Consider the following 144,179-nt stretch of genomic DNA (forward strand, 5'->3'; position numbering starts at 1 on the left):
TTCTAGGATTCTTGGACATTTCTAGGATTTAGGGGACGTATCTAGGATTTTAGGATTTCAGAAAGATTTTAGTAGTTTTTCATAAATGAGAGCATTTCTAGGATTTTAAGACATTTTTAGGATTTGGGGAAATTTGTAGGATTTTTGGACGTTTCCAGGATTTTAGGACATTTCTTGGATTTTTGGATGTTTTTAGGATTTCAGGACATTTCTAGGATTTTAGGACATTAGGGTCTTTAGAATCACTTTTTTTTTTATCAACAAGCTCTATTTTTATGCTGTTTTGTGCACTCTGGCATGTATACTAAAACTACAAAAACATTTCCCACTGTGAATCACTTTATTTTTATTGTGAATTAGGAAATGGTTCTGGGGCCACCTGACACCCCATCAAGGGCCAGATTTGGCCCTCTGGTCGAAAGTTGGTTATCACTTTCCTACAGTTACACTTTTGAAAGAGAAATGGTCAAACTGTAAGGAATGTCAGAAACAGTGATTCCTTTATTTGGCAACATTGTGTAGCTTTGACCAGCATTGGCACCCAGACGCTAACGTGCTTACTGCCGACAGCTGCAGCAGCTCGCTGGACAGCATGTGTAAAGTAACACACTCACAGCCACCTGTGATTGCTCCAGGTTTCTACTGTTTTAGTCTTTCATCATGGCATCAGGCATCAACTGTCCAATATGTGTCAGTGGATCAAACATGGCGGCCTGAGCCAGCCAATCAGTCATCTGTTGGGAGCAGTCAACCTGTCATCCATCCAGTTAGCGTCCTGCTGTCGAGATATCCAGACACAACGCATGCAGTGCTGTGGCCCGTCAGGCAGGCTGTTAGTAAACAGTGTGCATACACACAGGCTGGCGTGCTCATCGCCTCAGACGTTACTACAAATAGCAGAGCGGAGCACCATCTGCCCTGCACGTGGAGGGGAGGAGACGGAGGGGGAAGGGGAGAGATTAGGGGATGAAACGTGCCACTTTGTTTTTGCTGATGGGTGAAGAACTGAGGAGAAGTGGGTCAGTGACTCAGTCGGACGGGAAAAGCCACGAGAACTGAAGAGTTAAGGCAATCCTCTGTGATATGAGGCGCCGCTGTAGGGGCAGGAAACAGAGGATGTGCTCACTCATGCTGCAGAGCAGAGCTGACGTTCAGTGGGCCAAACAGCCCGAGCAGCTGCAGGGCCACACAGGCCCTCACTCTGCAGTTACTAGGTGAAGATGCCTTTTATAGAGCAGAAGCAAACACAGGTCGGGTTTGATCTGTGTGTTTGAAAAAGGGTGTGTATGGAGTAAAAACAGAGCAAAGACAGAGTGTGTACTTTCATGTACGTGTGCATGTTTGCCTTTAGCCCTTCCAAACCTGAGCAAATTGGCTTTTTTCAAAAACACGAGAAGAAGGAACAGAAAGAATAAGCAAAATAAGAAATGACCCAAAAATTAGCAAGAAATTAGCAAAACGTCTAAGAAAAGAATCTGAACATTGGTGGGGAAAAAAAGAGAAAAAAAAGAAATGACCTACAAAAGGTGCTTAAAAATGAGTTTTGTAAGATCATTTTAAATAAGTAATTATGATAAATATGAATATAATATAGTCTTTTCCTTTAAAAATTATAATAATTATGTAATATAACATGTAATTCTAAATGTGGTTTCCCTGTCTTTTTACAAGATATTTTCCCATAGGCTTTCAAAAATAATTTTACTAAATCTACTAATTTCTTGCAGTTTGTCAAACAATTCTTACCAAGTTGCTCATTTCCTTTTTCCCATGGTTTTAATAAAAATTGCATCAATTTGTTCACGGTTCAAAGGTTAAAGTACTTGTGAAAGGCACCTGAAAGCAGCAGAAGAAAAGTGATGTCACTTCAGGTTTAGAAGGGTTAATCAAATATGACTGTTCCTGCACTTTACTGCTCTCAACTGTATAATAATACAACATATGACAATATTTAAGTTACCTGTCACCCTCTTGCATTTGTGTATCTTTGCAGGACCCATTTACATGAAGCATTGTTTTTTCCATTTCATTTCATGATTGATATCATGGCCAAATGCTCATTTTTTGCTGTTAAGGTACCACTGTAACAGTTTGCCTGTCTGCTAATGTTAACATCCATCATCCGGCTTCAGGTCCACAGCAAAAACACTGATCCTGGGTCCTTCAAAATTAAAGCATTGCGGGTTCTGCTTTATTTCATTATAACAAAACTTTATTTAACTTTATTCTAACAGTATTTAATCCAACTGTATTACAATAGTGCCTTATATAACTTCATTATAGCAGTATTTTATTAAAGTGTATTATAACCATACTTATTTAACTTAATAATACAGTGTAATATTCAACTTTATTGTATATAACAGTACTTTATTTTAGTTCATTATAACAGTATTTTATCAAAGTGTATTAAACAAATACTTCAATTAACTTAATTGTATAAGTATTTTATTCAACTGTATTATAACAGTACTTTATTTAACTTCATTATAACAGTATTTTATTCATCTTTATTAAAACAGTACCATATTTAACTATATTAAATGACAGCGGCTACTTAATTCAACTTTATTGAAATTGTAGTTCATTTAAGAATTTTGGTATTCAAGTGGTATAAATTAGTTAAAAGATTTCAAAATATAGAGATACATATCGTGTAGCGCAATATAGGCTAAAATTATTGTAAATCCATATTGCTCAGTAATATGTTACATGAAGACGTACTTACATCTGTAAGGAATAAGTAGTTTAGGTGCTGAGACCCAACTATGCTATAGGAGTTTTTCCTTGGGTAATGTGAGGGTCTAAGGGCAGAGGGATGTCGTACACTGTAAAGCCCTTTGAGGCAAACCATGTTTTGTGATAATGGGCTCTATAAATAAAACTGACATGACTTGACTTGACTTGACCATGTTCCCATGCTGCTATGATTATTGTTTAGCCAAAATTTCTCTCATCACGTGTCGGAGGATTAAAAAAATATGTCAAAACAAATGAGTACCAGAACTGAACCATACTCAGGTCACACAGTGAGGTTAGTCTGACCTCTGCAGGACAGACTTGATGATTATGACTGGAATACAGCACCATGTTTCACTCCTCAGACACACTGTTTCCACTGCTGTTATGATAGTTCCTCATTTATAACAAAATGTCACTTATGACTGCAGTTGCAGCTAGTGACAGATTAATCTGAGCACTGACTTCTTGTCAATATTGTTGTAATTTTAATATCACAGAAACCAGGGGGGTGATGAAATGATGAAACAGATAATACACAATCACAACATTATAATCAGTTTTATTCTTCATCTGTTTATACAGAGTTTAAGTAATAAAAAAAATCACAATATTAAATTATATCATTTATCATGATATATTATATCATTCATGATTTTGTTACATAATGTAAAAAAAAAGCTTCACAATTTTAAGAGCCAAAACAAAAACATGTGTGAAAAAAACAAAGACTAATATCTGTTTACAGCCACATAGCATGTTATAAACCATTTAACAAATGTCTATATACTGCATATGGATAGTTAATAGGGGTTTAACATTTAATGTCCCCACTTAGACAAAACAATGGGAAAAATCCTTTATGTCCTTGGGACTATAAGAACAAAAATCAATGCTGCTGCTTTTTTTTTTTTTTAAATAATTTATTTTATTTTAACAGAATTTTTTCAAAAAAAAAAAAAAACAGTTGAGATAGCCATTCATAGTTATGGTGAAACAGGGAAAAAAAATTACAAACCCTTTTACTGTTATAATGCTTGTAATATCTTAATATACCAACATATATCAATTTTTGACCACGGAATTAGTTGTAGTTCCTGTTCTGGTATTATTTCTACATATTTTTTCTAGATCTATATATATATGTAATGGAAGTTAAATGAATGGCATTAATAACAGTGAATATCCATAATTTGTATCAAATAATAATTGGGGATTTATTATCTCAGCATCACTGCTTTTACCATAAAAGTACAATTCAATCGCTTAAGATGGCTTTAAATCTGTTCAGTAAGACCTCTAAAACTATCACATGTCGAATAAACATGTCTACCTTTAAAAAATCCCAGCGCACTCATGTCTGGAGTGACTTTTCTTGTTACTAACTTCCTGTAGAGCCTCATTTTCATTGAACAATAAACCTGCTAACGCCAGCTAACAATCGGCATTTACACCTGGGTCAAATGACTCTGTAGTAGTCATGGGTTTTTATGGCCTTTGGCTCCGATTGGCAGTGATGGAGACACAACATCAATTTTGGCTCCTTAAACGGTGTGATGCTATGATGCGCCATCACTAATATACTGTCCGTCTCCACCTAAGCAACACCAAAAAGACTGATCCAAATTAGTCTGAAAAAGAGATCAAATAAGTAACATATATAAAGAGAAGTAACTACTGTAAAGTTTTCATAGACCTCTTTCCATGCTGCTGTCTGCTGTTTACATGTTTTCCTTGACATTGAATGTGACACAAAATGCACATGTTAATTTTGGTAGAAAAAGGATATAAGAGGCAAATAGGCATAGAATATAAAGACACAGCAACATTTAATGTTTTTTTTTTAGCATAACATACCTTAAAAGAATGGTAGGGCTACCTCAGTCAGCTTTTCATTAAGACATAGTGACTCAAAGCAGGATGTTAAATGGTTGAAATATTGCCAAATATTTAAATGTCTCCTATAATCCACAGAATAAGACAGTAATGCATCTTTGCTTTTTATTAACATTACTTAAAATGAAGAAATGAAGAAAGAAATGAGCTCATTGTTCAGTCAGTCCTGCAGAGCACTGCTCTGACACTGACTTTACGCTGTTCAGTACAGTACATAATTTTAGTATATGATGCTGGCTGTAATATCAGCTGGTGGATACAGAAGGATTCACTGAAGTTTCACATTTCACCCACAAGGTGTCTCTACACAGCCAGGTTCCAGAGAGCAGAGAGGGTTTTTAGGAAGATAAGGTCTCATGCAACAAAAAGACATATTTATGTATCCAGGATTTGATCTTATTTTGTTAGTACTCATTGGTTTGGGGGTTTTGTTTTAGAGTAATTATAATGATTTTTTATTATTTGAGTCCAAGGCTCAAGAAATACTACTATACTTTAACACTGATCCAAATACCTGTAATTTCAGTTACTGTGCATCCCTCTGCTGACCAGAACTGGAATGTAACTAAGTACATTTACCCAAGAACTGTACTTAGGTACAAATCTGAGTAACTTTTACTTTTCTTGAATATTTTAATGCCCATTCCATTTCTACTCCACTACACCTCAGAGGGAAATATTGTCCACTTCTATTATTTGATAATTACTTTACAAATTAAATTTTTTGCAGACAGACCACACAAAAGTATACAAAGACAACTAAATCAATTAGTCAATTATTCAGAAAAGTCATTTTTCATGCAAAAAGCATTTCAAGTTTCCAGCTTTTCATATACACTGTATGTATGAGGACTTGATGCTCTTTCTTTTAATTATTTTTGAGGATATTAAGTTTAAAGACAGTTAACAGCCAGCGGCCATCAACAACAATAAATAAAATTTAAATCTGCAGATTTCATGAAAGAACATCCAGGTGCATCAAGTGTATTACCAAGATATGACCAAGTCATATTCATTATTCATCATCATTAAGATATAATGAATATGACTCAGCTGTGCCCAACCACTGACACTTTGTTTCTATTGCTCTACAGCTGCTCAGGTAGCTGCAGCTAATCATTAGCTGCAAACTGAGTTTAGCAAATCTGACCTCAAATTTCACAACTGCGTCCATGATGCTTTAGTAAACTATCAATGCAATATATATATATATATATATATATATATATATATATATATATATATATATATATATATATATATATATATATATATATATATTATTATTATTAATAATAATAATTTATTTATGTCTTTTGCTTATTTTTACAAAATTGTAACTTTTTACAAATGTATGCCTAATGTTTTTGCTCATTTTAAGATCATTTTCTTACAATGTTTTACAAATTTCTTGCTTTTTTAAAAATTATTTTCTCATAACTACTTTGCTGATGGGTTTTTTTTTCCTATTTTCAGATCATTTTCTTTTTTTTATTACTACTTTCTTGCTATTTTTGGCATATTTTCATGTAATCTAGTAACTTTTCATGTATTTCTTTCTAATATTTTTAAAATTAGTTTCGGGCAACTTTTGTGTAACTTTTTACTTATTTCTCGGGGTATTTTTTGGACAATTTCTTGTGAAGTTCCTCCTTCCCATGTTGTTGAAAAAAAAAATCAAGCCAGTTTGCTAAGGTTTTAAATGGTTAATTAGCTAAGCTAAGGCAATCTAAATAAAGGCCGCTGATCTCAAACTTTTGGAACAAATGAGGACGGTGAAACGTGTGACTGCGAAAACAGAAATCTCATAAAAATGAGGACTTCCACTGCAGGGCATTCATACTGACCAACAATGAACCGTGTGTGTGCTGCAATTCTACAGTCAAACACATTTGCATAGAATTTGTGTTGAAGCTGACTGGTGAAAGCTTGTTGACACTTTGCTTAAATGGATACTGTTGGGATGAATTGGCCCTCAACTACTTCCTTTTTTCACAGTTCATTCATGGTGCTCGACAGCGAAGCAGATTTTTGACAACGGGCGCAGTGCCCAATGCGCAGCAATGACTATGCTTTTTTACAAAAGGCCTCATCAAGGAGGCAAGCTAGTAAACGATCTGGAAAAGCGTTTCAAATTATAATAATTTTGTAACATAATTTTAAATGCATTATCATGATCATTAGAAATTTATTTTTCCCTAGCTTTTTTTGTTTTTGTTTTCTCTAGTTTTTTGCAATTTGTTTAACATTTAAGTTGCTAAATGCTTTTCTTTCTCCATGTTTTTGTAAGAAATCAAACCAATACGTTCTGGGTTCAAAGGTTTGAATATCTGTGAAAGGTGTCCAAAAGTACAAGAAAGTGTCCTGAAAATTATTTGAAAAACAACAACAAAACAACAAGTAAATGACCCAAAAAAGTTGTTTCAAATTAGAATAATCTTGTCACATAATTTTATATAAATTATTTTGATAATTAGAAATGTATTTTTTCCCCTACCTTTTTCTTTTCCCCTACCTCTTTCCCCTAGACATTTTAGCTGTCTCTTTTTAAATGATCTTCTTTTATGTCCATGAAAATTATTTGTAAAAAAAGTTAAAAAAGATTCAGATTATAATAACTATGTAATATAATTTGAAATACATTATTTTGATCCTTAGAAATATAGTTTTTCTCTTTTTTTCTTTTTCCTGAACTTTTTTTCCCCTCGACATTTTACTTAGCTTTCTAAAAAAATGATTCACCATAATTTTCTAAAAATTATTTGGAAAAGTTTGGAAAGACCTAGAAAGAGCATTTCAGATTATATTAATTCTGTAACATACATTCATTATTATGATAATTAGAAAGATAGTTTTTCCCTATTTTTTTCTAGATTCATAAAAATAATTTCTACATCTACTAATCCACTACTAATAAGTACTAATCCCCCTCCCATGTTTCTGAAGGAAATTGCTCAGGGTTCAGGGGGTTAAATACTTGTAAAATGCACAAGAAAAGGGGTGTCGCTCCAGCCTTCAAAGGGTTAAGAGCATTGAAAATGTCAACATTACAGTACAACATATTTCATATTAATACACAAGATCTTATGATAACTTCTGAAGTTATTTTTACTTGTGTGTAAGAAATACATCAGAATTATTTAAGCCATGTTGACAAGCAAAACCTCCTTTACAATTTGTATGACTCACTTCATTTCCTTCCCAGCAACCACATTCATTTGGGGTGTTCATTTGTGTGAATGTTTTTAATAGCATGCTGTCACTTAGCAGACAGGGAGGATCTTATGGTGCATGCTGATGCCAAACCTTTTATGACACTGCAAAAACTCATTGCAGCAAAATGAGAAGCACAGACAGAGAGGGAGAAAACAAGAGTGATATTAGAAAAGTGGAATGGAGGAAATGTTGCCGTCACCTTCATTTTCAGAGTCATCTGAAGAGGTCGTCAACACTTTGATGGGGCAAGAAATGTCCTGTAAATATCAAAAGAAAAAAAAATCTGTAAAAGTTAAAAGAAAAAGACCTCAAAATATTATTAGATATTATGAAAAAATAAAAGTAAAAAATAAAATGTCCAGAAAACTACGCTTATAATTCCATTAACATATTTAAAATAATGTTACAAAAATATCTGTCATGCATTTTTCAGAACTTTCTTTAGCTCATTTTCTTTTCTTAGCTTTCATTTTCTTCTTTTTTGTTTTTTAGGGATACTTTTATGCCTTTTTTCTGATAATTTTCTTGTAAACTCTCTACTAACCTCTGTATTTTGTTGTCTATAATTTTCTCCTACAGTGTCTGAATTTATGTCTGATGCTTTTTTCAGACTTCTTTTCAGATCATGTCCCTACAGTAGCAGGACACACCTGCTCGCTCTGCTGTCCTCTGACTGTGCTGCTGGTGTTCTACTTTTACTTATATATTTGCACAAGTAACTCGCAGTATATTCTGAGGTATAGCAATTCATACAGTATATTTTATGGAGCCATTTAATTCTGAATATTAGACTTTAAAAGAGAGAGACAATCGTGAAAAACAGAAAATAGTTAAGGAAACATGTAGAAAACTGCATTTACTACTGTTCTTCTTCTTCTTCTTCTTCTTCTTCTTCTTCTTCTTCTTCTTCTTATTATTATTATTATTATTATTATTATTATTATTATTATGTTAGGTGTTTGGAATTTTTAGGAAGATTTTAGGAAGTCTCAAGAATTTTAGAATGTTTTAGGATTTTAGGATGTTTGTTCAAAGTCTTTGTGAGAAACCAAACCACTTTTACAAAATGACGGGGCCAGTCGCAGCAGCCTCCTACATGTTTCTAGGATTTAGGACATGCCTAGATTTTTAGTAATTATCAAGGATTTTAGGATGTTTCTAGGATTTCAGGAAGGACATTTCAAGAATTTTTGGATTTTAGGAAATTTCTAGGATTTCAGAACATGTCTGGGATTTCAGGACATTTCCCTATTGGAGGGTGCACTTGGCACTTTCTTTTCTTTTTTTTTTTTAAATAAACAACAAGCTCTATTTTGATGCTGTTTTAGGCACCCTATGTATACTAAGAGTACAAAAACAATTCCCAGTGTGAATCACTTTATTTTTATTGTGAATTAAAAAAATTATTGGCCCCCTGTTGCGGGCCAGATTGCCTTAATGACTGGAGGTTCAGTGAAAGATCCCACGCATGTCATGTAGTTGGGAGGAGCGCGAGTGAGTGTATTAAGTTTCTCTCACAGACAGACAGACAGACAGACACACACACACACACGCGCGCGCGCGTGTACACACACGCACACACGTACAGTAGTTACTGTACTTGCTGAGTGGACCAATAATACAAGGGGGATCAACATTCCATTAAACATTCCTCTCGCGGGACTGTCCTGCCTGAAACATCGCGAAGTTTCCTGCTGTTTAGTATTTTGGTGGCAGCAGGCAACAGCAAGCCGCGGAGGCAAGTCCAAGAAAGGTGGAGACTCCTGCTCAACTTCCTGCACAATAATCTGAAGCAGCACCGACAGAGAGCTGGGGACGCTGCTGCCGCTGTTGCCGCTGCCGCTGGGACCGAGGACGGATGGATACACGGCTCACTTTGTTTCTTCTCCGCCAGTGAATCGATAAAAAGCACTTAATTGTGATTATCGACCTGGCTGCTAGCTGCTAGCAGTGCGGCTGCTGAACAGATTCCCCGCGTCTGATAGCGAGCCAGTGCGACGGACAGGAATGGGTGAGTTTTCCATGATGTGGCGCTTGTGTTGTGTTTGTGTGTTACCCTCTTTTGACTCGACATACAAAACAAGTCGCACACGCGCGAGCCATTCAACCAAATGTCAGAAATGACATGTATTGTGCTATCAGCTTTTGGTAGCAGGGATTTAAAGTTAGCGAGCCAGTTAGCTAGCGGGTTAGCCTAGCCAGCTAGCCGCCTGGTTAAGTGGACAACGCCACCTCCATCCTTGGATTTGGCTGCATGTGGAGCTAATGTTAACAGGAGCTGCCTCAAAGCTGCAGTCAACATGGCTTCTGCAAAGCTACTTCATGCTCTCAAACGACTGCAACGTTAGTTTCCTGAAATTCCGACTTTGTTCTCGTCTGTAATTCAAAGTTAGGACTCTGCAGTTAAAGTGTGTACAGAACTCCTCAGACAGCAAACTTCACACATCACGTTAGCTTCTTCTGGTAGCACAGCTTAACTTCCCCTTTTGGAGTTTGCTTTAGGTCTGAAGTAAGGAGTATTGAAGTTATTCCGGTTCTCACAGTGAGTCGTGACCACATTCTGTGTGTGTCAGTGACAGACTTACTGTAAGTTGCCACACTCACATGCATGGTGTTATTTGCTTGTCACCACCAAAATGGACCAAAACTCTGTTTTGAATATGAACCCATGACACCATCCTTTTAGCATTTTAAAACTTTTGCAAATTGGCTTGATTTCTATAGAAATATGTGGAGAAGGTGATGAGCAAAGAAAAAAGAAATGACCCCAAATTTAGCAAGAAATTAAAAGTATGAGAAAAGTATCAAAATAAATACAAAGCAGCAACAATGGCAACAACAAGGAAATAACCTGATACAACTGCTTAAGAATTATAATAACTGTAACATCATTTTACAGGTGTAATTATGATAATTAGATATACATTTATTTCCCTTAGCATTTTTCCTTTTTCCTCTAGACATTTTCCCCTAGCTTTTCAGGTCAGAGGTCGGAATTGAACCCACGGCCACTGCAGCAAGACTTAAGACTCTGTACATGGGGCGTCTGCTCTACCAACTGAGCTACTGCGTGCCCCCCTCCTTTAGCCTTAAAGAATTTTTTTAGATTACAATTTTCTTGCAATTTGTGAAACATTTCTTGCCATGAAAATTATCTGAAAAAACGACAACAAAACAAATGAAAAATAAAATTAAAAAAAGTGCTTAAAAAGTTATAGTTATTCTGTAACATAATTATGAGTATGTAGTTTTCCATAGCTTTTTCTCTTTTTACCCTAGACATTTTCTCCTAGCTTTTAAAAATAATTTTCTAGATTTACACATTTCTTGCTAATTTTGAAACATTTCTTGCTATGAAAATTCCTTGTAAAAACAACAATAACAACAACAAAAACAACAACGACAACAGCAAAACAAACAAAATAGAAAAAGTTAAAAAAAAAAAAAGTGCTTAAAATAGTGTTTACCACAATTTCAAATTTGTTGGTGCACATTGACTTTTTTCCCATGGTCTTGCTTTTAAAGGGTTAACCTTACAGCAGGGAATTGATGAAGCCTGATTCTCAAGGTGAAGTCTTCAGGCTGACAGCCTCATATAATCAGGACATTTCACTGCCAAACTTACAAACAAACACGGTTGCTATCTTTGATGGTATGTACAAGTTTAAAAAAAGCCCTGCGGAGTGGATGATGCTTGGTGTCGCTTTGTCACTGAGTGTGGTTGCTGTGATGGTCATGATGACTGCAATTTACAGACACAAGTCAGTGTTTCCTCTCCATTCAAACTGTATTATGAAACCTGCCCTCTGCATCTCGCTGGCTGAGCTGAGTGTGGGGTTTATGTGGTTGTGTGCAGTAGGACTTGTTTGAGACCTTTGCTATGTTGTCAAACAGGTTATAAGCTCAGCCTCGGCCTGTAAGGTTGCAGGCAGCGCTTTTTACATTCCGAGTTGGAGAAGTGCTAAACACAAAACTGCTTTGCATGAAGTGTTGCTTACACTTAGTCTTAAATACCACAGTGATACAGCACAGTGGGGGTGAAAGGAAACTAAAACTGCACTTAAGGAAGTATTTCACTGTTGGAAAGATTATATTTTACTGGTAATAAACTAGTCTGTCTCTGCAGCAGAAACACAAATAGTTGAAATTGGTGCTACAATACCAGAGAAAACAGAGAAAAGGGCACCTTTGCTTAAGAAGTATGAAAACCTACAACTACCAAAATGCACTGTGCAGCTCTGAACCAATAAACACTCCCTCGGTGACGCAATGCATACATGTGAAACATTGGCCTGCCAGCAAGAAAACATTTCATATTACTAAATATTACTAAACTAAAACAAAGTGTTTGATCTCATTTTTTCCACCTTTGTTTTCACTGTGCAGGAAGCAGCATGGTGCCTACTTTCTGTTCACAAACTCTCGCAATTACAATTAAAAAGGGGCACTAACAAGTGTTTCTGAAAACATTTTATGAGAGAAATTGGCAGTGCAGGGAGGGAGGGGTGGTCTCTTGATGCACCCTGCACCAGTGATATTCAACTTGTGGCCCGTGGAACAAATGTGGCTTGTTATAAGGTGCTGGGTGGTCCCCAACCATTTTCTGTTTCAAAATGAAAATAAAGTGATTCACATTGGGAATTATTTTTGTACTTTTAGTATACATATGGTGTCAGAGCGCGTTAAACAGCATCAAAATAGAGCTGGTGACCAAAAAAAGTGCCAGTATGCCAAAATGTAAAACAGATCTTTCCTCTGGAATTGTTAAATACCTGTCAATCATCCTCTGACATCCACCAAAACAGGCTTCTTTACTGCTGTCCATTTATAGGACACCTCACCTGTAATGCATTGTCCCCTCGGGTGGCTCCTCTATGAGCATATCTGAGCTGTGTTTGGACATGTCTTAGCTATGTGTGTTTGTGTGTGTGTGTGTGTGTGTGTGTGTGTGTGTGTGTGAGAGAGAGAGAGAGAGAGAGAGAGAGTGCGAGCGAGCCCCTCATCTTCTGTACTTGCTTTCTCTAAACTTGGCTCGGGCTATGTGCACTACTTTACCAACTAAAACTCACAAAGTGGAGTTTGTTTAGTGGCATTAAGTGGTTGAAATAGTGACTCTGTGTCTGTTCTGCCCTCTGAGCCAGCAGCCGTTCCTCAGTGTTTTGCATTCTTTGGCCATTTTTCTCTTTTACTACGATAGTGCAGAGGAGACAGGAAATGAAAGAGAGCAGGAATGACATGCAACAAAGGTCCCCAGTGAGACATGAACTGGGAACATTGTGATTACATGGACAACTTCTAAAACCTCTCGGCCAAAAGGACGCCCCAGTTACCATTCTGTTTTATTCGCCAGCATCACTGCAGGACTCCATAGAATCACGGAAACAATGACTGGACATTTGCCAGAATGTCTGATTGAATATTAACCTGAAAGGAAAGCAACTCAACCAAATATTTACCAGCATGTGGTTGATGTTAATTTCCCACCGTGGCTTTAATTTAACCAACGAAGGTCAGTTTATTTAGGCTCTTTAATCTGGGGCTTAAAAGTTCATTCACTTGTGATAAAAAGTAACATAATCTGGTTAAGTTGTATTTATCATAATACTGAATTTAATGCATGTATTCACTAGAGGCAACGATTATTTCACAAACTTCTGAAACTCAACACTGAATAATAAGGCACAACTAATATGGACCCAAACACCTTGAGGGAGCTGAAGGCAGTCAGCTATTCTCCGCTGTCCTCAGATGTGTGCTGCAGGAACTCAGGTGCTCTGTTTTATGCTGAACTGAACCTTACATTACACTGCAGCAGGAATCCTCTACTGGCTTTGCTCAGGGGCCGCTTTGCAAAATGACAGAAGGCTAGGGGCCAGATGCAGCAGCCCCATACATGTTGTTTTAGGTTTTTAAAATGTTTCTATGATTTTAGGACATTTCTATGATTTTATGACATATCTAAGATGTTGGCATGTTTCTAGGACTTTAGGACATTCCTATGATTTTTAGGACATTTTTAGGGTTTTAGGACATTTCTAGGGCTTTTTGACATTTTTGATTTTTTGACATTTCTAGGATATGGGGACATTTCTTGAATTTGAGGATGTTTTCACGATTTTAGGACACTTCAAGGATTTTAGGAAGTGTCTAGGATTTTCTGATGTTTCTATGCTTTTAAGATGTATGATAATTCTAGGATTTTAGTAGTAGTTCTCAGATTTTAGGACGCTTTTGGGATTTTAGTACATTTCTAAGATTTTAGGAAATTTCTAGGATTTTAGGACAATAGGGGCCTAGCGAGGACCTCTGTCAGGGGGTGCAAGGATGCACTTTTTTGATAAACAAGCTCTATTTTGATGCAGTTTTATGCTCTCTGGCACTTTAAAAAGGCAAAAACAAGGCCTAGTGTAAATCACATTATTTTTATTGTGAATTATAAAATAGTGGAGGGGCCACCTGGCACCCAATCGGAGGTCAGTTTTGGCCCACAGGCTGTAAGTTGAATATCACTGGTATAGGGTGCATCAAGAGTTGTGTATATATAAAGCATATAAAGAGCATAAATGAGTACACCTCCTTTGAAAATTCAGATTTGCATCCATTGCTCAGTGTCTATGAGTCCAATTTGCTGTATTTTGTTATAACCACACCTGTATTACCCAATGACCAATTAAAAACAAAAAATAACCATAACTTTGTTTTACACCCCTGAAAATTGTGGCTAAATAATCACAAGAGTTAATCTAATATTTCTTCAGCAAGATCTGGTATTTATTTTTACAAACAGAGACACATTTTAACATAAACATCAAATCCGTGCTCTCAGTTTGGAGTATGCAATAGACAACCACTAGAGGCCTTTATTTTTTACCAGAACTCAAAATACCCAAAAAAACCTTTACATAGCAATAATGAGCATACGCTTTTTACCTGCCTACCATGCACAATATTGCCCCTCAGACTGCCCACCTCTTCAAACAAGATTATTTGAAGCCAAGTGACATGTTGAATAACAAGGGCTTATTTTGTATAATCTAACCCCTGAAAGTGAAAAACCTCCAAAAACTGCAGTTAACTTTCAATCAGATTCATCTACACGTGATGCTATGACCCTGAAATTGGAATTATTCCCCTAAGTTCTCCATTTACTTCTTTAACACTGATGGAAATAATCACACTTGAAATGAAATACACCTTGTTTGTAGGGCATTAGCAGACTTTTAAAGCTAGCGCAAAGTCAGTTATATCATATGAATCTAGAGATTGTAACGAACCCCCTGATATCATATATGTTAAGCTAGCTCACTGGGAAATTAGCTAAATATTGCTCCAAAGTTGACTAACTTTACAGCGGGGCAATATTCATAAATATAATGTCATATGAGATTGTACCTATGATGCTGAGTAATTTATGAATATAATAAACTTTTATAAAACGGTTAGTTCCAACCAAGCAATTTGATTGGTCGAGAGGCATTCCATGAGTGCTGATATAGAAGTATAACATCACTGGGACTGTTAACTCTGCATGTATCACTCCGCTTCACGGCCGTTCAAAACCCGTTAATTATTGTAAGAGAGATATGTTTTAAAAGTGGGATATGTTTATAGCATGGTGTAAGCACAGGTTCAAACAGCTAGTTGGCGCTGTTCACGTAGCTGTCAGTTGGTCAGGTTGAGGGAGGAGTGAAGGAGAGAGGGAGAGGGAGAGAGAGAGAGGGAGGGAGCGGAGTTTGGGGTGAGCAAGCAATGACGGGGATTTTGAAGTGTGTCTTGAGCTGAATGTACATTCATTGAAGTTACTAAAAATTATGATGAAGCCCAGGAGGGAGCAGCTGTGACGGGTTTTGGTAAACCGCTGTTCACTGGGAGTAAACCAGATGTTACAGATGTTACAAGGATTTGCAGTGAGACAGGGACACACTCGTCTGACACTATCCACAGCCCGAGAGACAGCAACACACACACACGCTGTCTGATACGGGACTCGAGGTGACGGAGATCACGGCAGCGAGCGGACACACGCTGCAGTGAGGAACTAATTGAACAAAGTAACTCAGCTGAATCTCACAAAGTTTCTGTTAACAGACTCTGATTTCAGTGAAAACACAGAGATAAATGTTCATGATACTGAGCAGCTGCTCTGTGCAGATATTAGTCTAAGCCATTCTAAACTGTGTAAATTGTGCCCACCTTTCTTTTGAAAGAAAGTCCGTAAAAAAGTTATTTCCCCTCAGCTTGCTTCCTCTGTTTCTCTTTTCTTTCTTAACTTTTCTGATACCCTGACTTTGTTTTTTTTTTTGGGGGGGGGGGGCACGGGCACGGTGCAAACAAACAACATGTACAACGTACTGCATCTATCTTTCTCCATTCTTGGATGCTGGATGGAGAATGACGCTCAACTGGTCTTTTCAGAACTCCCCACAAGTGCTCTGTTGGGTTGAGGTCTGGTGACATGCTTGGCCACTGAATCACTTTCACCATGTTCTTCCTCAGAAATGAAACCGTGACCTTAGATGAATGTTCTGGGTCGTTACGATGTAGGAGGAGTGCCCGGCGACCCAGTGCTCGGAGGGATGGTAGTATCTTCTCTTTCAGTAATTGGCAGTAGATTTATGATTTCATGATACCATCAATGAAATGCAAATCCCCGACACCTGCAGCACTCATGCAACCCCACAGAAGAACACTGCCACCACCCGGCTTTATAGAGGGTACCGTGCATTTGTCCTTGTACTCGTTGCCCTTTCAACGCCATACAGGTCGGAGCCCATCAGTACCAAAACGATTTGTCTTTGTCTCGTCACTCCAAAGTATAAAGACCCTTTAGTCCACGTCTTTGTCAGCACGGGCCCTGGCAAATGCTGAACAGGCTTTTTTGTGCTCCTCTGCAGCTTGCGTCATATTGTGTCACAGGAACACCCCCTACAACAATCATTGGGGTGTACTCATTTTTGCATCATGGTCTTAAGTCATTTTGTTAGAAGAGTTCCAATTTGATTTTTGTTTCTGAGTAATCTCATTTAAAACCAATAAGCTAGAGTTGTGCAAACATTTTAGTGTCTAGGATCCTGTAGATGGTTTTTATTCTAAGGAGGGACATGTTTTTTTGAAAAATCTGTTAGGGTGTACTCATTTATGCTGAGCACTGTACATGTCGGGTTGTTCACTGCACCACACTCGGGGAGCGCAGAGTGTACTCTGGGTACAGAGGAAGCAGCTGTTCTTTGTGTTGGGCCTGAAAGCTTTCACTCACAGCAGCTGCTCTTCTCATCATTCATCCATTTGTTCTGATCAACTCTGAGTAGGGCTGAAACGATTCCTCGAATAATTCGAGTAACTCGATTACAAAAAATGATCGAGGAATTTTCTCTGCCTCGAGGAATCGTTTAATTTTGCCAGCTCAAAGCATGGTATTTCGCCCGGACTACTTTTAATGCGGCACAACGCGCTGACGTCACGCACGTAAAGGAATAAAAAAGAGGCGGCGGATATATTTGGTTTTAACCACGGATGTAGAGGTAACGACGAAGAAGGCGACGAAAGCGAAAGGCACAAAGAAATGGCAGAAAATGTTAAAAGTGTGGGAGCATTTCAAGCTGGACACCAAGGCGAACACTGCTGCGTGTATTCACTGTAAGACAGCGCTTGTATACCACAACAGTACGTCTTCAATGCTGCAGCATCTCCACTGAAGGCCCCCTGTTTACTCCGAGAGCGGAGGACCGTCACCGGAGACAAGGCAAAATTAAGTTAACGTAGCGCTAATTAATGAGATTAACGTTACTGTACCTTGCTAACATAACGTTAGCCCTGCGGAGGGCTAGGTTTCTATTAATTATGACTACTGTCGATGCGTGGCTAACGTGCCTTTCATACAGGCTTTATTTAATCTGTAAAAACACAGCGCTGCAGAGTGATGAGGGTGGAAAATAAAAACATAATAAAGCTAACTGGGTAGTTACAAAAGGAAACCAATGGTTCATTGTTAGGTGAAATGTCTTATTGTCCCATGTATATTTATAATTGCTCTTTAACTAAACAAAAATATGTTTTATCCGATTACTCGATTAATCGACGGAATTTTCAGTAGAATACTCGATTACTATAATATTCGATAGCTGCAGCCCTAACTCTGAGCATATGTACTGATCAGTTATTCACCTGGCGAGTCACAAACTGCTGCTGAGGAAAATATCTGCCTGCACTGCGCCAAAGGACCTGCAAAAACCAAACAAAACCAAAGTTTGCTGTTGCCCCACGCCACACATTTCCACAATAAAAGTGACGGGAATCATTTTTGTAATAAGGTGCCAGAGTGCCTAAAACATCACCAAAATAGAACTTGTTTATCAGAAAAAGTGTGAGTGGAGGGTCCCCTGCACTCCCTGACAGAAGTCATGGCCAAGCCCCTGATGTCCGAAATTCTAGAAATGTCCTTAAATCCTAGAAACATCCTAAAATCCTAGAAATGTCCTAAAATGTGAAAAATGTCCTGAGATCCTAGAAATGTCCTTAAATCTGAGAAATGTCCCAAAATCTGAGAAACGTCCTAAGTTCTTAGAAATTTCCTCAAATCCTAGATATGTCCTAAAATCCTTGAAATTTCCTAAAACCTAAAAAATTCCTAAGAATGACCTAAAATCTGAGAAAAGTCCTGAATTCCAGAAAACTGTCCAGAAAAATGTGCTAAAATACAAGAAATGTAAAATGTGAGAAATGTGCAACAGTAAATAAGTAATAAATAAGTCCGAGATATGTCCTTAAATCCTAGAAACATCCTAAAATCTGAGAAATGTGCTAAAATTGTAGATCTCCTGGCTGTTATCCTGCGGTATACAGTAATATGGAATGTCCTAAAATCCTCAAAACATGTATGGGCCTGCTGTGACTGGCCCCTGGCTTCCTGACAATTTGCAAAAGTGGCCCCCAAGCAAAGCACGCCGAGTATCCCCGCACTACCTCACTAATATGCATCAATAACTGTGTCTGTCGTCAGACCTCCATGACTTGTTTGGTCTTTGACATTTGACAGGCGTAGCCATTGTTTGCACATGGCTGGAGGCTCTTTGTTTGCTCATAAAACTATTGGTTATGTCATTTGTGGAACAGGACAGGTTAAAGAACTTGAATAATAGCGATAGTCACTGTTCAGAGTGTGTGTGTGTGTGTGTGTGCGTGTGTGTGTGGTTTTGTCGTATCTTCCAGGTGCGTGTAATGTGTCAGTGCATTGGTAAAATGTGCACACGCGCAGCTCTTCTCCTCCCACTGTGTGCTGTGGGTAAACAAAGCTGAATGGCTCCATCTTCTCCCTCTCACTTGATTTCTCTCTGTAACACTTTACTCTTGGTATCAGCCACCTATCAGATCAGAGCAAAGGAATGCAGTTATGAGTTTCCTCTTAGCTGATAGTGTGTGTGAATGGCTGAGGGGAGCACAGAGCACACACTGATGCAGACTGTCTGCCTGGCAGTTAGTCTGCCTGCGTGGCCTTGAGTGTTTCCCCCCCTTTCTTTCTCTTCCTTCCCTCCTTCCTCTCCCCCCGTCTCTCCCTTCCCCCGTTAATATCCTCCTGTCTGTCACTGGCTTATATAAGAGCTGTGTTGTACAAACTCTTTACCTGGAAGCATTGTGTGAAGGGTGGAAAACAATAACCTGCTAGTTCCTTTCCTTCTGCTGAGCCGCGGCCCGGCACCCAGACAGGAAGTGAAGTAAAACTCTGCTGGCCTCTCTTAGTTTTCATCGCTAGACTTGAGAGTGAATATAACACATAGAAAATGATAAGATTGCTTTTAAAAAACAAATGGATGGCTACGTATGGTGAGACTGAAGTTCTCATCTTTTTACTTTTTTAACCCTTTGAAACATGGAGCGACGTCACTTTTCTTGCGCTGCCTTAGATGCCTTTCACAAGTTTTTAAACATTTGAACTCAAAGCAAATTGTTTCAGTGTCTGTCAAAAACATTGGAAAAAAGGCAATTAGTAACTCTGTAAGAATTTTTCCACAAATTGCAACAAAGAAAACTAGATTTAAAAAAAAATATTTTTCAAAAACTAGGGAAAAAAGGCACTTTTAGAAGGTCATATCTTTATTTTTTTAAACATTCTTTTCTGTTTTTTTGTGTTTAGGTTTTTTAAATATAATTTTCAGGTAGTTTTTGTGTCATTTTCTTGTCTTTTGTTGCTCCTATAGCCTTCCTCCCATGTTTTTGAAAGAAATCAAGACAGTTTTCTCAGGTTTCAAAAGGTTCATCTTGTTGACCATCGTTTTATACTTTCTTCTTTTGTACTTTTTTTCCCTCTTTTTTAAAGGGATCATTCTTATACTGGTATCGGGAAAAAAACCCAGATGATGCCTTGTCCCGGGGAAATAGCTGTCTCTGATGTGGGTGTTAATGATTGAGAGGAGTGAAACAAAAAAAAAGGAATGTTATTTAAAGGAAAATTACTTTGAAAAAAAATCTTGGGAAAATGTTTAGAATAAAAAGCTAGGTAAAAACTATGTTTATAATGATCATAATTACATGTTTAAAATTATGTTACAGAATTATTTCAGCACTTTATTTCAGATCATTTCATTGCTTGTTCTTTTAGCTTTATTTTTTTGTGTGCTAATTTTAAGGTAATTTCCTTGTACTTTATACCAGTTTCTTGTATTGTTTTGTGTCATTTTTTTTAAATAGCCCATGTTTTGAAAGAAATCGAGTTTGTTTGGGTTAATTGAACTCTGAAATGGCACTGTGGGGAGGAGAACAAGAAGAATGCAACTTAAAACAAGCGTGGGCATGATAAAGGTATGGTGAAAACACAGCACAAAGATATAAGCTGTATTTCTCTGTGGTATGAGAACAGTTATTGATAGATCAGTTTTGCTCACCATTGTAATCACTTTTGAGAGAGATCATAGAATATATATTAGGTTATTTATAGCACAACTGGGGCAGAGGCATGGCAGCAGAAAGTCAGGTGCATTGAAAGTGAAACTTAACCATTAATTCTGCTGGTTTAAAAGTGTTTTTTTTGCTTTCAATTAAAAAACATCTGCAAACAACCCCTCTCATCCACTAATGTGATCTGAGCAGCTTTGAAGGGATCTACAGATAAATTATCCACCCTGCGAGTGACAAACTGCTGCAAAGGAAAAAAAAAAAGTAATTGTAAGTTTTTAACAAACTTAATTCCACGTCTTCAGCTGTGTCCAAATATGTGTCTGCAGGCCATCTCATGTCAGTGGACGAGCTAAATATCTCCCGGTGAGGCAAAATAAAACTCATTCACTCCAGCACGGCTTTTGGAGAAAATCCTCGGGGAAACCCTGAAATCAGTCCAATATAAAGCTTGCCTCGATCCACTTTCCATCCATTTATGTGTTTGCTTTTCTCATGCACTCCCATCACAACTTAGCAGCAAGTTTTGGACAGAGGGTGTGCAGAGGAAAGGATGCAAACAGGGAAACGCCAAGCATGTTTCAGCCTAAAGTGCTGTGGAAGGACTCCTCTAGCTTTTGATCACCTCCTTCTCCTCTTTATGCTTATATGTCTCTGCCGCAAATATGTCAGGAATCCTCAACCGCCACTCCTCAAGGCCATGGTGCCACTGTTAATGAGAAGATAGCAGGTTTACTGGTGTGTTTATGTGTATTCCTTTTTTCTGTTTCACTCCTCTCTATCGTTCTATAGAGGGGGTTAGTTACTCATGTCTGTATAGATTGTCATTTATGTCTACAAGTACTAAGTCAAAGGACAGTGGACTTAAGCCGACTCTTTTGTTTTGTAAGTGTTTCAAAACTTGTCGGAGTCTTTATTTTTATTCCCAGAAGTGTTATATTCCTCAGTGCTCCAAACTATTGGTTATAGAAAAAACAACTGCATTTTAACACATATCATATTAACTAGGCCTGCTATCATGCCACAAAGCAAAGCCAAACTAAAGATTTGAATGCTGGTGTTGATGCTATTTATTAGGGGTGGGGGAAAAAATCGATTCACATAAGAATGTCGATTCTCGTTTTTAACGATTCAGAATCGATTCAAAAATCCTAAATATCGTTTATAGACTAGATTTACTAAATATAGTCTATTCTTAACCCTGTAAAATTTTTAGCATTTAGAAAAGTCTTAATACTTATGAGACCATTTGTCGGATCGCCTCACTTTTTTTCGCCAGTGAAAGCTGCCGGCTGTGACATTAAGGGATGTCTCTGATGCATAGTAGCTCTTTTAGAAGCCTCTCTATCCAGCCCTGGAAATTCGAGTGTTTTATAGGACCTTGTTCAATAAATACACAACGATAGATCCAATATTGGATGTCTTCCTTCCATAGTTTATCCATATTTCGATGATAAAAGTACATTAGCACCTATGCTAAACGCCATATTGGTTTCCCGTGGTTGCATGGAGAGGTCAGAGGTTTGTTTCGGTCTTGTCCACCATTCAAAAGACGGTACGACGCTTTGTCACAGCTTACGTATGCCACACGTCATCTGGAGCAAACTGCACTGTGGTTGGCCTAATCCTACTGTTTCTATTGCTCTGTGTTATTGGTGCATTAGAATAAACTCCAGAACCCCCTATAATGAAAATGAGGAGACAAGGGTAAATCAGGAGACAGTGTAACAAGCAGCAGGGCCTCATATAGATGTAAACTCTGTGCTCACTGCAGGCAGAGCAGGCAGGAGAATCAGGGCCCTCTCTGAGGTGTCAGGAGTGTGTGTGGCCCTCTGCAGCATCACCGAGAGGAGCTGCTTTACAGAATGGCACAGATAATGGGATACACAAACAACTGCAAAAAAACAATGGGACTTTTTTTGGAAAGTGTGTCCATTTTTTGTGTCAACTATAATAATTGCAATGTTTATTTTTTCACTTTCTGATTCCCAACACTTGGGAGAAAGGTTTTCTACAGCAAAAAAGCTTGTGCATCAGAAAACCTGCATAATTTCGTAGACACTTTGCTTTCATAACATAGTAAGTCACTGGCAAAACAGACTGGAGTAGATCCTGAAATGACACCTCCTATATTTTGAATCGGGAATCGATTTTGAATCGGAAATCGTTAAGAATAGAGAATCGATTCTGAATCTAAAAGTAACCCCAAGAATCGAAATCAGATCAAATCGTGAGTTACTGAAAGATTCACACCCTTATTATTTATCTATGGATTATGAACCTAGAGTATATCAAACATCCCTCTGAACATTGTCCAAAGGTGTTGACTCTATTGTGTGCCAGGTGCATCAGATTTTATTAAAATGATTAAGTGATTTCTCCAGATACATTTTAAAAAATTTCAGAAATTATTTTGTAGCCACTCTTCCCTTGGTAATGTATCTCATCTAACTCTTTACCGCAGTGAAACCATTTTTTAAATTCACTATAAAAATAAATCGATTCACACTTGGAATTGTTTTTGTACTTTGAGTATACATTAAGTGTCAAAATTGTTAAAACAAAAAAATGCAATTGGAGGATCTCCTGCACCACTGGAAAGAGGTCCTCCCAAAGCCACTAATGTTCTAAAGTCCTAGAAATGTACAAAAATCGTGTCAAATTTGAGAAACGTCCTAAAAACCCAAAAATGTCCTGAAATCCTAGAAACATGCTAAAATTCTAATTATGTCCTAAAATCCTAGAAATCCAAGAATTCTACAAATGTACTAAAATTTGAGAAATATCCTATAATCCCGGAAATGTCCTATAATCCTGGAAATATCCTAAAATCCTAAAAATGTCCTAAAATTCTAGAAACATGTATGGGGCTGCTGCGACTGGCCCCTGGCCTCCCATCATTTTGTAGAAGTGGCCCCTCAGCAAAGCCAGTTGAGTATCCCTGCTTTCCAGTCTTTTAACTCTTGCCCAGCTCTTATCATCTGCTTGACGGCACGCCACTTAGTGGATGCGCTTTTGGCTGATGGCGTTTTGACCCATTTCTGCATTAACAGCAGGACAACAGAAGAAGCCTCGCATCTCATTTGGCTGCTGTTTGGCCCTGTGATGTTGTTTCTGAAAGCTTTCGAAACAGTCTTGAAAAATAAAACGTAATGGATTTCATGTAAGTGACTTTTTGAGTGCTCTGGGTGTGTGACACCAGTAACAATATCATCATATTGTTGTATTACAGCATCACATTGTACTGCTGTACAGTCTGACATCACATAGGCCACGAAAGAGCAGCAGACCTGCTGACCCACATCCACACTGATACATTAACAAAAAGGTACCCAGGGAGACATACAGTGAGCTTTCTTCTCAAGCAATGAAAGCTGTTTTCTTTTTTATCAGTTTCAATTAACATGGTACTTAAATTCTAAAACACATGCAGTGTGCTCAGTTTGACTGCAACAGCTTAATAATTACCCAGTACCCAGTATCATTCTCCAACATAAGAAGGTAAAATGTAGATTTATTAGTAGAAGAGATAGATTTAGATTTAGATTTAAACTTTGTTTAACAAACGTAATTACATTTGTCCTTGATCCTGCTACATCTTTGGAGTTGAAGGATGAGTTGATTAAAATCAGCAGCTACTATGAAGATTCAATTTAGTTGTTTGGACATGTTGGTTTTGGTGGCATTATTCAATTCCTGCAGTGCAATTTTTTGAAATTGCAGTCTTGAGTCCTTATGGCTCTAAACAAGGTCCGCCCATCCATTGCAACAGCTTGATCCGGGGTGTTAGGGGTTAACCATGTCTCTGTGAAGATGTGTGCAGAGCAGTCTCTGATCTCAGTTGCTGAGTGAGTCTTAATCACATCTCATCCATTTTATTTTCCTACGACCGGAAATTAGCCTTGAAGGCTTGGTAAAGGAACAGCTCTTGGTCCAAGTCGGTTCAGCCTCGCCCTGATGCCAGCTCTTCTCGCTCTCTTCGTCCAGTGCTTTTGGTTTCGTTCCTCCCCTCTGGTCTGACTGGCTGCTTGGTGTATGCTGTTTGTGGGGACCCTCTCACAGTCTGCTGCATTCAGTCCAAACACCACACAACTTTTCCTGATGTTGATAAGTGCTTCTTTATCAGAAAAGTCGTGCGTTTGCAGAAGGGGCCATGACAAGAAAAATATAGCAAAAGAAGAAGAAGCCTTTAAGGGTTAACCCTGGTTGAAGGCCCTGATATGATTCAACCTTTGATAGTTGTGCTTCAGGTTGTTGTCAGCAGGGTTTTCTTCACTTTCATTTCTCACGAGTCTCGGTTTTGCCCCCTGGGCCATTTCTAAACCCTCATCATTCTGACCCCAGATGAAATCTTTTGCTGTCAAAATATGTTTTTTATACTTATGTAAACAAGGTCTATTGGCCCTAAATTCCAAAACGAAGGGAAAAATGTGTGGTAATGGGTTGGACTGAAGTAAGACTAAAGGTGTAAAGAATTGATTGACAATTTATACAATATGCTTTAAATAACAGTCAAACCAGGCGGGGTCATGTTTTACCCGAGAGGACAAAAGGTATATGTATGTCGGTCGGACATTATGAGGTTTCAGCTGAAGTGTTTAAGGCCAGAATCCCCCTGTAGCCACCTGACTGCAGTGAATTCACAGAAAGTTTGCTCCTGCTGCACACTCACCTTGCACTGGCTGTTTTTGGCTGTTTAACTCTTTGCAACCTGAGCACATTGACTAAATTTCTATCAAAAACATGGTAATAAGGCAATGAGCGACGTAAGAAGAAATTACCCCAAAATTAACAAGAAATTAGTACAAAAAAGTCCATAAAAATCCCTGAAAATTCGCAGAACAAAAAGTAAAAGGACATGACCTAAAAATAGAGCTTAATTTAATAATAATTGGGTGTAACAACATTTAAAATATGTAATTATGGTAATTAAAAATATAGTTCTGATAATTTACCCTAGGTTTTTTTCTCTTTTTTTTCTTTTCCACCTTTTTCACTATTTTCTTTAAAAAAAATCTAAATCTTCTAATTTCTTGTATTTTTAATTCTTAAACAAGTTGCTCATTGTCTTCTTTCCTACCTTTTTTGAAAGACATTGAACCAGTGTGTTTCAGGGTTCAAAGGTTTAAATACATGTGAAAGTCTTGATGTGGCTCCAGGGTTCAAAGGGTTAACGTATTTAGAAAGGCATATCCTCTGAGGAGCAAACCAAGGAGACTTTGTCCATTGCCCCACTGCTGGTATTTCACAGGCCCACACCCATCACTGCCAGATTTCTAGGGAAAAATCCCACGCTGATGGAGAAGGAACCATCAGAGTTTATCTACAGCCTCTTTTCCACTGTACAAAAACTCCCCACTCTTTTGGTAGAAACGTAGTATTAGAAAAAACAGAGTACCTCCCTACTTTTAAATGAATGCAGCTTACATTAAGAAATGTCACTGAATAAATAATGACTGGATACATGTCTGAGTTTTGTACCTTAGGTTGGACCAAAAAAAAAAAATCATAGGTCTTGTCACCTTTTTGTGAAAATCAGTGTTCTGAGACCAAAACAGGTTACTTTTGGTAGGGTTGAGGGGAAGAAAGTCATGGGGTGAATGAGGTCGATAAGGTCAGGCTGATGAAATGAGCCTACTGTGTGGCAAACTCTCATCATCAAACAGTTAATTAATTGACCATAGGAGTTGGCAATAAATGGTATACACTCAGTGTGCTGCAGCTTATTCCACATGTGTTGCATGAAAGGATTTTATCACAACATTTAGTATAAATTGTCTCATTTTTCCTTGTCTCTCCTATAGCTCTCTGCCTCCCACAGACAAACACACAGAAAGCAGGGCTTTTGCAGAGCTCCAGACTGTGACTGTTTTGTCACATTTTGTTACCATAGAGCACTACTATACTTGGAAATCTTTGCAATCCATAAACTGAAGCTCAAGCTGTTAGTTTTTTTTCCAGCTTGCAGTGGATGAATCCTCATACCCCACTTACAGTTTAACTTTCTGCCGTTAACTTGGTTGGCACAGTGGTGTTGTGGTTAACACTGTTGCCTTACAGCAAGAGTTCGAACCCGAATCCAACTGTTGACAGGAAGCCTCAAGTCCACAGCAAAACCATCAATGCTTCCAGCCTGAGACGAGCCAGGTCCTTCGAATTACAAGCACCATGTGTTCCGCTTGATTTATTTATTATAAAGATACTTTACTTGACTTTACTATAACAGTAATTTATTTAACTTTATACTTTATTTAACATTTTGACAGTAGCTCATTCAATAATTTTGTATTTTAGTAGTTCACAGTAGTTTAGAGGAGATAAATATAGAAGTATATCGTGCCTCGCGATACAGCTTAAAAATATTGTGATATTATCTTAAAGCCATATCGCCCAGCCCTAACTGACCAAGTTTAGTTTTGCTTCAACTCTGCACCTGAGTTGCAGAATGCAACCTCTTAACCATCTGACTGTTGCTTTTCCCTGCTGGAGGTGTTTAAGGTTGTGCATATTAAACTCATTTACCCACCCCACTTTTTATTTTAAATGAGTTTTTATGTCACATGGGATTTTTGTTTTTAGCTTTGGGAAGCTGTTTCGTGCCACGTTCATTGAAAGAGCTTTAAATGAAAAGAAAATGAAAGGAAAAATCCCGAAACCAGTCACTGTTTTATACATTTTTATAAACCACATAAACAATAATTTAAGTAACACTATATTATGTGGTGTTTTGAGGATAAATTAAGTGGGGAAACATGCCAGAGCTAATGTACTAGTGTGTGCACAGCAGTGTGTTTGGAGGTGATTTATGTGATAGCGAGCTAAGTGGCCTGCGTTCCTCAGGCTCTGTGTGTGTGTGTGTGTGTGTGTGTGTGTGTGTGTGTGTGTGTGTGTGTGTGTGTGTGTGTGTGTGTGTGTGTGTGTGTGTGTGTGTGTGTGTGTGTGTGTGTGTGTGTGTGTGTGTGTGTGTGTGTGTGCTCGGCAGCCAATCATCTGGAAGATGCCCTGTTAGCTCAGCGGAGTGTGGCTGTGTCCGTCAGTGCTGCCTGTTGTTTTGTTTACTACAGTAGACCGTATCTCTTCCTGTGGTTACATGGACAGATAGTCCCAAATTATTGTCTGCAGCCTCGGCTCAGCGGTTGTGAATTACTCAGCTGGTGTTGTGCTTTTTTTTCCTCAAGGCTCCATGCTTACAGCTGACTGCTTTATGAGAATAAGTATAGTCTCATCCACAGCTGATCTACAGTGCTGGTGGGAAAAGCTCAGGATAACTGCAAGCCAGGAGTTGTAAAAAGTGCTCAGTAAATAAAGTTCCAGTCGCTTCTGCGAGGACCAGACCGTATCCGTGTTTCACAGAGTACACAAGTCTTTTTATGTAAAATGTTTTTATTTACCTGGCAGTTGTGGATTTGTCTCTGCTGTGACATGTTTGTCAAAGCTGCTGATTTTTGGTTTGATACTCTTTCAAAAGACTGTAGAGAATATCGTACAATTCATATTGTCATCTGTCAGTACTGTGATATAGTTTGTTTAAGAGATGTGCTCAGAGATTTGCTCTGTTGCTTACAGCAGTCACTATTTACTACCTGTATGTGTGTATCTATCTATCTATCTATCTATTTATCTATAATGCATGCCACCTAAATACATATCGGCACAGAAACAATTAACAACTATATTCTAAATACAAATCAGTAATGAAAGCAACAGTAATAATTTATCTCTTTCTGCACAGTAGCCTATGTTTCACATTTTTAAAATGAAAAAGCCTCCAAACCTTTAAATTTTAGAGCTTTTATGAAGAAGCAGTAACCTACTGCTAATAACAGTCATGACCTCATGTACTGTTTGGCTGACTGGATTGAACGTTGCCCCCACAGCAGCCCTCCTGTCCTGCAGGGAACAGTGCATGTGAACGTGACAGTATGTAGGAAACCACATGGTGATTGTATCTTCTCCATCAACTTATTGTAATGATTCAATATTTCTAGGGCTGGGGCAATGCACGTTACATAGATCGACATATTTATGTTGATTATGTTGACGTGTCGCAAGGAGGATGTAAGGCCCATTTGACACAGTGCGCATCATGAGCGCGAGATGTCAGCCTCACCGAGCAGCAGTGTGTTTCATGTGGTGTTCACACACACAGAGTTGTTGCTACATCGCTGCTGCATCACTGCCTGCTGCTATAAGTGCTGTATTTCTGTATTAAAAAGCACAAACTCCACTAATTTATGAAGTTGTGCAAGCTCCTGCACAGCTGAAAACCTGATCCTGAAAATGTTTCAAAAATGACAGAGAGGGACTTATAAACTGCAGTAAAAAAGTGGTACAGAGTCATTATAATCATCAAAACACCATATTCACTGTCTGTTCCTGCTGACAAATGCGCGCGTCACATGTAAAAAAACGATGAGCCATCGTTTCTCTAGACGTGCTGCAGCTGACATGCGCCTGACAAGCGCTGCTCATGCAGGTAGTGTGCACGCTCTCATTTGATAACATGGGCGCCAAAGCAAAAAACAACACGCTCCGCACTGCTCACGCTCCCATGACGCGCGCTGTGTGAAACGGGTCAGAGAGAATGTACTAGTTTTAATTATATCTGTTAGAAAAAAGTTATAGTGTTACTCAAATTGCACTAATTTTACAGTAAGATCTTTTGTTGGACTGGTAGATTTGAGGTTTGTTACTGTAACAAAGAGTAACTGTTTTGTTACTCATCCTAAAAGTGACTTGAATTTTACATTGTTTTATTTATTTTGCTGTTTGATTGCTAAATGTAGATTGCACTACATTCCTTTTACTTGAGTGGAACAAGCTCTTGCACTAATTTTATTTTGGAGAGACTTTATATCAGACTGTAAAACACAGATTACCAGTTAAGACTCGGCTAATTTTTATTGGGGAATAATGCCCTGCAGTGTATACTGTAATGATTAAAGATGATTGAATAAAATATTGAAATATAAATGACAAGTTTTAAAATGTTATTTTCTGTAAATTCATTGTTATATTAATTGAGTGATAAAAAATAATATTTAAATCAATTAAAAAAAATAGATTGATTAATTGATTAATCATAAAATAACTGATAGATGAATTGATAAAAAAAAATCATTAGGTGCAGCCCCAAATTTGTCATTATTGTTATCAGAATCTGTCCCATAAACCCTGATTGGATTTCGTCAACATAAGAAAATGACCCTTTTTAGGGTTCACATTAGGGCTGCAACAGTGAATAGATAAAATCGATTATAACTGATTATTAAATGTGTTGGCAACGGATAAAATTATCGATTCGTTGTCACGCGATTATTACTTATTAATTATTGCCATTTCTCAGGCAGCGCTTGTCAGCAGTGTCTCAGCTGTGTGCCAGCTGCAGCATATCTAGAGAAACGGTGGTTCGCTGTTTTTTTTACGCGACGCTCGCGTTTGTCAGCCAAAATAGACAGTGAAGATGGTGTTTTGATGATTATCTTGACTCTTTACCACTTTTTACTGTAGTTTAAAGTCTCTCTCTGTCACAGAGATGAGGAAATACAAAGATGGCTGTTTCACTCCAACTTCCCTGCTTCCCTTTTACATCAAAAGCCCTCTGAGAGCATCTCTGTGGACAGAATCCCATCAGTTGCTGATACAAGGCATTTTATTTTGAAACGTTTGCAGGACCGTGTTATTGGCTGTGTGGGAGCTTGTACAACTTCATAAATGAGTGAAATTGGTGCTCATGAATGTGGAAATACAGAACTAATATAATATCTGCTGTTGTAATAACGCTGCATGTGAGAACACCACAAGCATGACACGCTGCATTTGGGCGAGGCTGAAGTCAAACTGAACATACGTCGGTTTTTGTCAAAGTAAGGAACAGAACAGTATGTTGTAAGAGCTGTCAACATTTAGTTTTTGAATTGTTTCATATTTGATTTTGTAGTTATTTATTATTTAATATTATTTTGACAGATCAGGGATGTTTAAGCTACCGCCCATTTATGCACTGCACTTTTTGCACTGTTGTCTGTTATAATCTTTTTGAGCAAAGTGATGAGAGAAAAAAATGCTTATTTTATTATTATTTCTATTTTTTTTCCTTTAAAAACGGCCCAAACAAAATTCAAAATGCTTTCTTTAAAAATGGCCAAAAGTATGTATATATATGTATGTGTTAAAAGCCATTTAAGTGTTGTGTCCCTCCCCTATGCCAAAATAAAAAATAGAGGTCCCTTCCCAGTCCCAATTTTTTGACATGCCTTCGCCATTTTTCCAGCTGTCCCCTCTCATAATAATGAACAGTCTTCAGTTGTAATCCTGTTCTGGTTTTATCAAAATAATATATTTTTATATTGTAATGAAAAATAACTAAGGAGTATTGATGGTGATTTTAGAGAATGTATAATCTTGAAATTTGCCTCCAACACATGAAAAATCATGGAAATGTATTGGTAAAGATATTTATAAGTCCTGCTCTTTCTTTGACCAATAGTTGGTGTGTTTGAGACCTTGGCTGCAGACAGGACTGTGTGTTTCAGTCAGCAGTGAGACGGAGCAGGCAGCTTGGCTAAGCAGCCACTTGACTTCATTTTGTCGTTGGAGGTGGGCCCAGGCTGCTGCAGAGCCGGGGCCAAAGTTTGTGATGTCAGAGCCACACACACGAATACCAACTGTCCAAACACAGCCAAGTTTAACAGCAGCTAAACTGTAGTTCAGTGCTGAATGACTCTGCCCAGGTGTGTGTGTGTGTGTGTGTGTGTGTGTCAGAGAGGGAGTGTAGTCTTCATGTTTGTGTTTTGGCTGTGCTCGGTGTGAAGTCAGCCATGAGTGTCTGTGCCATGAGTCATGTGTAAAAGAACATAATATGCAGTAAAAGAGCTCAGTACCAGTAAAAAGCAGCTCAACCTGCTGCACTGGAAGCACTGCCTGTCACACTCCCTCACTTCTCTTCAGCCACTGTGTTGTTGTTTGTGTGATGATGTGTTTTAGCCAGTCAGAAGATTGGAGACAATGCATACACCTGTTTGCATGAGCTGTATGTGTTTTACTGTGTAGAGATGTTTTTCTGGCTTGTTGGTGTGTCACTGCCTTAAGTTTCACTTTCAGTGTGCCTGTCATACTGCTGCTCCATCTGTGCCCAGAGTAGGCTACACTCTGCACTCCAGAAGTGGTACTTCAGTGTACTTCAGGAGTGCTCCTAATGAATGGTCCAGCTCCAGAAATACAAAATCTGTTTGTGACAACACATTTTTTAATCGTTGTTCCGCTACTCAGATAGTAGTAGAAAAAACACAAACATATCACTTATTTCCTTATGCTATTTAATATTAGAGGTATCTTGAATATGCGACATTTAACAAACTGAACCTTTAGTGAAAGGTCAGGTTTGAAACTGTGAATAAAGACCTTTTTTTGTCACTGACTGAGACATTTATACACTCAGAGCTGAGTCAAAAGATTTTCTTTCACCATGGATTTGTAAGATTTTATCTGTGGTCATTCAGAAAGTTTACATGCACAGTTTAGTGGAGCTACAGTTATATCTCAGTTAGGCCATTTAATTGGACTACTGTCCTTGTCCCAGTATACAAGCACTGGGGAAGAATCCATTTATTGACACAAGTACTTTATGTCCACCTCTGCCAAGGCAAGTGGAGATATTCTGTCTTTTAGCCAGTTACTATAAACCTGTATTATTTATACAGTCTGTGATATAGACCCAATCACAATCACAACTGTTTATTTACAATAACTTTGGGGTAGAAAACTGCTGAGTCACATAAATATAATCAAACAGTGCTGAGCACACTGCCTTCATTGATAAATTTGAAGCCACCTAAAAAAAAATCAATATCAGTTTAAGTGGAGCCTAAACTATATTTAGAATATTTTCACCGGTTTACCTTGCCGTAAAACAGCCCTTACAGACGGGGATTTGATGCCGTTCTATCAAAAACACCAGACTCTTTTGAGACAAACAGTTATTTTACTCTGAACAGCGGCGCTGCTGCTCTACCGCTGCCTCCATCAGCTGTTGTGGAGGCTAAAGAGGAGACAACATTCAAATATAGTGTACACTTAAGCTGATATTGTTTGTTTAGGTGGTTACATCACTTAGCTTCTGTGCCGGTGTTGTGGGACTGTACTTTATTTATCAGAGGAGGGAGGTGGCTGGGGTGTGACTTTTTTTTATTTAAAATGAATATAAAATACTACCATAACAAGTTGTATGTCCCTCATGAAATTTGATTTTTTTTTTTTTTTTTTTAGAGAAATTTGACTTAGTCCGATTTCAGACTAACATGTTAACATGTATTTGAAAAGTCCAGTTTTAGTTGGACTAACTCAGTAATATGACTTTCTAGCATCATGTAAACACACTGACTGTGGTGCCTTTATGGTCTGTGAGACACAGCTCTATGTGGTTCCTTATCTTGTAATGTTAAAACATTTTGTAACCTTCATAGATTTTCGAAGCGGACTCATTACTGGAGCAGTCTGACATTGAAACAGAAACTGAGCCATTCACTGGAGAGCCAGTCCAGACATTTTTTTGCCTCTCTTTGTGTTTAATTGTTGTGACCACTGATCTGCTCCTCACTTCCTCTAGAACCTGCTCTTAGAATGACAAAAGCTGCTGTTGCCATTAATGTTTTATCAGTCTGGAAAAGATGCTAGAAATATATTTATATGAAACTGACATTTGTTCAGTCAATGCTGTTTTGATTTTAAGATGTCACTTTGATATTTTGTTAATTTCTGTGTCGTTTTGTTTTTTCTTTCACTCCCTCCAAACCCTTTCTTTCTTTCCTTATCTGATGGATCTGACCCCGCTGCCCTTCCTGCCAATGTCTCTGTCCTCCTCCTTATGTTTCTGTGCTCCCTCTCGACTCCTGTTCCTCTTGCATTGACTTCCTCTCTTTCTTATACCACTCTTCCCCCTTCCTTTTCTGTTTCTCTGTCTATTTCCTCCCTCTTCCTGTCCTGTGCAGAGGTCGTGGTGGAGTATGAGTATGAAGCGCTCCATGATGACGAGCTGACCCTGCAACTAGGCGACATCATCAAGAACGTGCGGTATATCGAGGAGGATGGCTGGATGGAGGGAGACCTCAACGGGAGGAGGGGCCTCTTCCCCGACAACTTTGTCAAGGTGAGAGGACGATATTCACTTTAGAAGATAATACAGGGATACTTGACTGGCTTGGCTCAAGGACCACTTTTGCAAAATGACTAAAGCTGGGGGCCAGTCACAGCTTGGATTTTAAGACATATCTAGGACTTAAGGACGTTTCTAAGATTTCAGGACGTTTCTAAGATTTAAGGACATCTCTAGGATTTTAGGACATTTCTTGGATTTTCAGGAAGTTTCTAGAATTATAGAACGTTTCTTGGATTTTAGGACATTATGGGGATTTTTAACATTTCTAGGATTTTAGGACCTTCCTTGAATTTTAAAATGTTTCTAGGATTTCAGGACATTTCTTGGATTTTACGACATTAGCTTCTTAGCTAGGACCTCTGCTTGAGGGTGTGGGGGATCCTCCACTGACACTTTATTGATAAACAAGCTCTGTTTTGATGCTGTGTTATGCACTCTGGCACCTTATATAAACTAAAAGTACAAAACAATTCCCAGTGTGAATCACTATTTTTATTGTGAATTAGGAAATGGCTGGGGGGTCCAGAATTTGGCCCCTGATCTTTGATCACTTAGCTGATCATATAAAGTCATGAGTTATAATCGCGTTAGCTGGTTTACACTGCAGAGCTGACCTTTTACCTCTGCTGAGGTTTAAATGATGCTGTTCCATCAGACATGATCCGGCTGAAGCTGTGAGCTGCATTATCACGCTCCAGCAGTGTGCTGATAGAGAGTGTTGGTCTCATGCTCCAGCAGATGTGCTGACTGACTTCCTGGAGTCACATCTGGATTGTTGTATGCTTTATAGAAACCTGTGATTTTTTTCCATTTGTTTTTGTGATGTAACAACCAAGGATGAAATTTCCCCTGTGCTTCTGCGCTGTGCTGACAACACTGGACTGAGAGAATGGGTTAGTGCAGTTTGATGCTGGATCTTCATTATTAGAATTAAAAAACACATAACAACTGATGTAGACAATAAGGACTTTTATGCCTCTGTTCACTGATATCCTTGACTGGAGGTATTATGTATTTTAGATGTCGGTACATCCCATTTTTGTGAACATGATATCTCAGGAAGGCCTTGAAGACATATCTTCAAATTTGGCACAAATATTCACCTGGACTCAAGGAGTCCAGTTGATTAGATTGTGGTGGTCATAGTTCAGAGATCAAGGTCACTGTAACCCTCTGTGTCTCATTATTTCTAATTCAATATCTCAAGAATACCTGAGGGAATTTCTTCAAACAATAAAATGATAGTCAAATGTTAAAGGTCGCTGTGACCTCACAAAATGGGTTTTGGGCTCAAGAATTCATATGCTAATTATGACAAATATGGTTGTAAGTTGTAAGTGATGGGAATTTCATATTCAAGAGATCAAAGGTCAATTTCACTGTGACATTATAATGTTCTACAAAAACACTTATGTGGCCATTACTCAACATCATATAACTCAGGAACAGAAGGGGAGACATTTGGTCAGACTCTGAATTAGTGACTCCAATCTGTAAACTGTTGCTGATAGTAGAGATCTTCTGTGCAGCCGGGTGGGAGATGTGTATGAAGTGTCCATTTTTTCACAGACTGTAAAATGTAAGAGCAACTTTACTGTTTTGCAGAGGCATATAACCACAGAGGCATTTTTTAGTTTGATGAGGATTTTGATGTTTTTAGGATAACAAATGTTTTAGTGTTTACAGTAGAGCTGAGCAGTGTCTTCATTGAATGTAAATACTTCAAATGTTTGTTTTTGCATAATGTGTAAAATGTCGACATTGTGATAATCCAATTCTAATGTCCACCAAAATGCTCCTTTGAGTCAAAATGTAACCCTCACAAAATCTTGTTACATCAGCGGCTCGAGTAACCAAAAAAACTGAGACCCCGCTGCACTCTGGTAACACACTTGATGCACCTGAGTGTTGTTTTGTGAAATCAGCCTCACAGCGAGTGCCCTGTGGAGTGAGTCCCTGCAGTGCAGTGTGCCTCTCCTTCGTCTTACCTTATATCTTTGGCCCTCACTTCTCTCCTGTCTCGCTCTCCTGTTTTGTCCCATCCCATAATCCTGCGTAGTGAGATAGGTAATCTGCTAAACAGCCTGGCCCAGTCACTGAGCTTTGATAGATAATCCTCTAAAGAGCCTGCTGGCTGCTGAACTTTGCTCCCGACAACATTCGTGTCACCTGAGATGTTGTCTTCTCCCTGCTTCCTTTAATTTGAGTTGTAGCTGAACGATCGGGGGACATGAAACATGTCTGGGGGGGACATGGTAAGAAAAGTACATGTGCTACTTTGTTGTCAGTGAGGATTAATCAGCATGAATGTCTCTTGTTGTTGAAGTGTCCTTGAAATGACTGTTATCAGTGGAAGATTGTCATGAAGATAGACATGTCTGAAAGTGTCTGATTATAGGAGTCAGTCATGTATTGTATAAGGAGGTTTTAAAGTTGTTCATACACTGACATTTCATCGTATATGCCGGTCCAACTCTTTCTGTGGGTATGAGATCTGACGTGACTGTGTGAATCTAAGACAGAACTATGTTGATGTTGCTGATTATGGAGCATGCAAAACAGGCTAAATTGCCATTTGTCATAATGCCACGGTATGGCAATTTTAAAAGTGGCCTAAGTCACAGTGCTAAACCCAACCATTCTCCGACCAGCCCCCCCCAAACCATTTTCTAATTCACACTAAAAATAAAGAGATTAACACTGGGAATTGTTGTGTACTTTTAGTATACATAATGTGCCAGGGTGCATAAAACATCATCAAAATAGAGCTTACTTGTAAAAAAAAAGTGCTAGTGGAGGACCCCCTGCACCCCTGGCAGAGGTCCAAACTGTGCCTCTTATGTCCAAAAATCCTAGAAATGTCCCAAATTCCTCGAAACCTCTTAACATGTGACAAATGTCCTAAAAATCCTAGAAATGTCCTAAAGTCCTAGAAACATGTATGAGGGTGCTGCGACTGGCCCCTGGCCTGTCTGTCATTTTGCAAAAGTGGCCCCCAAGTAATGCAAATGGAGTTACCCTGATGTACAATATACTAGCAAGCGTTTTCTAGATAATCTCAAACATTGACATTTCTGTACTACATTTCTACACCAAGGCTTCAACCTACAACCATTTTTAATAATTCTGCCATTGTTTTCAAGAAAAATTAATAATCTTTTTTTTTTTAAAGATTATTTTGGGTGCTTTTTGCCTTTATTTGGTAGAACGGCATAAGCATTAAAGGGGGAGAGATGATATGCAATAAAGGGCCATGGTCTGAATCGAACCTGTGGTCGCTGTGGGGAGGACGTAGCCTTTGTGCATGGGGTGTCCGCTATGTGTACTTCCCTAAAGGTCAATGTGACTTCTTTAAGTCTATCTGACCAACAGTCCAAAAACTGAAAGCTATTCAGTTTGTTTTCACATATGACAAAGAAAAGCATTACATTTTGCACATTTAAGACTCATAAAACCAACAAGTGTTTAATAAATTACTATAATGATTATGGTACATGAACTTGCACTCTTATAGCCAAGGTGCCACCTGCTACTCGCTTTAGATGTTTACACGCCCTCAACAGCCATTTGAATACTTTAGCATGCTGACTGGAGAAGTTGGGAATTGAATTGCCGATCTTGCTATTAAAGGACGTCCAGCTCTACCTCCTGAGCCACAGCCATCCCTCAAAGTAGTTGCTGATTAATTTTTTGTTGATGGACTAATCAGTTAATATACCAATCATTGCAGCTCACACCAATTAACATGCTTATCTGCAATAAGCTGGCTGATATATATCGGCCAATTTATTGGTTAAGCTCCATCAAATAAGTATTGAGGTTCAAAATCCAACTTTAATGTAGATTACCCATGTTATAAAGCATGGCCCTCTCCTCCCCTGGTGGTGATAGAAGCAGATTTCATTAGATGGATTCATCCGGGGATCATCGCAGATCCACTCAGGATGATTATGAAACTGTAAAAGTGCCAAGCTCATACTTGTGTCCCCGCTGAGTTCTTCCTGCCCTAGTACTAAAACACTCAATGAAGACTCACAACCATTAAGAGCAAAGTGTTTCTTAGAAATGATTTGTTTACCTCTGTGCTGGTGCTTGCCGTAGCCCGAGGCATTATATTTTCAGGTAGTGCATCCATCCATCGTCCATTTGTCTGTCCATCTGACAGTCTGTCCGGCCCATTCTTGTGAACGTGATATCTCTTGAACACCTTGAAGGAATTTCTTTAAATTTAGCAGCACGCCCACTTGTATTCTAAGATGAACTGATTTGATTTTTTTTTTTGGTCAAAGGTCAAGGTCACTGTGACCTTTCTCCTTTTATCTGAATGTGGTATCTCATGAACGCCTTGAGGAAATTTCTTCAAATTTGGCACAAATGTTCGATGAACTCAAGAATAAACATTCAATTTTGGTGATTATAGCTCAAAGTCAAGGTCACGGTGGCCATATGTCCTTGACTTTCTTGTGAACGTGATATGTAGTGAACATGGAGGGAATCCCTCAGATTTTGGAACAAATGTTCACTTGGACTCAACAATTAATTTATTAGACTAAATTGTTCAAATGTCAAGGTCACTGTGTACTTGCATTCTTTACCTTCTTATGGATGCAAATTGTCATGAACACCTCAAGGTTTTTTTTTTTCTTTTTTCAAATTCGGCACAAACGTTCACTTTGACTGATTAGATCTCGGTGCTGAGAGGTTGACATCACTATGACCTTGTGAAAGCAATATTTCTCATGAACACTTTGAGGGAATTTCTTCAAATTTAACACGAATATCTACTTAGTAATAACAACAAAGTGATTAGAGTTTGGTGGTCAACGGTCATGGCCGCTGTAAACTTGCATCATGCTCATTTTCATGATCCCAATATTTGAACAAGGCCTTGAGAGAGTTTCCTCAAATATCAACCTGACTGGTGCGCGGAGGCATACAACAAGTGTTGCAGTAATTGCAGTTTCTGTTGTGTTTGCTAAGTCGACTACTTCGACCGACTTGTCAAACGTGTCTTTGAAGACAAAAGAGCACAGCAGAACACACTGAGAGAGATCCTTTCTAAACCGAGTCTGTTGTGAGAAGAGATGGTGCCCGTGTTTAATGTGCAGTCTAATTAACAGACCAGATGTGTGAAAACAGCGAGTGGAGGTGTGTGTGTGTAGCTGTGTGGTGATGTGTTTTCAGTGGTGACAGTGAACCTGAGAGGGTGCAGAGTTCGCATTTATCCGACACATTTTTTCTTTCTGCCAGCTGTCTCTGTGCGGATCTCAAACGCTTCACTTTCAAACGCCAGTTTGTCTCTGAATCTGGAGCATGCTGTGTCTTACTGTTCTCTACTGTACACTGACTCTGCTGCTTTTCCTGGCTTCCCACATCACACACACACACACACACACGCACACACACACACACACACACACACAGCTGGACTTCCTTTGCAGTGGAATTGCAATGTCAGCATGTGTGAAGCAGGAAGTGGATGGTGAACTGGGTCATTGTCCAGCCACATGCACACACACACACACAGACACACAACACACACAACACACACAGACACACACACACACACACACACACACACACACACACACACACACACACACACACACACACATACAGACATACATACATACATACATACAAATTTAATTGCTACTGCTGTGAGCTCCCACTGTAACATTTCTGATTTTAATGTCTGTGAGTCCTGTCTCTTTGCGTTGGTATATTTGAGTAAGAATTCAGATCGGGGCGGCCTCGAGCTCACCTGCTATAGTGTGCGCCCTATATGCAGCGGCCTGGGTTCGAATCCAGCCTGTGGCCCTTTGCTGTGTGCCATTCCCCTTCTCTATCCCACATTTCCTGTCAAAAATAATCTTTAAGAATTCAGATCTTTTCTTAATATAGCATTTTTGTTTTGAGATGTGAAACTGAGATCCTGACTGGGCCTGTTAGTATACTGTAGTTTATGCTTCTGATTAAAAGCCAGTGATACCACTAGCTTTGCTCAGCTCTCAAAAGTGTGATGTTGTTCGGGCTGGACCCGAATATTTGGCTATTCCTATATTCAGTATTTGGGTAGATATTAGGTTTTCAGATTAGGGATTCAGATATTTGTTTTTTTTTTTTTGTCTTTTCAGAGGACAATGTCATTTCAATGTTTGTGATGAGAAAAAGTAAATAAATACATCTAAGATTAGTTAGAGTTGGTATGCTCTGCTTCTGTTTCACTGGGCTTTGAGGTCATTTGGAGTAGTTTGTAGATTTATAATAATTTGTCCATGATAGTAAAAATGCAGCAGGATGAACCCCCCCCCCCCCACAGCACAGAGCAGGTGAATTTTAATCTTCCAGAGTGAAGACACTTGCCATTTAAAATGCACTAATTTAGAAAACTGGACACAGACACCTGTTCTGAGAAACTGTCGAGGTTTTTTTTTTTTGACTTTTGACAAACTTTCACAACCGCTTTCATGCCGTCAGATCATCGGGCTCTCCCTCACCTAACGCTGAAGCTCTTGGGCGCATGGTGTTTCTCTCTCATCTGACGCCGAGACTGTTGGGGGTCAGGACCGCAGGTCTCCCCCTCACCTGACAAAGAAGCTCCAGGGCGCATGGTATCTATCTCTCAGCAACCTGACACTGAAACTGTCTATGTCGGGGGTCGGGATTTGGTGGCGGTGGCCTTTATTAATTTAATAAAACAACAAAAGCTGTTGAACAGCAGTCCCCCCCATCCCACCGACTGAAGCCTTGATTATTTGCTGTTGATCAAGCCCAGAAAATGGTATTTGGGACAGCCTCAGAGATTGTTTGTTACCAGCTAGTCATCATTGATTCAAACGTCCCTTTCCACATCATGTAACTGCCAGCAGGAGTGTTAATTGGTCTGGTATGGCGCAATGCATTCTGGTAGTTGTAGGTTTTCTAGCTTTTGAGCAAAAGCTAATTGCCTCATGCCAATGCAATGTCCTTTTTCTGATTTTTCTGCTCATGTAGCACCAGTTTCAATAGTATTTACCTCTTGCGACAGCACAGACTAGTTTTATGTGAGGGCTTCATTTTAAACTGTTGAAATACCTCACCATAGGTGTCAATGAGGTTTTCTGCTTGTGTGTTCAGCCCTGTGATTGGTGAGCTGTTCATTGTTTACTTCACCTCTTACCTGGTGCATGCTGGGATAGTCTCCAGCTCCATAGGACCCTGCAAAGCATGAGTGGGTTGAGGGTATAATGGACATATAGTACACTTGTGTCCCCTGTCTGTCTGTTTGTCCTGTACAGAGTGAAGGTGTGCTGTGGACTTTGTGCTGCAGTCAGGGAGTTTCCCGGGCTGGGAGAGTGTGGCAGCTGTTTTACAGCCGGCCTCTGTGACGTAATGGGTATCATTAGCCACAGCTACATTTAGCATGAGTGAGCTGTAACCAGTATAATACTGCACTGAGCGCTGAGGCACATTGCCATAGCTCTGCTTTATTTTGTCTCTTTAGCTCAGCAGAATACAGACAGTCACACACATTTCACTTCCCCTCATGTTATGGCTCATGCATGTTGTTTCATATGTTTTCTTCACATCCAGTCAACGTCTCGATATTGTTGCTTTCTCAGCTGCCTTTGTGTTTGCACATATCTGCTATATGTAAAATGTGTGTATTAGTGCATTGTATGTAGACACCACTGCTGTACACAGAACATTAGAAAAGTCTTTACAAGTCATTGAATTTCACAATCATGTTTACCAGGCATGGGAAAGTCATAGAAATAGTAATAATCAATAAAGTTTTGGAAAAGTAATGCAGTTTTATTGTGTGTAATGAAATTGTTACTATAGTCTCTGTGAATGACCTATGTTATGTAGCATAAAGGCAAATGTATTTTCTGATCTAAGGTAAGGTAGCATGCATCATTTTGACATTTTTTTACATTACCGACAGTGAGTTTAATAGGAGAAGCACCTGTATTTATGATGGCATTGAAAAACATATCTTTGGGTCTTCTAAATCGCCTGGTATAATGTAGTATCGTGATACCGCCTGAGCCTATGCGTTCCACAGCCTTTGTGTTTTTGTGCACATAGCTGCTGTATGGAGAATGCAGTTGCATTGTGTTTGTAGCTAAATGTTTCCCAGACCACATTCAGGAGTGGTCTGGACTGACCACACTGGGGCACTATTATTATTTTTTACCAAGTTATGGTTTACTGAGACAGTATGTATATAGTCCACTCTACAATGGGTTAATTTTGGGTTTTAATGTTGGGGTTAGAAAAATGATGTCTTTGGTCAGTGGTCAGGAAATGAGTCACACCACTGACACCACTGCAAACAAAACAGTAAGAAAGTCTCAAACTTTCATTTACTACCAGACAACCTACGTGAATATACATTCAGCAGCTGAAGACAAATGTTTCAGATATAAATAGAAGTTATTCTTTTACGGCTCCATCGCTGGAACAGACCTGTCAGTGACTGTTGTGCTCTCTAAGAAGATTACTTGGTCTTGTGTAAATGTCTGCTGCTCTCGTGATAACTCTCTGCAGGGCAGAGGTCACCTTACTCACCTGTGGTGTCCCACTGCCCCTGCTGTCACACACACATGGATTTTAAATTTACTGAGGTTTGAGTAGATGCGTTGTATAATGATACCAATTTGAGGAAACCACAATAAAAACTCAGTGAGCATACATTTTTATTTGTCTGCAAAAAAGTGGTCTTTGACAGAAGACTCTGACAGAAGGGCAGGGGCCAATCACAGCAGTCTCATACATGGGTCTTGGATTTTAGGACATTTCCAGGATTTGAGGATTTTTCTTGTATTTAAGAAGATTCCTCAGATTAGGGCATTTCTCAGATTTCAGGACTTTTCAAGGACTTTAATAAATTCCTAGGATTTTAAGATATTTCTAGTATTTAAGAACTTGTTATATGATTATAGGATATTTCTTGGATTTTAGGACATTTCTTGAAATTTAGGACATTTTTTGGATTTTAGGACATCTCTAGAATTTGAGGACGTTTCTAGGATTTTAGGACATTGGGGTCTTAGCTGGGACCTCTGTTGGGGGGGATGCGGGGGATCCTCCACTGGAAATATATTTGATAAACAAGCTCTATTTTGATGTTGTTTTATGTACTCCTTGTATCAGATACTAAAAGTACAAAATCAATTCCAAGTGTGAATCATTTATTTTTACTGTGAATTAGAGAATGGTTGGGAGGCTCCCTGACACCCTACTGGGATCCAGATGTGGCCCGTGAGGTGAAGTTGAGTGTCACTGCACTGAAGTTTGCTGCCTTTAAGGCGGACTGGGAAAGAATGCTTTCTACTAACCACTGTGTGTCTGGTATTTTCTCTAGGAATTGAAGAGGGAATCCAAAGAGGTCAAGGAACCAAAGAATGAGCCAAAAGAGGAAGTGTCTCAGCCTCAGAGGAGAGAGAAGAGTGCAGGAAATGTGGCCAACCTGGTTCAGAGAATGAGCACTATCGGCATCCCAACTGGTGGCTTCCAGCCTCAGCCACCAGCTGCCTCAAAGAGTAAGCTGCTGTCATTTTGTTTTGGTAAACTAATACCTGCAAATGCAACCCTGATTCCAAAACTTAAACTTTTTTTCAATTGACCACAGTAAAAAGACAAGATATTTGATTTTCAAACTTAATTCTTAACTTGTTAACTTAATTGTTTTCCACAATTAACTCATTCTGAATGTACGCCAGCATCACACTCCAAAAAAGTTGGGACAGGTGCAACAAAAGAATGGTGAGGAAAAACCACCTGGAACATTCCACAGCCAAACAGGTTAACTGGGAACAGATTGAAGTATCATGATATGGAATGAAACGGGGAATCCTCAAAAGGTGGAGGAAGCATGGATGGTCACATTGATGACGATTGAAAATGCAGAAGACTGCTCAACTGATAAAAATTAAAATTGCTGCCAATCACTGACATATCCCAGGCTCTGATAATCAAAGAACAATCTTCTCAGCATGTAGTATTTTGAAAATAATGAATGTTTTTTTCCATCTAAAAACATAGTGGCATCATGACGAAAATCTGGCATTTAAAGGGTTAAAATGAATGAATATTTGATGTTGATAATTAGCACAGATGTTGGCTGAAAAGTAAACTCAATGAAAGAAGAAAACAATATTAATGTATAATTTTTTTAAAAAACTCCACCCAACAGTCCCAGAGGCTCTGCATGGCCCTCCCACTTCCTGGATTTACACCTTGCTTGCTTTCTCACCTGACCCAGTTCTCCTGACCCCCCCAGCACTCCACAGGAGACAGAGACATGCCTGTACACATAGCCAGAAACACTGGCACCAGCTCACATGCACATGGGGCCATACAACAGGTTTGTCGACTAACTGCTGTTTTGTGCCTCTCACAGAGCCCAAGAGGAGACAGTGCAAAGTTCTGTTTGACTATCAGCCGCAGAACGAAGATGAGCTGGAGCTGAAAGTGGGAGACATCGTAGACATCACTGAGGAGGTACGGCTAATGCACGCATTGACTTGACATAGTGTAGATCTTGTGATGTGTATGCACCGTTAAACTAAGACCTGGCCAGCCAGCCTGCTTGTTAGCTGATGGAAGAGGGAAAATGCTAGTTTGATGATGGATAGCTTGAGAACCAGTACTGCTCGCTATGGTTAAAAGCGTCACCTGGAAATGCTTCTGAAGCAAACTGAGTTGTATGCCAAAGGTGTTTTAAAGTTGGGGCCGAGAGGAATCTAATAATTGAGGCATTATGTGTTTATCCCTATACTGTTGCAGCTGGTGAGGGTGGAGCTCATTTATAATCTATCTACAAATTTTTATGTGCTGCTTGGTAGTTTCATATGTAGTAATAAATCATCATGTATTATTGATTATATTTTGTATTAATACTCTTCAATTTAACTAAAGCTTTAAAATAAATGTTGTGCAGTAAAAAGTACATTATTTTCCTCTGAGATGTAGTGAAGTAAAACTTTGAAGTAGCAGAAAATGGATCATTTATTTGGCAGGTTCAGTATTGTGTTGTATTGTCTTTTTACCAGCCCTTTGAAATCTGTAAAAATTGATTTGATTCCTAACAAAAATATGGATAGAAGGCAATGAGCAACATAACAAGACATGGACCAACCCCTCCCCCCAAAAAAATAGTAAAAAGTCACAAGAAAATTACCTGAAAATAAGCAAAATAAAAACAAAACAAAAAAAAGTTTAAAAAAAAGAAAAAAAAAAATCACAACAAACAAACAAACAAACAAAAAAGAAAACAACAACTGATAAGAAAATGACCCAAAAAAGCAATGGAAGTTCTATGTTTTTTTTTCACACACAGTTAAGTATATACAATCATGATGATTATAATGATCATTTTCTGGACATATTCTCCTTAAAAAAATAAAACAAAACTATTTTTCAGGTCTTTTTCTTTTACTTTAGGTAGGTCTTTTACCTTTTACTAATGTTGCCGAGTTGCTCACTGCCTCTGTCTCATGTATATGAATGACATAAAACCAATTTGCTCAGGTTTTAGAGGGTTAAACTGCATGTAAAAAGCATCTGGACGCAGCACAAAAAAACCTTATGTCTTCTAGATTTCAAAGGGTTAAAAATACCTTGATTATATATATGTGTTGACATATCTGTAGCGTCTGACTGTATGTTCAGCATTAGTGGCAGCAGTTGGATCTGACGACAGCTGCTGAGCTACCTGAGACATCACTCGCTGAAATATAGAAGACACTCGCAGCCACCAGATCGTTCTGCAAATAAAATGACAAAAAAAAAAATCACATTAGCATGTTGGGCGGTGCATATCTGATAATATCCACTCTGTGCAGGTTGAAGAGGGCTGGTGGAACGGCAACTTGGGCGGCAAGTCAGGACTGTTCCCCTCCAACTTTGTCAAAGAGCTGGATGCAACGGCAGAGGACGGAGAGACCAACAACACGGCAGCAGACGAGGCTGGTAAGAATGCACGCAGCAAACAAGCAGCGCCTCAGTCATGGGTACAGCCTATGGGGGGGAAACATCAGAGGAGGTGCACAGGAAAGGTAATCCAGGTTAGATATGATACTGAAACAGAGCCCACGGCAGGTGCAATTACTCCTAGACTCAACTGCCAACTGTCAGTGTGTGGAGCTTTTACCCTTTGAAAACTGGAGCCACATCCCTTGTTTTTCACTGTTTTCAGATCCCTTTGAATATTGACCAAAATGGTGTGATTTCTGTCAAAAACAGGGAAAAGGGCAATGGGCAACTTGGTAAGAAATGTTCAGCATTGCAAGAAATTAGTAGATTAAAAACTTATTTTTAAAAAAAAAGCTATGGTAAAATAGTAGTTATTATTATCATAATTATAATAATTTAAAAAATGTATCTATTTGACTAATTTTCAGGTCATTTTCTTGTACTTTTTTACCAATTTCTGACCAATTTTTGGGTCATTTCTTCTTTTGTTGCTCATTGCGGTCTTGCAATGTTTTTGAAAGATATCAAGCCAATAAGCTCAGGTTTCAAAGGGTTAAAATAAACTTTATGTTCAGAAACACAGCAGGAAAAAAGCAGGTACACCCTGCATACTTGTGGTAAATCAGCTGTGGTAGCTGCTGGCATCACTTCTCAGAGAGCAGAGGGGATGACCTCCCGTATATGTCACTGAGACATTTACTCTCAGTTTGAGATTGAGAATTGTTTATGCCGTATTCTAACCGGTTTTTCAGGTTCTTGTCTTTTTTATGGCCTTTAACTCATTGTGATTGTAAAGTGAAATGTAGTAATGGAGTTGTTTAAGTGTTAGAGCAGCTCAGCTCAAACAAGCCTCAACAAGAGGTTTGGCTGAGTGTTCAGTCTGCAGCTGCATGTTTCTGAGCCTTTAGTCTGCTGCTTATATGACTGGGAGGTACAGCAGCTCTTTAAACACCTCTGTGTGTGTGGTGTGTATGTGTGTGTGTGAGCATATTTTAGGATCCACAGCTTGAGGATAGATATTAAAGGTTATATTTGCAACATTTAAAGTGAATTTCCAGTCAGTGTTGATGGTAGGTGTAGTAAATTGAAGCAATAAAATCATCATTATGTGACAGAGAATCTGAGTTTATCGGAGTTTTATTGCAGTGCCTACATGTACAAGGACGCATTGCGCCTGAGCTTCTGATGCCGAACCCCCAAATACTCCCCAAACCTGCCCAGTACATGGAGGCGGGGGTCTCAAACACAGCTTTGTTTACAAAAAGTAAAAGAGTCTGAAATTACTTTTAAAAAAAACTCTGCAGTGTTATCAACCTCAAACAGGCCTTACAGTACAGTGCCTGGGAGCTGTGTGTCACCACTACAGCCAAAAGCTATCACATTGTTGGCTAAAACACAGCAATAGCTGACAAAAATCCTCACTGGCTGATCATCTGCTGTCTTAGCCTGCTGCTTGTTTATTCTAATTCATGTATATGATCCAGAAGAAGGTTTTTGGTAAGTTTCCAACTGGTGACAGTAAGCCCAACAACAAGCTAAATTTAACCCAGCAACAAGCCAAAGTTAGCCCAACAATCGGCGACAGTCAGTCCAACAACTGACAACAGTTAGCCCAGCAACTGGCCCAAGTTAGCTCATAAACTGACAACAGTTAGCCCAGCAACCAGACACAGTAGCCCAACAAATGGCCACACTTAGCCCTACAAGGGCTAACTGTGGCAAGTTGTGGTGTTTGTTTTTGCTTATTACACAGTTCTAGCACCCTCCGGTGGCTGAAAAGGGAATAAACTGTGTTTTCAAATAGAAATCGTGTCTCCAGCCCTGAGTTTTGCAGCAGTAGGCAGAGCAGTAGGGTGTGCTTCTTTTGGATTTACTGTATATCACCATTTTGTGTTTTCTCTTCAGATGGAAGTGGACTGGAAAGCGCTGCCACCCCCACATCACCTCAGTCCGCCTCAGGGAACGGAGTCGTTGCTCAGCCCAAGAAGATCCGAGGGGTCGGCTTTGGAGATATTTTCAAAGAAGGGTCAGTCAAACTTAAGGTGCGACTCCCCAGCCCAGAAACCGAGGAGAAGAAGGAGAGAGTAAGTGTGATGCTCAGCAGTTTCATTTCAGCATAACCCGACACCTTTTAGTTCCCATAATTAAAACGGCAGCAAATGAAACGAAACATTATAAAGTAGCCCTGGGGTCAGTGCAGCAACAGCTCATTCATTTCTTGCTGGTCTAGTGTTTTGTGTGGCGTTGTCTTCTGTAGGGATTTAGCGGTCTTAAAGCCAGGGTTCCCCTCCTCATGTGCAAATGTTCCACAAAAACAAGTTCCCTCCTGTCACTATTTTGCAGCAGTGCTGTCTAGCATCCTTGGCTTAGCCCCGCCCAAAATGACTCCCATTGGTTTAAAAAAATACAAACAACCCAGAGTGTATTTTTCCCTTAACGTGGAATAATGATGGCTTCAGCCAGCCCTGAAAGATTATGTGCCCCTGTGAGCCTCATCCTCCAGACTGAAGAGAAATAAAACTCTTTCAGTTATATTATTAAAAAACAGAGGAAATTTGTAGGAAATTCTTCTTTTGAATTTATGTCACGAAAATATAATTTCTAAGACCTTTTTCAGGTCATTTTCTTGTTTTTATTTTTGTTTTATTTGACACTTTTTTTTATGTTTGCTAATTTTCAGGCCATTGACTTGTTTTTAATTTATTTATCTTTTTCAACTACCATGCTAATTTATTTATTATTTAAGTTATTTCTTGTTAAGTTGCCTTCATCCAATCTTTTTAAAAAGAAATCAAACCAATTTGCTCACGTTTCAAAGGTTTAAATGCTTGTGAAAAGATAAATTACGTTGATCCAGGTTTCAGAAGATTAAATAGGCCAGTTATCTTATTTTTTTAACCTGTCCACGGAAAATATTACTAGTCCGTATTTGTATAGCGTTTGTAAGATATTTCATTTTCATGCAATCAGTGCGGTTTATTTTGAGCTGACACCCTCAGGCTGTTGCATGTCTCTTGCAGGACAAACAGCTCGGCATCACATTTGATTTAGCAGCAACTCATGTAAATCAGATCAACTGCTGCCGAGCTTTTTTCCATCTTTAGTCTCAGTACATAAAAAAACATGCAAAGTGTTGCACTCCTGACAGTAAGCTGCGGCAGGCTATTTGCGTAAACATGGCCCTCAGTCTCAGTAACATCTCCTAACTCCTAAGGGCTTTTTTTTTTATTCCCTGTGTTCTTTGTTTGTGTGTTGTTTTGGAGGAAGTGTCCCGGCTCAGCCTGCCTGTAGCCTGCCAGACTGACCTGTATGAGAGCTCTGCTGTTTACCGTCTACACTGAGGGAACAGACCCAGATTCATGGCCACTTTCTGTTTGTTTTCAATACATTTGTTTTGCTGTCATCAGCATGTGTCCCTGATTTCAAATTTAAACAGGAAATACCATTTAACTCTTTGAAACCTGGATTGACATCCCTTTTCTTGTGCTGTATTCCAGTATTTAAACCTTCTAAATCTGAGCATATTGGTTTACTTTTTTTGAAAACGTTGGAAAAAGGCAATGAGCAACTTGGCAAAAACTCTTCTGCAGATGGCAAGAAATTAGTGGATTTTGAAAATTGTTTTTAAAGAAGAAGGAAAGTGTCTAAAAATCCATATCTATGGTTAATATTATAAAATAATATATTTTATTTTTTATTTTTATTTTATTTTTCAGGTCATTTCCATTGTTTGTTTGTTTTTTCTTTTTTTTGGTGCTCATGTGTTCTTAAGTTGCTCATTGCCTTTTACTTATGTTTTTAAAAGACGTCAAGTCTCTTTTCTGAGGTCTTACAAGGTTAAAGTGACACACAGTTCGAGATCCATTATATTTTAGGCCGTGTGGAAACAATGAATCTAAATTTAGAAATGGAAAACCAGAAAAAAACCCAACTTTAGACTAAAAAGAACTAAAAAATTCAAAACACTATTTTGAAATTGAAATAAGCACAATGAAGACATACTCAGTAGAGATGTGCCCAAATCACAATACATTTTTCAGAAAAAGCACACATCATTTGGATGGAAACGGATATAAAGTTGCTTTATCTTGTAAATAAGGACTTAATGATAACTGTTAAATAAGAGCAAAATAATGGAACTGTAAACATGCATTAACAATTGTGATTCATTGTGATTAATTATTGAAATTCAGCAATTAAATGCAATTTAAAAAAGAAAAAAAACAGTAATCAGCAACATAAATAGAAAATGCAGCCATTTAAAATTGCCCCGAAGCCAAGATAAAAAAATATTATAGACTCTCCCCAGTGCTCAAAAAAGTTATTTAACATGCCTCCCTCTTTTGCACCCCCCCCCCCATAGTTGATAAACACTGCATGATTTTGAAACATTCAGTTCTAATTCTTCATAATTTTTCATAAATAATATACATTTTTGAAAATACTGTTACATAGTTATGAAAAAGAACAGCTAAGGAGTATCGATGGTTCTTTCAGAGAATTTATGGTATTTAAAATTTGTCTCAAAGTCCTTGAAAAGTCCTGGAAATTTTGGTATTGGTAAAAATGTGTCCTGAGCATGTAACTTCAGCCTGAAAGTGTCCCCTCTTTTCCTTCTCTCTCCTCTTCACAACAGCCCTCACTCTCTCTATCACTACTAACATGGCTTCCTTCACTCTCCTCCACTCCTCACATCCCACCACATGTCGCATGCTCTCACACGCTCCTCTTCACGGCCGTAGATTTCTCCATTCGGCCTTGAGGTCCTGCACCCCCCCCTCTGCCTGCAATGGGATCAAGGACAGAACGCATCCTGATTCTTTCTTTATCTGAAAAGTTGTCTTACACTCCTGTGTGGTGCTGTTAGCAGGTTATGCATTCACTTCTGTTAATACCACAGCAGAGTTTCATCTCCTTTATTTCCGCGAAGGTTTCTTTTTCACTCACTATCACTCACAAGCTGTACGATCAGACATGCTTTGTCAAGCAGAAACGGCACAAACCTTCTGTGTGTCACTGCACCCTTTCTTTCAACATCTTCTACGGTCCTTGACTGCTATTAACAGCATCCGTCCGACACATTGATACATGGCTCCTTGAAACTTGAGCAGACTGGCTTGATTCCTTTCAAAACATGGGATGAAGGCAATGAGCAATGAAAGAAGAGATGACCCCCAAAATTAGTACAAAATTTGTAAAAACTACAAGAAAATTCCTTGAAAATTAGTCAATAAAACAAATTCTGTAACATCATTTTAAATATTTAGTAACAATTATTATAAAAATAGATTTTCCCTAGCCTGTTTTTTCATGAGCTTTTTTCCTTTTTCCATAGATATTTTTCCCTCGCTTCTCTTTTTTTCCCCTAGATGTTTTTCCTTTATCTTTTTTCTTTATCCCCCCTAGATATTCTTTCATTCAACTTTTGCCCTATTTTTTCCCCCTAGGTTTTTCTTTTTTTTTTCCTCTAGATATTTTCCTTTGCTTTTCTTGATGTAATTTTCTAAATGTACTTATTTCTTGTAATTTGTGGGACATTTCTTACCAAGTTCCCTATATCCTTTTTGCACAGTGTTTTTAGAGGAAATTTCACCAATTTGCTCTGGGCTTCAAAGGGTTAATAGTACATAGTCATGATCGGATCAGTCCGCTCAGAAAGTGTCTCACAGGCAGGACTCCTCCACATGAAGCCACATATTCACTCGTGCGATAAATCATTTCCATCTGTATGGTTTGCTTCATTTTAGCCAATCCCATCATTACCATCGGCTGCAAAGCCCGCCCATCCCAACACCACAGACTCGCAGAGAGCGGACGGAGACGGCAAGTCCAAAGGTAAAACACCGTCACAGGACAGTGAGACGGAACGTTTGACGTGTGTAGTGCATCTTTCCTGTGAGTGTGAGGGGGAAACGTTTCTTTTCTTTCTGTCCTGGTTCCTGCTGAACATGGCATGCTAGCCTTGTTAGCTCATTTAGCATCTGTCATTAGTTACAGCTCCACTGTGTAGTTTGGAGACGATGAAACTTCACTTTTAAATCCTGAAAATCAAAAACATTTAATTCATGTGAGTGAGTTTAAACCTGGCATTGTTTGTGTGTTTTGGAAGGTATGACGAAAAATGTGTCGGCTGTCAGGCGGACCAGGATGAAGACATTCTGTGCTTATCTGTTTGTTACATGAATAACAGCCAGCCGTATGTGCACATCTACTGTACTCTCTTTAAAATCCTTGTCATTTCTGTTTCCCCAGCTAAAGAGTACTGTAAGGTCATATTTGCTTTTGATGCTACAAATGAGGACGAGCTAACCATAAAAGAGGGCGACATCATCTACATCTTGAGTAAGGTACGTTCTCACTGCTGCTGCACTCAAGATATATCATTAAAGAAGTATTTCACTGCTGGACAGATGGCCTTTTTTATGAAACTGGTCTGTCTCTACAGCAGAAAGAAGCAAATCCTTTTGAAATTGGTGCTACATGACCAGAAAAACACAGAGAAGAAGGACACTTTTGCTCAAGAGGTAGAACAGCTACAACAGTGATAGTAAACTTATGGCCCGTAGGCCAAATCTGGCCCAAAATAGGCATCTGGGTGGCCGCTCAACCCTTTTCTTTCACGTAAAAAGTGAAGTGGTCCACAGTTGTTTTTGTACTTTTAGTGTACTGAAGGTGCCAGAGTGCATAAAACAGCAGCAGGTGAGTTTCTATATTGAAAAAGTACCAGTGGAGGATCCCCCACACCCCCTGACAGGTCCTAGCTAAGATCCTAATGTCCTAAAATTCTAGAAACATCCTAAAATCACAGAAATTTCCTGAAATCCTTGAAAAGTACCAAAATCTCCAAAAATGTCTGAGAATCTGAGAAACATCCTAAAATCTGAGAAACATCCAAAAAAGCCTAAAAATGTCATAAAATCCAGAAAATGTTTTTTTTTAATTTTAGAAATGTCCCAAAACAACCTAAAATCATAAAAATCTCTCAAAATCCTAGAAATGGACTAAAATCCCAGAAAGCCCCTTAAATCCTAGAAATGTCCTAAAATCTTAGAAATGGCCAAAAATCCTAGAAATGTCCTAAACCTCTAGAAACATCCTAAAATCCCAGAAATTTCCTGAAATCCTTGAAATGTACCAAAATCCCCCAAAAATGTCCTAGAATCTGAGAAACATCCTAAAATCTGAGAAACATCCAAGAAACCCTAAAAATATTTTAAAATCCAGGAAATGGCATTGTTTTATAATTCTAGAAATGTCCCAAAACAACCTAAAATCATAAAAATCTCTCAAAATCCTAGAGAAGGAAACATGTATGGTGCTGCTGTGACCGGCCCCTGGCCTCCTGTCATTATGGAAAAGTGGCCCCCAAGTAAAGCCAGTTTACTGACCCTGCTCTTAACAAACTTACTGTCAGCAGCATTTCTGTGTCACACCTCTGTCTGAAGTGGTCTCTGCTGATGGCTTTGATCCAGGAAGCGGGCACTGAGTCCGTTCTGGAGAGTCACCGTCACTCAGGAGGAAATGATTCCATGGCAACCAGCCAGCACACACACATCCAGATCCACAGGCTCAGCTCAGCTGCCTGACATGCTTTGGAGGTCTGAGGGCTCTGATTCAGGAGCTCTGGCTGACAGCAGAGAGCTCTCACAGAGCCATGACTCCTCCAGTTTGCCTGCCAGGACTCTTTTCGATAAGCTACCGCCATCTAGTGGACTAAGTACAGAAGTGCCTTTAAAATGACCAGAGTGGTTTCTGCTGGTATTGGTTTCTGCTCGTTGTGGAGCCGTTTTTAATCCTGTTTAAGTTACAGAGACACCTGTCCATCTTCCTTCCTCCCTACAAAGCAGAGTGACGTTCAGTATCAGAGGCTGCTGTATTTATACGCTTTTTTCTTCCGAATCTGCCTCTTGCTGCAAAAAAAAAGAAATGTCAGGCATATTAGGCACAAAGTGGCAAACATTGCAAATTGATTCCATTCTATCCCCGTGACCATTTTCTGTTTCTGTGGGCTCCGTAACAGGACACCGGAGAGCCCGGCTGGTGGCGAGGGGAGATCGGAGGCAGAGAGGGTGTCTTCCCTGATAACTTTGTCACCATGCTGACTGAAGCAGACAAAGAGGTAAGATCACACATGCATGGCATTAAACTGCTGAAAATGACTTTATAAATGGTTTGGGTCATTGATTTTAAGCAAAACTACCAAACCAATCCTTCAGTCCCAGCCTCTTGGCTCTGAGGATTGGCTGCTTGTCTCTCTTTTATTAATATATAGTGGATTTTGAGCTCTTGGTTGTACAAAACAAAACTGGTCGTAATTGTGTGCTGCCTCTTTCAATTCAGAGGTTTTTGTGAGTCCTTGCACACTGAGCAGGCAAAAGTTTTACTTTCAGTGCGCCTGCCATTCTGCAGCTCTGTTTGTGTGCTCCGGCACTGTGGTGCTATACATAACTGAGTGATAGCAATATTCAGTAGAACGCCTAATGAACGCTCCAGCTACAAAAATGGAAGATCTTTTTGTGATGGCTGATGTTTTCTTTGTGGTGGGCCGGCACAATGAAATGAATGTTTGGGGAACCTGCTGTAACAGCTCTAGATTCTGCACAGGGCATCTTACAGTGCATTGCTTCAATAACTCTAACAACATCCCATAAAGCATACAGCGGGAATACTCAACTGGCTTTTCTTGGGGGACACTTTTGCAAAATGATGGGAGGCCAGGGGCCAGTTACAGTTTCCCCATCATACAAGGATTTTAGGATATCAAGAATTTTAGGGCATTTCTAGGACTTTAGGACATTTCTCAGATTTTAAAATGTTTCAAGGACTTTAGGATTTTAGGACGTTTGTAGGATGTTTCTAGGATTTCAGGACATTATTAGGGTTTTAGGATTTTTTTTTATTTTGATGCTGTACTATACACTCTGGCATGTTATGTGTACTAAAAGTACATCAACAATTCCCAGTGTCACTTTATTTTTAGTGTGAATTAAAAAAATGTTTGGGGAGCCACCCAGCACTCTATTAGGGGCCATATTTGGCCCCTAATAGAGTGCCTGTTATGACATGCCCATTTTTCAACACTCAACTCAAATTCCTCCCAGCGTTAGCTGTCCTGCCTGCTCAGTCTGTTAACCCCGCTGCCACCTGGGAAAAGATAGAGAAGCATCCGCTGCCAAACCATCAGGCTACAGAGCAGCTTTGTTTCCAGGCCGTGAGAATCCTGAATTCCTTCTTCGACTCTAAAAGATGTAGCAGGATTTAGGGACACATTTTAATTTCATTTTGATAACATAGTTTAAAAAAGGACTAAAAAAATCTACCTTCTACTTACCTTCTATCCTGTTCCACTTGGAAATACCTCCCCACACTGAAGCCAGATACTCTCCTAATGCAGTTTCATCTGGACTTTACCGTTTGGTTATGAACTGGCCCCATTTTGCAAAAGTTGGCCCCAGGCGGAGCTTGTGGAATCTCCCTGCCTCCCATCACCTCATTAACATTATGGAGCAGTAAGCACAGCTTCTGTTTTCACAGCACTGACACAGAGATCCTGTTTGATTTCTAAAGGCTTTGAAGGCCACATGGGTAATAAGGCCTTTTGATAATCATCCAGATGCCTGTTAGCTGGCTGCTAACAAGTGTGTTCCAGGTCTCTTTCATGATGAGTGAAGCAGCTTCAGAAAAGGAGCTTCAGGTCATGTTCATGTGTGTGAGTGGATAGTGTCAGTGCTCTCTGCGTGTGCTGCATGTGAAGGCTCACTCTCACTCATGTCTTCTCTTCACGTAATGGACACAACAGTCCTTTGAAGTGTCACCACATATATTATTACTCTCTCATATCCTGTGTCGTAACGTTCATGTTTCAGGCTCCCACGTCGAGAGGAGCGGTGAGATCGTCTCCGAAGCAGGAGTCAGAAGAGGTGAGCTGTCTGAGCCTCTGAACACAGAACAGCACTTACAGGATGTCAATCCTCTCCATGCCATAAATCAATCAATTTCAGGACATTTCTAGGATTTTAGGACATTTCTAGTATTTCAGGACATTTCTAGGATTTTAGGACATTTTTAGGATTTTATGATGTTTCTTGGATTTTAGGACATTTCTAGGAATTTGGGACATTTTTAGGATTTTATGATGTTTCTTGGATTTTAGGACATTTCTAGGAATTTGGGACATTTTTAGGATTAAGAGGTTTCTAGGAATTCAGAACATTTCTTGGATTTCAGGATGTTTCTAGGATTTTAAGGTGTTTCTAGGATTTAAGGATATTTCAAGGATTTTAGGACGTTTCTAGGATTTTAAGACATTAAGGTGTTAGCTAGAACCTCTGTCGGGGGGGTGCAGGAGATCCTCACTGTCACTTTTTTTTTGATCAGCAAGCTCTGTTTTGATTCTGTGTTTAAGCAAGCGGTGTCACGCTGTGAATCACTTCATCTTTACAACATCGGATGCTTTCCAATATATAGCTCTGTGGACTCAATGTTATGGCGTATATCCTGGGTATGGACTGGTTCCAGTTAAAAACTGGGAGAAAAAGGGAGAGAGGATGTGTACACAAAGAAATTTCCACGTGCCTTCTGTCTTCCTTCCATTTCTCTCTCTCTCTCTTTCTTTCTTTTTTTTCTTTCTCTCTCTCTCTCATTTAAAATGCTCTATACGGAGATGATATCTGCGTTTATGTGATTTCATGTGTAGCATTATTTCATGCTTATCAGGATTCAGTTATCCACGCTGTGATCCTGAACTGAGCTGTGACTCACTGAGACGTCTCTTTAAAGAACATATTTCTGCTTTTCTGATAAGAAATAATTGAAGGTGTTTGTGAGAATGTGTAAAAACAGTTGAAGGATGTTATTGAATTGTGGTGAAAGCATATTGTTGTGAGTGTGCTTGGGTGTCACGCTGGACCCACTGATTAACCCTCTCAAAACAGAGGGAGGTTGTGTGCATGCAGCCCTTATTAGGGACTGTTTGGCTCATTTTGTGCACTTTTCATTCTTCATCTTTGATATTTTTGGCTGGGTTCATGCATATGGCATACATTTTGCTAAAATAGTGTATTTTTGTTTAATCTGTGAAATTCCAGCTCAGCTCCTACAATAAGTCTAAAATCCACCGTGGAAACTAAATTGTTACATTCAGACTTTGGCTTACGGAGAAAATACATGCTATTTCCTCTAGGTGCACTGTCACAATCAATGTTGCTGCTAATCATCGACATATCCCAGACTGTCATCATGAAAAAACAAAATCAAATTTGCATGTAGTATACTGAAAATATATATATTTTTTCATCTAAAAACATAGTGATATCATGGTAAACACCTGGCATTTAAAGGGTTAAAATTCTGTCAGTTAACCCTTAAGAGATCGTAGGGACATTTTATGCCATTCAAGTTTTTATTTTCAAGCCATTTTGGCTGTGTTGAATGAATATAGCTCAAATTTGCCAGAGGATATTCATTTTTTAAAGATTTTAGAACTGTTATCTCAGTTCCTTAAATTAGCCTAAAATGGCTAAGCTACACAAAAACCGACACATTTGATCCTACGACAAAAAATGTCCAATTGAAAACCATTGAAAATGCAATTTTTGATCCCAGATTTATCTTAACATAAACTAATGCATTCCTTTATGTTAAGATTTCATTATGGACTACTAGCTTTCAATTTTTTATTTTTATATTTGTCCACCAGATGGCGCTACTTATTCCCATTCAAAGCATGCAGCAAAATTTCACACTTTTTTTTTACAGTTTTCTGGAAGGGTGCCTTCTCAAATGATAGGTATGTGTTGCTATTGATGTTGGATAACGGTGTGTGTGTGTGTGTGTGTGTGTGTGTGTGTGTGTGTGTGTGTGTGTGTCCAACTTCATAAGTCTTTTCTCTTAGAAGGCCACACTCATTAGTGCCACACAATCACGTTATAAATTAATTCAACAATAAAAACGATGACTTTAATCTGCCACTGCAAAAAAAAAAAACAGTGCATCAAAATCAATGTTGCTGCCAATCATTGACCCATCTCAGGACCTAATAATAATAATAATCAAATACTCCTTAAAATGTATTTTATGGACATTATTTTAGTTTATTTGTTTTTTTTCCATAAAAAACAGTGGAGCTATGTGAACATACTGGCATTTAAATGGTTAAAATCCCATCAGTATAATTAATATTTGATATGTATATTTCAAGCTGAAGTAGTTTTAAAAGACTGACTCGTTTAAGGTAAAAAAAAAATATTAATATATAATATTTTTACAGCACTTTTTGGGAAGCTGACATTTTTTGTCATTAGGGACAAATGTGTTAGGATATTAAAGGACCTCTTAAGGATTATTCATTATTGAATATTTATGACTAGGACTGATGTTGGTTGAGAAATAATTAACTCAATGAAAGTAAAAGATAATATAAATGTATAATTTTCTTAAAAGCTTGATTTTGAGTGTATTTTGTGTGCAGAGTGATCAGAGTGTGTGTAATATTGTAGCGGGCCCTAAGGGTTAAATAGATGTAAAATAAGAACCATAATAGCTATAGCATTCATTCTTTTTGCAGCAGATAGCTCAGGCTTTTGTATCCTCGTCATCACACCATGACCTTATGTTATCTTTCCATATGTGGCGCACAAAGATGGTATTTTGCCATAATTATGGCAGAATTTCCTGCAGATAACCACAGGAGATCATTGTTTCCGCAATTATATAAACCCCCAAAAACCATAACAAGTAGAACTTGCATTCATTGTTTTTGCTGTATAAAGCTGAGGCTTCTGTTTTCTGTTTCATAACGTTTCCCGCTCATAATAACGTCATTACCTCATGGTACTTGAGGTGTGAAATCCATAGTGGCGCCAGAGGAATAAATGATGACCGCATCACGTCTTTGCACTCTGACTAAATACTGTACATAATTCAAATAATTTATGGAGTGTTGAGAAATATTTCTTTTATGTTTCTACACTTCAGGATTTTTTAAATTATTATTTTTTTAAAAAAATCTTTTTAAAAACATAACATTTTTGTATATATTTTATTAATGACACAATTTCAATAACTATCAATTATCTTGTTTCAGTGATTTACATAACCTTTTATCTTGTACAGATTTTAGGGATTTTAATCATTTGAAGGTACTCTAAGAAATTAAATTACAATAAGTAGGCACTGGCAGAGTATTTCTGTTGCAGAGGTGAAAGGGTTAAAATGTTTCATATTGAAAATGCCTGGCTGATTTACTAGATGTCCGCAGTCAGTGCGTCACTGCTGCTCATTCTGCCCACAGGATCTCTGACTCTGTCTAAGTCAATAATGTCAAAAAGCCGCTGTCAGATGTTTTTGACACGTGCCGTCAGTGATGTGATGAAAGTTCCAGCATCAGATTTCTGTGTTTAAGATAATAGACGTCACTATGTGTTAATGACTCATCCTTCCCCTCTTATGTCACGCTGACCTATTTCTCCTCTCTCACCCTGCCCCTCTGCCAGAAGCCCAAGAAGCCGCCTCCACCATCAAAAAGCATAGGTAAGTAACACCTTCCAGCCTCCACCTCATTAACCGCTCCTAGCGACACACGGTGCCGCTCAACGCGTCTCACAGTGAAGACGCTCCAACAAAAGCTTGCACGCTGTTCCATACATTCACTTGACACAGCCTCAGAGCACTGCGTCTTATCTTGTTGGCTACAGCATATTTCATGGCAACAGATGTTCTCATTTCAATTAATTGTGTCAGTTATCAGGGCAGAATGAAGTGGTTTTTATACCTCCACGCCGGCAATGGCCACGGCCGATGGATGTAAACTGTAAGTGCATATGAACTGGTGCAAAGAGACACACAACGGCCGAAATTCTTCTGTCAGAGACTGGTTTACCAGTACCATCAGTCTGTGATGGGCTGAGACTGTCATAGTCAGCAAGACCATCTAAGTCAAGAATATATATACATACTATATATATATATATATATATATATATATATGTATATATATATATATATATATATATATATATATATATATATATATATATATATATATATGTGTGTGTGTGTGTGTGTGTGTGTGTGTGTGTATTTGTGATACTTTCTCTATATGAAATACATACTCCAGGTAGTTTATACTACTGTTCTTCATGTGCCATTTGTCTCTACGTATTGTATTACTGTCACTATACTTTTAGGATCTAAGAGTAATTCTAAATGCTTTTGAGGTTTTAGATTAGAGTTGAGTTGCAGGATGAAATCTAATTTTATAAAATTGTATGTCTTTTAATGTCTGTGCCATTATTTACAAGCTACGTTTTTTAAAGCTTATTTTTACTTGAAATCATTTTTGTATCTATATTTTTATTGACTCTGTGAATTAACTGTGGATGAATGAATGAACGAACGAATGCTTCCTCAGTAGGACGGCTCCTGCAGAGGCTAGACAATATTCTAGCAGTGGTGCACAAATTGAAACAGGCTCATTCGTGTTGTGTTTACTGTGATCAAGAGAAGAGTCCGTTTGAAAGCCCCCCTCGTGTTATTTATGACCTCGCAAGTGGAAAATCTGTGGATGATTCATCTGTTGTTTTCTGACACTTTCAGAAATGGCTCAGGCCATGGAGTGAAATTAAAAAATATATATATTGAAGAGAAAGTATAAAAAAAAAAAAAAAACAGAAGTAAGTGACCTGAAAAAAAGTTCTTAAAATTTGTAATAATTCTGTAACATAATTTTAAATTTGTAATTATGATATTCTAAACATTTTTGTGGGTCCCTGAGTGCACTGCAGGCAGAGCTCTTAATGAGTTCCTTTTTCCACAGCAGCAGTTCAGTAAACTGTGGCCTTGACGCATTTTGTTCTCTCTCGTAGACACCTTGTGGGCTTTATAGATCAACAGTGAAAATGTGTCACTTTAGTGCCTGTAGACCTCCTGTCAACAGTGATTTAGCACCACAGTGGATATGTGCAGGTGGCAATGCCTCTTTTTTTAAATAAAAAGAGTATCTGCTGGCACTGTCAAGGTCCAGAACATGAAAGTGAAAAACAGCACAGCTTGATGGAGGTGCAGTGTTACTGTTAACCCTTTGAGACATGATGAAATTGATGGGATTTCTCTCAAAAAAGGAAATGAACAGCTGCATTTCAGCACCAACATCTACAGTTTGCAACATGCACACTTGCATCATTGGTTTCCTGTCTGCACAGGAAGTCACAGAGTTTGCATTCATAACCTTTAACCACAGCTTTAGTGTGTGTGTGTGTGTGTGTGTGGGTGTGGGTGCGGGTGCGCGTGCGTGCCTGCGTGTCTGTGCAGGACTTCCTGTCTGTATTGAGATTGAATTTATTAGACGTAATGTCAAAAATGACAAAATAACGACAAAAGCACTGTTTCTTTGCCTGATAGAGATCAATTTTATATCTGTGTGTATGTGTGTGTATAACTACATGCTTTGTGTGTGTGTGTGTGTGTGTGTGTGTGTGTGTGTGTGTGTGTGTGTGTGTGTGGGGTTTTCTTCATGTGATTGTACTTGTGAAAGTGTGTGTTCTTTGTCGTTGTCTGCCGAGTCTTGAATCAGTCGGGTCAGAAACACGAGGTGACACTCTGTGGACCATGTTTTGTTTTTCAGCTCCCAAGCCGGAGGTTCCCAGCGTCGACAAGAAGGCCCACCCCCTCAGGCGAGAGGACAGAGGTATGACTCTCCAGCTTTTCTCCTCTCATCCATCTTCACCCTCCTCTCCTGATTTCATCTTGACCTTTTTTGACAGCTGTCCAAATTGTGAGCACTTGTTGTGAGTGTGACTGGGCGTTTCACTGGACCCACTGTGGTTAACCCTCCGATACCAGAGGGAGGTCGTTTGCATCACCCTGCAGTCCTTATTAGGGACTGTTTGGCTCATTATATGCACTTTCCACATGTGTCACCACTAACTCCACTGCTGAGTTGTGGAGGCAGGAGACGTCTGAGACTTGTCCAGTACCAAAGTACCAAAAGACATAGTCCTGCTCCTGTAGGAATCAGTCCGCTGTCACTGATGTTATTGTTCATTACATTGAGGCGGGGGGGGGCTTAGTAGTTAGTCAGTTTATTCAAAATTATGTTCAAAAATAATTCTATTTTGAAGCACTTTTTTCCAGTCATTTCCTTTTTATATAGACTATATATATATATATATATATATATATATATATTTTTTTTTTTTTCTTTTTTTTTTGTTTTGTTTGAATTTCATTCATTTCTTTGTCATTTCTTCTGAAGTTGCTTATTGTCTTCTTCCCATGTTTTTGAAAGTAATCAAGGCAATTTACTTAGGGTTCAAAGGGTTAATATATAAGTTAGGTAGATTAGTTCAGGGGCTTCCAGCCTTAGTTTGGCCCCTCTAAGGGTCACAAAATATATAAAATAAAACTTAATTTACTTCACAACGGGGAAGTTCTCTCGATACAGCAACTCAACAGTCAGAGGCCGAGAAAAAAAGCAAAAAAAATAACCAAGTGTGGAAAAAAAGGATAACAATATTACTAAAATACAAATGAGGTCAAATGAAATAAGATAATATAAAATCTTTTTACACTATATACAACTTTCACTTATTCAGATACTGTATGTCCATGACTGATAGTAAATAATAACAATAATAATAAAACATTTTATTTATAGAGCACTCTTCAAGAAACTCAAAGATACTTTACATGGTTAAAAGGATCAAAGAATACAATTAAAAAAATAAGATACACGCCAGGTGACGCGGGGTACACCCTGTACAGGTTGCCAGACTATCACAAGGCTGACACATATAGACAGACAATCTTTCACACCCAAAGTCAGACTTAAGGGCAATTTCGAGTCACCAGATAACCTGCATGTCTTTAGAATATGGGAGGAAGCCACAGAACCCAGAGAGAACCTATGCATTATTTTAATTATAATGATCTTATATATAAAATTGTGTTACACACACACACTGTATATATATAGATTTAAAAAAAAGAAACCATGAATCATTTTTTCCACTGAAACTAAGTTGTTTGTGGTAGTTCTGTGATTGCAGGAAGTGTCGGCACCTGAGGTCAATTTATTTTACTCACGTAATCACATCTCATGTGGAGGCAAGCTTTGTCAAATCATTCTTGGTATGGAGACAGACGTGCTGTCAGTGCAGTTTCTTTCTTACTGTGCGCCACACAGGAAATGTGCTCTGTGTGGTTGTGTTTGTTTTTGTGTGTGTGTGTGTGTGTGTGCGTGCGTGTGCGTGCGTGTGCGCGCGTGTGCAAGAATCTGCTGATATTGCTGGTTCATGTCACTGCGCAAGAACTCAGACTTCATCAGTTATCTTTTCAGAATTCAGTTATCGTTTACAGTTTAGTTTTAGTATTTTTATATAAATATAAAAACTGATATTAATAGAATAATAATAGCTCATTTTTATATAGTTCTGATAGGGTGATGGGTAAGATTAATGTACTGGTACAGCAGCATTTTAGCATTTTATTGCCAAAAAAAAATGTTTTCTCTGATTTTTCTCCCATGTTAAATTATTGATTCTTTTTTTTTTTTTACCAGTTACCTTCAGAAGAGATTTAAAAACATTCAGAAATCTTCTTTTTTCCTACTTTTTCCCTTCATAGCAGAAAAAAACATTCTCCTCTCTTCCTTAAATATCTCCGTCAGGCTATTTATTCTCAGTCCCAGTGTAGCGTATTACTCTTGTTTTTTTTTTTCAACTTGCAGCACAGGCGCTGTCAGTTGTCATCACTCATTTAATCAGTTTCTCCTCACATATTAGGTACAGCTAAACCTTAGTAACAGATGCAGATTAGAGGAAGCATTTAGAGCATGACAATCTCATATATATCTGATGTGACACTTACTCACTTCGAGCTACATCGAGACGTTTACGGTCCAGTGTGTAGGATTTAGGGGGATATATTGGTAGAAATGTAATATAATGTAATGAGTATGTTTTCTTCAGTGAATAATCACCACAGAATGAGAATCATAATGTTTTTGTCACCTGAGAAGGAACCGTTCATATCTACATAGGAAGTAGGTCCTCGTTTATGGAGATTGCCATGTTTCTACAGTAGGACAAATCGAACATCGGTTCTAGATCGGGACATTCACATTTTTCACATTTTTGCTTCAGCCACCATCGTTGGCAGCAATGAGAGTGACTGCTTTTGTTCAGTGTTTTTACTGGTTTACTAGAGATCATTTGGCTCCCTCTACAAACGTCCTTAACAATGAAGTAATTCTAACCAGGAGAATTGTCAGCTGGTTAAAATTTGCATTCCTCACCACCAGATGCCAATAAATCCCCCTATATATCCCTGTAAGGAATGATGCTAAAACACTCGTGTTCATGTAGATTGTCTTTTTCTATGCCTCCACCTCTGTTTTTTGTATTTTTTTTGTCTGTCCGTTCATTCATTTGTCAATCCATCCATCTCTCTCATTCTCCTGAGCACAATATCTCAAAAGCACCTTGAGGGAATTTCTTCAAATTTGGCACCAATGTTCCCTTCGTCTCAATGATAAATTATTTAATCTCAGCAACAGCAAAAGTCTCTGGCTCTGCATCCTCATCAAGTACAGGCGTAGAACATGGTGGTGGCGGAGAAAAGCCAGAGATGTCAGTCAAATCTCCTGTAAAATACTAAAGGAGGTAGCTCTTGCCATGATATTCAAACAAGCTGGAGCTCAATGAGTGAGGAGAAACAATAATTTTTAACCCTTTGGTGATAACTGTTTAGCCATTATGGTTTCAAATTGGCCACCCATGTCTACATCTCATTCTAATGAACATGATATCTCAGGAACAACTTGGATTCAAGGATGAACTAATCCGATTTTGGTGGTCAAGGTTAAGGTGTATGTGTCCCATTCTGATGTACCTGATATCTCAAACGCCTTGAGGGAATTTCTTCAAATTTGGCACAAACGTTCACTTGGACTCAACATTGAACTGGTTAGATTTTTGTCGCCACAGGTCAAGGTCAAGGTCAAGATGGCCTTGCATCCATCCCATTATTATTTATGTGATATTTCAAAAACACCTTGAGGGAATTTCTTCAAATTTGGAACAAATGTTCACAAGGACTTAACACTAAACTGACTGATTTTGGTGGTCAAAGGTCACTGTCACCATGTTTTCATGAACGAGATATCTTTCGAACACCTTGAGTGGATTTCTTTAAATTTGGCACAAACATCCATTTGGACTCAAGGATGAAACTGATTCAAATTTGCTGCTTGAAGTTCAAAGGTGAAGGTCGCTGAGACTTTAAAAAACATATTTTGGGTTATAGCTCATGATTTCATATAGTAAATATGACAGAATTCCACAAAAATCTCTAAAAGAATATATGATGAAGTGATGGCATTTTTCTATCTAGAAGATCAAAGGTCACCTTCTTTACGACATCATAATGTAAACTGTAAGCACAGGTTGACCGATTCAGGTACTGTTTGTCCACATTGCAGCAGCACTAATAAAAAGCACTGCTCTGTTTCATCATGAGACTTGCTTATGTTAAGAAAGCAGCATTACAAGTCTTGCTCATCAGACAAAGCGGTCCATTGACTCAGTGTTCAGACTGTGGGAGAAACTGTTGGCGGGTGCTTTTAGAGGCTCAGCGTCATCATCTTTCACAGCCAGGATGTTTAGAACAGTCAGTACATATCATAATATTAAATATAATATTATATATTAAATTGTGTTAGAGCATTAAATTAAAAAAAATACCAAACATACAGTTCAGCTGTGGATAAACCTCATCAGCAGATCAGCTGTTCAAATTGTTGATTACAGGAAGGTGAAATGATGTCAGTTTCAGTGTTCACTTGGAGACTGACCACAATAAAGGGGGATTTTCACAGTTTCACTTTCACGGTTTGGTCCCAGACTTGGGCAGTTTCTATTTTGTCATACTTTAACACCTTCCTGACATTTCACCGAGGTACACGGTATATGACTATATTTGTGCGCAGCAACCGTGACTTCGGTATCTTCTGTGAGTTCTGTTGGCATTGCAGGCCAAATAATTTCACAAAAAAACTCAAAAAATGTTAAGACAGGTAAAATTCTTTAATTTATTTGTATTTTTTAACAGAATTAGACAACCGTACAACCTCTAAATTCATGTTTCCCTCTTTTACTGAACCCAGACTAGCCTAATTGCCTTGTTAACTCACGTAAAACACGCTTTATTCAGACGCGACAGAAATAAAATAAGTCACCAAACCCGTCTTTGTAAGTCCTGCTAGTTATTTAGTTATATAATTCACTGTTCCAACACTCATCAACTTTTGTTTGGTCAAACTAATCCCTTAATCCACCAAGTTAGATGTGTTAACAAGCAGCTGTTGCATCCTGTGAGGTTTCTTCATGGCTAGCAGTCAGCTCAGCTGCCTGTTACAACAGACTGACCCTGGGGCTGTGCAAGATGTGCACTGCACGCAAAATATCCCCATAACTACGATGGAGGTTTATGGCTGCATTGAGGAAAATCTTTTTTTGGAAACTTCGAGAATACAGTCGTAATATTATGCAAAAAAAGTATGAATATTTTGAGAGAAAAAAGTTGTGATATTATGAGAATAAACCTGTAATATTACAAGAATAAACTTGTAGTTTTATGTCAAAAAGTTGTAGTTTTATGAGAATAAACTCGTATTATTAAGAGAATAACGTCAGAATTTTACAAGAAAAATTTATTTCACGTGAAAAGAAGTGGTAATATTACGTGAATAAAGTGGTAAGTGGTATGACATTACCTGTTGACTGTGTGTGGGGAACAGTGGTTGCCATGGAGGCTACCTGTGCTCTCGCCTGTTTAATAGTTTGTGTGCTCTCGCCTGTTTAATAGTTTGCTTGCAATATGTTTATTTCCATAATTTAATGTCCCCTTTCTCATAAAAATAAGACTTTAAAATTACCTCGTAAAATTATGACTTTTTTATTGTAAAATTATGACTTTTTTCTCATAATGTTATGTTTATTGTCATATTATGCCTTCTACTTTTTTGCAAAATATTACAACTTAATTTTTGTAATTTTACAATTTTATTCTAATAAAATTAGGCCTACTACTTTTTCTCAAAATATTGTGACTTTTTTCTTATAATATTATGACTTAATTCTGGAAATTCCAACTTTTCTTGTAATATTATGACTTTATTTTTGAAATCTGACATTTGTTCTTTCTTTAACATAGCCCTAATCCTCCATTGTACGTTATAGCTACTACAGTATGAGATTAATAGAAAGATCGGCGTAATTTTGCCAGTATTGAAAACAAACTTGGTATATTGTAATACAGTAATACTGCCCAAGTATCTTTGCTTCATCATTTTTTTCCCAAACTTCCTCTGAACTGTGCTGTTCTCTCTCCGTTTCAGTTGACAAGCCTACCCCTGACGCCAAACCATCCAAGCCTGCAGCGCCCGTGGTCCCACCCAAGAAGCCGATCCCCCCTCCTGGGAAAGGCAGACCAGGAAGCCTCCCACCAAAGAGGCCAGACAAGCCTCTCGCTCCCTCGCCAAACCTAAAGTAAGTCCACTCATTCATTTCCGTGTCTATTTATCTCTCATTCCAGCATCTGTTACTCTGTCTGTCCATATGAACGCCACTGCCCTTTATAAACTAGCACCATTCTCTGTCCATACGTATTCTCATGAAATAGGGTTCTATTAAAACAGGACAGTAGTGAATAGTGACTGCTGACATGGCATTTGCAGTGCACAAAGGACAAGTCCATTCATTTCCTGTTATTTCTTGCATATTTTCTAAATTTTCTTCTCTTTCTTCTCCATTTTCCCTCATATCTGCAGGCACAATGGAGAGGTGCCTTCCACACGACCAAAGTCCGACTTTGAACCGTTATTGTCCACCAAACCCAAAACGCTGTCTGGGGACTGGGGGGAGAAGTCCTCAGAAGTGGGTATGTACAGTGAATCCTCATTTCACTTTGAACTTTTGTGATTTTTGGCCACAAGCAGCCAATAAATATGCTTCCTAAATCATGTTTGCTGTCACAACATGCACCTCTGTGTATGACAGCTCACACACTCATCTCTAAGGCCCATATAAACATATTAGGTAGTTTTGGTGCCCCCCTATGGTTCAGGCTCAATTATTTTATTATTATTAATAATTATTATAATAATAAACTTTATAAAGCACTTTTCAAGCTTAAGCAAAATTGTTTCCAAAATTAAAAGATTTACAGAATAGAAACCCATGAAGCTCCTCGCCCGCCTCCCTACTGACAGAACCAAAATGAAAAACATTAAGAGTGTTTGCGCACAAATATTTAATATCTCTGCATACCTGAACTGATTGGGGTGCAAGTACCAAAATACAATTCTGAAAAATGAAAAAGTAAAATGCAGTTAAAAGAATGAAGCTCAGTTTGTAGGACATTTCTTGCCAAGTTGCTCTAAATGTTCTTTTTCTGTTTTCGAAAGAAATCAAACCATTTTTTTCAGGTTTCAGAGGTTTAAATGCTAGAGAAAGGAGTCTGAATTGATATGCCTGTTGTGGATCCAGGTGTTAAACATTAAAGGAGTGCCTCCAACAAGGGAGGCAAACAGAGCCCACAGAAATGCCCACAAGGGGGCAGAATGACACAGGACATCACACAAATGACCACACAGAGACTCACAAGTTTTAGAGCAGGGAGCAGATGTCAGTCTGAGAACGGGACAAATTGTGAAATACAGAGATAAAGACAGTGGTGTGTTATGCACAGCTAAAGTTTTAGGGCATGCAGGCAAAGCAACAGGTAAATACAAAGAGCGACTTTGTTAAATTATAGGTACTATTATTCTTGCACTGTAATGTAATCAGTTATCGCCCTGTGGGGACGCATATGTGTTATTGTGTACTGGGAGAAAGTCGGGACTTTTATTGTGAAGGAACAGGAAGTGTTGTTGTGGTTGGCGCTCTTTTTGCAGGGTGAACATGGCGGCATTCACTAATAAAGCAGTTCTTGAGATACTTGAAAAGTTTGTATTCTTGTGGAATAACATGATGCGCCTCCTCACGTCACCTCACGCCGCTTCACGTTGCCACACGTTGCCACCTCATTTCGCCTCATGTCGCCTCACGTTGCCACCTCATTTCGCCTCATGCTGCCTCACGTTGCCTCACTGATTGATGCCGGTTTGACTCAGCTTGGCCAAAAGTGACAGTGGAAACAGTCCTTGAGACGGATTGCCGTGTGCCGAGGTAACCGGTTAATGTAAAGCTCTGCAGTGTTGGATGGGAGACCAGGGACAGAACTGATTGACATATTGTTCTCATGTTTACATGTTTTTGCTTGTTGAACGGTTGTATTGATAAAGTACTAGTTCTTTTGAAACACAAAGGTTTTATTACACTTGGATTAAGGATCATTTCAAAATGTAACTAACAAATATCTGGAAAAGTAATTGATGCATATATAAGGAAATCTAAAAATGTTGAATTTAAGAATGAAATTCGGTGTGACTGTGTTTAATTGGGTTCGCACCCTCATTCCTCATTAACTTTTCCCACCAACATTTCCCTTACATCAGCATTGCGAATTCATTTGCAGCTGCCAGGTTTTACAGATCTCAGGTGTTATTTATTTTTTTGCCTTGAATAAAATGGTGAAAGAGGTGAGGCAGATATGCTGAGCTTTAACTGACATCGCCTTGAATGAGTAAAGCAGAGCTCAGTGTCATTGTGAAGGAAATCACAGCAGACAGGAGATGGTGAGGGGACTGAGAGCAGGAACAGCAAAAATCACAGTTTAAAGCAGGGGTACTCAACTGGCTTTGCCAGGGGACAGCCCCGGATGCGTTTCTAGGATTTTAGGATGTTACTGGGATTTTTAGACATTTCTGAGATTTTAGGATGTTTCGAGGATTATAGGATATTTAGGACATTTCTAAAATTTTAGGATGTATCTGGTATTCAGGACAATTCAAGATTTTTTAGGACACTTATGATATTTCTAAAATTTTAAGATGTTTCTTGGATTTCAGGACATTTTTACGGTTTGAGGGTGTCTCTCAGATTTCAGGACATTTCAGAATATCCATCACATTTCTAGGATTTGTAGGATATTTCTAAGATTTCAGGATGTGTCTAGGATTTTAAGACATTTCTAGGATTTTTGAACATTAAGGGCCACCTGGCACTCTACCAGGGGCCAGATTTGTCCCTTAGACCATAAGTTGAGTGTCACTGGTTTACAGGTTTACATTTAAAGATTCAAAGATATTTGGGGGGCTTTTAGCCGGTGGCCTTTATTTGATAGGACAGCAGGAGATATGGCAGAAAAGGGGGTGAGAGAGTGCGGCAAGGACACATAGCCTCTGAACATCGGGCATGTGCTTTACTAGCAGAACTATCCGGCACCCCAGAGGTTGATGTTTTGACGTTTGTTCGTGGATGAGAAGCTTTTGATGATAAACAGGGGAGCAAATTGAAAGGCAGAAAGATCCAAAGAAAAGACTTGAGAGGATCTAAACAGAGCTGACCTAAAACTAGTTCACTGGAGAGTTTTCTGTGTGTGACAGATTGCGTTCAAAGGTGATAAAGAGCTGCTAAAACTCCATACTGCGCTTTAGAAGACAGTCTGACACACATGGCTGTGGAACATGAAAGTTCAATCACAGGCAGTGCTCTCTAACTGCAGCAGTTTACCACTGTGGAGCTGCGAAGTGCTGTTACACAAGAGGTGCTAACAGTTTTCACTTTTGTGTAATAAAGTGGGAATGACTCATTCTGTCCTGTTTAACTTTGTTGTGCTCAAATGCACACAGTCGTAAACAAACTTTATGTCATACATTCTCTTGTTCTCTCCATCCACTCATTCCTAAATGTTGAAATAAGTAAATCAGATCAATTTCTGACAGAACACCTGTTTACTGATCTGCTCACATTTCTACTCTGTTGATGCAAACTCAGCACTTTCTCCAACCTTGTTTTGCTGAGCTTCTCTTGCTAACTGAAATTCTGTTTACATTCATTCACTCATTCCAATCACTTTTACCTCGTCACCTTGTCTGTGTCAGTTTTGTGAATGGGATATCTCAAGAACACCTCAGGCGATTTTCTTAAAATATGGCACAAATGATCACTAAGACAAAGTGATGAACTGAATAGATTTTGGTGGCCATAGGTCATGGTCAAGTTGAACTTGCATCACTCACATTTACTTGATCGCAATATCTGGGAAACACCTTGAAGGAATTTCATTAAATTTGGCACAAACATCCACTTGGATTCAGTGGTGAACTGATTAGGTTTGGGTGGTCAGAGGTCACATGACCTTGACTTTCTCGTTTTGTTAGTATGGATGAGATGAATTCTGAAATGAGGCTAAGACTCTTGTGTGTACAGGGATGGTTAGAAATCGTAACAGTGTGGATGTGGTCTGAGAATAAGTGCAATATAATGCAGTCTGTTCACAAAGTACTTCCTCAGATACTAAATAGCTTTAATAATGCTTGGTAGGGCTGGGTATTGTCAAGAACCTCACAATTCAGTTCAGTTTCGATTCTTTAGGTCACGATGTGATTCGATTTCGATTCCATTAGATATTGATCCAGCTGCTTCGATATTGATTGAGTTATGTGTGTTGATGTCAGAAATACCCAGATAATTCATCAGAATACCTTCTGATAATTGTTAAATAAAGTGTGCATTATCTGTATTGATTTAGAACAAACTGACACCAAAACTTCTTTTACCATTATATTATTCTTTATTAGATAAAAATTAAAACTAAAATTAATTTAAAGTACAGAAAAGTGCACATTTTTGCCTGAGCCAAGCTTAACAAACGTAATAAACATTTATGCAGGACTTGTCAACTTGCATTTGTGTGTGATCCACAGCTTTAACGTTAGCAACAGGTTGCAAAACATCTGTGCAGTGTCGGCTCAAATGGTTACGTAGGTTTGTCGTATTGTTGCAGTGTTTTAACACTGACTCATGAGGCTCACAGGTGACGTAACCACTTCGACTTCATGGATCCAAACGTCGGCTGTTAATGTTTCGGCGCTGATTTTAACACATTGCTACCTTGCACCACTATGGCCATTTTAATGAATAAACAACAGACATTGTTTGGGGGTCAAGCGGGCCCTCTGAACAACGTCAATCAGTAAGGCGTCATTACAACAGAAATAATCGATGTCAGGGTTTTATGAGTCGATATTGAATTGGCAAAAAACATATTGCAATGCATTGATGAATATTTTTTTTCCCAGCCCTAATGCTTGATCTTAAAGCAACATTGTTCATCCACAAGTTTTAGGTTATGATGAACCATAAAACAACCAAAAACCTTGACATTTCCTGTGCTTGAAGATAACCCACTTGATCATTAGTGAAGGAACATCCACACTGCATGTGTGCAGATTTCATAGCTTTTGAAGCCAAGCAAGATAGTTAAAGTGCTTTGAACACTGATAATGATCATGCGCTACAGCACAGCAGAACACAGGAACACAGAGGAATGTCATGTGTGCAGCACACTGATGTGCAAATGAGGAGACATCTCTGCCTCGTGTAACCCTTACATTAGCCAGCAAGACCTCCTCTCTATGAGTGGAAAAACCTTTTTTTTTTTTTAAATTCTAGAAATGTTCTAAAATCCTGGAAATGTCCTTGAGTCTGAGTATTATACTAAAATCCTAGAAATGCCCTAAAATCCTACATATCTCCTAAAATTGTAGAAATGTCCTAAAGTCCTAGAATTGTTCGGAAATGCTAAAAATGGCCTAAATCCTAGATATTGCAAAAATCCCAAAATGCCAGAAATGATGTCAGGTCCTGGAATTGACCAAAAAGTGCTAGAATTGTCCTAAAATGCTAGAAATGTCCTGAAACCCTAGAAACATTATTACATTCTAAAAAATATCCTGAAATCCTAGAAATCTCCTTCAAATCAGAGAAATGTCCTAAAGTGCTAGAAGTGCAAGTCATTTTGAAAAAGTTGCCCCCCAAGCAAAGCAAGTTGACTATCCCCGTTTTAAAGAGTTAACTTTGTGCTGCTCTGTCTGTTGATATCATCAGCTGACAGGAATTGAACCTGTGCCCAGTGAATGAAATTATTTTTTGTCAGTTCACCTGTGGGTGTTTAATTAGTCATGGCTCAATGTTGCTCTTAAAAATCTTTTCCTCTCTTCTTTTCCCTCATATTTTCTCTCCCTCTGCCTCCCTCGTCTCTTTAGCAGACCTGATGAGTTTTGATGAGCTGTCGTCTACCTCGGAGAAGCTCTCTCACCCCACTGCTAACAGACCAAAGATGCCTGGCAGGAGGCTGCCCGCCCAGTTTAGTGGAGGACATTCGGTGAGCGTGCACACACACTCAGCATACTCACACACAGATGATAGTGTAGTTGGAACTTAAAGTCTGGTAAATTAAAGATATGTGCAATAAGTCTGTTACATCACAAAAAATGTGCCATTAACCACTCAGCCAAATTGGGCTGATTACAAGTATGTAAAGTTCGGTTTCAGCAGTTACGAAAACTGAGCAGTGCTCTCTGCTCTGAGATGCTGGGGCCGTGTCTGCTGAAGGAGCCGAAGCTTCAGTTACACTTACTTACCTTCAAGGTCGTAGCATTACATTATACGTATATTAGCATCATTCCTGTTCACCGCCTGTGTGTGAGCTGCGAGTTGATTTGTGAGCTGCTGTGTTCTACAAGTCCTCTTAGTTCTTTTAGTCTAACAAATACATGAATAAATAAGTCTGGAAAAAGCCACAATCATATAAATGCAAGCAGAATATCCATCACTTAGGTACTTTTCAGTCATTTTAGTCTGAATTGGCAACTCTTCCCGCAAAATAAATGATAATTCATTGATTTTTCATGCTCCAATTTGTCATTTTACACAGTATAGAGGTATTTTATAATGTATTTCTATGGGGTTTTAAATGGGAATAAAGTATCTGTTTGGGCCGTAGTCTTCCACCCCTACTTAATACCACTCACTCACTCTCTCTCTCTCTCTCTCTCTTATACACACACACACATAAATGAAACCCAAAGTCAGAAGCTTGTTGACTAACATCTTTGGTCTGATGTAGCAAACATATCAGGTTTGTGCCAGTTCTGTTCTGGCCTTGTCCAGTCTTGATGAGAGACACGCAGAAAGGTGCTGTAAGATACTGTAGGTAGGACAAATTTTCAAAAAAGATTCAGTTTTTGAGCTGATCAACATGTTAACAGTTGATGCTGCACCTGCAGCTGCATTTCAGAGACCAAAAATGTTTTTCAACAAGCGACTGACTTTGGGTTTCATTCTGTGTGTGTGTGTGTGTGTGTGTGTATGTGTGTGTGTGTGAGTGTGTGAGTGTGTGAGTGAGTGAGTGAGTGTGTGAGTGTGTGAGTGAGTGAGTGAGTGATATTAAGTAGGGGTGGAAGACTTGAGTCTAAACAGATATTTAATTCCCATTTAAAACCCTGTACAAATACAATATAAATTCGCTCTATACTGTACACAATTCTCATCAATGAATTATCATTTTTCTTTTTAAATCTGTATTATAATAATCTGGACAATGTGAGTGTATGAAAAATGATTAAGATCTGATAACTTATTGTTTTGGATGTGTTTTCAAACAAAGGTATGTATCCATGAACCATATTCCTCATAATTTCTCCATAACAACACATTGGAAAATCTGTTTTATAATTAATTTGTACTTCAGTCTATCTGGCTATTAAGTGCATGAATTTTTTTGAACATGCTCTCATGTGAACCTTTATTTCCACCAGGGTTTATAGGAAAAGTGATAAAATGACTAACCCTATGTAACTAAATAGCATGTTACAGAAATGGCTGTATCTCAAAAACTCTAAGGACCTATATCACATTTTTGGTACCACTGGACTCAGAACGACTTGAATTTCAATAATTTGTTTCAGTGTATGTATAATAAGCATAGAAAATTAGTGCTTAAGTTATTTTTGTGATTTTTTTTTGTCTTTCAACTTTGTCTATCAATCAAGGCCTGATAAATTCCAGATGTTGAAAATTTTGATTTTGACATGTGTAGCCACATGTCTTGACACTTAACACAGAAAAGTTCAAGTTCCTATCTCTAACAGAAAAATATTTATTGGGCTTTTACCTAACATACTGAATGTAGTATAAGGACATTAATGGGTTAAAAGCCAGCGTAAGGAGTCTACATCTTTGTCATAATTTATGCTGCTGAATTTATTTTCAGATTGAAGTTATAGGCTGTATATTAGGCTGTCATCAAAAACTTTCCAGCCTCTCAGCCCTTATTTCTTTTCTCACTCTTACCTGAAATGATATCCTTCAGCTTTCTGAAAGCTGTCACCTCGTCTCACTCATTCTCCCTCTGTCACGCTCGCTGTAATTTACACACACACACACACACACACACACACACACACACACACACACACGAGCTGCCCTCCTCACACAGGTCCCAGCACCAGCCTTCACCTTCACAGAGCGCTCCCTGATGTCAAGGCAACAGTGAGCTGCACTCCACCAGATGATTGTGTGACACTAACAGTCAGACATTAGAGATATGGACTTCTCTACATGTTTTTGGAATATTATCATGTTGGGGTTCCCTTCATTAGTCAGCATACAGGAGGCTTTAAACTTAACACAAGAAATATTGTAAATCAGTCAATTTATAAATCTCTTCTCTCACAGCCCAACAAGGAAGTGAGTGTGGAGAAAGCCTTCAAGACTGATGAAGAGGATGCTGCCAAACCAAAGCTAACAGAAACCAGAAAGGTAACTTCCACCATCAATATTCACCAATACATGATACATGCAGAATGCAAACACTGCAAACGGCATGGTTAAGCAGCATCACACCAGGGGGAGTGCTGTTGTAGGGAATTTCAGCATGGCTGTGATGCAGTTTAAGGCGCCAGGCCTCAGGCTCATAACAGTCGGGCTGATTCTCAGTACAACAGCAAGACTCAAGTGTGATACTGCTTTTTTTACATCAGTTCTACAAGAAGAATTTATCAGTTAAAGAGGAAGTAAATCCCGCACTTTTGGCTTGAGTGCCTCCTCCTCTCAAAAATGGGCGGGACTGGGAGGGGGCTAAGACACACCCAGTCACTCAGCCATGCTGCCTCATGATCCACAACACTGTTCTTTCCCCCTGCGGTGGGAGGTTGGTGACGGGGCGGGGACAGGGGGCTCAGACTCCTGCTACTAGGACTAGCCAATAGCAAAATTCAGTTGCAGTAACAGGTTTCAACCTTTACTCGTAAAAATATGTAGAATGTAATACTTAGATGTATGCTTTGCTTTTTGACTGAAAAAAGTGGTTTGGGAGTTTATTTATTCTCTTCCGTTAAAAAGCTACAAGATGTTATGATCTGTTTTTTATTTAGTCATTTGTTTGATCCCACCAACACAAAGTGTTCCTAAACTAGACTGTGACTGGACTGTTGCTAAGCAACAGAAACCTTCCTGCACACTTGCTACTTTCAGGAATCCCCAGGATCATGAAAAATCTGTAATGGAATTTCACAATTATGTAGTCCAGGCCTGTAAAAATAGAAGAAAAAATAAAAAATTGCTATTTATTTTAGAGACTATAGTCTCTGTTTATAACCTACAAAATGTAGCATAAAGGCAGATTTAATTTCTAAAGCAGTCAACTTAAGGTCATTTGCTTCGATGTGACTTTTTGTTTACATCACATATTTTTCGTCATTTTCTCCCTGATTTCCGTCTTTCTCCTCATATTTGCCCATAAACTAGAATTATATTTGAATGAAATTCCAATCTGATATGTCTGAATAACAGCGGCCAAGTGGGGCAAGAAAAAAAAGTTTTAGGGGTCCTTCAAAAGTCATGTAAAAGTTTAAAATTTCATCCATGAAAATTTACATTTACATTTTTGGTTACTGTAAGTAACAAACTATGGATAAGTGCCTCATACAAGCTTACCTTCAAGCTATCCATCTCAGGGCTCTTATCTACAAATAACCTCACAAAGTTGTCTTGACAAACACGAGCTGGTTAATTGGCACCTTCCACACAGTCAAACAGTTCTCCGCACTGTGTGTATGTTTGTGAGGTTAAGTAATCATGGAGGGAGGGAGAGAGACAAAGACAGAAGACTACAACCCGCTGTTCAGACTTCCTGTTCAGTGTTTCATTAATTGCTTTAGATGCTGTCTAGTCTGGATTGGTCACGGTCAACCAAGTCTAATTAGACAGGGCTGATCAGCGGGGGGTACACTGCATAAGACCACCCTATTGTTCTAAAGAGAGACACACACACACACACACACACACACACACACACACAGTGCAGTCAGAATAAAGCCTAGCTTGGAGCACTCAGTCAGCCTGGACTATGTCCGTTTATTCTAACCCTGAGAAAAGAGGATGACAGGAGCTAGATTTTAAGAAAATGTAGTAGATAAGCTACAAGGTACAAGGTAGATTTATCAGTCATTATATAAACCTAATTTAAATGTATTCTTAATCCTGTTACATAATCAACAGTAGAGGCGGAAAGTGACTCAACAGACTCAACACTAAAAGTTTACAATGTTAGATTTCTTACAGGTTCTGAATTTGTCATATGGTGCTCAGTCACCTCAGAATTCAGTTTGATCAAATTTTGAAATCAGCGATTGAAAGCCTTATTGTTGAATATGAGTATGTTATCACCGTGGAATTGTCAAAGAAAATACCTCGGATCAAGTAGAACCTCAATTCCCAAGAAGTTTGGAAGCTGTGTAAAAAAAGAACAGACTGCCATGATTTTACGAATTCTTTTTGACCCATATTCAATTAAAAACAGCACAGAGACAATATGTTGTCTATTTTGTCTATATTATTGAAGTAAATTGACATGGACACAGAGTATCCTTTTCCTTACTTACTGCAGTCTTCTATCAGGACAGCTTGACTTGCAGTAGGTGTTAAGATAATAACAAAGACAGCTACAATGAAATACTATAGTTTCAGACAGCTGGCAAATTAATGGAAAACCCGAAATATGTGTGTGAAGAAACATTACAAATGCAGATGCTCCCACAAAGACTTGCAGCCTGATTCAGAAGAAAAACTTTGGTCTTTTCTGGCTCTCCGCCAGTGATTGTTAGGCAGGAGGCGTTAGGTTTTCAGGTCGTCCATCCGGTTGTCTTTAAGTCCACACGTACCTCGTCTATCCTGTTCCTGTGAAGGCAGCATCTCAAGAATGCCTTGAGCAGAATTCTTCAAATTTAGCACAAATGTCCACTTGCACTCCCCAATGAACTGATCAGATTTTGGTAGTCACAGTGCAAAGGTCATGATCACTGTGACCTTGTGTGTCTCATTCTTGTGAACACTGTCTCAAAAACAACCCAAGGGAATTTCTTCACATAACTGATGAAATGTTGGCAGTCAAAAGTCAAATACACCATAACCTCCATTGTCTCATTCTTGTGGACATGATATCTCAAGAACAACCTGAGGGAATTTCTTCAAATTTGGCACAAACGGCCACTGCGCTCACAATTAATTGATAAGAATTTGGTGGCTTTCAGGGATTTCCCTCAACTTTGGTACTAATGTCCATTTCGACTCAAGAATGAACTGATTCAAATTGGTGGTCAAAGGTCAAGGTCACTGTGATGTGACAAAACATGGTTTTGGTTAGGACTCATGAATTCATATGTTTATTATGGCAAGATTTTACACAAATGTTTATTAGGACATAATGATGACGGGTTGGCATTTTATATCTAAAAGGTCAAATATCATTGATGATGATGTTCTGTAAAAACTCCTATCTGGCCATGACTCATGTCTCATCTACTCATATCTCTGGAACAGAAGGGGTCGGATACTGAATAGGTGACACTGATCTTGACACTGTGTTGATTGTAGAGATCTTTTGTGCTGTTGGGGGAAGATGTGTGTGAAGCATCCATTTTCTTAACAAAACGTCCATGTTTGATTTTTCTTGTGGCTTATTTATTTTTTATTTTAGAATTTTATAAAAAATAATTATTTTAGTCTTGTGAATTTTATCTCTGTAATTCTATTTGCAGAACCTGTCTGTCTTACTCCATCTTCTGTTTTTCTCCCTCTTTTTATCTTCACAGCCTTCCACAAACACCTTATCCCAGTCACTGTCACTCAACAGGCCCGCCGCAGCCAGCACCGAGGCCAAGCCGAGCCCTGCAGCAGCCCCGAGTTCAGACAGCATGTCACAGGGCAGCAGGGCCCAGCTGGAGCCTGAGGAGCCCAGCTCACAACTAGAGGAGCTCAGGAGCCAGATGAAGGAGCTGCTGCTGTCTGTGGAGCTGCTCAAGGCCCAGCAAATGTAATAACATGAGAACATCTTGAGAACAGAGTGTCAGTATGATAGAAGGAACAGCAGAAAAGGAAAACAGTAAAAATGTGCCAGTATGCTTTCATAATGTATCTTTAAAAGATTACATTATGATAATTTGTGTTGTGTTAATACTCCAGTCCCTCTGAATTGCTAACAGTTTTACATCCTGTCAGGCATTTACATTGCTGGCAGCTATTTTCCATATTTCCCACATATCTAATTGTGTGAAATTGGTGACATAATGCTCTCCTTTATCACCGTGTATCATATTATGTTGTATGTAGGTCTGACTGTTCCTTAACATTTATTTCGTCTGGTTGGAACAAATATGAAGATCTCATTCGAAACAAACATTTAATGTGGCACAGTGATTGTTAACCATGGATTTAGCTCAGTTATTTAAGATGTAGTGTTTCATGATAATACTTAGAATTGCACTGACTTTTGGTTTTGTTAGGCAGACCCACCAGGATTTAGCAGTGTTGTGATCGCAACAGTAAATGTAAATTAAGCCAATCCTTGTTATGTTTACGTGACCTTGGCATTTTGTCCAATCATAGCACCTTTACAGCAAATTTGAGTATTTGAAACCAGTAATATCTCATGTTATTGTAGAGCTGCGATCAGTGTATTGATCCGCTCAGTCCCTCTGTCTCTCTCTCTCTGGTTACCATAAGACTGCTGTGCCTGGGACAGTGACACACACAGTGACAGTGATAACTGGCAGCATCACACAGCTAACACCACCCAGCGTCTATTATCTGTACTAATTTTTAAATTTGACAAACCCTTTAAAAAAATGTTATTATGTTAAAAAAAAAAAGAAAATGCCTAAAAATAACGCAATATGCTGACAATTTTTTTGAAAAGTGGACCTGAAATTATGCATTTCAGGTACAGCATGCAAAACAGGTTGCACATCTAATACGTCACAGTTTAACTCATCGAATGCATAACACGTCTCACACATAATACATTGCACACAAAATTACACATAATGTAACGGCACAAAATTCCTGTCCTGAACAGGCAGTGTAAAAGAGGCCTTTGGTTTGACAGGAGCCTTGCTAAAGGAGCAGTAGTGGCATCAACAGTGCCATTCTGAGAAGTTGTGTTTAAATGTTTATTAATCTCCAAAGAAGGGACAGTTGTTAAATCAAGAGTTTGGAGTATACTCTTGTTAATGAGTGTGTGTTTGTGTGTTTCTCTTCAGGAAAGAGATAGCGGAGCTCCGAGGAGAGCTGGATGAGGAAAGGCTAAAGCGTGTGGCTCTGCAGGTAACATCGATCTCCACAGCAACACATGCTGGGCTGTCTACATTCATTACTCTCATTAGTTTAGCCAAATACTAATCGATAACAGAACGAGCACACTGACAGGCATGTACACAGTTAACACACGGCATAACAGACAGGGACATACACAGGTTTTCTAACTGCTGACCTGCAGCCTGTAGCCATGGGAGCTACAGGCAGCTCAGTGATGAGGATGATGGACAGGTGGCTGAAGACACGGATACTGTGCTCTGACACCTGCATGGTGAAAAACAGAGGGATCAGACCAAGTGGTCCGCAGAGAGGAACTGCTTGTAAATAGGTACAGCTTTTCTGTTCACAGCTTCAGGGCATCAACTCTGGCTGTGTCTTGTGATGTATTTAAATAGGAAAATACAGGCAGTGTAGCCTCTGTTCCATGTGCTCTCCATCCAAGGGTTAAGTTAACCCTCTGAGACCCACGTAGACCTATTTTTGTCTTTTTGGAGAGGACATGGCATCTTTAGGGAGAAATAGCAGGTCAACAGTATATGCTACACAAATGTGATGTACATAATCTGAAAGCTGGAACCTGAATTAATTGTAGATGCGGCTCGGTGCTAGGTGTAAAGTTCATAAGGCCCAATTCAGTGATACTCAACTTAATGTCCATGGGCCAAATCTGACTCCCAGTAGCCCCCCCCCTCCAAATAAATTCTTATTCACAATAAAAATAAAGTGATTCATACTGGGAATTATTGTAATACAGTCTTCTTTTGTTTTTCCACAGCTTTTTGGCATGCTGACTATCATGCATGCTCAGAACTCCTTGACCTGTTCAGGTTGAGGCGTATACATCAAAGACTAAATTAACCCCCAACCGAATTGCTTAGGTGTGATAGTCCAACTTCGAAAAATTTGTTATTACAAATTTAGTCTGACGAACATGTTTATATGTATTCTGACCCTCAGGGCCCGCTTGAATATTACACACACTCGCTCTGCGAGCTGTGCTTTCAAAAATTAAGCTTTAAAAATATTATACATTAATATGATTTTCTACTGTCATTGTATTATTCTTGAACCAACATCAGTCCTATCATAAATATCAAATACTATATTTTCAGACTTTTAACGCTTTAAATGCCAGATTTTTGTAATGAATCCAACTTGTTTTTAGATTAAAATAACACGAAAAATTAATTATTTTTAATATACTACCAGATAAATAGATATTTTTTTATTATTACAGTCTGGGATATGTCAATGATTAACAGCAACATTGATTTTTAAACATTATTATTTTTTGTGCAGTGTTTCAAATACTCAAATACCACATAAAATACCACAAAAGGTGCTTTTCAAAATGGCTTTAAAAAATGATATACATTAATATAATTTTCAGCTTTCATTGAGTTATTTTTTTAAACCAACATCCTTCCTAATCATATCAAATATTCATTAATTTACAGAATGTTAACCCTTTAAATGCCAGGTTTTTGTCATGATGCCACTATGCTTTTGCATGAGAGAAAAACATCAAAAATGAATTATTTTTTTTTAATATATCTCATGCAAAGTAGTTTTATGTTGTTGTTTTTTATGATGATGATCACAGCCAGTGATTTGCTTGATGACTGTGATTTGCAGTCAAATTGATTTTGACAGTGCATCTTGTGGAAAAAGCATGTATTTTCTCCAAATGTCAAATATGGTTAAAAAAAAAAAAAGACAGGTGGAAAATAGTGAAATTCCAAGTCAACAGCCCATAATGTCAGCCAGAAATAATGCAATGCATGTTTTTATGCTTTGATGGCTGTGGGATCAAAAATGTCAAATAATTTTTGACCTTAACAGTCTGAATTTAACAATTTAGTTTTCACAATGTATTTTAGACTTATTGTAGGAGCTGAACTGGAAATTCTCAGTTTAAACAAAAACACACAACCTTGCCAAAATGTATGCCATATGCATGAGCACAGCCAAAAATATATAAAAAAAAGAAGAATGAAAAGCTCGTAAATGCGTCAAACAGTCCCTTAGGGATAAAAGTCCAGTTGCAGTCGCACTGACACAGTAATTGGACTTTTTGTAACATCATGTAAACATGCAGAAGTCTCCGTACTGAGTGTGTGTTGTGTTTCTCTGTCCTGGCAGATGGAGATAGAGAAACTGAAGCGGGTCGTCCACTCAACGTGAAGCCCACGTTTGAATCAACAGCAAGCCTCAAGGCCAGCTGCCGGCTTGTGGACCAATCAGAGAGCAGACGGGTGGTGACGGGCTGATGGCTGAGCGGATGGAGAGCCGGTGGGGAATCACACCAACCACCTCGAGCACAATCCTTTTTCAGCGATCCACGAAAAGAAACTCTCCCCGTATTTGTAAGATTTACATTTTGCACATATAAAAAATGTTCAAGCTAGATGTAATTAAGTTACAGATGTATATGTTTCTCTTTTATTCTTTTCTTTATATTTTATTTTGCCAATACAAAAAAGCAACAACTGAGGCCTTACTTCAAACTACTGCGCTGGACTTCCACCTCTGCCGCTCCCGCTCGCTCCCTGTCACTCCAGCGTTCCTCAGGCCCCTCGGGGACCAGGTCCGCTCTCAGTACTACTGACTTTGTATAAAGCAGGGGATGCTTGTTTTCGTATTTTTTATGGTGCACAAATAGTCGATTTTAAAAACTAAGGAAATGTTTGATTTCAGTTCACAGCTTTTGATCCTCGCAGCAAAGTGATTTTTCTTTTCCTATGCGGCGCCTGTGCCACTCCATGGCGGCGGCGGCGGCGGCGCCGCCTCAGAGAGCTCTGTTATCATTTGTCTTTTATATGGTTTCTAGCATTCCTATCCAGGGTAACACTACTGTGCCTGTTCATAACGAAATGATATTAAGTGTTTGTAATGGGAACTTATATATACCACGATGGTGTCTGGAAATTTTGCAGCATGATATTGTATATCTCTATTTTTTAAGTCTACTGACATGCCTAGTCAAATCTTATATATAGAAGGCCTCTTCTATGCTGGTCTCTTCTATTTTTGTCAAACTTGTTTCACATGCTGGGAATGCTCTCAGTCTGCAGATACAGCAGACACAAGCCACATGCAAAAAACAAAGTCAAAGAGAGAGAAAGGAGAGGCTGCACTCTTTCATTGTCAAAGCTGATGATCAATATATTGGCATGTGTATTAACCCTTTGAAACCTTGATCGACATCACTTTTTCTTATGCTGCTTTCGGACAGCTTTCTTCGCGTATTTAAACCTTTGAACTCTGGTGTAATTTCTTTCAAAAACATCGGGAAAAAAGGCTACGGGCTACTTGGTATGAAATGTTCTGCAAATTACAAGAAATTAGTCGATTTAGAAATAGTTCTTTTAAAGCTAGGGGAAAAACTTCCTAAATAATTATCCAAATTACATGTTAGAATTATGTAACAACATTATATTATTATAAGCACCTTTCCATGTAATTCCTGTGACTTTTTTGTTTTGTTTTGGGTTTTTTTGTTGGTGGTGGTTGTTTTTTGTGGTTGTTCTTCCTTTTTTTTTTTTTTTTTTTTAAACTTTTTAAATCATTTTCTTTCAGGAATTTCATTTTCTTTCTTCAATTTCTTTCTAATTTCTAAGCACTTTTCAGGTCATGTCCTTTTTGTTCTAATTTCTCGTTAATTTGGGGTGATTTCTTCATTGCTAATTGCCTTCTTCCCATGTTTTTGAAAGAAATCAATGTAAAAAGCACAGTGTTCAAAGGGTGAAAATAATCAGCCTTGTTCTGATTATCTCTGCAGCCTGCTTTTATCTGGCCACCATCCCTCTGACCCCTGCTGCAGCCCATTCTACCTCCTCCTCTCCTCTCTGCGTCCCTCTCTCATTCAGGGTCAATCACATGATCTGAGAGGAGCCTCTGCTCTGTGATGTGTTTACGCACGAGCATGCACAGCACTTGTTGGTTGTCCTGTCCTCATTGTCCATGTCTGTCATTGTCTCTTCCCATATTCTGAGAACACAGGTCCAGTTAAATGGAAGCAGCAATCTGAATGAAATCCACATGCATTCTCTGTATCTTTGAGAAGCAAACGGTTAAAGCCCCCATGTGTAGGATTTTATTCAATGATATAATCCTTCCAATGATGCACTTGGTGGATGTTTTTTCTATGTAGAAAAATGTGACAATTTCGGTGCAAATTAGTGCAATCCATACCTGCCAAGAGTCTTTTTCGCCACACTTGCCCAACACTGCCCCAGAGCAGTCGCTGTCCCTCTGTCAGCTGATGAGTCAGTCCAACACTTTGGTCCAGTATGAAATCTGTTGATAAGTGTGTGGATAATATGGATTGCAGAAAAATGTGGTAGAGATATTCATGGTCCCCAGAGGATGGACCAGAATGGTATCACTCATTTCTTTTCATATGATGCCATCAACAATGAGTATGTTTACATGCAGAAAATAGTCCAGTTTTTGCCCTTGTTCCAAAAAAGACAATATTCCTACTACATGTGTAATGAAAATAAATGTTCCACTAACAGTCCTGCTTACATGCAGCTGTGCATACACTGATTAACATGCCCTAACATGTCATTAATAACGTCATAATATGGAAAAGAAGAACAGCAGGAACCGCTCATCATTTTGCTTCTTTGCATCAAAATTGGAAATTTTTTTTCTACCATTGGTGGACTTGTTGGACTCAGAGCTGCGATATTTGCGCAAATCCAAAAAAGTGTTGATATTTAAGTTTCATTAGTTAAAAAGCAGTTGTGTTTCTCCTTCACACCAGAAATTCAGGCTTTTTTTGAATGCATTTGTACCCCAACTTTGCAAACTGTTCGCGAGAAGCTTTTTGAACAATGTACCCATGATAACGCACAGACATGGCTGTAAACAAATGAGGTGCCGTGTGTCACAAACTGCGGTAAAACTGAATTAGCTGAAATGCAAGTCTTGGGTGGTATGTAATATTTAATACTATCATACCATGAATTTTCACTAGGGTATAAGGTTTATGACAATATAAGTGTGTCGCACTAACCCCACACTCCCCAGCAGTGGGTGCACTATTTACTTTTTAGCTTTTCGGACTAATAAAGGCACAACAGAAACAAACAAAATGTTAAGAAAAGTAATATTCTCACACCTACTTTCCTAATTAAACAGAAACACAACTGTACACCTTTAAGCTTTTTCGGTCATGCAATAGTTGGTGTTACTGCGTCTTTCAACCCAGCTGTCCGTTCCTCCTGTAGAGTCTGCAGACTGCACTGTGGTTGTGACGGTATTGAAAAACATACTATTGGAATTTCTAAATACCCTGTTAAACTGTGTTACCAGTACGAATAATACTGACATATCTTTTGTCTTATCCTGAAAATATTAAATTCAGAAAAATTGACATGACCTACATCAGATACAGAATATTGTCACATTCGAAATAAAAGTGGATCATTGGTGTTCATGTAACTGTAGCCATTGAAATATCCCAATATCTAACAGGAGCATTGGTCCAATAAGTCCAGTATCCTTAACCACCTGCAAAACTAACAGCATTCCCATCAGCCTCAGCTGCACTTATTGGTAAACAACAAGTGTTAGCATGCTAAGCTAAGCTGGTGAACATGGTTAATATTCTACCTGTGAGCTTCAGCACAATATTGCCTGACCAATACTGCATTTTTCAGGCTGGTATGAATATAAGAAAGTTAAACTAACATCACTGCTAATAAACTGCTAATAATATGTCAGCTGCTGTGAAAAAGATTTATATTAACACATAACATTTTTAATAACACAACAATCCCTGTTTTTCTAATTACGACGATATGCTGAGTCAACTATTCATACAGAGTGTACTTTTTACAGTTGAAAAACAAACTAAAAGTTCTCTCCTCAATAAAAATATATAACTTATTTGTGCTGTTTGGAAACATCTCTTTAGAGCGTGTTAGCTTTTAGCTCAAAGCTTCACCGAGCTGCTGGCTGACTCATAATCTTGTCTAAAACCACCACAGAAAGTCTCCAGAGGCTAAAATGTTCAAATCCTACACATGCGAGCTTTAGGATGCAGCTCATAAACAGAAAAGGAAATGGACCTCTTACTCACTGTACATTTTCAGCAGCTCAGTACCCCCACTGGAGTGGATCCTTCTGTCTGCGAGCCAGGCTCAGGGCTGCAGGAGTCCAACTAATGCACAGTGCGATGTGAGCCACTCTGTCGGCTCTAACGGGTGGCCCCAGGCGTTGGATGTGGTTCTGTGCTGATAAACAGCTTATCTCAGTGTTGAGATGCTTTTAAGAAAGCGAGACCAGTACAGAGTGTAACCCCCTCTGGTCTGTGCAGGGAGTGCTGATCACAATATTTACAGCAGATCTCATTTCCAAGTCAAATGTTGTTTTCACATTACTACTGTGTACCACACATTCCTGTTATTCCTTGTTTTTTTTTATTTTAAATCTCTTTCTACATGTCTCACAGATGTCTTAAAAAGGTGTGACTCTGCTTCAAAATGCTCCTCAGGCTCAGTTCCGCGTGTGTGCATGCTGTTGCTGGTGTCTGCTCACAAAGTGTAACCGAGTCCATGATATTAAATTCTGAACTCCAGAGTAGGCTTGGGTGGTACAGAATACGTCATACCTCATACCTTCCTGAAATTTCATTGGGTGTATAATGGTGTAAGTGTGCAGCACTAACACCTGCAAAATGTAAAAAAAAAGTAATATTTTCTTGCCTGTTTTCCTTATTAAACAGAGAAATACAACTGTACGCCTTTAAATCCAACTTTTTCTTGGTCACAGAAGACAAATGGGGCTTAAATTGCCTCATTAACTCATCATGAAACATGCTTATTCAAACTCAACACAGACAAAATTAAACTATCTTGGTTTTTCTTGCTAGTTATATAGTTAGTAAGTCCACTGTTCGAACAATCACAAGCTCCATTTCATTGAAATAAGTCCTTAATTCACCAAAAACATGCTGTTATTCCCCATGGTCTCTGCCTGCTGGCCACTAGCTGTTTACAGTCATGTAACTTCTCCCTCCACCTCTAGGTGTGGCTGTGTCTTTCAGCTCAGCTGCCTGATCCACCAGTAGAGACCAGAGCTTGAGCTTTGGTGGTGCGTGCTGTGCACTACATACAATGACTTTAATAGAAAGAGGAGCACCTGTATTTATGACGGTATTAAAAAAATATACCTTTGGGATTTCTTAATACCCTGCTATACCGTGACACTGCCCAATCCTACGCCTGAGTGTTTTGACGAACTTGATACTGTATATCTGATCTTAATGAGCACAGCAAACATGTTAATGCCTAACGTGAAACACACTTCCTTTTAGCATGCAGCTCTTGAATGGTATAGCTCGGGTGAAATGATCACAGTGTTGGACAGAGAGGCTGGGGGGGGGGGCAATGTCTGTAATACAATATAGCCTCACTTTCACTAATTGTACATTCCAGAGTTGACACCAAGAGAAGAAGAAATTTGTGCGCAAATAACATATTTTCAAGTGATTTTGTTTACAAGAGCTGTATCCTTGCATGAGCTGAGATTCTTTTCAAAAATGAATAAATATCATCTTTATTTACTGTCACAGACTTTGTTCTTTTCTTTGCCTTTGAATATTGCATCACTTCTGTGGTTTCATGGTGAAGACTTTGTCAGGCTTTTCTGCTTGCACTGTAAAATCTGACAAGTTGATTTTACTTAAAAAAAATCCCGAAAACCGATGGCCGTGGAAAATGTAAGTCAATGAACTGTAAATCAATATAACTGTTAGTCTTAATTTACACACGTGGACAAAATTGTTGGTACCCTTCGGTTAATGAAAGAAAAACTCACAATGGTCACAGAAATAACTTGAATCTGACAAAATTAATAATAAATAAAAATTCTATGAAATTTAACCAATGAAAGTCAGACATTGCTTTTCAACCATGCTTCAACAGAATTATTTAAAAAAATAAACTCATGAAACAGGCCTGGACAAAAATGATGGTACCCCTAGAAAAGACTGAAAATAATGTGACTAAAGGGACATGTTAATCCAAGGTGTGTCCACTAATTAGCATCACAGGTGTCTACAATCTTGTAATCAGTCAGTGGGCCTATATATAGGGCTACAGGTAGTCACTGTGCTGTTTGGTTACATGGTGTGTAGCACACTCAACATGGACCAGAGGAAGCAAAGGAAAGAGTTGTCTCAGGAGATTAGAAAGAAAATTATAGACAAGCATGTTAAAGGTAAAGGCTATAAGACCATCTCCAAGCAGCTTGATGTTCCTGTGACTACAGTTGCACATATTATTCAGAAATTTAAGATCCATGGGACTGTAGCCAACCTCCCTGGACGTGGCCGCAGGAGGAAAATTGATGACAAATCAAAGAGACGGATAATAAGAATGGTAACAAAGAGCCCAGAAAAACTTTCTAAAGAGATTAAAGGTGAACTTCAAGCTCAAGGAACATCAGTGTCAGCTCGCACCATCCGTCGTTGTTTGAGCCAAAGGACTTAATGGGAGACGACCAAGGAGGACACCATTGTTGAAAACAAATCATAAAAAAGTCAGACTGGAATTTGCCAAACTACATGTTGACAAGCCACAAAGCTTTGGGAAAATGTCCTATGGACAGATGAGACAAGGCACATCAGCTCTATGTTCACAGACGCAAAAATGAAGCATATCAAGAAAAGAACACTGTCCCTACTGTGAAACATGGAGGAGGCTCTGTTATGTTCTGGGGCTGCTTTGCTGCATCTGGCACAGGGTGTCTTGAATCTGTGCAGGGTACAATGAAATCTCAAGACTATCAAGGGATTCTAGAGAGAAATGTGCTGGCCAGTGTCAGAAAGCTTGGTCTCAGTCGCAGGTCATGGGTCTTACAACAGGACAATGACCCAAAACACGCAGCTAAAAACACCCAAGAATGGCTAAGAGGAAAACACTGGACTATTCTAAAGAGGCCTTCTATGAGCCCTCACCTAAATCCTATTGAGCATCTTTGGAAGGAGCTGAAACATGCCGTCTGGAAAAGGCACCCTTCAAACCTGAGACAACTGGAGCAGTTTGCCAAAATACCTGCTGAGAGGTGCAGAAGTCTCATTGACAATTACAGGAATCGTTTGATTGCAGTGATTGCCTCAAAAGGTTGTGCAACAAAATATTAAGTTAAGGGTACCATCATTTTTGTCCAAGCCTGTTTCGTGAGTTTATTTTTTTAAATAATTCTGTTGAAGCATGGTTGAAAAGCAATGTCTGACCTTCATTGGTTAAATTTCATAGAATTTTTATTTATTATTACTTTTGCCAGATTCAAGTTATTTCTGTGACCATTGTGAGTTTTTCTTTCATTAACCGAAGGGTACCAACAATTTTGTCCATGTGTGTATGTGTTCTTTGTGTCTACTTGCTAAGTTTACTTGAAATGAAGTTATATATACTTAGTATTGTGAACTTGTTGCTAGTTAAATCAATCTGTCTAAGTTTTAGCAACTTCAGTAAACCAGCTTTACTATGCTATATGTCTGTATTCTCTCTATTCCATTCATATTTTCTTAAACATTTGAAAACAGAACTCGCAGATCTAACGTCTGGCAAATTAAGTCAGACTAACTTGGTTTACTGAAGTTGCTAACACTGAGAAAGAACAAGGTAATTTCACTTGTCAATTTTTAGTTGCAACAACTTCACAAACTTAAGTAAATACAGTTTAATTTTGAGTAAACTTACAATATAAAGTACACTTAAATTAATATTAGTTATACATACTAAGTTAAGTTAGATCAACTTGTCAGAGTGTGTGGAACCATATACCAGTTGGAGTCTGGAAAGCATACATCGTCTCCACATTTAAGAGTAGATTTAAGACTTTCCTCTCTGATAAAACTTAGAATTAGGGCTGGCTCAGGCTGGCCTTGAACCAGCCCCTAAGTGAGGCTGATAGGCCTAGTCTCCAGGGGACTCTATAATACACTGAGATCTTCATGTAATATCTGTAATACAATATGGCTTAACTTCTACTAACTGTACATTCCAGAGTTTGACACCAAGAAAAAAAGAAGAAATCTGTGCACATATAACATATTTTCAAGTGGTTTTGTTTACAAGAGCTGTATCATTGCATGAGTTAAGAATCTTTTCAGAAATAAATAAATATCATCATTATTTACTGTCACAGACTTTGTTCTTTTTCTTGCCCTTGAAGCGTTTGCATCACTTTCATGCTTGATATCATGCTCAAGCGTTTCTTGGAAATATTGAGTGAACAATATTGACTGCACAGAGGAGAGGGTGGGTTTCTGAGGAAATGCAGCTTCCAGTGATGGGCCCCGGGTGATGATGTGTTCCTACTGTTATAGTATCTGACGGCGGTCTGTCGGCCACTGTATCTGAGCAGCATGGTGAAGAGGGTGCGGAGCCAGAGAGCAAAGCTTTTGATCTACCAGTCGATGCATGGTCCACCCCCCACCTGTGGTGATTAAGCTTCAGGTAGAAAACAAACAGTACAAACAGTATTTTGGTATCACATAAAATCGTGATGATTAAATAAGTAACAGTTGTAGGTAAGTCATCTTTAGGCATTTCCAAGAGGTTAACAAGTAGAAAGTGTGTGTGTGTCAGTGACCAATAAAGCTGTCGACTGCCGTCAGATTCTGATTCAACCCCATGAATCTGGGAGCAGCATCATTTTTCTTGTGCTGTTTTCAGTATCTTTCACAAGTATTTAAACCTTTGAATCCTTGAAAATTTGTGATATTTTGTTTTAAAAAAAAAGGCAATGAGACACTTAGTAAGAAATGTTCCACAAATTGTAAGAAAATATAAATAATTATAGAAAATCAGATTTATAAAAGCTAGGGAAAAAAAGTTGATCATCTTTGATCGATCTCATCAAATTATGTTACAGAATTATTATATATTTCTAAGCATATTTTTCAAGATCATGTGCTTGTTTTTTTGTTTACTCTCTTTATATATTATGAGTTATGAAAGTATTATATTCAGTTTATTTTCTTGTAGTTTAAATATACTAATTTCTTGCTCATTTTTGGGTAATTTCTTCTTTTGTTGCTCAACGACCTCTTCCCACGATTTTGACAAAAGTTAAGCCAAAAAACCCAAGCTAAAAACAGAAAAAGGCAATGAGCAACAAGAAATGTTCCAAAAATTGTAAGAAAATAGAAATAATTTTAGAAAATTAGTTTTAAAAAAGCTAGGGAAAATGTCTAGGGAAAAAAAAGTTATATTTGATACAATTATGTTAAAGAATTCTGATACATTTTAATGGACATTTCAGATCATTTTCTTGTTATTTAATTTTCTTCTTGCAACTTTCTTCCACTTCTTTTATTTATTTTTTTCACAAATTTTCAGTGAATTTTTTGTACTTATTTTTAAACTGATTTGTGGCTTATTTTGGGGTAATTTCTTTTATTATTGCTCATTGCCTTCCTCCCATATTTTTGAAAAAAATCAAGCCAATATGCTATGGTTTCAAAGTGTTAAATGTTGCTGAGTCCTGATTGGTGCACAGAAGCATGCAACATCATCCAGCTCTTTCAGACTAGTGAACTGACAACATAATACAGTATGGCTTTTTTATGATATTTTGGACGACATATTATAATATGAGTTTTTAATGATATTTCTAAAGTCATACTACAGTATGATTTTTTTAATTATATTTTGGACGACATACTATAGTTTGGCTTTTTTATGATATTTTCGTCAACATACTATAGATTGACTTTTTAATGATATTTTGGACGAAATATTATAGCATGACTTTTTAATTATATTTTGGATGACATATTACAGTATGATTTTTTCATGATATTTTGGACGACATTTTTTAAAATGATTTTTTGGGCTTTTATGCCTTTAATTGACAGGACAGACCAAGCATGAAATGAGAGAGAGGCGGCGACATGCAGCAAAGGACCAAGGCTGGAGTCGAGTCAATGACCTCTGCGGCGAGGACACAGCCTCCGGGCACCCCATAATATGGCTTTTTCATGATATTTTGGACCACATAGTGGCATGACTTTTTTTTTATTATATTTTGCATTACAGACTATAGTATAACTTTTTATCATATTTTGGACGACATACTATATAATATGATTTTTTTATATTTTGGATGACAGACTATAGTATGACTATTTCATGATATGTTTGAATACATACTATAATATGACTTTTTTATTATACTTTTTTTTTTTACTTTTTAAATTTTTATTATGGCATTTCCATGATATTTTGGACAACATACTATACAGTATGACTTTTGAATGATATTTTTGAACACATATTATAATATGACTTTTTATGAATGGATGGAATCTTGATAACAGTTGCTGATTTTAGTCAAATCATTTTCAACTCCACAGATGTAGCAGGATCAAGGAAAAATGTAATCCATTTTTTAAACTTTGTTTAAAATAATAATAAATCTACCTTCCACCTTCTTCTACCTTCTATAGTTTGTTAAAAATACTGTATATAAATAAATAAATATAAATAATATATATATATATAAATAATATAAAAAATAAAAATAAATACATAAAAAATAAATATATATATATATATATATATATATATATATATATATATATATATATATATATATATATATTTATATATATATATATATAAATTTTCCACTGTATTGGATGTTGGAAACAAAAAAAAAATGTGTGCAGTGTAACCCCACCATGTGCATTTGTTGACATCCCTGAAGCAGCATCCTGGAAAGTCAACAGCAGGATACCCAGAGCGTCATATGCAGAAGAAGAAGAAGTCCACTGCAAAGTGGCAACATGTGACGACACGGGATTAGAACTGATGCTGTCCGTGTATCGTGTCGCTGCAGGTACCATCTGTCAGCATACATTACTAATGAAAAATTTCACGCTGATGTACACATATACAGGACTCAGTCAATCATACAGAGCACAGGTGTCTTCCCTTAAGTCACCAGAATGCATTGTAACCTTAGCATACACAGTATGTGTCAATGAAAATGTGAAATACAGTGTGACCCATGATTCAGAGCATCATTACTTTCCTCGCTCCCTTTCTTTCTGAGCTAGAAGTGCTCTGCTTCACTGCTGCCTGTCGCTCTCTCTGCATCCGCAGCACAGGAGTCCTCTCCAGAGGCTGTTAGAGGTCACTCTGTGACACAATCGGCGCCAAGAAGCCAACAAAAATGTTAATTGCAAAACTATAGCTATGGAGGTCAGGTCAGTTGAGTGTCTGTTTTTCGGTTTTAAAAAGCAGACGCAGCTTGAATAAGCTAGAGTCAGCCATGTGTAGAGGCTTTCTGTGGTAAACCACCAAAAAACAGCTGTGCTTCCTTTGAAGTCAAACTCCTTCCCCTCTCTTTCCCTTTCTATCTGTTTGCCCTGACCTCCTTATCAGCAACATGTGAGCTCATGTCATGTTCCTCTTATTAGCCTCTTTTGGTCTCACCAATTTTTCCAAACAGGATTTTTTTTCTAACATTTGAAAACTAACCTAAAAGGCAATAACATTATGTTTCACATGTCTTTGACAGGCTGATAAAGCCACCTGACCTCATCAGTCTAAGAGATCAGGGCCCAGATTGCCCATGTGTGAATCTTCACACAGGTGCTTTCATAACATACAGCAGCTGCACATGTTTGCACTTTAAAGTAGAGATCAGTGATGCTCAACTTACTTAAAGGCAGCTGGACCCCCACACACACACACACACACACAAAACCATTTTCCTACTCACAATGAAAATAAAGTGATTCACACTGGGAATTGGTTTTGTACTTTTAATACATATAAGGTGCCAGAATGCATCTTTAGGGCTGCTACCTGCTGCGCTTGCTGGAGCTAATTAGTAATCCACCATATACTTCAGACTCTCTAACCGCTACACTAGCAGGACCTATTAGTTACAAAACATGCCAACATAACTTACTGCTGAATGCAAAGATCAAAGAACATAATGTGGTGTAAAACGCTGTGTTTTTTGGATCAGTTCATCTGGTCAACCAGCCAGACTGAAGTGAGGAAAAGAGGAAGTGACCTCACCTGGGTAGCGTCGAGGTGGTCTGGGTGTTATTATCATACACTGGCGGATGGATGGAGGGCACCAGGAGCGTAAACATGAAACAGTGAAAACACCTGAGAACACAGCTGGATGGAACCAGTTGTGTGCATATGAAACGCTGAAGGACGGCGGGAGTCCAGAGTTCATTTCCCGTATGGATGGAGTTTTTTTTTCCAGTCTGCATTGGTTGCCAATGCCAATTGGTTGTCCTGTTGTATGTAACATTTGACATTTATTTTCAGTGTCACCCGTCATCTTAGTTTGTTTTACTTTGCTCCGCTTTACTATTTAAATCCCAGCGAAGCAGGTCTGTTATTATAGCTATGCATCTGTGTGGATTTAAATGACGTTCAGTTCAGGGAAAAAAGAGGAGCTCTAGTCACTGTATAGTAAAAATGTAACCCTTCCCCCCACAGAAATCAGTTTGAGCAGACACAGTGTCAGACTGAATATGGAAATGAAGTGGAACGAGCTGACAATTCTGTCTGATCAGGCAAGTCTTTCCTGACAGAATAAAGGTTGCAAATAACACACATTACATAAGACATGATTGCACATAAGATAATTAGACTGTCAGTGTGAATGAATCCCAATTGGAAGCACAGTGGGTGCTGAGACTCCTGTCCAATAAATAGGCTCTATTATTATAATGAAGGTTGGAGAGAGCAGCCTCTAATTTGTCTTGAGCATGATTATGTAATTGAATTCACAATATTCAGAAGCACCTTACATGATGCGCACATACATACGTATCATGATTTGAATACAATATGGTGACCCGTTATTTGCTACTCCCCTTTTCAGGTGTCTGCTTGAAAATGCTCTTCATTTAAATATATGGTATATATTAACAACCACAAGGCGCATATGAATAATCAATGTTTTAAAGGCGCTATTTGTAATTTCCAGCCACAATGTCCATCTGAGATTCTGATGGAATTGCAGTAGGTTGGCATACTTCATTTCACTTACTGTCAACACAAAACGCCTCTCATTTTTTGCCATTTATTACAACAAATGCTTTTAAAATTTCCGTCGTTGTTTGGTGCGTATCATGTGAAGGCTAAGTACAGCAGCAGTTGACAACATTCATTCATTCATTCATTTTCCGTAACCGCTTGTCCTCGCAAGGGTCACGGGGGGGCTGGAGCCAATCCCAGCCGTCATCGGGCGGAAGGCGGGGTACACCCTGGACAGTTCGCCAGACCATCGCAGGGCTGACACACATATAGACAGACAACCATACACACTCACAGTCACACCTAAGGACAATTTAGAGTCACCAGTCAACCTGAGCTGCATGTCTTTGGACTGTGGGAGGAAGCCGGAGACCCCGGAGAGAACCCACGCAGACACGGGGAGAACCAGTTGACAACATAAATAATTAAAATAAAATAGTATAGCAGGTATGTACAATACAGGTGTTTTGAAACTACAAAGCTTTACAGTTTTTACATAATGGGATGTGCAAAATATCATCATGATATAGTTAAAATGTGTTATGATGATGGTCAAAGATGTCAGCTACTGTAGTGTATACTGAGTGATCTCCTCTGTGTTGTCATTAGTTACACTAAAGATATGTTTCAGTAAATAGCCAATGATAAATGTAAAAGAAATGTTGCGAGTTCAACATCAAACTGCATCGTTTTACTCCACAAGAGCTGTCTCCAGTGTGGGAAAACCAAATTTTACTCTTGTTTAGCTTTTTCTTACATTGCTTCTTTTTTTTTTTCGCTGTGGAACGTTCCTCTTTCCGGGAGCTGCTTGTTATGGACATAACTGTGGTCATTGAGGCTGTAACTTTTCTGCTGTATCCACTGGCTCAATGCTGGGGACGGCTCAACTTTTGTTTTTGTTTTTTTTTTGTTTTTTGTTTTCCGGCTCAGCTTCTTCATCCTCTACTGCTGCTCACTGGAGGCTGCAGTGACCCACTGTTGCCCCTCTGGCCAGGATGTATTATTACAAAAGGGCCAGCCCATCCCTGGCTGCTTAACAGTGGATTTCTCTGCAATACAATACATAGGCATCTTGGACATAATGTCAGAGGTGTGACTTTTTTACACTCTGTTGATAGGGTTATTTCATTTTTTAAATGTTTTAAACTAAAACTATGCGTGGATCTTACATATAGTTCTGTTAAACTAAACATAACAAATGGGAAATGAACTTTGGAGCTGTAAGCGTCAGTATAGATTCTACTGGACCAGATTAAATTAAGGAACAAGACAGAATAAATGGGATTTTTTGTCTGACAAAACACTTTTTGTTGAAAAAGTTTTAGAGTGTATATGCCTTTGTAATAATATAGTATTTGCTAAAAAAAATTAAGGTATTCATAAAACAACATCTGAGAGTCACCTGTGCAGAGATAAATGCTTACAAAATGAAGCAGGACACAATAGGGGGGGCATTAGGAGTCCTGTGTTTGCTTCCTGTATGAATATGATGTTTTTTTCTACACCTTACAAAGTGCCTCTTTTGCCTAAACCTAACATTATGTGCCAGCATGTGTGTTTGTGTGTTTGTTGACATCCTGGAATTGGTTGCCATGTGCATTGTGTTGCCTAAACATAATAATCACATACAGCCATCCCATCATGTGCTTGTCTTGACATTACATTAGCACCATGTCTGAAAATCAAGAGCATGCACAGAAGTTACAGCTTAGTCTTTCTTTCTCATACAGATCAGATTGTAAAGACATGTTAGACTGTTGTTGTGGGGGTTGTTTGTGTGCGTATGAGTGTGTGTATAGCTGTCTTTACAGTACAGGTCTTCAACAGCACACTGAGGGACACAGCCACACTACGAGAGGCCGAAAGTCAACTGGGAACCTGGCTTGTAGAGGCGGACAAGTAAGGGCTGGGAGGTAAATTCAAACATGGCATCCTGCCTTGGCTGCTGCTTATCTACGACATCTTACTAAATACCATCAAAGGCTTTGAGAGGAAGATCAGCCACTTCCTGCACAGGTGGTCGTACAAGTTCACCGGGGGGTGCTTTTGGCAACAGCCCGGGACTGGCAGCTAAAGGTCGCCCTGGGGAGACAGCTGGAAATCCCCAAAACCATAGCCGTGACCACGCTCAGGCTGGACATGGATCTTGTGTAGATATAACTATTGGTTTTAATTTTTGTTGACTTTGGAAAAATTCTTGTACAGCTTCTTGTGTAAAGACAAATCCAACACAGATGCATCTGACATGTTTGACATAATTAAAGCATCATTTGCATTTCTCTCACATATTTTTCTTTTATGGATCAAAAGTAGATTTTTTAATGGAAAAACAAAACCAAACACACCTGATGCACGTGAGATGTCTGGGATTTTTTTAAAATAAAAAGATTTTTGCACTCATCTTATCAGCTCTCATCAGGGGCTGTGCACTGTAAAATTGACAACTAGAGTTTACTTTTTAAAAAATCTCATTGTTAAGTTTACTTAAAATTGAGCCATAGTAACTTAATTTTGTGAAGTTGCAACTTAAAAAGATACATTTAATTAAATCAATCTTTCTAAATCTTAGCAACATTGCTGTGTGATATATCTGCATTCTGCTAGTTGCATACTAATCAAAGAACTGGCAGATTTCCAAAGTTCAACATGGTCTACTGAAACTGCTAAAACTTAGACAGAACAAAAGAATGCCACTTGCCTTTTTTAAGTTGCAACAACTTCATAAAATTAAGTACGTATCATAAAATTGCGAGTAAACGTATTAATTAGATACATATACACAAATTGAGATAAATAGTTAAATTTGCCCTTTCTTTTTAAGAAGAATCAAAGTGTCAGATGTTACAGTCCAACATCAAGCTCCCTACATTATACATGCATCAATGCGTAATAACTTCTAAAAGATGGACATGAGAAAGAGACATGTGAGTGGCTGTCAGCCTGCTGAGTTTCTGTGAATGTCAGTGGGGCTCAAAAGGCCAATAATTCAATCCTGTGATGAGCAGCACTCAGTGGGAGTCTGATGATAGGTTTGCACTGATGTGCTGTGGCCCGAAACACTGCCGGGCTGGCGTCAGGGTTGGGTGCTGTGATTCTAATCAGTGAGTGAGGTACTGCTCTTCTTCAGGGACACCTGAGACTCTTCATTTAAGGTACAGCTGTGTTTGGTCTGTGTGGTAGTGGAGAGCTGGCACAAAGGTTTACGAGGTATGAAAGTTTTCTCTGAATTCATGCATGTTTATTTATTTATTTATTTTGGGTACTGTATTTATAGATTTTGGCTTACAACAGAAACTAGACAAAAATCTGCAATCACAATACAGGACATAGTACCCCCTCCCATCAATGCCACAGTGTGAGTAGATATAAAACCAAAGAAGCTTAAAGTAAAAATAAATACATATATAACATAAATAAATAAATACTGGTAATAATAATAAGACTCACACTAATAACAATAATAAAGATAATAATTATTAAATAATCCTAAATAATTTGATTAATTAGATTAGAAAGTTGGTAAAATATTAGCCAAATAATTGAAAAAAATCAAATAATAAAAAATAAATAAAAATAAATAAATAAATAAGTTTAGAAATAAATAAATAAACTAAAATAAATATTAAATAATCAGATAAAAAGTTACATATCCTCCTGAGACCTAGAAGAAAAAAAGATTTTTTAATTTTTTTATGAGAAAGAAACATTTTGCAACAACTGTTTTTTTCAAAAAAGTTTTTATTATTTTTTATTAACTGTCCCTTGTAGAGGACATCGGGACTTGCTTCATACAAAATGTAATGATGTAATTTTATGATACTGAATTCATTTTTGAGTGGATTTCTTTTAAAATTCTTTCCATGTCATGAACATTAAAGTAAATGAAGACAGTTACATGAAGAAAACACATCTGTTTAGGAGTTGAAACATCGGCACCTTTCCATTTGACCTATATTAATGCAATTTGTCAATGTGAAAATCTTACTAAATGGAAGCCAACACTTTTATTTTAAAGAAACAACTTGATTTTTGGCGACAGAAACATAATCACTGGGAAAAAAATGATGACTTACCTCTCTTGTTGCCATAAAATGTTGAAGTTGAAATTCCCGCCATTTTGAAAAGACAATGCCTTTGTTGTGTTGGCCCCTACCCCACAACTGGGCCATCAAATGAGAGCCCATTGTCTCACTTAAAGTCTTAAAGGGACAGTAGCATTCGGATAGATTATATAAATTATGCTTGACTTAGAGGTCTCAGACTCATGTCCCCCACAGAGGACAAAAATGAATTGTCTAGGAGGCTATGGGGCTTTACATATTTCTGCTTATATACAACAGCCACTAAACACAATAAGAACACATGTCAAAATAAAACAGGAAGTGGACTCAAACCCATGAACAGAGACCTGACAGAATATCACAGCTATGACCTCTCAGGCAAGTTGGCGTCAGGATATATCTTGGCCAGTTTTGCAGGTGAGGAGTGTGTACGACTTTGAATTGAATGAGGCCATGTCTAATGCAGAAAGAGGTGGTATGAATACGTTTTAGGCTGCGTTGCCATGTGTCATCAGACACTACGACGTCCAGATCCTTCTCCCATGCCAGTTTGGTGACATTCTACGAGGGAGCTCTAACATCCTGTATTGTGAACTGTGAACTGCAAGTATCTGAAAAAAATTGTTCTTTGGAATACTGTGTTTTTTTCTGCAGTGTTTCAAATGAAGTACATGTACCATTAACAAACAGGTCACTTAAGATGAGGTGATTGCCTACTAATGGGAGAAAAGTATGAGCCTGTTTGAGTCGGAAGTGCTTTCTAAATTGTAACCATATCTTAAGGGAGTTTTTAACAATTGGTTGTAAGTTTTGAAGATTTAAACTGAGGGGCAAGGGACGCCTTAGAAGAGGAATAGGTGATGGTGCTGTACTGGGTGCAAGTTCCACAGAGACCTGAATGGGTCCTTCTTTACTTTCATGCATAGAAACCCAGTAATTCAGCTTAGAAATATTGGTTGCCAAATAGTAAAATAAAAAAAATTGGCAAACCCAGTCCCCCCTTGTATTTGGGCCTCTCTAAACAGGCCGTCTTGATTCAGGGTAGAGTTGTTCCAAATGAAAGTGGTAATGCAACTACTCAGCTGTTTAAACCAGGATTTGGTTAGCTAGGCAGGAATCATCTGAAATAAATAGGAATAACGTGGCAGTATACTCATTTTGACCGTGTTTACTCGGCCTGCGAGTGTAATAGGTAGTGCTGCCCATCTTTGCAAATCCTCCTTAGTAGGTTCTAACAGCAGTTTGAAATTATAATCATAAAGGTCCTTGTATAGCTGAGTGACATTTATTCCCAAGTAAGTGAAGGATTGGAGTTCTAATTTGAAAGGAAAGCTACTGACTTGACTGACTTGATGTAGACCAATAGAACACAAGTTTCAATAGTAATTACTACATACACAGAAAAAGCCAATATGAAACAACATAGCATCCTTTTCGCAGACGTTGGTTACTTTAAAACATTAAATATAATATAAGGCTGACTGATAAAAAAGCAGGCCAATATCTTTACATATATGTATAGCTATCAGCATGTATGCCAATAAGTACTGAACTGAATAAAATTTGTTTAATTTACAAACGGTGCCGCTGTTACATAATTTGTCCACCAGACAGCGCAACAACTTTATGTTTATGCTGTAAAGTCTTCTGATTTGTTGGTCACAATTCTGCTGTATTTAAAATGGGACCCTTATCAAACAATTTTGTTATGAATGTATTTAAAAATGAGTGTTGGACGGGTTGTAATGTAGAATGTGTAACAGACTTTACCACCCCAGTTCTCCAAAACTTGAACTCCCACACTGAAATAATTACATAAACACTGAACAAACATTACAAACAGAATAACTCAACATCAACTGAATGCTGCCAGTTGATGTATGGGAAAGACTAAGCTTTTTGAGAAATTTAATTTGTATCAGCACGCTTTAGTGATGACATGCAGACAGGTCTGGCTACTGAAGACTAAATGGCAGGCAACATAAAGCCTGAAACAATGATACAGTGGGCTACTTTATTAAATATGGCAGCTAGGATGTATTCAGTGGTTTAGGTATAGCCAAGAATGCTCATTTACCTTCCAGCTAAAGATTAGATGGATGTTTACACACCACTCTCATGTCCGTGCACTAATAATGGAGCTAAAGCCAAGAGGCTCCTGGGGTCATCACCGTGAGGTTGCCAGGCAACTAGAGGAGATGCCATAAAGTCAGTGCCCTGGCCAGGAGACTGTTGAATCACTTAGCTTACACTTAAATCACAACAAATTAAACAAACAAGAGATGCATAAATCAGGGAAATTGATTGGATCCAGGTATATTTTCATGTTTACTGCCTTTAGCTTATGCTAAGCTAGGCTAACCGTCTTATGGCCGTAGCTTGTACTCCATCACTTTAGCTCTGAATTAAAATGGACTATGCAATCACAATGCTAACATTCAGCTGGAATTTAAGGGTGTCTGCAACCCCATCTGGAAAAGCATGTAAAAAATGTCTAGGGGCCAGTCACAGCAGCCCCTTAGATGTTTCTAGGATTTTAGGACCCTTCTAGATTTTTAGCATATTTCTACAGAGACATTTCTCTCTGATTTTAGGACATATCTAGGATTTTGGGACATATCGTTTTAAGGCTGTTACTATGATTTTAGAATGTTTCTAGGATCTTAGAACATTTCTAGGTTTTTAGCATGTTTGTAGGGTTTTGGGATTTTTTTTCTGATTTTAGGACATCTGGGATTTTAGGGTATTTCTATGATTTTAGGACATTTTTAGGATTTTAGGACACCTCTATGATTTCAGGACATTTCTAGGTTTTGAGGACATTCCTAGGATTTTAGGACATTTAGGTCTTAGCTAGGACCTCTCTCTGGGGTGTGGGGGATCCTTTACTGGAACTTCTTTGATAAACAAGCTCTATTTTGATGCTGTTTTGTGCACTCTGCCACCGTATGTATGCCAAAAGTACAAAAATGATTCCCAGTGTGAATCAATTAGTGTTTAATGTAATTTAGTAAATTGTTGGGGGGCCAGCCAAATTTTACTAGGAGTCAGATTAGGCTGACGGGCCATAAACTGAGTCCATAAGCGAGTTGCTCAGCCAGAAACCTGGGTGTCATGATTGATGACCAGCTGACCTTTAAGGTTCATGTGGCCTCAGTTTCTCGGTCTTGTCGTTATGCCCTCTACAACATCAGGAAGATCAGACCCTTCCTGACCCAACAGGACACACAGCTTCTGGTTCAGGCTCTTGTGATCTCACGCATTGACTACTGCAACTCTCTTCTGGCAGGCCTCCCTGCATGCTCATTCAAACCTCTTCAGATGATCCAGAATGCAGCAGCACGTCTGGTCTTCAACCAGCCCAAAAGAGCACATGTCACCCCGCTGCTAATTTCTCTTCACTGGCTTCCAGTGGCAGCCAGAATCAAATTCAAAGCACTTCTCTTGGCTAACAAAACAATCACAAGAACTGCTCCAGCCTACCTGGAATCCCTGATCCAGGTCTACTCTCCTTCTCGCCCACTACGCTCTGCATGCGAAAGACGCCTGGTGTTTCCAGCCCAGCACGGCTCTAAATCTCTAGCCAGACTCTTCTCTTCTGTTGTTCCCAAATGGTGGAACAAGCTTCCAAACTCTGTGCGTTCTGCTGAGTCCCTTTCTACTTTTAAGAGACAATTGAAAACTCAATTGTTCCGAGAACACCTAGGCACTTAACCTGACTCTTCTCCTCTTTGCCCTTTGGGGTAGATTAAGTCAGATGGTCCAAAACCCAGCACTTAATGATTATCTAGCACTGACAAAAGTTGTGTGATGTTGTATATTGACTGTCATCGTAAGTAGTGGCACTGAGATTGTTGAATCTCAGATGCTGGGATCGCTACTGGTTATTACTTTGGTTTCAAAAAAAAAAATCTTCTGCCACTAGACGGCAATACCTGTGACCAATCACACCTGAAGCACTTTTTGCACTTACTAAGGGTTTTTTCCTTAAGTCTAAATTCTTGCTTGTGTTGTACGTCGCTTTGGATAAAAGCGTCTGCTAAATGAAATTGTAGAATTGTAGAATTGCAAGATTTTATTTATTCAGTGATAAATAGTATATCAACATCTACAGAATGGGCATGAACAATGTGTTCATACACACATTTATGATGTCCACATGATGTGTCCTAATGACTCTGGCAGTCTCCTGACATTTCCTTCCTCACCACTATGAGGCTGACTTGTTTTGCTGTTGTTGAAATATCTCAACAGCTATTGTAAAGATTTCTGTGAAAGTCAGTAAAAATGTTTATGATCTGCAAAAGGTAATAACTTATTCTAGACAAGTACAGCCTGCAGCTAACAAATGGTACAGTACAGTGGTGAACTTGTATGCTGTTACCTTGAGCCAGTGTTGCTTTATGTTCTCACTGCTTAACGTTGATTTTTTAAAAACATTTTTTTACAGGGCCTGTATTGTTTTGTGTTCTTGGGAAGTTAGGCCCCTTAATGTGTTGGGGATCCCCTGGCCTGGGGAGCTTGTCCTCACAACTAATGACTTCTCGGAAAACTGTTTGCCTTCATTCTAAAGTCACCTTCCACATACATACATGTGATTGACTGTCCCTGTTTATTTCTAGTTTATTTAATAGGGACAATGCAAATTAGAATGTTGCAAACAAGCTTTAGTAACTGATGTTTCACCAGTGTTGGGCAAGTTACTGATAATTAGTTATTAATTACAATTACTAGTTACTTCTGTCAAAAAGTATTTCAATTACTTTTAAATTACTGCATAATAAAAGTCATTACTTACTAAGATAAGTCATTTTTGCAGTATGTTTTTGTTATCTCCATTGATGCTTTAATTATATATACACAAACATTATTTTAGTGTTGCTTTGGCACAGTTAGATTTACTGTCAGAATCTATATACACCGGCCCCATTATCGCTATGATGCAAGGAAGTAGTGGAACAACAAAACACACCATTTTAAAACTTTTCATAGGAATATTTATTGTAACCTTAGCATGCCCTCAAACTGAGCACCAGTGCAGTTTTGACAGTGTGAAATATTACACAGCCTGACAGATTCTCAGACACTTGACAGTCATTTCTTATTAAACAGTTTATCCTTTGCTACATTAACAGCAATTCAAATCTATTCAACTCCATTCACATCATCTTCACACCGCCACATCTGCCTTCATGAGCCCTGGCTCCCTTCCCCCACCGCCATTCCCTTCCTCATCATTTTCTTCATTAAACACTTTGTTAATTGTTCTCTCAACCTGTCCGTGTGTTTGCTCTTGGGTCCTCCCTCACACAGGGCTTCTATTTCGCAAGAGAAGCAGGGAAGTTTGAGTAAAATATTTATATTTTCTCATCTCTATGATAGTAAGAGCCTTTTAAACTGCAGTAAAAGGTGGTCTAGAGTCAGTTTAATCATTAAAAAACCCCACCATTTTCTGCTGATAAACACGCAGCACGCATAAAACATTGTCTAGCCACTGTTTCTGTCGATGTGCTGCAGGTGAGACACAGCTGAGACGCTCCTGATCAGCACTTCTCAGACAGGCAGTGTGGATGCTTTAACTTGATAACATGGGTGCCAAAATAAAAAACATCCCGTTCAGCACTGCTCACACACTGCTCACTGACTGCGGACGCACTGCTTATGCATGCAGTGCTGTGTGAAACGGGCATAGTTGTCTGTTCTTTTCACGGAGAAACGAGTAATGGGTAACAAACCTATTTGCATTTAGGTAATTGTAATGCTGTTACTGAATATCAGAAAGTAATAAATTACATTACTTGTTACTGCCAAGAATAACTGCGTTCCTTATAGCTCATTTTTTAGCCCACCTTAAGTGCGGTCTTTTGAAACACTTACCTCAGAAACTAGTTTTTAAGCATAGTGAGGCCTACACTTTACAAGACAAGGCAAATGCACAAAACCTTTTCCACGCCGGGTGCACTGTGGATGCAGAGACAGTGTGTGAACATCTCTGAACTGCAGTTTGATGCATGCTCTTGGTGTTCACACTGACAGCGTTGTGGCTATGATGCTTCTGCAGGACTGCGTGCTGCTATGAGTTTTGTGTTTCCACATTTTGAGGCACATATTCCACTCGTTTATGAAGTCATGATGCCCTTGCATTGTCAACAGAATGGCCATGCAAATACTTCAAAATAAAATGTCTCATGTCAACAACTGTTGGATTCTGTTAACAGATTCTGTTAACAGTGTCATGGGGCTTTTATTTTGAAACGGAAGCAGGGAAGTTTGAGTAAAACAGATACGTTTGTATTTCCTTAGCTCTGTGACAGATAACAATATTAAAACTGTAATTGAAGGTGGTAAAGAGTCAATATAATGATCAAAATGGCATTTTCATTGTTTGTTTCTGCTGACAACCATGCTGAAATGTTAGAATGACATCACAATGACTTGGTCTAAAGTAAAGTTATGACATCACAACTTTACAGACATCCTGATGGCTCATTTAAAGCCACAGTTTCTGAATACATTTGTGCATTTCTCTGTGCATTTTTGATACTGACAGTATTTTTTTTATCACCTATGTCTGCTTTATAGTAAAATTAAATACATGGAAATTTGTCCATCCATTTTCTTCCGCTTAGTCGGGTGGGGTTGCGGGGGTAGCAGCCTAAGCAGGGAAGCCCAGACTTCCCTCTCCCCAACCACTTCGTCCAGCTCTCCCCGGGGGAACCCGAGGCGTTCCCAGGCCAGCTGAGAGACATAGTCTCTCCAGCATGTCCTGGGTCTTCCCTAGGGTCTCCTACCGGAGGGACGTGCCCTGAACACCTCACCAGGGAGGAATCTGGGAGGCATCCTAATTAGATGCCTGAGCCACCTCATCTGGCTCTTCTCAACGCGGAGGAGCAGCGGCTCTACTCCGAGCTCCTCCCGGATGGCCGAGCTTCTCACCCTATCCTTAGAGATAGCATTTACCTACGGAGGAAGCTCTTGTACCCGCGATCTTGTTCTTTTGGTCACTACCCAAAGCTCGTGATCATAGGTGAGGGTGCGATCGATATCGACCAGTAAATCGAGAGCTTTGCCTTTTGGCTCAGCTCCCTCTTCACCACGACAGATCGGTGCAGTCTGCAGTAATGCGGGCTCTGATCTGCCTGGTATATGACAATAAAAAAAAAGTTGGGCTAAAGGTTTTACTGAGTAAAGGTGTGAGATGGTGAGATTTTTTTAATGTAACTTAAAAGGAAGGTTACTGTAATGTAAATGCACCCAATAAGCAACAAGTCTGTACAATGGACAAAACCTTCAATATTCACCACACAGTGTGCCATGTGCAGCTAATTAGGATTACACTGAGAACAATGTAGGACATAACATTTTTTTCTATCCAAAATGTGAAAATTGGTTGTCATAACTGGTCGCTGCTGTAGCACGGAAACAGTCTGCGGGCGGCAGGTCCCCTGGGTCTCTCAGACCTGCGTGCAGACACTCTGTAGTAGTCATGGTCTCGCAGGAAGACCAGCACAGCAAATGGCTGTAACACACACTCATGTTAGAATGACACTTCACAAGCACAGTACACTGTAAAATGGTATGATCTCTCAGTTTGGAGACATAATTATCAAGGAAAAAAGTTTAATATATATGAACAACCATTTATTTAATTTACTTTTAATTTCCCAATGATCAAAAAGACCCACCCACCACATTGCACCATATTGCACATATGTGAATATGTGGCAGGCATATATGCATTTACATTATGTTTAACATTTTTTTTCTAATGTCTTATCATTTAATTCTACGTGTATATTTATTGTTTTTTATTTTGTCATTGTACTTCTTTGCGGTGTGGGCATGGAGAGAAACATATTTTTGACTCCTGTATGTCTAACACACATGGCAGTAACAATAAAGCTGACTTTGATTTTTGACTTAACATAATTAAATTAAAGTCACTTGTGTTACGAATTTAATTAACTGCTACTTACATTCAGCAAATACATCCAATTTTTGTTTTTTATTTAAATTTTCATTTTTTGTGGTATGAAAATGATTTTAAACTACTGGGTCAAAAATGACCAGATTTTGACCCTGATGGTTTGCAGCTTTCATGGAAATAAAAAAGGCAATGTTTCAATTTTTCTCATATTGGGGTCAGTCCAGGAAAAGAAATTGAATTTTAAGTTTGAAGAAAGATAATTTGGATGGTTTTCTATGCTGTTAAACATAGCAGCGGTCAAGACTACATAAGGGTTATTATGAGTATTCATTTTCACTTCAATTGTCATGGTTCCTGCATCTCCTCCCCCTCACTGCCAGTAAAATTCCACTCACCTTCCTCTGACCTGCTCTACCTGCAAGCCCCGCCCACTGCTGCAGCCTGCTCTCCCACAGCTGCAGCTCATCAGCAATCAACCCGGTATTTAAGACACTCCTGTTCACACACACATTGCCAGATCGTCCTCTGCAGCATGCATGTCTTTCCAGCGCTCTCCAAACAGATCAACGGTTGGCGACTCTGCCTGTCCCCGACCTGCTCTCCTCGCCTGACTCCTCGTGAACCTACCTGCCTTCTGTCCCCGACCACGTGCTCAGTTTCGGCATTCCGGAAATCTGATGGATTCCCTGGTAAAGACCTCTCTGCTCTGCTTCGACGATTCTCCTGCCTGATCCCTGCTGGTACTGTTGTTTCCGTGGACGGACTTCCCGGTAACCGAACCCCTGCCTGCCCTCGACCACCTCTCTGCTCGATCCCCGACAACGCTCACACACGTGTTGTCGGCTCACGGAGCTACGGGGTTTCCTCGTCACCAGCCACAGTGGGTACAAGCTTCGTGTCTTCGCTTCGTGTGATTCCCAGAGACTTTGCTAGGGCTCACAGCTCGAAGAACGAACTCTCAGTCTGTATCCTGTTTTCCATTTGTGTTGGTATTAATAAAAGTTATTACCAACTGTCAGTGAAGTGTACTGTACTGCATCTGGGTCCTCCATACACCCGTTACATCAATAGCATATTATGCATATAATGTGACAATGGGAGTAGGAAAAGTGTATGAAACCAAACAAAAACAGAAAAAGTGGGCTATTTTAATTTTAATAGCTGCTGAAAACTCAATATTGAAATGCAAATGCAGCTGAAATCATAGAATTCAGCTGTAATTTCTCTAGATGGCATTACCTTGGCCTCTAGCACAACTGTAAGGAACCTCAGAGTTTTTTTTTTTTTTTTTATCAAAATCTATCTTTTGCCTCCCATATAAAACAAACTTCTAGGACTGCTTTCTTTCACTTATGTAACATCGCAAAAATTAGACATCCTGTCCCAAAGAGATTGCTGAAAAATTAGTACATGCATTTGTCACCTCTAGGCTGGATTACTGTAATTCCCTATTATTTGGTTGCCCCAACAAATCTCTTTCTCTCCAACTGCTGCAGAACATTGCTGCTCGTGTTCTAACGGGAACCAAGAAAAGGGACCATATTTCTCCTGTTTTAGCTTCTTTGCTCTGGCTCCCCATAAAATCCAGGATTAAATTTAAAATCCTCTTCCTTACTTACAAAGCTCTAAATGGTCAGGTCATGGTTCATCCTATCTGCTCATGGTTCTTTACCAAACGGTAAATGGTAAATGGACTATACTTGTATAGTGCTTTTCTAGTCTTATTGACCACTCAAAGCGCTTTAACACTACATGTCACATTCACCCATTCACACACACATTCACACACTGGTGGCCGAGGCTACCGTACAAGGTGCCACCTGCTACTCAGTAATCATTCACACACACTCACACTCCGATGATGCAGCATCTGGAGCAATTTGGGGTTTGCAGGGTTACTTGTGGTTCCCAAAGTCTCCAAAAGTAGGATGGGAGCCAGAGCCTTCAGCTACCATGCTCCAGTGTACAGTGAACCATTGTCCAGTTTTGGTCACGGAGGCAGACACAGTTTCCACTTTCAACCTTTTACTGCTATTATTAGGAGCCACGCCTCCACTATCAATATATGCATGGGACTCTTATTAACACCCACAGTATTACAGTACACAGTGCATCTAGTAAATTTACATCTATTGTTATTGTAATATGACATGCGTCTGTTTCCATTATCGCTGTGCATCTCTCCCCCTCTCCTCCCCTCTCTTTCTCTTTCCTTTTTGTCATAATTGTAATTCAGTTATTTACGACATCTATTGCACGTCTGTCCATCCTTGAAGAGTGATCTCTCATCAACCTCTGTCGCTCTTCCTGAGGTTTTTTTCCTTTTTTCCCCGTTACAGGGGTTCTTTTTTGGAAGTTTTTCCTAAGGTGATTTGAGGGTCTAAGAGCAGAGAGATATCATATGCTGTAAAGCTAGCACTAGCAGCCCTGCTAAAAAAAAACCAAAACAAGCACTTCATCAAGGACAACACAAAGCGGACTGTAGGAAAGGATTTTTTTGCTCAAAATATTATGACTTTGAAGAGAACACAGACATGTGGGGGATATTTTGAATGCACAGTTTTGAAAATGAGCAGAAATCTTGCTTAAAACATTTAAGCTGTAAAGTGAATATAATGAATGAATGCACCATTGATCTAAGTCAGTGCAACATGCACATTTGAAGAGGTTACATTTGTAACCCTGTTAAAAATAGATGATAAATAAATAAATAGTTTAAATATGTTCATTTCAGGGAAACTGTGATTAAAAGTGTTAAAAAGAATATTTCATTAAGGTTAAAATAGTTTGTTTAAGAGTCTAGTTTAATAAATAAGTTGAAAAAAAGTTTTAAAAGCATACAAATGTGCCCTTTTAAAATAGTAGTTAATTGGTTAAGGTGTGGCAAAACAGGAAGAGAAAGGTGTGTGTGTGTGGTTTGTTGGTGTGAGCGTGCAGCAAAGAGCGTGCAGCAAAAAGAAGAAACGAGTGAGGAGCGGCATGGCGGTGAAAATGTTACAGTAAGAAAAACACTATGAAGAGTGCGGACAGTGAGTCTCAGAGTGACTGTTATTCAGCGCAGCACCGTGTTTGAGTCAACCGGAGGAGCTGCTAACGGCTAATGTAGCTCACATTAGTTTATCTGACAGACTTCATCCACGTGCAGCTAAACCAGCTACTCAACTCGGTGAAGCTGTTGGCCTGCTGTGTACCAGACCTGCATGAGAGGACCTGCGGTGAGTTTCTACCAGGAGAGTGGGAGGAGTCGTCTACATCCCATGCTTCAGCAACCCGCTGTGCCACAGACGGGATGAGGAGGACGCCATTACTGCAGTGAGCTACGGAAGCCCTAAGCGGACGTGTTTTTTTTTTTTTTACAAGCCGTTTTCTCGAGATAACGAGATATTATCTCGTTATATAACGAGATATTATCTCGTTATATAACGAGATATTATCTCGTTATATAACGAGATATTATCTCGTTATCTCGAGAAAACAGAGTTTGTTTTCCTGAGATATTATCTCGTTATCTCGAGAAAACAAACTTTGTTTTCCCGAGATATTAAGTCGTTATCTCGAGAAAACGAACTTTGTTTTTTGGTTTGTTTTTTAAACTTTATTGAATGAACGTCAGAAGAAGAAGTGGCGGGTGGATGATGTGACAGCAGGTGCCGTGCGGTGTTCAGCGCGGACAAATGCGTGCAGGTTCTCGCCCCTGCACGTACCAAAAAGCACCGGAGCAACAGTATAATAATCTAGTTATGATTACTGATGAATTTGGGTGATGTGTTCCTGTAATAATCATCATACCTTGCGCATTTGTCTGCGCTGAACACCGCAGGGCACCTGCTGTCACATCATACACCCACCACTTCTTCTTCTGACGTTCATTCAATAAAATAAAAAAAAAACAAAAAAAAACAGAGTTCGTTTTCTCGAGATAACGACTGAATATCTCGGGAAAACAAAGTTCGTTTTCTCGAGATAACGAGATAATATCTTGTTATAACGAGATAATATCTTGTTATATCGAGAAAACGGCTTGTAAAAAAAAACAAAAAAAAAACAAGTCCGCTTAGGGCTTCCGTAGTGAGCTGGTAACTGTGTTTTTTTTAGCGCTGTAGCGCGAAGCAGCCATCATCGTTTTCTGGCTCCCACGCACACAAGCATCGCTCCAGGCCAGCATCACAAACACACTGGGTACCCATTTTATTTTCAGTTAGTTAAAATTGCCGGCTGTAGGTGTAGTATTTCATTATTTGGTGTTTTTGATATTGAGTGCATTTTGAAAAAAAAAAAGGTATTTGTGTACTGAGAAACTGATGATTTGAGTTAATTGGTCTATTGAAAGGTACAGAGAAGTCCTTTGAACTTGCATATTAGTGTTTCTTTATTTTTTATTTTCCGTTATTGAAAGAACATATTTGTGTGTTGATATTTCCACCAGTAAATCTTTAAAATTTACCTTTTCTAGTCATTTGTATAGACTGAGAAATAGTGCTGTTGATGTTTATGCAGACATTTTAGAGAGTACTTTTATTTGAATTTGCAAGTGCCTTAGAGAGAGATTAAAAACTTAAAGGGTACCTACAGGTAAGAAAAATAATTTAATTCTTTTCATTTATGTACAGTTCTGAAAAAAAAAAACAACCCTTAAACCAGTTTAAAAACACTCAGTGGGTAAATAAAAGGGTCTTCCATCACAGAATAAGTATTAGTTCACTTCATCGTGTGTTACAGTATACTTATCGTCCAATATTAGTTAATCATAAAGAAAAAGATTTCTAAAACATAAAGAACTTGGGGAGCGTACCTCATTAAAATAGACCGGACGTCTAGAGGGCGCTACACATTCCCAAACAAAAGACACACATAACATTTCCATCATTATTTGGTGCGTGGAAGTTCAGCATGATTGCAGGAAATAAAGTGTTTGATGCACAGCATTTTCTGGGGGAGGTCTACAGATTCTCTTTGAAGCAGAGGAGAGTTAGATCATATGTGAATCTCTGGTGGCTGGAAACACTAGGAAATGTTGGCAGTCCAATTGATCAATTTGATCATTGCATAATGCATACTTGAGGGTTATTATTAATTATTTTTTGCTGTCCCTCCTTTAAGAAGTTAATAATACCACAGCAGCTTTAAACTTTGACTTAAAACTGGGCTTCAAATGTAAGCAGATTATAATAAGAGGCTCACATAACATGCTGTCATATGATTCTTTATAAGTTATTAAACGAATTGTTGAGCATTGATTATTATTATTATTGTAGTATGGATGTTTATTAAAGTCTGAGGTGTAAGCTATAATACAAGTATAGTTTATACATATTAATGTCATTTAATGATTTTACTCTGTTTTTATAACTATTCTATGTCTTTGAACTTTCTTCAATAATTTAAATATGGACGCTCCTTTTATCCAGGCTTTGTAAAGCACACTGAAATTGCTCTGTGTTCTAACACAATGAAAACAAATATGCTGTCATCACTATGATTGCTGTAAGTGCAATAAAATGATAATATAATAAAAAATAAAATAAATTTGGCACTATGGCCACACTGTTTACCAAACTACAAAAAGAACTGCAGAACTATGAATGAAAAAGCTTCAGAGTGGGAAGTGATATTTTGTAATTGAGTCTGATGATTTTCATGTAAAAGTGACTTCACACTCTTTGCTGTTGCTTCTGTTACAAAGAGCAAAAATAGATATGGTGTAACAGACTGCAAACAACGTTTCATAAGATACAAGCTTGCTGCAATTTTTAGACTAATTGCTCTCGCTTCTTGTATAAGAAAGAAAGCATCAGAAGAGAGAGAGAGTGTGGCTTTTCACTTCAGTATGAAACACACAATTATGCATATTCACATATTGGTACATAACATCTGCTCTGGCAATAATTTATTTGGTTTTATTCTCTCACACTTGAGGTGCAAATAATGTACAGCCTGTGCATATTAACCAACTCTATTGTACAAACACCTGTTTTGTCAACAGGGTGTTTATTGGCTTATTGAATTAACTTAGGTTTCAGCAAAAATTAAAATCACACATAAGCATTATATACCTTAGTAATAGTGTTAAGAAATAAGTATTTAAGGACTGAGCCGCTGAGCCACTTACTGTATTGATAGTTTATATCATACTCATACTGTGAATTGCCAATGTGTTGCTGTCAGTGTTAAAATATATGTCACAGCGCTGCATTCCTGGACCCCTGCTCTTTTCTGCATTCCCAGTCACCCAGCTCTCAGGAAATAATTTACACTACCACTACTACCATTTACACTATTTTTCCCACTCCTCAGCGCTAGCCACGCCCAACTCATCAAGGCAAGTCAGTTCACCTATAATGCATTACTCTCAGCCAGCATATACCCTAGCCTCACAGTCATTTGTTGTCAGATTGTTCCACTCATGCAAGACTCTCCAACACTTTATCACAGACTTATTTCCAGTTTCTGACCCTGCCTGCCTCTAGCATGCCTGCCAGTAAATGCACCAGCCCTCTTTCTCCGGCCAAGTTCTTTGCAGGAGGACACACACACACACACACAGGTAAAAGGAACAGACAGTGGACAAACACACCTTCATGAGGAAGAGGGAAACGAAGACAAAGGGAAAAAAACACTGAGCACTAACATCCAGCCTACTTACCCAACGTGTTCTCATACAAAGTCGTCACATGTTGCCGCTTTGCAGTGGACTTCTGTGCCTACATATTGTGTTTTAAGATTCTCCTTTGCAATTGCTGGTTATGTTCTGGGATTTCACTACCATGACGTCAACGTAGTGGGATTATGCTGCAAGTGATCACGTTTAGGCAACAACAGCACATGGCAACCAATGCAGAAAGGTCAACAAATGCACAGATGGTTAGGATTAGGGGAAGGAAGCATGGTAGCGGGAAGCAAACAACGAACTCCCAAATGAAAGTCTGGCATTTGTTGGACCCACCACTCTTCAAACAGGCCCTGTAGTCGCTCTCACTCTCCTATGATATGTTGTTACCAGCAGTGTTTTAATTTACCACCGTCCTGCCGGATTTCATGTGAAAGGAACAGGTACCATCACAGCTGCTTTCTCAAGTGACACCGACCGTGTGCGTATCACTTAGACATGGCAGGTACCAGACACCATCCTACAGTGTTTCATGCACACACGAAAATGCCTTTTGGTGTTGCGAACCTCCGCCAAAAGTACTATCAAAGCGGTATTTTACGGATTTGGAATGAGAATGGACTGGCCTTTGTGTGTGCATCCTGTGAGTACTTACCGGCTGGCTTACCTTCCTTCTGCCTGTCTCCTCCTGCTTCTTCTGGCTGGACTGTGCGCTTACACCTGGTTCCAGATTTTGTGTCTCCACTAGGGGTGTCAACGTTTACAATTTTTTCTACACGCGTAAACAGGACTTCTAAAAAGATCATAAATCTCCGACGTGTAACCGGGTACACGTCGGAGATTTATGATCTTTTTCTATCGCAGTTGCGCTATATAACCACTAGATGGTTCTGTCTCCATTCAAATACCTCCTAATCTCATTAAATCAAAGCCATTCCAGTAGTTAGTTATCGGACAAAAACGTTTATTCAGCGAACAGAACTTAAAAAGTAGGCAATCCATATCACCATTTAAGGCTTAGACCTACTTATGACAGAAAGTAAATAAAATCATCAATTTTGACAGACAAGAAAACGTACAAGTGAAAGCTGGAAAAGGTTTAACCTTCTTTTTTAATCATTGTTTTAACTATTGCTCACTTTTGTACAATATATTTTTTTAAACTTAAAGTGCAAACTGCATCCCTCCCTTGCAACGGGAGCTGCGTCTGAATTTTAATATACGTCTCATGGTAAAAGTAATCTGGAACTGGCGAGAGAAAGCAACTCAAAAAGAAGCCAAAGTAAGCTGAAGTGAGAGGAAAAAACTTCACCTCTATATCCACAAAGTTAAAAAAGTAGAGGGGGACTCTCACAATTATTCACTAAAATTGGCCGCATGGATCCCGTGCTGTTGTTGTAAGCCAGCTTTGCCTGACATAGCCTGCACTCAACACTATTTCCACTGGCAGTTTGTTGGAAAAACTGCCACACGGTGCTCCGCTTGTTCATCGCTTGTTGCTTGTTGTCCATGCGGCCCCGAGTCAACTTGAAGTGACGCAACACTGGCTGTGGCTGCGTTTTTTCTTTTTAATATCAACGTAACATTGCCACCTGTGCATCTATTATGTATGCGGATAACTGCATTAGTGGGAACATTTAAGTGTATAGTTAGTTAATGTTATTATCTTAAGTTTTCAGGCAACATTATCACCCCTAAAAATACTATTGGTGAGAAATCAACAAGGAGGAGAGGAAAAAATGACGTGTAAACAGTTATTGATTTTTCTGAACGGTTATGATTTGTTATCCGTGTACCCGTTTACACGTGTAGGTGTTGACATCCCTAGTCTCCACACCTATGTTCCCTGCCTGCTTCTACACGGTACCATTGCTTACTGTTTAACTGTAACGAACAAAGGAAATAAATGCACTTATGTACAGTATAGGCAGTGATGTGGCAGGATGTAGATCAAAAGGTGAAGTGATCAGATAAACAATACATAAAAGGGACAAATAGAAACAAAAAAAAGAAAAGGGGGTGGGGTATATTTACATATAGACCTGTAAGGGGGGTGACACAATAGTCAGGCTATCAATTTAGCAAATTGTAAAAGGGGGCAGGAGACAAGAGGATCACACATTTGGCATACAGCAAGATCAAGGTGCTGACCAGTGGGGGCTGGAAGCTGCCCCCAGACTTGGTAATTGGCAAGTCTGCAGTGCCCAAGTGTGTATTTGCTTCATCACAGACCATCGGAGTTACCACAGAATTTGTGGAGAGAATCTGTTGGAATATTGAACTGTTGAACATGATACATGTGCTGTTTACTTGCCCTGCCCTGTGCCTGCTGACTGGTGGAATTAAATGTCAATATCAACTGTTCTGGGTATCCAGTGTGCCGAATTTGGTTGCAAACACAACTTTTTACAATCTAAAAGAAACAGACACAGCCAACAGGGTCAGCCTATATGCTCTACATACTCTGTCTGTGAAATGAGTTAGGAAATGTATGTGAGATATTATCTGAACAAACAGGCCGCAGTTAAATGAGGAGCAACTTGAAGTTAAATGAATAGAGCGGCTCTACGGGAATATGGGAAGGTAGCAGAGAAACAACCGCACCCCAGCTGCTTCAGCAGGAAGGAGCAAAAGAAAAAAGATTGATCTCCTCGGCCTCTGATCTTTTCAGTCAGGTGATAAATCTCAGAGTGAATGCATGGGCATGGAGCTGAATGCTATAGCTGAATGATGCCTCTCATGTCCTGATGCTGCGAGGTGTGAAGCACAACATGTAGGTAAACAAATGGCGGGGTCATGCCTTGGCAAACATGGGAAATACAAACAGCTTCAACCCACTTCCAGCTGAGAAAATAACAGTAGGGCCTTTCCCACTGGACAAAAAGTCCACCAACATTTGGCTTTTGTCTTTAGTAGGAAATGTTACAGTTGGCATTAATTCCCGACTCAAATAACTCTGCAGGAGTCACGGGTATTTATGGTCTCCAGCTACGATTGGCAACAATCAACACCGAGGCGAATATGACACCCAGTTGCCACTAATTAACTAATAGCCCCTTTTTCGTAAAATGATGCATTGCAACCAATTTGGTCTGTCTACATCCAAGCAGCCCTTGCAAATTGTTCAAAATTAGTCAGCACCAAGTTGCACCAAGTTTGAAACAAGAGTCACAGAATGCATCCAACAATGTGTGTGTGTGGTTTCTGCGTGTATGATTTTCAGTTGTGTGCATGTGTGGTTTTCAGTTGTGTGTGCATGTGGTTTTCAGCTGTGTGTGTGTGGTTTTGAGTTGTGTGTGTGAATGGTTTTCATTTGTGTTTGTGAAAGCATTTCAGTTGTGTGTGCATGTGGTTTTCAGCTGTGTGTGTATGGTTTTCAGTTGTGTGCATGTGTGGTTTTCAGTTGTGTGTGCATGTGGTTTTCAGCTGTGTGTGTATGGTTTTGAGTTGTGTGTGTGAATGGTTTTCATTTGTGTTTGTGAAAGCATTTCAGTTGTGTGTGCATGTGGTTTTCAGTGAAAGCATTTCAGTTGTGTGTGTGTGTGTGTGTGGTTTCTGCGTGTATGGTTTTCAGTTGTGTGCATGTGTGGTTTTCAGTTGTGTGTGCATGTGGTTTTCAGCTGTGTGTGTATGGTTTTGAGTTGTGTGTGTGAATGGTTTTCATTTGTGTTTGTGAAAGCATTTCAGTTGTGTGTACATGTGGTTTTCAGCTGTGTGTGTATGGTTTTCAGTTGTGTGCATGTGTGGTTTTCAGTTGTGTGTGCATGTGGTTTTCAGCTGTGTGTGTATGGTTTTGAGTTGTGTGTGTGAATGGTTTTCATTTGTGTTTGTGAAAGCATTTCAGTTGTGTGTGCATGTGGTTTTCAGTGAAAGCATTTCAGTTGTGTGTGTGTGTGGTTTCTGCGTGTATGGTTTTCAGTTGTGTGCATGTGTGGTTTTCAGTTGTGTGTGCATGTGGTTTTCAGCTGTGTGTGTATGGTTTTGAGTTGTGTGTGTGAATGGTTTTCATTTGTGTTTGTGAAAGCATTTCAGTTGTGTGTGCATGTGGTTTTCAGTGAAAGCATTTCAGTTGTGTGTGTGTGTGTGTGGTTTCTGCGTGTATGGTTTTCAGTTGTGTGCATGTGTGGTTTTCAGTTGTGTGTGCATGTGGTTTTCAGCTGTGTGTGTATGGTTTTGAGTTGTGTGTGTGAATGGTTTTCATTTGTGTTTGTGAAAGCATTTCAGTTGTGTGTGCATGTGGTTTTCAGCTGTGTGTGTATGGTTTTCAGTTGTGTGTGTGTATGGTTTTCATTTGTGTTTGTGAAAGCATTTCAGTTGTGTGTGTGTGTGTGTGTGGTTTTCAGTTGATATTGGTGTCATATGTGAATGTGAGAGGTAACTCTGAATAATGTCCCACAGGCCCCTCATACCATCCTGTTTCAGTCTATCTTTATTCAAATTGCAGTTTTAAATCACATCAGCTCACGTGACAGGCACAAAATTTCCAAACTCCTTGCACTGCATGACATGAAGTGCCCTCTCTCTCTCTCTCTTTCTCTCTCTCTTCCAAAATCCCATTTAAAATGCATTTAAAATAGGAAAACGAGGGATTTTTGTGCAACTTTAGTTGGAAATAAAGACTAACAAGACAAATAACATTAAATATTAGACAAACATGTATTTACATATTTTCATGGTGAAACAGGAGGTGTTGGATCTAATGAATAGGTTCTAGTCCCAATGTGGGAGAACATGTTCTGGCAAGATCCGGCTCAAATTAAGCCCTGGAGTCAGGTAATAATGCTGCTAGTAACAATGTAATTTAAGGCGCATAGGTAGATGCAGAAGATCATTGACAAAGCGGCACCATGTGACAAGTTCGAAATGAGAACATGTTGAAAGTCCAATTCAAGATGCCATTTTAAGTGGAATTCAAATTTTTGTTGTTCATTTTAGGTAAACTGGTTTTACTATGATGCTTTATTAAACATGATGCTTTATTTTGTGTGACGGGGAATGTTAAAGTTGAACTATATCACGACTTTGAAGGAAGTGTGATTATATTACTAATTAATAGTGTTTTGTACCTTTGTTACAATGCTGCTACAATGGATTTGAGAACAATATCTGAATTTGACTTTGTTATTTTACTGAAAAAAAAAGAATTGCTGCACTAAGTGGAATTGTGATTAGAGCCATATACAAATGTTTTCACTTGTTTTTTTGTAAAAAATGAAATAAAATAATTTTAAAAAAAAGCCTTAATGAATTGTTTGGATGCAGACGTTTTTTTTCTTGTATTGCATTGCAGAGCTATTGAACTGGATTATAACTTTAAAGTACTTGCGGTGTGCATTGTGCAGCTGGATTCTGCAGGTAAACATAAGTATCTGATTGGGAATCAGTATCAGTAGATTCTCTACAATCATTCATTTCATTTGACTGAAACCATGAGCACCAGAGATGACAGTAATACCTGCAGAGTAAATGAGAGACACAAAAAGAGGTTCAAATAAACAATTTGACTGCATTTCCATCTTTGCTGAGCAACAGTTTTATGTGAAAGAAGTTGAAAGTACGTCCCATATAGATGCCTGTCCCAAAAATAAGCCTGTTGAGTTCAGTGGTTTAAGAAAATAATACCCCGGGCTATTTACCCTTAAATCTTGCTTTCCATTTCTGTCAAAAACATGGCTAAAATGGCAATGAGCAACTTGGTAAGAAATGTTCAACAAATTACAAGAAATTGATATATTAAAAAAATAATTTTTAAAAATCTGGAAAAAAAATGCCTAAGGAAAAAAGACGGACATTTATAATAATCCTAAATACATATTTAGAATTATGTCACAGAATAATTATATATATATATATATATATATATATATATATATATATATATATATATATATATATATATATATATATATATATATATATATTTAAGCACTTCTGTCAGGTCATTTTCGTCTTTTTTTAACTTTCTTTTTCATCTTTTTTATTATCTTGTAATTAATTACTTTGTTAATTTTTGGGCCATTTGTGGCATTTGAACCTTCCAGGGCCTTCAGCCCTCAGCGGCCAGCCTACTGATGATCCCAAGAGTCATAACTACACAGTGAAGCAACTTTTTGTTTTCATGCAGCACAAACTTGGAATAACCTCCCAGATGATGTCAGACAAGCCTCAATTCTGACCACTTTTAAGTCAAAGCTAAAAATGTTCCTTTTCTACACTGCGTATTCCACCCAGTAATGACTGCAAACTTATTTTCAAATTGGTTTTATATCAGTTTAAATATCTCTTTGCTATTTTTAATATTGATTTTTATTTTTTTAAATTAAATTTAGTAAATAATTCAACCTTTTTATATCGAATCTCTTTACTTTTTATATAAATCTGTATCCTCTCTTATGTTTTTATATTTTATTGCTCTGTAAGGCACTTTAAATTGCCGTGTTGTACATGTGTGATACAATAAAACTGCTTTGCTTTGCCATTTGTTCTTTCGTTGCTCGTTGCCTTTTCCCCATGTGTTTCAAATAAATCAAACCAATATGCAGGTTTCAAAGGGTGTACTGAAGTTCTCGGTGTATGTCTTATCAAATGGAGAAAAATCAGTATGCCAACTATAACTCTTACAGTTACACGTAAATATTGCTTAAATTTTGGCAGTCAGAATGTCTGGAATAAGTCTTTAAATAGTCTGAAAAGCTGCAGTCTTCTCCAGGTCCGATGTTATTGTTCTGCAGCTGTAGCTGTCTTAGACCTCGATGCTTTAAATCCTGAGATAGCTGAGCTGCACGCTAATAATGTAGGAAGATTGAATAAGCCCAGAGATTTTCTTCAGCGTATATCTTAGACTTTTGACAGGAGGTAAGTATATCCCCTAAACTGTGGTATCAAATTCAAGTTCATGAGAAGGTTGCTGGAACAATGAATTAGGCTGATTTGTTTGAAGCCCATGTGGTATCTGGTTTATCATGTGACTGCAGCAGCCTTCACTTCATCCCGTGATCATGAGCTGCCTTTGAAATGGATCTCCACTGAGGTGGTGTTCAGGTGGAAAAAGCCTCACAACATCCCTCTAACTCACCATGAGTACATCGCAGGAATTTCCTTCCGAGAACATTTGAGTTAGTCACCCAGAGAGGGATTACCCACAAGACCCAGACTGCATGTACTGTACAGGTGCACGCATTCTTGTTTGTGCACACCCAGTGTCTTAAGTCAACCATCCCTTCACCACCACTATATGTGATCCTCATGTTACTAAAATCCAAATAATCCAAATTTTAATACCTTCATTCTGGCGAGTAAATTGAAGAGTATACCTAAAGCGTAAAAATATAGATTTAGGTCCACTGCAAAACGGCAACATGTGACAACTTGGGATGAGAACATGTTGGAATGCCAGTTTTGTGGAGAGCAGTGTTGCCAGATTGGAAATGTTAAACTATCATACCAGAGACTCAAAATTATCCTGTTTTTTTTTTTAGAAAAATGATTGTACGCCAGTCACAATCACAAGAACGAATAGGTTAAATTTATACATTTAGTAGACAAGTATTTAAACACCTTTTTGACACGTCTACAAATCTACCCATACCTACTGTGCTACTGTTTCTCTGTATTCTTAGTCTGGCGCCAGCGGCCGAGTGTTTACGGAAAGAAAAACATGACCCAAATGTGACAAGTTGTCATGTTCAGGTCACATTTATGTCAGCATGGCCTACACCAAATGCAATTGGCTATAAGCAGATCATGTGATAAGTGATGTTTAAACTCAGATGTAGGAGCTAAGTGGTTACTGTAATTGTCACAATGGTCAAATTATCGCACATTATCGCAGTTTTGGAATTATTGATTGTACATCGTACAGAGGGCAAAATTATCCTATAAATACAATCATCGTATACCTGGCAACACTGGTGGGGAGGACTTTCTGGCGACAAAATGATAGAACTGTAAAGAGCCATCAATACAAAAGTTTTTGTATTATCATTCATACTCTCTGAAAAATGGCCAAAAAATCACAAATTCTGCCAGGGTATGTAAACTTATGAGCACAACTATACACTGCATTAGCAACATATTGTATTTAGGTAAGCAGCGTTACATAAAAACAGCATGTGTTAAAATGTACACACACTGCTCTAACTATAGTCGCACCAAAAGGCAAGCCATATGTATTTACACTAATCCTCTGAGTGAAACATCACCTTTTTTTTTACACTTTTGACAAAGTGGTGAGGTGCAGCATAAAGGTACACCTGCGCTTCTATTTCTGAGGCACAGTGTTGATTAGAGGTGTAACTTGGTGATATAACTCAGCATTATGAACTTAGTGCCCTGAGATCCTTTATGCCTCACCTCTTCATCTCTGTTAAACCCCACACCAAGTGTTGCTGTGTGTGTGTTTGTGTGTGTGTGTGTGTGTTTGTGTGACAGTAATAGGCTTGACCCCTCGGTCCTCACTAAGATGGAACTTGACTGAACAATTCTCAACCAATTACGTGGAGAATACACAGAGCTGCTCTGTTCTTGCCATTAACAGAAATATGCGTCAGACAATTTCCTAGACTTTGATAATCCAGAGTGTCCCATAAATACAGCTGCTCTCTTAACTCAATTTTCTTCAGATTTGGAGATATCAGGAACATAAAAAAAACCTCTGTCCAGAATCAGTCAAATGCCAGTAACCCTTTGAAACCAAGCCAACTGACTTGAAGTATCACTCAGCAAGGTGAACTACTTTGGGCTTCTCTGCACTGTTTTGACTGTAACAAATGTACAGCTGTTCAGATTTGGTTTCATTGTACAGTCCAAATTAAGCAGGCCTGTTCTTACAGCATTGTTATAAAAAGAGAATTGAAAGCAGATGAGTTTTGTTTGATGCACCCAGTTCCGCTCCTATCCCCACCTGCTGACTGCTCCTCTCTGGGAGATTCATCGTAAGGATGGATGGAGTTGGATTTAGAGCCTGATGAGAGCATTATCTTGGTTCCACTGTGGGAGCCAAAATCGAGCCCTCTCATAGCTCATTGAGGTGTTTAACAAATGCATCAGCTCGGAGCTGACCCGAGACTGAACCTTCAAGAGGTTCCATTAAAGGTGTTGAAACAGGCTGGATGGACTGAAGAGACTGTGATGGAAGATTGAGCAAAACGCTTCCATGCATGATGCACCAGGTCTCCTGTGGATTCAGGAGAGTAAATAAGATTCGTGTCAGCTGCTGCCAGCTTATAGCACCTCCACAAAGACATAAGACTCATAAGTGCACAAAGAGGATGATGTGACACTGCTGGCAATCAAATCAATCTTTTATAAACACAAACAGCTTTCAAACTTTAAGCAACTTACAGATTTTGTGCAGTACAGCCACTGCCTCAAGAGTGTTTTTTATACTATGAAGCAGGATTGGTCACTGTGTGTCTCTGTTGTTACTGTCTTCCAGAACATTTCTGTACCATCTGTTTACCTCTGCAGAATCAGAATCATCGCAACATATTAACTCTTCGAAACATGGCTATACATCGGTTTTCTTGTGCTGCGGTCAGATATCACAAGTATTTAAACCTTTGCAATCTGTGCAAACTAGTTCAATTAGTTTTTCTGTACAGCAAAAAAATAAATAAATAAAAATAAAAAATATATTTTAAAATTAATTTTTAATAAATTAAAAAATATTTTAAGTTTTCTTTTTAAATTAAAATTAAAAAGAAAGCTTGTTTTATTTTCTTTTTTCAAAAATTACTTTTAAAGAAGATAGATGAAAAAAGAAAAATAACCGTCTATCCCCGTATTTTCTCTGAAGTTGTTTATTGCTTTTTACTAATATGTTTTTAAAAAGACATCGAGCCAATTTGCGCAGGTTTCAGAGTGTTCTACAATAATTTAGAAATGTCAATAAATAGCTGCAGATGAAGGCAGCTAGTTCAGTTAGCCTGAAGTGAATCTCTACACAGTCAGCAACAGCTGATCCTGGGGACGACTCACTGTGTTTGCTTCAGTTTGGAACTGAAATGAGCATTTAAAAAATGTTATAATTTTAAAAGTGTTGTGTAAAATTAAAACATTACTGCAAAGCTTTATAATGCTAGCTTTGTTTCAATAAAGTGCCCCAGGGATTAAAGGAACAGTAAGGATTTTCTTTTGAAGGTGGGTTGTATGGGGACCTACCTGCCGTCCTTACCACTACGTTCTCTTCAAAGCCGCCAGACTCCTTTGACAAAAACAGTAATTTTATCTCACAGAACATTCGGGCTGCTGGCCCAAACTAAACGATTATTTAAAACCTAACAGATATTTTACAATTTTTTTTTTTGGTTTGTTTTATTTTTCTGTTTGTTTGTAAAGCAATTTGTGCCACGTTGACTTTGTAAAGTGCTATACAAATTAAGTTTGATTGAATGCGAGAGACACATAATGACGTGATGATAAATTTAACAGATGTGTTAGTAAAACAGCAATCCACCCTCAGAAAAATTCTATTTACAAACGACCAGAGTCCCAACTCTCAAATGTGTGAACCATGCAAATCTCTGGCGTTTGATTGTGACTTCAGAGTGACAGGCAGAAGTTTCTGCACTAGTTTTTCCAGAAAAATTAACAATGAAAAAATAATTATGGAATAAGTCATGAATACAGTGTAGACGCGCACTGTACATGTCACAGCATGAGTAAACTAAATCCCATTTGATGTTGAATTGAAACACTGGTAATCCTCTCGGGTCCCTCTCAAAGCAGTATATTGAATTGTAAACAATGAACACGATTAATTTTATGTGATTTAAAGTCGGTGTTACCAGGATGGTTTTCTGAGTGGTTCAGGGGATGTAAAAAAACACCCTTGACGTACCTCACACCACAGGAAAATTCTGTCAAGACGATCTTAAGAAGCATCAAAAAATTCTGGGCTTTGCTGATGACTGTGGGGAGGAATCTGGCCCTACTTGAGTCTCGTGTAGTGTGTACCTGGCATTATTTTGTTTGTGATAGTACGTGACTTTGGTGAGTCCAAACGAAGTCTTTAAAATACCAAAGTCACACAAAAACACAGACAAAACGATGAAGGCAGCAGTAGACCAACAGTTCATGTGCTCTGCAACTTAAAATTCCTGTTTTTGTTTACGGAGTCTTTGCTTTGAAGAAAGCGATGTGACGGCTTCAGTTTTCAGTCGCAAATTGCTGACTGATGGCAAGAGTAGGCTGTGAAAATATTCAAATATAGCATATACTTAAACTGATAATGATTTTTGTTAAGGTGGCAAATATACGTATTGCTGCGTCCCCATCCACAGCAGCACATTGCTTAGCTTCCATGTCTCCAAACTGGGGGCGTTCCAACTGTAGCTAATACACTGACTTTGAATAAGTACCTAATACAACGCCACTTCAAAAAATGACGGAGTATCCCTTTAAGTTACATCAGCGTCAGTATTTTAAAAGTCAGAAGCTCTGTAATGAATACCAGCCATCAGAGAAATTGACTATCATTTCGACAATAGATGCAGAGCTTGACAAACCACAGCTCGGAAAATAATTTGACATATCTGCACAAAAACTGAACCCTGTTAATGTCAGGTTACTGATGCATCACATCCGAGACTGCCTCCCTGAGCTGAAGACACGGATCAACATCCTGGCAGCCCAGTACCAGTCCCTGCTCAGCAGCTACGGCGAACCTGTGGAAGACCAAAGTGTTAAATGTTTTTGTTTTTTTTCTTCGTTTGCAATAATAGCTTCCTTTTTTTCCCACACCAGACAAAGGAGCTAAAACACCCAAATAAACAATTCGCCTTCTTGATTTGGCAGAAAAACTAGAGCTGCAGGGTGTGCAAAAAAATTATATTGCTATTATTTCTTTTACAGATATTGTGAATGTGATATAAGTTGCGATTTTAGTGAAACAAGCATCTGGAACATGATTTGTAGGTTGTAGCGCCTCTGTAGCATCACAATGCTTCTTTTATATTGGTATGTTGTGACACGTTTTACTTTTATTAAAAAAAAAACAAAAAACTGCAGCTCCTGTGATTTGGATATTGCACTGTTGCCACATTTAAATAATATGTTGATTATCTGTGCAGCTCTAATAAAAACTTTTCTTATTATAGCATGTATTAAATCAGTGCTATTTGTTGTGTGCAGGCGCAGTAGAGGCGCTGTGCACAGCACTGAAAAGGAGTGGAAGAGATCGATAGAAAAAACACGTAACTTAGTTTTGGTGGTTGTAAACAGAACATTCGACTTTCTCAGAGAGAAACAGACAGAAAGCTGCAAGCTGCAAACAGTTTCTACACGCCTCCCCTGCTGATTTTGACAGAGAACTTTTCTCAAAATATTTAGTTCTATGTTAGCAACATGTTCTTCTTAAGTGTTGTGATTAATAAAAGGTCAACCAAAATAGGCCATACTTTGTTTTATAACCACATTTTCCTGCTGCTGCAACAGTGTGACGGTGAGACTGGCAGTTGAATCAGGCTCCTAAGATTGAGTGGTCTATTATTCCAGGACATTCCTAATCACAGCACTTGCTTGATAACTGAAGTCGTCCTCTCTTCTTGTCACAGGTGCACAACTTGGTTGCAAAAGAGCTGGCCTACATCAACACCAAACATCCGGACTTTGCAGATGCCTGTGGGGTCATGAATAACAACATAGAGGTCTGTAACTGTTCCAAAATATGATAAAATACATACATTCCTGCGGCAGAATAAATGGACAAGCATTGCTTATTTGTAGGCCAGAGATTGTTTGTCGGTATTTTTCGATGTATGAATGCATGGAGGCAAATATAAGCTGTAGAATTTTGATCTTTTTTATCAGCAAATGAATACCGCATGGATTGTGACCTACTCATTGTAAATTGAACATAACTGACATTGTAGTTATGAAATATTTAACTTTATGTTAAATCTGTTAAAGTTTCTCCCCTTTGCACATAATTACAAGTTTTACAATTTAGAAAAAAACATTTTAGGTTTTTTTGCAGTTAACATAAATAGGAAATTAAAGTGTCCAATGTAAAAAAAAAAAAAAAAGAAGAATTAAGTTTCTTAAATTCAGTCATTTTTAGATCAAAAAGTTTAAGTCAACAAAATTAAATAAAGAATGTAAACATGAACATTATCAAAGTTATTGAAGGTTATCAAAGATACTTTTTTTTCTTTTTTATTTGAAGCCGATGACACTAAAATCATGTGAGTGACAGAATTTTACCTGATGGGACAGTTTTGTTTTGATCAGCTGATTTTCTTTTGTAGCCTTATCGTTCAAATTTGAATTTACCCATTTATATTCTGGTGTTTGGGTATTGCTCATTGTGTTGTAACTGCAGGAAAGTTAAGCCCCCTTGTGGTGCATTTCAGTAGTGCAGACTGTAGATTTTATACTTCCTGTAAGATCCACAGAAGAAGAAGTTAGACAGGAAGTGTGTTTTCTCCTGTTAGTTCCAGGTCGACCATGTTGCTGTCATGAGGCCTGCTCAATTCACTGCCATCCCTTTGTGTACCTTCCTTTCAATGGCACCATCTGTAAGTTTTGCAATACTAGAGTGTTTTAGGTTTGTTGTCAAGTGATTATTTAATGATTTCGGTTCATATTTTTTAAGTATTGAAGAGCATTTTTGGCTAATTGTGACATGTCTGTTGAATGTATTACAGCTAATACCTCTGTTTACTTGGTGCATAGTAGCTAATTATAGACTTGTAGTGCTTATTTGTTCACATTAGATGATGGATTACCATACTTACCTTTGTTTAACTGTAAAGTGAAAATTGTATTGTCATACTTACCTTTATGATACTGTAGGGGAAAATTCTGTGTTAAAACATTTTGAATTAGTTTTTACTTACCTTTTATGTACCATATGTTATCCTTGTACCGGGAAAAGAATATTTAAGTTATACTCACCACTTTTGTTAATTACTTTATTGTTTACCTGTAAATCACCTCATATCTAATGTGAATTTGTATTTGTATTTTCAGTTTCACACTTTGCCATATAAAAGCCTGCCAACTACAACACTGGCCTGTTCCTTGGAGGAAATAGTATGGTTAAGAGTTTAGCTGCCTGTTGATCTCAACACATGCTCGTAGAGAGCACGCTGAGGAAGAACAGAACACTTATTCTGTTTGAGCAACCATTTTTATTTATTTATTTATTTATTTATTTAACCCGACTTGAATTTTTAGATCAGAAATGTACCACTTGAATTTAAGCAACCTAAATATCATTTTCTAAAAAGGGAATTTAAACAACATAAATTCAGCTAGAAAAATACTTCCGCGCTATAAATGATTCAGTAGTGATTAAAGTGGAGAGACAATTAAAAGTCTGGCATTTTTTTTGCTTCCCAAAGAATTTCAGAAACTTTACTTTGAGTAGTTTCATTTTATGTAAGTAATCATTAGTCTGTTAAAAAATGCTGGTGGGATTTGTATATATCACACGCAGAAAATGATGTGTGTATAATGAGCAGAATGAAATATTTCCTTAAGAAGTAGGATAACTTCTTTCATTATGTGTTTTTTGCTTAATAATCTTTCATACTTTCCGAGGATGTGTTGAAGATTTTGTCCTCGTAACAAAACCATCGGTCGTATAAACGTGTTTTCGTGTATTTGTAGGAGCAGAGGAGAAACAGGATGAGAGAGCTTCCCGCTGCAGTACACCGGGATAAGGTAAAAAAAACAACCTACTTTGAAATATAGCAGCTCATCTGTTGTAATATTTGGTTGCCGTCTGCAGTGTCCTGAGTATAAAGGGGACTTGTGCTGTGTTAATCACTCATAGCACTACAGGATGAGGATCTGTGAACCGAATGTCTCGGATAGTTTCCATCGAAGAATTTTATCCCACATCTCCCCTCAGAAAGTCTCCTCTCCTCCCCTCAAATGACTTTCAGCTGCCAAACTCTTTCCCCCGATCTTTCCACATTTCTTCTTAGTGCTTTTCTCTCTCTCTCCCCATTCCTGCTCTCATATTCCTGCTAGTCTGTTGGCAAAGGTCCGGCTGGCCCAACTGGGGTTTCTGGCGAGCCCTCTGCGTCTGGAGCAGACGTGGACGGAATTGCTAGGTAAAATTACAAAATTAAGTTATGATTATAGTTCATTACTAACAAAGCAAGTATGTTCTCAATTGATCAGTTGTAAGCAGAAAATATTTGAATTGCGTGACAAACCACAAAAGTTACTTGCTAGGCTACTGAGAAAATCACAGGTCTCACAATCCATATTCACAATTAAGAACAAAAAGTCACAGTTAGTTACTAACCCAAAGGAAATAAATAAATGTTTTGAGGAATTTTATCGTGAGCTTTATAGCTCAAGTAGTTCAGCCAGCCAAGCTACAATTGATGAGTTCTTGGTGCAAAGTCAACTGCCTAAATTAGATGAGCAGGCCGTGACTGATCTTGATGCAAACTTTACACTAGATGAGGTCAAAGCCGCAATACAGCAGTTTCCAAACAATAAGGCTCCCGGACCAGACGGGTTTGGGGCAGAATTTTATAAAGCATATAGCTCCATATTGGCTCCTCTCATCATTCGTATGTTTAATCATTCAAAGGCGATGGGCACTCTCCCAAGTTCATTATATCGTGGAAGAATTTCTTTAATACTTAAAAAAGATCGCAACCCTGCTCTTGTCTCCTCATACAGGCCTATCTCTCTTCTCCCTGTTGAAACAAAATTACTATCTAAAATCTTAACAAATCGTTTAAAGAGTCACATCTCTAAGATTATACATCCAGACCAGACTGGGTTTATTCCCAATCGACATATATATTTCAACATGCGGAGACTTTTTAATATTATGTGCAGCCCTGAGCGTAAATTAGAAAATTCAGTTATAATTTCACTCGATGCCGAAAAGGCTTTTGATCAAATTGAGTGGCCCTATATGTTTTCTGTCTTAGCCAAATTTGCTTTTAGCGAATCATTCATTAAGTGGATAAGGATGATTTACAGAGAACTCTCAGCCTCTGTTGTTACAAATCAAAATATTTCAAATCCCTTTCGGCTGTACAGGGGAACACGCCAGGGTGATCCAATTTCCCCATTTATATTTGCTTTAGCATTGGAACCCCTGGCTTCACATATACGCTTATGTCCGGAGATACAACCGGTAGTATGTCAAAGAACTTTACATAAGATCTCGGCTTACGCTGATGACGTTATCCTTTTCATTTCAAATCCTGAGGACTCTATCCCCCCTTTATTAGAATTAATAAATCATTTCGGCTCATTTGCGGGATATAAGATAAACTGGAAAAAGAGTGAACTAATGCCTTTATCCCAATCAGTGGACAAGGTTTTCTTGAAAACCACCCCATTTAAGATTGTCTTAGATAAATTTACAAGTTTAGGTATAATAGTCACAAGCGAACTAGGCAAACTGCTGGAGCAAAATTGGAGGAAAAAAATAAAGCAACTGGAAAAAAACATTGAATTTTGGAATACCTTGCCGATTTCAATGGTGGGACGTATTAATGCAGTCAAAATGGTGACATTGCCTAGATTTCTGTACATTTTCCAATCTATTCCAAACAGTATTCCACAGTCGTATTTTAAGAAATTAGACTCTATTGTTTCATCTTTTATCTGGTCCAGTAAAGTGCCTAGAATCTCTAGGAAGCATTTAAATAAGGCTAGAAGTGAAGGAGGGTTTGGTCTTCCCCAGTTTAAACTATACTATATGGCTGTTAATTTAAATATTTTTTCTTTCTGGCGCAGCTGCCTGCCCAACAGTAAGCTGGGAGAAATGCCAGCATGGCTACAGATTGAGCACCTTTCCTGTAAGCATTCATGTCTTCCAGCACTCCTTAACAGTCCAGTAAAGATTAAGAAAGACATATATGAGTATAATCCTATAATCCAAAACTCGTTGAAAGTATGGTCTCAGGTGGTGTCTGTTTTGAAGGTTCCCAAGGTTTATCTAGATAGCCCGATATGTGCCAATCATGCGTTTAAACCAGGATCTGAGGATCCAGTTTTTGCAATTTGGAGTCAGAAGGGAATTATCACCCTGAGAGATTTCTATATTAACAATGACCTTCCTTCATTTCAATAACTCCAACAGAAGTTTCAACTCTCAAATTCACACTTCTTCCGCTTCCTACAACTGCGCAATTTCTTAAAGGTTCATGTACCATTTTTTGAGCGGAGGCCGTACCATGCCGCACTTGACAGCATATTGAACATTAAACCTTACGTGAAAGGCAATGTGTCTCGTTTTTACAATATTTTACAAAATTCGAACAGTCCATCGTTAAATTCTTTTTGGGCAAACTGGCAGAATGAACTGGGTATAGATATCGCCGAAGAATTGTGGAAAACCTGTACTAAAAACATTCATAGTAGTTCTGTAAATGCTAGGCATGCTCTGATACAATTTAAAGTGGTCCACAGATTGCATTTTTCTCCCACTAGATTACATAAAATATTTAAAGAAGCTTCACCACTTTGTTTAAAATGCTCAAAAGACCAAGGGACATTGTCCCACCAATTTTCACAATGTCAGAAGTTGCAGCCTTTCTGGGGTCACTTGTTTGATTTTCTTGCCAAAGCTTTTGGCAAAGAGCTCTCCCCTGCCCCTCTAACTGCACTTTTTGGGGTTGTTGAGCCGGGCGGGGTGATGAACAAGCATGAAGCTCAGGCCATCTCTCTTTCAACCCTGTTAGCCAGAAAATTACTGCTACAGCTCTGGAAATCTGAGAAGCCTCCTACATTTGATATGTGGCTGAAAGAATTAGGGAATGTGTTACACTTAGAGAAAATTAGATTCACAATGTCATGCAGGGAGGACCTATTTCTGAAAGTCTGGCAACCTGTCATTAGTCTGATTGAAAGGTTGAAATAATTACATGGTTAATTACAAGATAGTTCAGCCATGTCTTAATGTCAGATGTTGATACACTTTTTTTTCTTTCTTTCCTCTTTTTTTTCTTTATTGAATGTTTGTACTGTGGTTTTGCTGTTTTGTAACACCACTTGAAAATCAATAAACAGATGAAGACATGGATGGTGCCAAGGTGGGCACGTACGCAGCTTGCTGGCTGTATGTGGCGCTGGCTGTGGGGCATGGATGGATGGATGGATGGATGGATGGATGGATGGATGGATGGATGGATGAGCATGGGCTGCTGGCATGCACTCTGATCTTTGTCTGCTGATGCCATGCTCTTGTTTTGCTCTCCCTCAGCCTGTGTGCATTAACAACCGTTGTGTTTCCTGCAGAGTCTGTGCCCCCAAAGTTGGTCCACCTGTCTCACAGAAAATGCCTTCCTCTACTCTGTTTCCTTTTCCAACCTTTTCCAACCAGGGCAATGCTTTGGTCGTCCTGCTGTTTGTTCTTAATTTATAGCAATTACTATGTGATTGTGGAAGTTCGGCCACTATGCATCATCTAACCAAGCCTTTTTGGTCTGTCGGTGCGTATTTTACTCTATGACGGTGGTTGTTTTAGGGGTGGCAATTGGTAAATCCACCACTTGAGTCCAGATCCAAAAGGATCTTTCTCTTTTTTAGAAAGTTCGATCTCTGTAGTTATCCTTTGTATAAAGTTGTCACACACTAAACATGTCAGTGTACAATGCTGTAAGTGGTGACATCGCAGCCTGAGTCACTGCTGCAGTCTGCAGTGGTTTTGCTCAGTACCGGACCAAATTCAAAAAAATGTTGTTTCCATTAGTCACTTAGACTCAAAAACATGGAAAAATAGAGCCCAGTTTGAAAAAAACCCAATTTACATTTGATCTGCTGCCAATATGAGGTGGAAATGTGTATTTGTCCAGTACTCCAGTTAATGACCAAATGCCTATACCACTAATGACAGTCCCATCAGCCTCAGTTGTACTTAGCGTTTAATGCTAATAAGCAAATGCTAAACATGACAAACTAAGATGGTTGATGGAGTAAACATTGTAGCTGCTTTGCATCAGTGTTTTAGAATATTCACTGTGAGAATGTAAGTGTGCTGATATTAGCATTTAGCTACAAGCACCATTGTGAAGAACAATGCTAAAGGGCCGCTAGCATGGCCGAGGACTGTCAGTCTTGTTTCTTTTTAAGTTTTACTGCATCTGCTGTGATGCTTTAGTTCAATTTACTTCTACTTGCTTTATTTTGAGTATTTAGCTTTAAGTTCCTAATAATCTCTGTGTGTACATGCCTGTTTGTACTCTTGCATATGAAGCGGTCAAAGAGTTTTATGCTGCGTACCGTAACCATCGTCTCCTTGTGAACCCTACTGACAAGAGGAGGTGCTGTTCATCAGGTGGTGGCCTAATGACAGTTTATCTTCATTTATTTTAAAAATGTGCGTAGCTCCTCAGGCCCCAGCTGCAGGGCCACAGGGGGAGCAGGACGGCACAGGAAACTGGAGGGGGATGCTGAAGAAAGGAGAGGAAGCCCCCGGCTCCGGACCCGGCAGCCCCCTGAAAGGAGCCGTCAACCTGCTTGACGTGGTATCTAACAGCATCAGCATGCCCCAGTATGAGGATTACAGTGTGAAGATCGCAGCGATTTTCACTGATAAAAATACTGTCTCTTTCTCCCCTCAAGCCTGTGCCGGTCGCCAGGAAGCTGTTGTCATGTGAGCAGCGGGACTGTGAGGTCATCCAGCGCATCATCAAATCGTACTTCCTCATCGTTCGCAAAAACATCCAGGACAGGTAGGCTAGCAAGCTCGTCTTCAAAGGTCTGGAGATCTGGAGAAGTCTGGAGATTTTCTATTTATTTTTTTGTCAACAAATCCACCAAATACACCAAAACAATGATCTAACAAATATCGTCTTGCAGTTGAAGCGTATTGCAAAACAGAAAGCAACGCACAATTAGAGTTGCAATAGCCTTTAAATCTTTGAAACGGAGTTTGTTATACCACATTCGGCTACCAGATGTCCGTAAGTTCCACATATGTTCCAGTTAAAGTGATTGATCGCATAGAAAGATTACCAGAAGAAGAAATACGTCGTGATTGCATTAGCAGTTTGGCCGTTCATGATAATTGACTTAATAAGGTCAGCAAAAATTATCAAGGTCTATGCTCATACAGCTTACAGTGTTATGAATTAATTCTATTTAGGATATTATATATTTTCTTGACGTTTCATTTCCAATGTCAGAATATTATTAAGAATTAGGCGCTCTTTGAAAGGGTGTACTTACATAAAATGGCCTCAAAATAGACAATAATATCGTGATTGCAGTTAATTCTGGGACAATATATTGTCCAACAAAAGCTGTCATGACCGGCCTGTTAGCTGCTTGTTGCGTTTGAGAAGCTGTTCTGTGTGTGTTCTGCTGATACTGCGGGGTTTTTTCTTGGGAGAATTGGCTGGTTATTGTTCACGGGTAGGTTTTAGCAGGAGCCTTTCTCACCAACGTGACTGGGCGATTATTGTCATGCTGTTTTCTTGGTTGGCATGGCTTTGTAAACAAAAAAAAAAGATGTTTAATTTTGAGTCAATAGCACGTATGCCCTCCTGCTGCCGTAAACACTCGCTAGGGTGCCAAATGTGTCTAAATTTGTGACTGAAAATGGTGAAATGCAGTGTTAACTCCTGTCTGAGAAACATTTGCTTCAAAGCACAGTTACCAGCTGTTGTCGGAAATTACTGAGCCTTTTTCAAAGATTAAACTAAGGATATTCGAAGCTGTTAAGATTGTCACCAGGAGCTACAGACAGGATCAAAGTACTGAAAGACAAACAAACATGTTTTTTTAGATTGAAATGGGATTTTATTTTTCAGTAAGCAGAATGTAGAATATTGCCAGCTTTATATTAAAATATGTCATCTGTGAAAATCTCAGCTGTTATATCTTGTAAGCCTGATCACAGCCTGATGATAACTAAATACTCTCTACAATTCCCTTCATAAACCATGGCTGAATGCAGTCTGCAATATGTGCATTTCAACCTGCTTTAATGTAACCTGTTCATGCCATACAAGCTAATCTGATCCACTCTTCTGTCCTACCAAAGTGGATTTTTTTTTCGGATTGTTGCCCCCTGGAGCTTAATACAGAAACATTTATTTAATTTACCTCCGCTCGATGCTTTGTCAGACACGGCCACCTGGTGGGTCAAACTCGAGCCCCTCCATCTGAGGGACGACACAACCACCAGGACGTCTTACCCCTTGTTCTCAGCCACCTGTTCGCTCTGTTACTTCTCTCTCTCGCAGTGTGCCGAAGGCAGTGATGCACTTCCTGGTCAACCATGTGAAGGACAGCCTCCAGAGCGAGCTCGTTGGCCAGCTTTATAAATCCGGCCTCCTCAACGACCTGCTGACTGAATCGGAGGACATGGCCCAGCGACGCAAGGAGGCTGCTGACATGCTACAGGTAACCCCCCCCCCAACAAACACACACACACTTTCTGTCTACTTCTCCATGATGAATTGAGATTTTTTTATAGTTTATTATATTGTTTATTTTGTTTTATGCACAGGCGCTGCAGAAAGCAAGTGATCGCTGAGATCAGGGAAACGCATCTTTGGTAAAAACGTCAACAAAGGGAGCTGAACCTGATCCTTCATCGTGTCATCATGCCTCGAGGACTGACGCTTCATGCACTCATCATGTGTGAACGTGAAGTTTGGACGTGAAAATGCACTGTTCTGATCCTGCCCAATGTAGGTATCACAGTGGCTCACAAGCTACCTGAGAGAAATGTAAGTTACCCGTTTATTTAAAATGCTCAGTGTTCTAGAGTAAAATGCCTCTGATAGCTTATGTAAGATTTTAGGAACTACCGTTGCCACCCACGGCTCCTGCAGGAATTGAGAGTGCAGCCAAAGGCAAAGTACTTTTCATATTTGACAGATTATGGTTAACCAGTGTGGAAATGGACTTTAGTGTGAAATGGAAATGGAAGTTTTAATGCAATTTTGGCACCTCCACAAAGCAATGTGCTAATATTTTGGCTCTAGGATAAAAAAATCAGAAACCTCATTCATCTTCTCATCTGCATCCATTTGATTTAGGAGTTAGCTGTCATGTGTGAGAAACCATGGAACCTCAGAAGTCACAGTGTAACAATACAGCAGGGATTGGGTCACTAAATTTAAACACACAGGTTGATCCTGACCTAAAAATGTTGGTCCTTTTACCTGTGTACATACTCCAGTTAATTTTTTGCACTGTCATCACTACACTGTACTGTACAAAAGCCCATCACCCTGACACTGTATTGCCACCAGAACCTTTATTTATTAATGTTATTTAAATGTGTGAATAACGTTGAGCACTATTAGTACGTTTTATTATGTTTACATATTGCTGCCTATGTGTGAAATTTATCGTGCACTGTGGTTCTGTGTATGGTTCCCCAAAAAATAAATAGAGCGATTTTATTGCCAATTGAATGATTTGGTTCATTTGTAGGCTGAAAAAGTGCAGAGTGTGGGTAATTGAATGTAACATAAAAATTACAAAAACAAAAACAGGCACACTAGAACTCAAAAGCACAATAGTTCTTTTAATTGTTAAGGTCTGAAACCAGCTGTTGCATTTCAGTTTTATTGTTAAGCATACATAAATGTCAGTGCTGTTGCTCGTTTTCAGGTGCTTCCTTTGAGAACTCCTGCTGGTAATGGCGTCTGTCTCAGCCTGCCTTTGCCCTTGCCTCTTCCTTTGGCGCTGTGGAATCAAGCAAAATTTTATAATCATTTTAATCTGACATTTAATTTAATTTTGACTACCTCAGGTATCTATACAGTTAATTTTAATCATTTTACACTGTTGCATGAATACAAACTTCTTGTGCAAAAGTTGTTTTTTTTTTAAAAAGCACTTAAGCTTATTTTGTTGAACCAACCACAGCTGTATTCCTCAAAGCAAGGTATTTAAAAATTACACTTTTGAAACCTTGTTTTAAGGAATGTGGGCATGCATTCTCTACAGAATCTGTTTTCATTTTAAACTCTATACAACAGTTTGGAATTTGAACCAAAGTTTCACAATTTCTGTCAAACTAATCCAAGAAATGCTGTTCACCAAGAAATGGTAAGAGAGCGTGGACTGTGGAGACAAAACACCAAAAGCATCATGCTATTAAACAAGTGCAAAGCACATGATTTCATACAGTTTGGAGATGATTGTCTCCATGCAGCATACCTACCTTTGGCCATAACATCTAATCGTGGGCAGATTAACGTCCAAGATATTTGACTTGTAAAGATTCAACAGAGACATCTGGCTTTCTGCCTTTAAAACACTAATACACACAGCATGAAAGACATTTGCTTGACAGGGTTGGTTCAGATAAGATCTTTTTACTACAGTGTCATGGTGGAAAAAAAAACATGACACTATAGTAAAGCAGACATATATATATATATATATATATATATATATATATATATATATATGTATGTATATGTGTGTGTGTGGTGTGTATATATATATATTTGTCATTTTTGGCTGTTTTTTCGACAAGCTAAAATATAATGTCCAAGATTGTTTTTTGTCCTTTCTTCACCATGTTACACTATAACGTGTCTCAACATGCTATTCTATGTTGATTTCAGCCCATTTTTTTGACATGTCATACTTTGACATTTTTGCCATACTACAGTATGCAATTTTTGTTTTTTGACATGCTAAAATATGATGTTTTTGGTTGTTTTGTGGTCCTTTCTTCAACATGCTACACTATAACGTGTCTTGACATGCTATTCTATGTTGTTTTCAGCCCTTTTTTTGACATGTCATATTCTGACATTTTTTGCCATATTATACCATGTGATTTTTGATTATGTGATTTTGGTCATATTTCCAACGTGCCAAAATATTAAGTTTTTGGTTGTTTTTTGGATGTTTGATTTGCACAGTTTGGTCTATAAATGATGCACACCAAGACAACATGGAATTTGTCTCCTCTCTGCTGCCACCTAGTGGTACTACACCATGTGAAACAGCTCACTCCAGGGTCCAAACTCTCTGCGTACATTATTCGACTTTCAAAGAAATGAACGACTGCTTTAGCTGGAGTCCCACCAGTGCTCCTGACATACGTGTGGGTGCGAGGGCCTGTTCATCACTGCTCGCAGCTTTAATTGAGGTTTGTAATTCATGAGGTTGAGTCTCCTTGTGGCTCCTATTACCAACCAATAGAGAAAACTTAAATGTTTCCCCATTCACATTCTATGCACTATATTCATATATTGTTTTTTAATTATATTACTTCCTCTCTGACTGCCAAGTCGGGTCAAAGCCTGTCATCCCGTGGTGTGCCCTGTGTTTAAATGTCATTTAAATTCCTGCAACTCTTCATCACCTGCACTAGTCTATTATAGTTACAGTGAGGGTGTAGAGAACAGCATTACTTCTTCTAAAGCTGCCAACAGCCCAACATAATTCCCACTGGGAGAATGGGTGTAATCAAAGACAGTTAGGCTGGGGCACCAGACCACAAAAAACTAAATCTGGCCCTGATAAAAACGGAAGCAATGGAAAGTAGCTGGATGAGAGACCAGCGATGTGTTGTGTTTATAAAGAATTCCATCTAAAGTGTGACTTTTGAGCCACTAATCCTATCAACATGCTTTAAAAGAGACATAAAGTGGAGAATCTAGACTTTCCACTGATATCAGATATGCCCTGTTTCGACATCCAGACGCTCCGCACTGAACCTGATTACATCATCAGTTTCTGCGCATTGATTCGCCAGCGAAACCCATGTTGTTCCGTTCTCTGAGCCAAACAGCGACGGCTGCGAAGGCTTTGTCCCGCCTCCTGTGTCCCGATTGGATGACAATGTTAGTCTCTATCTGCTCTTCATGGAAATTTGAACTCATGGAGGGAAAACGAGACGAAGTACGCGTGTTTGTTTACATGGAAAACATACCCAAAAATAACAGAGTAGCAAGACAGAGCTCAGCAAAACGCGAGCCCAAAATGTCAAAATGACGGTAAATAGCTGAAGAGGCGCTGGAATCATTTTTTCGAAGGAGGGGTCTCGCGACGCTGCAGCTGATCCTCATCACAGTCAGCTGATGCAGCAGAAGGAGGAGGACACGCAGGACAGCGGACACTTTGGAGATATTAGGTGAGTAACTTATTTTTTACTCTGTACTTTAAGTAAATCTCTTTGCACGACTCTCTGAGTGAATTAAATGTTACAAGTCAAGAATATAAATGTGTAATGTGCCACATTGACTGTGCCTGCTGCTCAAACCCACATATATATGTTCACCAAAGTGACTTTGATGTTGTTTTCTGTGTTTTATAGGAAACTGATGGAAATGACAGGCACTATGATCCCATGCAAGGGTAAGATTTAAAGAAAAAAGCTGAATGCACTGTGCTGAATGTGAATGTGTTGTGTTAACACCACAGAGCAGTATTAATTGTACTGCTTGTGTTTTCAGCTGCTGGAAGCGAGGAGAGCAATCTTGGCCACCGACTGCATACGACCCCATGCATGTCATGTAATAAGCAATACAGCAGAGATGTTCTTATTTATTTATTTATTTATTTATTTATTTTGAAGTTGTTTTTTTTTTTGTCTAAAAAATAAAGCTTTACTAAAAATATTCCTGGTAAATGTGTCTTTTTTTCTTAATGAACTGATATTGTGACTCCAGTTGTCCAGGTGTCTCCAGTTGCTGAGGTTGTTGATTACAGGCTTACTTGACACAAGTTACATTTGACGTTTATGTCATGAATCAAATTAAAAAATTGGCCTGGCCAAGAACTTAGTTGCTTATCGGTCTGACTCATATATCATGCTAAATGGAACATCCAAACTTCATTTGTTATGTGGAGGTTGGCTCAGTGGATAGAGCAATTGCCTGGAGTGTAAGAGGTTGGTAGTTCAAGACCCGGCCAACACAAGACACACTTCATTCTTATTCCGCAAATTCAATAAAAATATCAGCCTCACCAAGAACTTAGTACCTTATCAGTCTGACTCGTATATCAGTGCAGTTTTCAATAGCTTTCACTGGTGAAACTGAGCTAAATAGGATGCCGAAAAGAATTGCAGCATCTACAGGTTTAGCTCAGTGGGTAGAGCAGGAGGTTGTCAAACAAGAGATAGCTGGTTCAAATCCTGTCTGAAACAGGTGATTTTCAGTAGCTGATGTCTTAGTGTAGAGCTCTAATTAGAGCAGACAGATACAGTGGCTGATATTTCTTATTTTATTTATGCCATAATATATAATTTGGCTGTAGATTCATAAAGTTGAGACCCTGATTGTGATACTGCAGAACAAATTAAGGTATGTAAAGTTGATTACCTGTTTTGGAACCACTTTGCCTGTTAATTAACCAAAACAATATATTAATCAACTTTACATGCCTTAATTTGTTCTGCAATATCACAGTCAGTGTCTAGACTGTATTAAACAACAGCCAAATTATATTTTATGCAAAAAAAAAAAAATCGGCTTTTATATATCTGTCTAAAATCGACAGACGTCACTGCCGATACTGGTTTTACCTGTTTTGGGACCACTTCACCTGTTATTCAGCCAAAATGATATATTAATCAACTTTTCATGACTTAATTTGTTCTGTAATATCACAATTAGCGCCTCGACTGTGTTAAACTACAGCCAACTAATATTTTAAACAATAATTTTAAAAAAATATTGGCTTTTATATATCTGTCTAAAATCAACAGACGTCGCTGCCGATACTGGTTTTACCTGTTTTGGGACCACTTCACCTGTTTTTCAGCCAAAATGATATATTAATCAACTTTTCATGACTTAATTTGTTCTGTAATATCACAATTAGCGTCCCGACTGTGTTAATCTACAGCCAACTAATATTTTAAACAATAATTTTAAAAAAAATATCTGCTTTTATGTATCTGTCTAAAATCGACAGACGTCGCTGCCGATACTGGTTTTACCTGTTTTGGGACCACTTGACCTGTTTTTCAGCCAAAACGATATATTAATCAACTTTACATGCCTTAATTTGTTCTGCAATATCACAATCTGTGTCTAGACTGTATTAAACAACAGCCAAATTATATTTTATGTAATAAAAAAAAATAAATCGGCATTTATATATCTGTCTAAAATCGACAGACGTCGCTGCCGATACTGGTTTTACCTGTTTTGGGACCACTTCACCAGTTTTTCAGCCAAAATGATATATTAATCAATTTTTCATGACTTAATTTGTTCTGTAATATCACAATTAGCATCTCGAATGTGTTAAACTACAGCCAACTAATATTTTAAACAATAATTTAAAAAAATATCGGCTTTTATATATCTGTCTAAAATCGACAGACGTCGCTGCCGATACTGGTTTTACCTGTTTTGGGACCACTTCACCAGTTTTTCAGCCAAAATGATATATTAATCAATTTTTCATGACTTAATTTGTTCTGTAATATCACAATTAGCATCTCGAATGTGTTAAACTACAGCCAACTAATATTTTAAACAATAATTTAAAAAAATATCGGCTTTTATATATCTGTCTAAAATCGACAGACGTCGCTGCCGATACTGGTTTTACCTGTTTTGGGACCACTTCACCAGTTTTTCAGCCAAAATGATATATTAATCAATTTTTCATGACTTAATTTGTTCTGTAATATCACAATTAGCATCTCGAATGTGTTAAACTACAGCCAACTAATATTTTAAACAATAATAAAAAAAAATATCGGCTTTTATATATCTGTCTAAAATCGACAGACGTCGCTGCCGATACTGGTTTTATTTAAGTTTTATTTATCTGTCAGGCAAAATATTCACCTGCTTTACTCACTAAACCAAACCTAGCATTTTTCAACTGGGATGGACACCCTGCTGGACAGTGGGTTGTCTGCCCTTCCCATTAATATTTCTATAACAATAATAATAATTTATTACTGGTATTATTATTACGGATATAATAATTGTTAATAATATTTTACAGTTTCTGGAGACACCTGTCACAATATCAGTTCATTTAGAAAAAAAAGACACATTTGTCAGGCACATTCTGAAAATAGTAAAGCTTTATTTTTAGAAAAAAACAACAACTACAACATGACATGCCACTGTATGTGGTCGTAAGCCCTGTTTTCCAACGTAACATTTAGACTTTTTTTGACATAGGTACGTTTTCCGCCATTTTTTGGACATAGTATATTTTGATGTCTTTGGCTGTTATTTCAACATACTAAACTATGAAGTTTCTCAACATGCTATATTATGTTGTTTTCAGGCCTTTTTGTAACATTTTATATTTGACAGTTTTTGCCATACTATAGTATGCGATTTTTGTTCATTTTTTTGATGTGAAAATATGATATTTTGGGGTGTTTTCAGTCCTGTCTTCAACATGCTACACTATAACATGGGTCAACATGCTTTTCTATGTTGTTTTCAGCCCTTTTTTGACATGTGATATTTTGATATTTTTGCCATACTATAGTATGCGATTTTTCTGTCATTTGTCTTTATGTGCTGTTTAATGTTGTTTTCAGCACTTTCTTGGATGTGTCATATTTTGACATTTTTGCCATATGTGAATTTTTGGTCATTCATTATTCTGTAAAAATATGATGTTTTTGTAGGTTTTTCGCCGTTTTCTTCTATGTGCAAGAGTATAACGTGTCTCTATATGCTGTTTAATGTTGTTTTCAGCACTTTTTTGGACGTCATATTTTGACATTTTTGCCATACTATAGTATGCGACTTTTGGTCATTTTTTCAACATGTAAAAATATGATATTTTTGGAGGTTTTCGGCCGTTTCTTCAATGTGCAACAGTGTAAGGTGTCTCTATATGCTGTTTAATGTTGTTTTCAGCACTGTTTTGGACATGTCATATTTTGACATTTTTGCCATACTATAGTATGCAATTTTTTGTAATTTTTTCACCATGCAAAAACATGATGTTTTTGGAGGGTTTTGGCCGTTTCTTCTATGTGCAACAGTATAACGTGTCTCTATATGCTGTTACATGTTGTTTTCAGCACTTTTTTGGACATGTCATATATTTACATTTTTGCCATACTATAGTATGCAATTTTTTGTAATTTTTTCACCATGCAAAAACATGAGGTTTTTGTAGGGTTTTCGCCGTTTTCGTCTATGTGCAACAGTATAACGTGTCTCTATATGCTGTTACATGTTGTTTTCAGCACTTTTTTGGACATGTCATATATTTACATTTTTGCCATACTATAGTATGTGATTTTTTGTAATTTTTTCACCATGCAAAAACACGGTGTTTTTGGAGGTTTTTGGCCGTTTCTTCTGTGTGTAACAGTATAACGTGTGTCTATATGCTGTTTAATGTTGTTTTAAGCACTTTTTTGGACATGACAAATTTTGACATTTTCGCCATACTAAAGCCTTGCTGTTTTTTTTTACATTTTTTCAAGGTGCTATTTTATAGTTCTTTTGGCCATTTTTGGATGTTTTTTCAACACTGTACATCATAAAATGCTTCGACAGGCTATACTAAGTGGTTTTCAGCTGTTTTTTGGACATGACAAATTTTGACATTTTCGCCATACTAAAGCCTTGCTGTTTTTTAACATTTTTTCAAGGTGCTATTTTATAGTTCTTTTGGCCATTTTTGGATGTTTTTTCAACACTGTACATCATAAAATGCTTCAACAGGCTATACTAAGTGGTTTTCAGCTGTTTTTTGGACATGACCAATTTTGACATTTTCGCCATACTATAGCCTTGCTGTTTTTTTTCATTTGTTCAAGGTGCTATTTCATGATTCTTTTGGCCGTTTTTGGATGTTTTTTCAACACTGTTCAGTATAAAATGCTTTAAAAGGTTATACTAAGTGGTTTTCAGCTGTTTTTTGGACATGACCAATTTTGACATTTTCGCCATACTATAGCCTTGCTGTTTTTTTCATTTTTTCACGGAGCTATTTTATTGGTCTTTTGGCCGTTTTTGGATGTTTTTTCAACACTGTACACTATAAAATGCTTCTTCAGGCTATACTAAGTGGTTTTCAGCTGTTTTTTGGACATGACCAATTTTGACATTTTCGCCATACTATAGCCTTGCTGTTTTTTCATTTTTCAAGGTGCTATTTTATGGGTCTTTTGGCCGTTTTTGGATGTTTTTTCAACACTGTTCAGTATAAAATGCTTCGACAGGCTATACTAAGTGGTTTTC

General features: G+C 38.5%; 2 protein-coding genes across 3 annotated transcripts; both read left to right on the plus strand.

Moving 5' to 3' along the window:
* Positions 1-9,457: 9,457 nt before the first annotated feature.
* cd2ap (CD2-associated protein) lies at positions 9,458-88,039 on the plus strand. 2 transcript variants are annotated; one of them, XM_042503550.2, is made up of 19 exons: positions 9,458-9,862; positions 33,729-33,886; positions 43,248-43,425; positions 44,286-44,386; positions 45,730-45,856; positions 47,765-47,943; positions 51,607-51,694; positions 52,112-52,206; positions 53,880-53,978; positions 55,726-55,779; positions 59,353-59,389; positions 61,482-61,544; positions 67,254-67,404; positions 67,686-67,795; positions 73,071-73,186; positions 75,541-75,624; positions 78,957-79,177; positions 80,403-80,466; positions 82,600-88,039. In XM_042503550.2, the coding sequence occupies exons 1-19, from the start codon at positions 9,859-9,861 to the stop codon at positions 82,639-82,641; spliced, it is 1,971 nt and encodes a 656-aa protein (XP_042359484.2). In that variant the 5' UTR covers positions 9,458-9,858; the 3' UTR covers positions 82,642-88,039. The 2 variants fall into 2 exon arrangements, with proteins under 2 accessions (XP_042359484.2, XP_042359483.2); XM_042503549.2 differs by having other exon boundaries at positions 9,461-9,862; positions 73,068-73,186.
* Positions 88,040-125,659: 37,620 nt separating this feature from the next.
* On the plus strand, positions 125,660-136,437 carry LOC121938334 (dynamin-1-like protein). Its single transcript, XM_088089761.1, has 8 exons — positions 125,660-125,755; positions 126,642-126,734; positions 128,701-128,754; positions 129,080-129,149; positions 133,399-133,538; positions 133,636-133,745; positions 135,261-135,420; positions 135,527-136,437. Exons 1-8 carry the CDS (start codon positions 125,660-125,662, stop codon positions 135,551-135,553), a joined length of 750 nt encoding a protein of 249 aa, XP_087945887.1. The 3' UTR covers positions 135,554-136,437.
* Positions 136,438-144,179: the final 7,742 nt, after the last annotated feature.

Source organism: Plectropomus leopardus, chromosome 16 (assembly GCF_026936395.1).
Source record: "Plectropomus leopardus strain MGB_pleo_1.0 chromosome 16, ASM2693639v1, whole genome shotgun sequence".
Classification (NCBI taxonomy): domain Eukaryota; kingdom Metazoa; phylum Chordata; class Actinopteri; order Perciformes; family Serranidae; genus Plectropomus; species Plectropomus leopardus.

What these genes read in the sequence shown, in the direction of transcription:
- LOC121938334 (XM_088089761.1), top strand. Translation starts at nt 125,660, where the DNA reads ATGCATCACATCCGAGACTGCCTCCCTGAGCTGAAGACACGGATCAAC. An exon ending in GACGTGGACGGAATTGCTAG is followed by an intron (nt 129,150 to 133,398) that starts GTAAAATTACAA and finishes AAATGTGCGTAG; the next exon opens with CTCCTCAGGCCCCAGCTGCA. An exon ending in AGGCTGCTGACATGCTACAG is followed by an intron (nt 135,421 to 135,526) that starts GTAACCCCCCCC and finishes TTTTATGCACAG; the next exon opens with GCGCTGCAGAAAGCAAGTGA.
- cd2ap (XM_042503549.2), top strand. An exon ending in TCCCCGACAACTTTGTCAAG is followed by an intron (nt 33,887 to 43,247) that starts GTGAGAGGACGA and finishes TATTTTCTCTAG; the next exon opens with GAATTGAAGAGGGAATCCAA. An exon ending in GCCACCAGCTGCCTCAAAGA is followed by an intron (nt 43,426 to 44,285) that starts GTAAGCTGCTGT and finishes TGCCTCTCACAG; the next exon opens with AGCCCAAGAGGAGACAGTGC.